Raw genomic sequence first — 127542 nt, forward strand, 5'->3', positions numbered from 1 at the left:
GTTCCGATCCCGCTACCGGATTAATCTCATTAATCAGAAGCGACTTGAAATCATCACAAACCGAAGCGTGCAACGGTTGCGACGTTGGCGGTGACGAATTACTCGAATTCCTCATGCACGGCTATTATTATTATCCGATATGAACATACTGAACATCATCATGATCTTTATGCTGTTGTAATTGCATGTTATGTAGATCAACCTCTTGATTATTATGATTATGATTATGATGATGATTATTATTATCTTCGTATAATTGCGGTTCGTCTGGATTATTAACCAGATGAATATCATAATCAATCTCATCGATCACAATCATATCATTACTAAACTGCTGCTGTTGGTGTTGCTGATGATGTTGTTGATGATTCTGATTATTATTCTGAACTGAAAGCATGCGATACAGCGTGAGCTGCTGCAACACGAATTCGAGCTCAGCACACGAGATCTCAATCTGCCGTTGTAGCTCACGTATAATGCGATAACATCCGCCAACCGGATCGATGGATTGGACGTCGGATTGGTAAATGATCGTGCGCATGGCTTCGTCCTTTAGGTTACGTATAATTTTGGTAATGTTGCTAACGCCGAACAGTTTATGAGCGTTTTGGAACTGGCGTTGGCGGTCGTGAGGGAAATAAGGCGCGAGGACGCAGTCGGGGGGCGCATTTGCGGCGTTGGTAGCGGCACGCGGCGCAGGCTTGGATGGTGGAGTTGGAGGGGCGGGAAGGGGGTGGGAGGAGGTGGTTGGTGGTTTTGTGGTGGTGAATGAGTTTGTTGTGATTGGTCATGGTAGTAATGATAATGGTGGTAATGATAATAATAAGGGTGCAGCTCCGGCGGGAATGGTTTAAGTTTGTGTTGGTTTATTTTTGATGGTGAATAAGAGAAGATGGGGAAGGGTAAAATGGGAAAAGAAAAGAGTGAGGGTGGCGGTTATGGAGAGTGGGAGTGAGGTTAGTTTTTAGTTAGTTTGTTAGTTAGTTAGTTACATGGAGAGGTGGTTAGCCACGTGGAGTGGGGGTCTGTTTTTGGAAATTTACGTGTGTGTGGTGAGAAGAAAGAAAGGTTAATCGAATATAACGTGTGTGGTTAATTGGAGATTAAGTAAAAAGTTATAAAAACTAGTAAATCTAATTGTGTAGTCATGTGCTGAAATAATGAGAGGATAAAAGATGAAGATGTAAATGGTATGTTAGACTATCCACAATGGTGGCAATGCAACGTGTTTTTACACGGTGTTAGCTCTGAGAAGGCATAAAAAGTTTGGGATTGAAGGCGAAAATACTTTGAACCTTAAGTAAAATGAGTATTTTGTTGGGTTTAATAATTTAATTTTTAGATGAGAATAATTGGTTATGATTTAGGTAGTGTAAAAACATATTGTATAAAAATAAGTTTCAACATGTTGCTCGCTTACCCATTATCCAAATGTAACTCGGTTTGTTTTATATATAACGACTTTTATATTTCAAAAAAAAAAAAACATGTCTCAAATGAGACTAGAACTCACACCAACAACCTTTTGGTTGATAGTTACATCTCTTTACCACTAGGCAAAGCTAGTTGTTACGTTATTGAGTTTAAATATTAAAATACATATTGTTTTTCATAAAAAACATATATATACAAAAAAAATTCAGGTCTAGCGCTGGTGTCAGGACGGTGGCCATCGACCACTTACCCCCCCCCCCACATAGGGCCGGCCCTGTCCTTACAATGTGACATTCTCACTTGCCGCATGCCACATTAGCTGCCCCGTCTCAAAAGTCCTCATTTGCAACAGACCATTATCATGTGGGTCTCTCATATTCACTCAGAGCATCACCAATAAGGTGATTTTTGATGATGTTTTTTAGATGCCAAATGTCACACGGCCCACCAAATACACTCTCTCTCTTATGTTCTCTCTCCTGTTTCCTCCACCTCCATCTCACAAACACCCTTGGAGATTCTTGCACAAGAATCTTACACCTCCTTCTCTCCTCCACATCACCATCTCTTTCCTCCAACTAACATTCTCTCTCTTTCAAGAATCTCAAAAAACATCCTATTAGAGATGGTCTCACAAACATTATTTTCTTAAGGCTTTCTTCACTCTCTTTTATTCATGTCATCAATCCACATCATCAAGGACATGTAAGGGCTTCCTTTTCCTTCTTAATTGAAGATACAATTTGATATTATGTAAACATTATGTGTGTAATCATGAAAAAGCTTTAGATAAAAGTAGTACTAAGTAATTACTAATTAGTATATCTCATTGAGACCTAGGCAACAAATTTGATAATGACCAATATCTATTGATCTAGTAGTATGGTGTTCCTTTTGTAAATATGAGGTTATGAGTTAAATACATGCAAGTGCAAGTTAGATGTGAATTTTGTTGTTTTAGAATAAATAAATAAACACAAATTTGATCTTGTCTATATATTTTGATAAATTCAAATAAATGACCTTTTTGGATATTCATTTATAACTTTTGAGTTGAAAAATCTTTAACTAACATGTAACGACATTTGACGAGTCATGTGATTTATTATTCAATGATATATATCCTATCTTTCTTTAGTTATACTAACCACAATCCTGATTACTAAGGCTTAAAGGTTTTATGTGTTTTAGTATATATCATGTGTGAATGATCTAGTCTCATTTAAGTTTATTCATTTGAACTGATTTAAAGTGTACACTTTTGTCATGTTGATATTAACATACTACGTTCAATGATTCAATAATAAACATTCGATTCGCATTTAGTAAAGATTTGCTACGGTCCTCGAGACCTATATCGAATATTTTATAACCCTACGAAAGAATATGATCGATTTGATATCCCTAAAGTTTTGCCGTGGCTCGTTCGAAATTTTGCTACTACGGCCAAAGGGGTATGTTCACCGTCAGCCTGAAAAAACTGAGTATGGGGCTATTCACCGAAAATGAACATATTTTCGGTCCTAGTGACCTACATCGAATATTTTATGACCCTACGAAAGAATCGGATCAATTTGATGTCCCTAAAGCTTTCCCTTGGCCCGTTCGAAATTTTGCTACTACGGCTAAAGGGGTATGTTCAGCATCAGCCTGAAAAAACTATGTATGGAGTTATTCACCGAAAATGACCATATTTTCGGTCCGGGAGATCCGGATCGAATATTTTATGACCCTACGAAAAAATCAGATCAATTTGATATCCCAAAAGCTTTCCTGTGACCCGTTCGAAATTTTGCTACTACGGCGAAAAGGGTATGTTCACTGTCAGCCCGAAAAAACTGAGTATAGGCAATTCACCGAAAATGACCATATTTTGGGTCCTGGAGAACTACATCGAATATTTTATAACCCTACGAAAGAATCGGATCAATTTGATGTCCCTAAAGCTTTCACGTGGCCCGTTCGAAATTTTGCTACTACAGCCAAAGAGGTATGCACACCGTCAGCCCGACAAAACTGAGTACGGGCTATTCACCGAATCTGACCATATTTTCGGTCCTGAAGACCCGCATCGAATATTTTATGACCCTACGAAAGAATCGGATCAATTTGATGTCCCTAAAGCTTTCCCGGGGCACGTTCGAAATTTTGCTAATACGGTCAAAGGGGTATGTTCACCGTCAGCCCGAAAAAACCTAGTATGGGGCTATTCACCGAAAATGACCATATTTTCGGTCCTAGAGACCTGCATCGAATATTTTATGACCCTACGAAAGAATCGGATCAATTTGATGTCCCTAGATCTCTCCCCTGACTCGTTCGAAATTTTGCTACTACGGCCAAAAGGGTATGTTCACCGTCAGCCCGAAAAAACCGAGTATGGGGCTATTAACCGAAAATGACCATATTTTCGGTCCTGGAGACCTGCGTTGAATATTTTATGACCCTACGAAAGAAATCGGATCAATTTGATGTCCCTATATCTCTCCCCTGGCCCGTTCGAAATTTTGCTACTACGGCCAAAAGGGAATGTTCACCGTCAACCCGAAAAAACCGAGTATGGGGCTATTCACCGAAAATGACCATATTTTCGATCCTGGAGACCTGCGTTGAATATTTTATAACCCTAGGAAAGAATCAAATCAATTTGATGTCCCTAAATCTTTCCAGTGGCCCGTTCGAAATTTTGCTACTACGGCCAAATGGGTATGTTCACCGTCAGCTCGGAAAAACTGAGTATGAGGCTATTCACCGAAAATGACCATATTTTTGGTCCTGGAGACCTGCATCGAATATTTTATAACCTACGAAAGAATCGGATCAATTTGATGTCCCTAAAGCTTTCCCGTGGCCCGTTCGAAATTTTGCTACTACGGCCAAAATGGTCTGTTCACCGTCAGCCCGAAAAAACTGAGTATGGGGCTATTCACCGAAAATGACCATATTTTCGGTCCTGGAGACCTTCATTGAATATTTTATGACCCTACGAAAGAATCGGATCAATTTGATGTCCCTAAATCTTTCCCATGGCCCGTTCGAAATTTTTGCTACTATGGCCAAAAGGTATGTTCACCGTCAGCTCGAAAAAACTGAGTATGGGGCTATTCACCGAAAATGACCATATTTTCTATCCTGGAGACCTGCATAGAATATTTTATGATCCTACGAAAGAATCGGATCAATTTGATGTCCCTAAAACTTTCCCGTGACCGGTTCGAAATTTTGCTACTACGGCCAAAAGGGAATGTTCACCCTCAGCTCGAAAAAACTGAGTATGGGGCTATTCACCGAAAATGACCATATTTTCGGTCCTGGAGACCCGCATAGAATATTTTATAACCCTACGAAATAATCGGATCAATTTAATGTCCCTAAAACTTTCCCGTGACCCGTTCGAAATTTTGCTACTACGGCTAAAGGGGTATGTTCACCGTCAGCCCGAAAAAACCGAGTATGGGGCTATTCACCGAAAATGACCATATTTTCGATCCTGGAGACCCGCATAGAATATTTTATGACCCTACGAAAGAATCAGATCAATTTGATGTCCCTAAATCTTTCCCGTGGCCCGTTCGAAATTTTGCTATTACGGCCAAAAGGTATGTTCACCGTCAGCTCGAAAAAACTGAGTATGGGGCTATTCACTGAAAATGACCATATTTTCGATCCTAGAGACCTGCATCGAATATTTTATGTAGAAACCTATAAAATCCTAAACTATTTGGGAACCCCTTATAGTTGGGTGTCGCTAACTTGTTAGCGATAACTATTTATCCAAGTTTAGAGCTGTTATTTATGGTTTTGTATACTAGTTTTGTGGCTTTTCATACTATATATCTATTGTTCAAACTTATGAATTGCTCACCAACCTTTGTGTTGATAAACTTTATTTTATGAAATGTTACAGGTTTGCATCTAAGTTGATTATGGAGTTCGGTGAAGAAAACGTCACAAATACCGTTAAGATATTAGCAAAAATGAACAATATTTGATTTGCTATATTTTGTTGTATTTGAGTTATGAATATTTGGTTATGTGACATTTTCGATGTTGTGAAATGAAATGAGTTTGTTAAATATTGTCGCTTTAAAGAGTGGCATGCGCTTATGAGCAATCGTTGCACCCCGGCATGTTCCGCCGCCTTTGGTCGGGGTGTGACAGATTGGTATCAGAGCCATGACAATTAAGATAGGTGGTTAGACGTAACGACCTAGAATTGTTATGCTTAGGGTCCTATACGTGTGTTCATACGTGTTTACTCTATCTAATTGTTCATATCGCATGTTTATTTATTAACTTGTTTAAAATTCACCAATATCCTAAATGATCACATACACACACTTTCATAGTATTTCCAAGGTATCCTTACCTTAAAACGCAAAATGTAGATTTTCGTTATGTTTTATGGATTACAAGATTAACTTGGATTCCGTTGTTTCAAATCCCTTAAAGGTTGCGTTTATTTCGGGTTTGTAGCCATCATAGGAAACGAGAAATTATAAAATGACCATTTGACAAAAAGATTCCAAGAATCGAAGGTGATTTACTTACCTGGGATGGTTGAGTTATAATGCTCGTTTTCTAGGCCATAAATCGTGTTATAAATGTCAATACTTTAAGTAGTCGAATGCGAGCGTTCCGGTCGCCATCTTAATTTTCGGTGTTAAAAAAATAGAACTACGGTGATTTCGTGGACTAGTGTTTTGACATGACGTTGTATCTCGATTTATTTTGTTATTATCGTTATTTGAGTCGAAAACATGAAAAAGTTTCGGTGGTTCGTACACATGTTTAGACTCAAAGATGTTGTTTTATAAAACTTTTTAGTGTTGCAATATCAAGTCATGGTGGTTCATGCACGATTTTTCCAACTCTATAAATCTCAAAATCTCAAATTTTTAAGCTTTAAATTCTCAAAAAAAAAAACACCATTTACTATTGTTTTCGGTTTTGTTATTTATAAACAAAGTTTTATATTTTATCTAACACTAACATCTTCTCCATACTAAATCTAGGATTCACAAATCAAAAATCGAAATCTTATTTTATTTTATACACCTTTATATTCATTTCCTTTTTACCCAAAAACTTATCCCATTTTCTTTATAATTTTTTAGCATGCCTCGGCTAAGACGCTAACAACGCAAGAACTCCACTCGACGTATGGCCGCCATCATCGCCAAGCAAATGGTCGCTGTGATTCCCGAACTAATAACCCAAATACAAGCAAACCAACCCGCACCCGTTGTTGCACCTATTGAGCCCAAACCCGCATCCTACCTGCTTAAACAATTTACTAGTGCCAACCCGTCCGAATTATATGGAACCAACTGTGCGACTACGTTGTTGCAGTGGTTCAAATCTGTGGAGAATGTGTTTTTACACAGCGAATGCCCCGAAGCGAAAAAGACAAACTTCGCTTCAAGCATGTTTAGGGGAACCGCCCTAACATGGTGGGGTAGTGTCATGCACCTCCAAGGTACGGATGTGGCCATTGCTCTTCCATGGGCCGAGCTCAAGGCGCTGATGAAGAAGAAATTATGTCCTAAACACGAGCTCCAAAAGCTTGAGGTAGAATTTTGGGACCTAAAACAAGAAGGTGGTGATAACGCCGCTTACTCGCTCCGTTTCCACGAGCTAAGCGTTCTTGTACATCACTTGGTCACCCCAACCGAACGTGAAATTGACAAATATATTGGGGGTTTACCGATGAAAATCCGGGACTCAGTCATGAGTAGCAAACCCGCGAACCTTGAGGAAGCCATCACGTTAGCCGGTTGGCTATCGGAAAATCACGTGAAGGAGGGTACCCTAACCCTCAAGAAAACAATAGAGAAAGCCAAAATCGAGCCCGCTCCCCAAGCCAAGATTGAACCCGCACCACAAGCTATAAACTACTCCAACTCCTCCCGACACAACAACAACAACAAGAAGAAGAAACCCAAGACTAATTACCGAAACTTTGCCGTCACCCAACCTCAACCACCACAACAAGCCCAAACTCTTCCCCAAAACCGAAAACCTTATATTGGTAACTCCCCAGTATGTAACACTTGCCAACTTCACCACCCAACGAACTCGCCGTGTCGCCATTGTACAATTTGTAACCAATTTGGTCACTTCCCCAACACATGCCGATCCACCCAACGAAACCAACCCAACCAACCTAACCCACCAACCCAACCGAGAAACTTTCCCCAAAATGCCCAAAACCGCTATGCACCATACCCATCAAACCAACCCCAACAACCCCGAGCTTGCTTTAATTGTGGTGATCCCAACCATTTCCGCCAAAATTGCCCACGTTTAGCTTTTGCCAACCAAGCTCAAACCGTAACCATACCATACTACCAAACACAAGCTTACCAAGTTCAAACTTACCAACCCCAAATTCCCCAACTCAATGCACCACTCATCCAACCCATCCAAACAATCCAAGCACCACCTCCACCTCCACAACAAGCACATCAAGTCAACCATGGTAATCAAGGCGGGCGTTTATGATGAATGCAAATCAAGCTCAAGTGGCAAACGATGTTATGAACGGTATGTTTTTGGTGAACTAACATTTGGCTTCTATTTTATTTGATACCGGTGCCGATAGAAGTTTTATTTCTTTGAAATTTGAGTCGAAACTTGCGATGCCTCAAACTAAACTTTCCCGACCGTTCTCTGTTGAAGTCGCCAATGGCAATTCTATTACCATCAATTACGTCGTCCGTGATTGCTCTCTTATTCTTTCTAAGCATAAATTCTCCATCGATCTCATCCCGATGCAAATGGGTAGCTTCGATGTCATAGTAGGCATGGATTGGTTGTCTTTGCACCATGCCGAAGTCGTTTGTTTTGATAAATTCATTCGCATTCCGCTTGTCAACGGCAAGGTTCTTAAGGTCTTTGGAAACACAACGTCTCGAAGGCTAAATCTCATGTCGTGTGCTCAATCGCAAAAGTACTTACTCCAAAAGTACGTCCTGTTTTTAGCTCTCTCGGTGACAAAAGACAAAAAGGAAAGGAAGATCCAAGATATTCCTATTGTTCGTGATTTCCTTGATGTCTTTCCCGATGATGTTACCGGTCTTCCTCCCGTTCGTCCGATTGAATTCCAAATCGATCTTGTGCCCGGCGTGATGCCCGTGGCCACAGCTCCTTATCGTCTATCCCCGTCGGAAATGCAAGAACTATCAAATCAATTCGAAGAACTTTCCGATAAAGGCTTCATTCGTCCAAGCTCTTCTCCTTGGGGCGCTCCTGCTCTCTTCGTGAAAAAGAAGGATGGTTCGTTTCGTATGTGCATCGATTATCGAGAACTCAACAAACTTACTATTAAAAATCGTTATCCATTGCCACGTATCGACGACTTATTCGACCGACTTCAAGGCGCAACTTGTTTCTCCAAAATTGATCTTCGATCGGGTTATCATCAATTGGGTGTTCGCGAAAAAGACATTCCAAAAACCGCTTTCCGTACTCGATATGGACATTTCGAATTTTTGGTTATGCCCTTCGGGTTAACAAATGCACCCGCTGTGTTTATGGACCTCATGAACCGCGTTTGTAAACCATTCCTTGAAAAATTCGTTATTGTCTTTATTGATGACATCCTTATCTTCTCTAAATCCAAAGCCGAATATGAACATCATTTGCGTTCCATTCTCGAGCTCCTTAGAAACGAACAACTCTATGCCAAATTCTCCAAATGTGAATTTTGGCTCGAGGAAGTTCAATTTTTGGGACATATCGTAAACGACAAAGGTATTCATGTTGATCCCGCTAAAATTGAGGTTGTTAAGGATTGGAAAACTCCAACGACTCCTACGGAAATTCGATCCTTCCTCGGTTTGGCCAGATATTATCGGCGTTTCATTCGGAATTTTTCCAAGATCTCTTTGCCTCTTACCTCTCTCACCCATAAGGGACAACCCTTCGATTGGGGTTCGAAGCAAGAGGAAGCCTTTTGTACTCTCAAGGACATGCTTTGCAATGCTCCTATTCTAACTCTTCCTGATGGAAACGACGATTATGTTGTATTTTGTGATGCATCCCATCAAGGAGTTGGTTGTGTTCTCATGCAACGAGGTCAAGTCATCGCATACGCATCAAGGCAACTTAAGGTCAACGAGAAGAATTATACAACTCACGATCTCGAAATTGGTGCCGTCGTTTTCGCTCTCAAAATATGGAGACATTACCTTTATGGAACAAAATGTATGGTTTTTACCGATCATAAAAGCCTTTAACACATTTTTGACAAAAAAGATCTCAACATGAGACAACAACGATGGGCCGAATTACTTAGTGATTACGACTGCGAGATTCGCTACCACCCCGGTAAAGCGAATGCTGTCGCCGACGCCCTAAGTCGAAAGGTTAATGTTAAATTCGTTCTGCTTCTAAGCGTCATTGTTCAAACCGATCTTCAAATTCGTATCTTTCAAGCTCAACGCATCTCCGTTGAAGAAGGTAACATGTATGACGAAATGTCATGTGGAGCCGAACTTCAACTCGAAACCAAACCCGATGGCCTTTTGTATTTTCTCAATCGTTTGTGGGTTCCCGATCGCGATGACCTTCGTACTTGTATTCTCGACGAAGCTCATAATTCGGACTATTCCGTTCATCCCGGTGCGGATAAGATGTACTTCGATCTTCATGCTACCTTTTGGTGGCCGGGTATGAAAAAGTACGTAGCGTTGTTTGTATCTAAATGTCTTACTTGCTCGAAAGTCAAAGCCGAACATCAAAGACCTTTTGGTCTACTCGAGCAACCACCGATTCCCGTTTGGAAATGGGAAGACATTGCTATGGACTTTATCACCAAATTACCCAAAACCCAAAAAGGCAACGATAGCATTTGGGTGATCATCGATCGATTAACCAAATCCGCTCATTTCATTCCGATCCGCGAGAAGTATCCTGTCAAGCAGCTTGCTCAAATATATGTTCGGGAAATCGTGTGCCGACACGGTTTGCCATTGTCTATCATCTCTGACCGCGATGCCCGTTTTACCTCTCATTTTTGGCGTTCACTTCAAGAAGCTTTGGGAAAACTTCTCGATCTTAGCACCGCTTATCATCCTCAAACGAACGGTCAATCCGAACGTACAATCCAAACACTCGAGGATATGCTACGAGCATGTGTTCTTGATTTCGGTGGGAATTGGGATTCTCATCTTCCGTTCATCGAGTTCTCCTACAACAATAGCTACCACTCTAGCATTGATGTGGCTCCATTTCAAGCTCTTTACGGTCGTAAATGTCGTTCCCCGATTTGTTGGAACGAGTATGGGGCTATTCACCCAAAATGACAATATATTCAGTCCTGGAGACCTGCATCGAATAATTTATGACCCTACGAAAGAATCAGACCGATTTGATGTCCATAGAGCTTTCCCGTGGCCAGTTCGAAATTTTGCTATTACGGCCAAAGGGGTATGTTCACCGTCAGCCTGAAAACACTGAGTACGAGGCCATTCACCGAAAATGACCATATTTTCGGTCCTAGAGACATACGAATATTTTATGACCCTACGAAAGAATCGGATCGATTTGATGTCCCTAGATCTTTCTCGTGGCCCGTTCGAAATTTTGCTACTACGGCCAAAGGGGTATGTTCACTGTCAGCCCGAAAAAACCGAGTATGGGGCTATTCACCGAAAATGACCGTATTTTCGGTCATGGAGACCCGCATAGAATATTTTATAACCATACGAAAGAATCAGATCAATTTGATGTCCCTAGATTTTTCCCGTGGCCCGTTCAAAATTTTGCTACTACGGCCAAAGGGGTAAGTTCACCATCAGCCCGAAAAAACTGAGTATGGAGATATTCACCAAAAATGACCATATTTTCGGTCCTGGAGACCCGCATAGAATATTTTATGACCATACGAAAGAATCGGATCAATTTGATGTCCCTAAAACTTTCTTGTGGCCCGTTCGAAATTTTGCTACTACGGCCAAAGGGGTATGTTCACCGTTAGTCCGAAAAACCGAGTATGGGGCTATTCACCGAAAATGACCATATTTTCGGTCCTAGAGACCCGCATAGAATATTTTATGACCCAACGAAAGAATCGGATCAATTTGATGTACATAGATCTTTCCCGTGGTCCGTTCGAAATTTTGCTACTACGGCCAAAGGGTATGTTCACCGTCAGCTCGAAAAAACCGAGTATTGGGCTATTCACCGAAAATGACCATATTTTCGGTTCTGGAGACCTGCATTGAATATTTTATGACCCTACGATAGAATCGGATAAATTTGATGTCCTTATAGCTTTCCCGTGCCCGTTCGAAATTTTGCTATTAAGGTCAAAGGGGTTTGTTCACCGTCAGTCCGAAAAACCGAGTATGGGGCTATTCACCGAAAATGACCATATTTTCGGTCCTAGAGACCCGCATAGAATATTTTATGAACCTACGAAAGAATCGGATCAATTTGATGTCGCTAGATCTTTCCCATGGCATGTTCGAAATTTTGCTACTACGGCCAAAGGGGTATGTTCACCGTCAGCCCGAAAAAACTGAGTATGGGGCTATTCACCGAAAATGACCATATTTTCGGTCCCGGAGACCTGCATCGAATATTTTATGACCCTACGAAAGAATCGGATCAATTTGATGTCCCTAGATCTTTCCCGTGGCCCGTTCGAAATTTTGCTACTACGGCCAAAAGGTATGTTCACCGTTAGCTCGAAAAAACTGAGTATGGGGCTATTAACCCAAAATGACAATATTTTCGGTCTTGGAGACCTGCATCGAATTTTTTATGACCCTACGAAAGAATCGGATCAATTTGATGTCCCTAAAGTTTTCCCGTGGCCCGTTCGAAATTTTGCTACTACGGCCAAAGGAGTATGTTCACCCGTCAGCCTGAAAAAACTGAGTATGGGGCTATTCACCGAAAATGACCATATTTTCGGTCCTGGAGACCAGCATCGAATATTTTATGACACTAAGAAAGAATCGGATTAACTTGTTGTCCCTAGAGCTTTCCCATGCCCGTTCGAAATTTTGCTACTACGGCCAAAGGAGTATGTTTACCGTTAGCTCGAAAAAACTGAGTATGGAGCTATTCACCGAAAATGACAATATTTTCGGTACCGGAGACCTGCATCGAATATTTTATGACCCTACGAAAGAATCGGATCAATTTGATGTCCCTAGAGTTTTCTCGTGGCCCGTTCGAAATTTTGCTACTACAGGCAAAGGGGTATGTTCACCGTCTGCCCGAAAAAACTGAGTATGGGGCTATTCACCGAATCTGACCATATTTTCGGTCCTGGAGGCATCCATCGAATATTTTATGACCCTACAAAAGAATCGGATCTATTTGATGTCCCTAGAGCTTTCACGTGGCCCGTTCGAAATTTTGCTTCTACGGCTAAAGGGGTATGTTTAACGTTAGCCCGAAAAAACTGAGATTTTAGTGTTATCTGAGATTTTATGAATTTTATCAAGAGTAAATTGTGTAGTTACAAAATATTTTTCGAAGGACATAACTTGTTCGATATAGATTACAATCGGTTAACACAGGTCATGTGTTGAACGCGTAGACAACCCCGGATCTGAGTATTTGACCTTCCCAAGCTGATGAAAAGGGTCCTGTGTTAGGGAAATTTCAATCAAGTCAAATGGGATACTCAAATGTTAGCGCAGGTTTACTTGACTGTTAAGTCACCATAAAAGTGTCATGCTTATGAAATTTAATGAATATCTTCAACCCGACTCGCATCACAAAGAATCGTGCAAAAAGCAACCCGCTTTTCGCTCAACAAGTTCGATTCCTCCCATGGCATTTATAAGGCCCGAGAATTAATAAAAAACAACGCGTGACATGAAGAAGCAATAGTAAAACAATACAAGGATCTTAATATTATTTTATACGAATTTCAAATTAACAACCAAATTCTGCAGCCATAGTTTAACCAACTCAACTAAAGGAAGATGAAGATGTCCTAAGTTTACATTCTTTAGTCAAATCACTTAAAGATCAGACTTTGTAAGTTCTTCAACGGAGTTTCTGTACTTCGCGATCAGTTCCCTATCATTGGAAAAATTAACAATCCGTTAATACAACATAATCTTTAACAGAGTATAGTTAACTGTGTATATTTGTAGACCGAATACCTTCTTTGATTAAGCATTTGTTCAGCTTCTTCAACTTTGTGTTTTTGTCCCTCCACAGTCTATAAACAATCACAAACGATCAAATGATGATCTTTAACACGGAATTTGGGCAACCAAATATAATAACAGAAGACAACAGTGTTATGACGTTATGCAGTTATTAGAGCTGTAAATAGACCGAACCGAACCGGACGAGACGTTGTCCGTGTTCGTCCGTTAAGCTTTTGTCGAACAAACGGACGGTTCACAAACACTCTACCGAACGAAAGAAAATTTGTGTCTGTGTCCGTCCATTAAGGAATTGAGTTTGCCAGTGTCCATTAGTGTCCGTTCGTTAATAATGTAAACGGACCCTAATGGATACTAATGGACAAACAAACACTAACAGACAATAACGAACATTAATGAACAAACATACATAAACAACTCTACTAAACAAACAAACATAAACGATAACATATTAATTTCAAAAAGTCTAATCATTACCAGACGCTACGCTACCGGACGTTCACGAACACTATAGAACTAACGCGGCCTCTGTCCGTGTTCGTCCGTTAAGCTTACCGAACGAAATGTTTTTGTACATGTCCAGTTCGTTTATTAAACGGACGAACATAAACGAACTTCTTGCCGAACGGATGTCCGGTTCATTTACAACCCTAGCAGCTATGCTAAATGCTAATGCACACACTTGTAATCCTTTTGATTAGCAGACAATATTATTAAAGATCTTTTGCCCCATTATGGCACCAAGAAAAGGCGAAAAGTACATCGCTTGGAAGACCATAAAATCAATATCAAAATCAAAACATGGCTTGCTGGGAGAGTAGACTTTATATTAAAATTTTCCTTTTGTGGCATACGCGTTAAACACATCAAAAGACAGAACACATTATCGATCAAACAATGACTACATGATTTCAAGTAGGGGTGGCAATTACTGACACACACGACACGAAAGTAATCAGGTTTTGTATTGTCCTGACTAACCCGTTTGATAGACAGGTCTTGTGCGGCTTGACTGATTTATTCTGCTTAGTTATATGTGTTGTGTGTTCGGGCAGACTTGTTTAATCAGCTTCAATGAAACAAGTTGACCGGTCAACCCGTTTAAAACTATAATAACAAAAAAATATTATATTATAAGGTCAACACGCCAACCCTTTTAACCGATATATAACCTCGCTGGCTAAATGGCTTACATGATCTTAAGTCTGCCTCGATTAGTTTTGATGTTTATGACATGAATAAAATAGCATTACCACCACTAATTACAAGATAAATAATCCAGCTTGGCATACATCGGAAAGATCAAGATATTATGAACAACAAACATACCGCAGCTTTGGTGGCGATAGATCCCGATATAGTGTTCAACAGCTGCTGGCATTTCTCAAAGTGGCTGCTCAATTCAGTAACCTTCAAAACAAATCAAAATTATCAAAATTTCATGTGACTCGGAACATAACAGAACAAAACAAACATAACGAAATCAACTAGATACCCCTAAAAGTTGGCAACTTTTAGGGCTTTAATTGCAACTTGTTTCAGTATCTGATTAATAATAAATTCATGTACGATTAACACCAAAAACTTTGATCGCGCTAATTAGGAAGTGAACATTTAATAATACTCACCAGGGTATCAAAATGTTGATCTCGAGTTCCATTCTCGATCGCATCAGCTAAATTCTCCACCAACTGTGTCGACATAATCAAAGCAAAATGGTAAATAATCAAATGCATATAATTATAACCGGCAATCGGGTCGGGCAGGTACGAGTCAGAACGGGTAAGTCAATGCAAAAAAGGGTCATTTTGGTTCGAGCCGGGATGGGTTCGGTCAAAAAGATTTTCGGGTTAGAATGGGTGGGTTTAAAACATGTTTTTTTTTAAAATAAATAAATAAATAAAAATCAGGTACCCTTTGGCTTTGCTTCTGGTTTTTGGCACTAGTGTGCACGCGTGGCATTGGTTACGCATTTAATGCAAGTTACCCGCATTCAAATACACGTGTCGGTAACGCATGTTTTTATTTCCAGTTGCACGTGTACCGGCTCCGGATTGCACTTGCGCGCCCCCACGTTACCAGTGTTGTAAAAATCCCGATTAATCACCAGTCTCTACCCCACCGACTTGTTGCCGATTAATCCCGATATGTCCAAAATCGGTCAAAATTGAAAATTTTATACATAAAAATTTGGAATATATATGTATATTTGAAAATTTTCATATAAATTCCAATCCAACTAATCCCTATTGATCCGATTAATCACTAGTCCCTACTCCACCGCCCAATTAGCGCCTGGCGATTTCTACAACACTGCATTCTACACACTTACCACGCCAGTTGTGGGTCCCATATCAACCCATCCGTTTGAAAAATAACACCAACCCATTCTAACCCGTTTCATTAGAAAATAATGTTGTGTAAATCAACCCACCCATAGCAACCCAATTTTAAGACTAGGCCTGTAACCAAACGAACAAGGGCATGTTCGTGTTCATTCATTTAACTTTAAACACGAACACTTAATTGATTTTAAAAAATGAACATGCTCGTATTCGGTTATGCTCGTTTGTTTAAGTTCCAAACGAACAGTTCCCAAACATAAACAAACACAAAAAACTTATTCATGTTCGCCGTTAATTAAATAAACGAGCATAAACGAACTTCACGCGGTTCACGAACAGTACACCGAACACGTTCGGTTCATTTACGGCCAATTTAAGACGGTGGGTCAAAATTGGCAGGCCTATATATATAGACACTAACATTAGGGCTTTTAATAATAATAATAATAATTAAAAAACCGTACGTTTTGTAGGTGAAAGTGTGAAGCAAGTGATTGTGAAGGCTGTTGTTGTTGTTGTTGTTGTTGCGAGATCTGGTAACGTTGCTGTTGTTGGTGTTGGAGTTGAAACTGTTGTTGTTGTGGATGATGATTGAATTGGTGAAATTGTTGTTGTGGTTGTTGTTGGAGGTATAAATGGTCTTGACTGGAAGGTGTTGTGGGGTTGCTGTGTGTTGGGATCATGTTCCAGCTTCCTCCACCAAATTGATCCATGGTTTGTGTGAGCTAGGGTTTGTATAATTGTATAGGAATGAGTCCAGACTCCAGACAAACAGAGAGAGATATCAGAAAGAAAATGAAGGAGGTGTTTGTTACTTTGTTTAGGTTGATTTGTAAAGGAATCCCAAACCGTGGTGTACAGATCGGTTTAAAACTTAAAACTGGTTTGGATTGAAATCAATTCGGTTTGATTAGACTTTAGAGGTGGGCAAATAAATTGGTTAACCGAACTGGTTTGAAACCGATTATGTGGAAATTGGTTTGGAACCGATTGAAACCGTCGGTTTAAAACTGGTTTGTAATTTTCTCTATCCAAACCGGTAAAACGAACCGAAACCGATCGTAACATGGTAAGAAACCGGTTTTAACCCGAACCGGAAACCGATCATAAACCGATTTTGAATTTTGTTGACTAGTCCGAACCGGTTTTGAGTTTTGAACTGGTTTGTGTACCTCTAGGTTTGGTTAACAAAAGTCAAAACCAGTTTATGATCGGTTTCGGTTCGGGTTTAGACAGGTTTTTAACCCCGTTTCGGTTCGGTTAACCAATTTTGGTGGAGAAAGTTACAAACTGGTACCGACCCATCGGTTTCTATATAATCGATTTGAAACCGATTCGGTTTTAGTTCGATTTTCGGGTCAGTTCAGTTAACCAGTTTATTTGCCCACCTCTACCCGAAATGGACTTTCATAACATTTTTTTAGAATTTAATACATTAGTTTAAGAAAAAAAATTCTTTTTATTGGTGTTAAAAAGTATTGTTTCATAGGGACATTCTTTTTTCTTTTTTTAATTTGATTACCTAATCGTTTTTGAGACATTTGATTACTTCCAAATTGTATCACTTTGTCTGTGAATAATCATGATATGGTCGTTCTAACCCGGCATGTCGCCAGACCCAACCCGTCCATTTTGCCAGGTCTACTTTATTCCATCTCGAAGGTGTTGCTTTAAATAGCACCGATGGCGATGGCTCACCAAGTTTCATGGGCCCCTATCATGGACTGAGCTCACACAAGCGTTCAAACTTTAGTTTGGCCTGATTATGAGACTCGGCCGAATTCTTGTCATGACTTGAATATAACCGTCGTGGTATGCCAAGAAGCGTTTACACAGTTGTCTTTGTTAGACCGAAGCCTTGTCACGGCTCAGTTCAGCTATTTTTATCCGCTGTTAAAAAGCCAAAAATAAAATAGTAAAGAGTGATGAAACAACTTTAAATAGGTTCATTAAACTGGATCTTTGAATACACTAGTGCAATAATTGGATAGAATCATAGAAACACAAACATGTAGAAGTTGGATGTTATCCCACATCGGGGAGTGTATGAAAGGAAGATAAAACTGTGGTGTATAAAAGAAGGGGTTAGATGATGTTGAAAGTATCTTTGCGTTTGGGGTAATGATACAGCTAATGAGGTAATAACAGAGGCGCGTCAATTGTTGGTTGAAAACTATTTCCAAACCCCCTCCTTGGCTTTCTGGAAGGACTCCCTTGAGAGGGTAAAGTCCTATAATTTTCAGTTTAATACTTTTTTGAAGTTTTTAATACACTAACAGTTTTTAATTTTTGTTGTTGCAAGTTCTGGTCGGGTTATGGGTTGCAGTTGCCTGCACCTGTTCTGACCCACTGCTTTTTGGTCCAATTTCGGTGCCAATGGTTAGTCACTCTTTAACTGTATAAATGTAGCATAATATGTAGTCCTTAAAACAGTTTTCAATATTGAATTAATACGCTTTGGTTTGCATTGCATAATGATTCGTGATATTGTTAGCAACAATCTGTTGCTACTCGCGCTCTTTATCAGATTTGTGTTGAGAATGCGAGTGGTTTATTAAACTTTTTATAGAGTGAAGACACTACTGCAACATCGTAAGCGTATCAAAACTCATTACAATAGTACATCAAACTAAAAAAACAATTGTATAATAACATGATAAAATAAATAGTACGCCAATTGTAAACACATTCGAACCACAGGAATTTAAGACCATCACATATATATTCTATACCTTGAACAAAACTTCAAACATGCAAGGCATTGAACAATTATGAATATGTATATGAATAAATAAAGAATGTAACCTAACAAAAAACTAGACATTTAACAAATAATGAGAAGAATCCAACACTTTCGGACACTCAACCGAAGAATGCAAATACCATTTGCAGCCTCCAAAGCTATTGTTGTCTGCATTCCGAAGGTTTCTCGGCCTGTTCTCCTGCAGCGCCAGTATTTGAGATCCCGCCTTTCTGTTATCACATGTCAACGTTTAATCATTTGAACAATAGTTTAAAAAAAATGAGCGGGTTAGTGGGTCAAACGGCATGGTTTTAATATTTTTTTCGTTGAACTTTATAAACAAGTAATGTGCTAAATATGATTACATAACTATAGTAATACAAATAATCCAATTGTTTTTAATAACGTTTTTACGAGGATTCTACGCATTGGAATAAACTAGGACGTCAATTCCTGACACGGCCCATTTTTTTAAACAAGTCAACCCGAACTCAACATGTTTAAAAAACAGGTCAACCCAAACCTGGCCCGTTAAAGTGGGTTGACCAGTTAACTCAATTACAATTTTAGAGAAGCTAATATTTTTTATTTTATAGATAAGATGGTTTAAAATTTTAAAGTTAAATACTTAGTTTTTAATTTTTTATATATCAATTAACTTTTAAAAGTAAAACTAATTTCTTTTTACACTACTTTTATCTACTTTTTACTTCTAATAATTTCATTTAGTAAATTCTGACTGTATATTCTCTGGTTATTTCATCCGTTTATTCTTATTTTAAGCTAAATATGTGAAGTCAAGTTTGTTAACCGAGAATGGGAAATAAATACACAAAAACAAATATATTTATCACAAATTATTAACAAGTTTTATATGAATAAGGGTAATAAATTGTTTAATTTATTAGTAAATCAAAAGATATTACTCATATTCGTATATGAATGTAAAATGGGTTGACCCGAAACACAACACGAACACGACACGAATTTTAATGGGTCAACACGACCCGACACGAATAAAAATATGGGTTCGGTTAGGGTTGAAGAATCTCAACACGCTAACCCGCCAACCCGTTAACCCACCAACCCGACACGATTGACACCCCTAGAATAAACTATAGATCATTTGCAGCCAGTTTGACCAGTTGAGCGATCTTCTTGTTAAATTCTTTAAACACAACCCAAACCGGCCCATTATTAATAAACAAGTTAAATATAACATGTTCATATTCTATGAAACAAAATAAGAACATGTATAAGAAAGTTTAAAAGTGAAAAGCTCACCTTTGGTTTCCTCTTCATCTTCGTCGTCCTCGTCGTCTTCTTCATCTTCATCACTATTTTCCTCGTCATCATCGTCGCCGTCATCATAATCATCATCTTCTCCCATGCCATCAGAATCATCATCCGATACTGCCTCACCCGTAAACCATGAAACCGCATGGGGGATAATCTTGTCCCGTATGGTTGAACTACATAGATACAAGACATTTAAGTTATGCAAGACGGGCGAGTCAACAGGTCAACACATTTGACTCTTGACCTGTTGACCACATTTATTTATTTGACCGATAAAACTGACCCAAACCAGCCCATTTATAAGAAAATGAAGTAAAAATAATATTGTAACACTTACCCAATGTCATAATCTTGTTCCTTTTGGTTCTGAAGTTCTTCAGCCTGCCAACAATAAGTTGCATAATGTTTTTATTAATAAATTTATGCATAAAAACAAAATGAGTAAACTGCGATTTTCGTCCCTGTGGTTTGTTCAAATATGCGGTTTTAGTCCAATAGTTTCAAATCTGTGATTTTCGTCCATGTGGTTTCATTTCACTTGCAATTAAACCCAAATTCATTAACCTCGTTAAGTCTGGTCGTTAAACCCATCAACGTGTCCCTCACGTGAGGTGTAGTTTTGTTCTTTTTCTCCCCCAAATAAACTCCGGTCCTAATTCGCAAGCCCTCTCATGAGGGCCTGAGGTGTATTTGGGGAAAAAAGGACAAAAATGCCCCTCACATGAAGGGGACGCCGATGGGTTTAACGACTAGACTTAACGGGATTAGTGAATTCGGGTTTAATTGCAAATGAAATGTAACCCAATGGACGAAATTTACAAATTAAAACTATTGAACTAAAACCGCATATTTGGACAAACCACAATGACGAAAACCGCAGTTCACTTAAACAAAATATTACCTCTTCTTCATCAATAACATCCTCATCCTCCGGCATTTGTGGAGGGCTAAAAAAGTTGAAAAAACTTTCACAATCTTCGGTCTTGGTGATACGTCTAGTATTTTTTGATCCCTTCATCGGCTTCTTTTTCAATATCTTCTGTGTCAAGCATTTTCCCGGAAGCCATTCAATATTTGTCCTGCAAATGACCAAAAGCATAGCATGAACTTAAGATTGCACCGAATGTAATGAATCTTCGTTGTGGTTTAAATGTGTTCGTGCATACACAGTTCCTTGTCCAAACCAAAATGACTGAACTACCTTAACTCTTTTATTTTTATTTCTTCATTTTTTTTAACTTTAATGGATTTTATAACTTGACCGATGAGGCGATGAACACAAAACCGTGACTTTGTGGTAAAATGTCCATGACTGATACGTTCCTATTATATTAATAAGTATAATAGTATTATTATTATTATTATTATTATTATTATTATTATTTAAGTCTATCTTAAATTAGTTTCCTTATTGTTTATCTTTTTCTAGTTTTATGTCTTTGTTTTCCTATATAATGTAATCTCGTTTAAGAAAAAGAATAAGAAATAATTATTATTTTTGGGTCTATTTTCTCTTATTCTCTTGTGTTCTTGGGAGATTGAGGGTTGTCTCGAATAAACCGTAACAATGCCACATTTTAATAATAAACTTCAAAACTCGGTGCAAACAAGTTTGCACCGAGTTTTGAAGTTACTTAATAAAAATTGTCGTGGAGAGTTTACCGCAAAATGAAGGATCGAATATAAATTTGACAAAGGAACGACAACGAGGACAAAGATGTATGTTAGTATAAACCTTATGCAATAAAACATGGATATGATATTGATGACTTACCCTATTGCCTTCTCTGAAATAGGCTCAGTATCACCATCATCAATCATATGATATACTTTGGTCAAAACCGAGTTTTTAAAATATGGATTGGTGTCGAAAAAGAACTCGAGCTTAAAACCCTTGGGGTCATCAATCCTGCACCACTTAATGTCCTTCAGATACTTTAGAGCGTCTTCGTCTCGTTCAGAAATAGAAATCTGGTGACAATGCCAAAATTAATATCCTTGAATTCTCGAAACAAAAAAACCGTAAACATAACAAATTTTATAACAAAAATGTCTGGTTATTAACATGAATGTTACCTCCTCTGCTAATATTTCATTGGTCTTCATTGCAGTTAGCCAAAAACCAGGCACACCCTTTTCTGAAAAAATATTTGAAATAATAAAATACATTTTTGCAGGGTCGTCTCTGAGAATTTATATACCTCGGTTGAGCCGAAATAAAAAGGCTCGTAGGAGCTAATGAGTGATGAAATATATAAGCTAATTCTTTTAAACGACATCAACATTATAACAACAAATATAGCAAAAATATAGTAATATATTTCAAATACAGTAATAGTTACCGGCTAACTGATGATTCTTGAAACTCTCCAATCATTCTTTAAAATGGATTTTGGTTTGGGCCCAATAACCTAAACTTTACCAAATGGATTATGAATAAAAAAAATTTTGGGCCTGATAATTTTAAGATGATCGAAATCCAATTATATTATATTATATAATATTTATTTTTAAGACAAAATGGCAAAACAGGTCCTTTATGTTTTCATGGTTTTTCAGTAGTCGTCCTTTTGAAAACTTAATGACTGAAATCATATTCTGTGTTTTCAAAATGTTTCACGTTACGTCCTTTTCTACTAACCCATTAAATTTTTTCGTTAACTCTGATCACATGACCTGCACGTGAGGGTAAATACGTAATTTTATGGTCCAGCTCATAAGGGTAGTTTTGTAAATTAATATGTTTATTTAATAATTAAAAATTAAGAATTAAAACTCTCTCCCCCCTACATCTCTCTCACTCTCCCCCCCCCCCCCCCCCCCCACATCTCTCATCTCTCTTTCCTGTATATATATCCTCCTCGTCTCACGCCACCACCACCTCCCTTGTCTCCGGCCACCACCATCCTCTCTCTCTAAACTTTGGCCACCTCAACTCCGGCCACCACCACCATCATCTCCGTTCACCACCACCAACTCCGGAGTCCGGCCACCACCACCATCATCTCCGTTCACCACCACCAACTCCGGTCACCACTCACCACCAAAGTTTAAAAACATATAAAACTCTCTCTCTCTCTCTCTCTCTCCCTCCTACGATTCTTAATTTACCACACCCTAGATCCCAAATTAGCCATGCCTAATTTTAGATCATTACCTATTTAATTAATCTACAATAACCATTTACATCCAATTCAATTTCTGTGTTGCTTAATTATTTAGACGCGGCGGCGTAATCGGTGTCCTCGGATAAATCGAGAGATTCGGTTTCGTGCATCGTTGCCGGCGGTTTCTACTTTCTAGAGATATGGTGGCCATGACTAATTTGGGATCTAATTTGGCCATGGATAAATATATCCTTCTGCTGCTGCTTCTGAACATCATCATCATCTCGTTCCTTCTTCAGATTCATAACCTCCGGCGCGTACACCTCACGCGCCTCCTCCAGAAACTCATCGTTAAGCAGATTCGAGAAGCAGGAGGTCAGAGTAGACCGGTACCTCAACTACGAGCTCTGGTTCCACCGGAAACTACTACTCTCATCAATTTGGTGATAATCAAAAGTGTGATACGGATCCGATGAGATTAAGTGTTTGTCTGACGGGTGCCTGAAGGTGGATGATGAGTATAGGGCGGAGTTCATGTCTCTGGAGATTGTATCGGAACTGAGATGATGATGATGATGATGATGGTGGTGGTGGTGGTGGTGGCTGGTGTTTGGTTGTGGTGTCGGTGGATTATGATTATTTAGGGAAGAAGATATGGTTAAAAAGAAAAAAAAAACTTTTATTTATCTAAAGCCCAAAATTCTAATTCAATTACACAAATAACCCCTGAGGGGGTAAAAAGACTAAATTGCCCTCACATGAGGTGCACATGACTGGATTTAACGAGAAAAACTAACCCTCGTCAGTGAAAATGATTAACCGTGCAACATGTTTTCATGAAAAACCATGAAAACCAATGTTTTCTGTTATTAAGTTTTCCAAATGACGACTATTGAAAAACCATGAAAACATAAAGGACCTGTTTTGCCATTTTGTCTATTTTTAATATATATATACAGGATCAAGATACTGTAGAATAATATCTTAATGTACGACAGGTATGCGAGACGCTCAAAGGCAATAATGCTAAAACGCTCAGCCAAAAACTAAAACGCTCAAAAACGGTTTCCGTGAATAAAAGTAAAAAAAATGATCGATTAACGATCCAAAACTGTTTATTTCGGTGAACCAATGATTAATTGGATATATATTGACGATTTCGAGATCTTGTGATGTGATTTCATGACATGTAAGTATTATTGTATTCTTGTATGTTAGGCAATTATTGTATTGCATCCTCTCTCTCTCTCTATCTCTATATATATATATATATATGATTAGGATTATGAGAGAATCTTTTTGAAATTGAGAACTATGAGAACCATTTTGGATCACAAAAAATCCAAAAATAAAAAAAGTCATAAAATAAAAAAAACACAAAAATCAGAAAAGTATAAAAACCAAAATTCTTATTTTATCATCTGGTTTCATAAAAAAAACTCGGTTTAGCTAAATTATCTATATTATATATAATATATCATTGATGGGCAAATTAAGACGCCTTATTTAAGTAATTTACAATAAAATATGCATGAGGTAATGTCATTGTCACGTCAAATCTCACGTGTCTTCAAAACAATTACAAGTTTCATCCCTTAAAATTGCATAATTGGTCCTTGGTCTTTTACATATATATTATTTTATTTTCATTTTTAACCCAACTACCTCCACGGTTTTTAAACGGTCATAACGTTTTCCTACGTTAATATTTTTTTAAATAAATGGCATCATAAAAACGAGCATTTGATTATCTTTAATTTTAGTATCATATTGTTATAGTTTTCGAAGTAAAAAAAACTATGCAAAAATGTCTGGTTTGCTTTTGATGGTTTTTTAATTAAACAATGAGTCAACTTTACACGTTTTTTTTGTAGTCAAAAACCAAAACTAAACTGTTTTTAAATAAAACCCAACTAAACCAAACCATTACCAACGATTAGGTTCTGATTTAGTTTGTACTTTGATAAAAAAAATTGAGTTTAAAAAATTAAAACAACAATTATTAATCTGCATATACCTTCACTTCAAACTAATCATCAATTAATACATTATTAAGAGAATTATACTATGAACAAAGATAACTTTGGTCATATAAATAATAAAGCTTATTATAATAAATAAAAGGCGAAATAATAACAAGAACAAAAATTATAAAAAAACCACTGAAAATTGGATAATTTAAAGTTGTAATAAACGAGTTTGCTCGTATTAAATAAAACTATGGTTAACTATAATTTAACTATGTCTAATATATATTGTATCTAATATTAAATAAGTAAATAATTAACATTTCAATATGTACAGTCACCTCTGGTTTCAACCATGAAACCAAACTGGTGAATGATCTCACATTTTTAAACAAAATAATGAACACCCAAACATTTGTTACATGATTATCAAAGTATGTGTTTCCAGTTTCCCGCTGCATCGCTCGGGCACTTTTCTAGTATACACATATGTATAATATATACATATATGTATATTTACATGTTTTTTTGTACACATGTGTATAATTTAAGATAAATGATATTGTACATATATGTATATTACGTAACCAAAGATTATATAAAATTATACATATGTGTATAATACGACGTTTTTTTTATTTTTTTGTATTTTTTTTAATGAAACAGGAATGAAATATAAGAATTTTGGTTTTTTTACTTTTTTAAAATTTTTATTATTTTTTGTTTTATGATTTTTTTAAATATTTTTTTAAAGGTGTTTTTAGTGGTTCAAAATGGTTCTCAAATTTCTCAATTTGCAAAGGGTTCTCTTAGGATCCTTGGGGCATCTCCAATGAATGTATTGAAACCCCACATGGAGTAGGTTTAAATTTCAAAACAGTGATATGCTCCATTGTAGGTATATGTTAGAAAAGAGGTGTACTGAAAACACAAACCATTGATCTCTCTCTTTGAAGGTGAGGCCAACAACCATAACAACCACATTTATTTATTATAATGCATGCCCAGAATTTCCCCTTTTTTTTTATTTAAACTTATTAAACTTTTTAATAGATTAAACCCTATAATATACTATGTGTGTATATGTTCAAGTATGTTTTTAGATTTATTTTTTAAAATGGTGTATGTTTTAAGTGTAATTTTAAAGTGTTGTTTTTTCTAGTAATTATTTTGTTATTATTTAACGTATTTAATATATAGGTAATATAAAATAATTAATGTAAAAGATATAAATTGATTTAGATTAAATAAAGGAAAAAGTATGTGATGAGGTGGTGGTTTAAAACACAAACAGGTATATAACCATTGGAGAAGAAAGAAATATTTTTGTAGATTGGTTTGAAATCTGATGTGGCATGTTGAGTTGGCAGTTTGAAATCAAAACCAATGTTATGCATTGGAGATGCTCTTACCCTATATATATATATATATATATATATATATATATATATAATGTTACCTTCTTTTGATTTGCCATCTGTCTGGTCAGTTGAAGTATCATCCTTCAAACCATCAACTTCAACAACACCATTGACTATATCATATCTCTGCAGTTTCAAACCATAATGATTCAGTAAAATAGTAAACACAATAATTAGTAGCAGTGAAGCTGCCTACATCAGTTAATGTTTAATATGTTTATCTAAGTAGTATACTATTATGTATGAGACAAAAGAAGTTATGTCCATCATATAAACACCAGATACATATTTTGTCCATAAAGTAGCCAAGCATATTATGAGTAAAACAATGAAACAAGAATTTAACTGAGTTCATTATGCCTTTTAGTAGTAGTCGAAATTATCATAATACTGAAAATTCGGACAAATGTCTGCAAACACGTAAACTGGTCTAAAACATGGCGAAGCTTGGACTGAGGCACCGGGGTGACCGAGCTCAAAATGTATACAAAATTTCACAACGAGGGGGGGGCTCAAATTTTCGGCCGAAATAGTCTAAACTTACACTACGTATAAAAATTTTCAGCCGAAAACGGATAAATTTACACTGTTGCGCAAAAAAAGGGGGGCCCGGGGCCACCCCGGGCCTCAATGAAGCTTCGCCAGTGTACGTGGTCCGGTTTTTGGTTAAAACCGAACCGAAAACCAAAACTTCGGTTTTTGTAGTATTTGAAACCGTTCAGTTTCGGTTTTTTCTGTTTCGATTTTTCGGTTTTTGCCATTTGATCTTGAAAAATTTAGGCCGAAAATAAAGTTGGCAACAAAATAATGAATTTATGTATAAATAATTTTGTTTATTGTAAAATAATAGACTATTGTACATTTTACCAAAAATATTTAAGTTGCGTGTATTAAATTCTTATAAATTATTTAATATAAAAAAACAAAAATTTAGGAATTCGGTTTGGTTTTCTCGGTTATTATTACATGCAAACCCACAACCAAACCATTAGTTCGGTTGTTACAAAAACATAAAACCAAACTTTCGCTTTTTATTTCCGTTCGGTTTTTTCTGTTTCGGGTTGGTTTTTTCGGTTTCTTGCACACCCCTAACGGCACAGAATTAACCATCCTTTACTATCCCTAAACACACCTAAAACATGTATAAACCGCGCCTTACTTATTTCAGGCACTTGCTTTTAAAGCGCCTTGCGCCTTTGACAACTATGAAACTAACAAAGCCATACAAGGGAATGCAATTTGTATCTGTTTGTGATTTTAAGAAACTAAAATCCAGTATGCAATGCAAACATAATAATGTGATAATCATATGTTCACACCTTTGAATACAACGGCTCGTACAGTTTCTGGTATTTTAATTCAAGTGCTGCTCTCTCTTCCAAAAACTTTGCCTCTAGCTCATCATGTTCAGTCTGCAAATGATTAAAATTAAATGAGAATTGATATACCTAAAAGCAGATCTTCTTAAGCATTAGTCTTGTAAACGAACCGAACGTTCAGTGAACTGTTGTGAACCGTTTACCAGGAAGTTTGTTTATGTTCATTTAATAAACGAACAAACATGAACACATGTTTTGTCCGTTCATGTTCGTTAACATCTTGATAAAAAATAACTAAACATAATTTGTATTTTACAAATTATATCACCATAGATATGTTTTATTTTTGTTCGTTTGTATTAATTTATGTTCGTTTGTGTTTGTTTAGTTATGTCTGTGAACTGTTCGTTTAAATTTTAAATGAACGAACATGTTCACTCTTTGAACGAACATGAACACAAATATTTGTCCGATTAAGTGCTCGTTTCGTTTAAAATTAATGAACGAACACGAACATGCCCTTGTTCTTGTTCTTGTTCTTGTTCATTCGGTTCGTTTACATGGCTATTAAGCACGATTTGATATAATCACATAATTTAATTGGCCTTAATCAAATAAATAATCATCTGTACAATGATATAAGAACCAATACACCTAAAATCAGATCTAAATAAGCATTATATGATATAATAACAGAATCTAATATTCACAATCAAATTAACGAATAATATGTCTTTTCTTCACCTGAATGTCTCTCAAAACCTCGACTCGCTTTCTAACCGTTGGATTCAAACTCTGAATAACATCAGAGTGTTGTACAGCCAAATTTTGAAGTTTTTTCTGCAAGATCATTCACAAAACAAATATATGATCATGCATTATTATTATTATTAAAATGAAAAATTAAAATTTTATTGATGAAAAATAATGGAAAATAATATTAATATTCAAACCTTGATCAGCTGTTCTTTATTATTGTTGTCCATGGCTGGAGAAAGTGTAACAGAAAACCTAGAGATGATGAGAATGATGTTGCATGCATGTAATTTAACTATTTGTTATGAAAATAAATTAAAATATAAAAATGGTGGAATTTCATATAGTTAAGGGACTTTAGTAAAAATTGTATAAAATATGCGGTTTTAATCCAACAGTTTTAAATTTGCGATTTTCGTCCCTGTGGTTTCATTTCACTTGCAATTAAACCCGAATTAACTAATCCCGTTAAGTCTGGTCGTTAAAACCATCAGCGTGCCCTTCACGTGAGGGACAGTTTTGTCCTTTCCCCCCAAATACACCCTAACGCCTCACGTGAGGGAGCTTGCGAATTAGGAATGGTTTTTATTTGGGGAGAAAAAGGACAAAACCGTACCTCACGTGAGGGGCACGTTGATGGGTTTAACAACCAGACTTAACGGGGTTAATGAATTCGGGTTTAATTGCAAGTGAAATGAAACCAAATTGACGAAAATCGCAGATTTAAAACTATTTGACTAAAACCGCATATTTAAACAAATCAAAAGGACGAAAACCGCAGTTTAGTTTATAATAAAACTCTAAAACCGTAGTAGTTATCATTTCAACCCACAAAAGAAATGAAAGCCATATATATATGGTTTAGTTATCATTAGTAATCACAGAATACACTATAAAAAATATAATGTAAGGTTAATAGATGTTTAAGGAGACATAGATCAATGAGGAAGGCTCAGAGACATACGGGACCGACAAGAACACCGCCCGTCTTCTGAGACGATTAATATAAAAGGTTAAAGACGAAACAAAATAACAGCAAAAAAACCAGTCGTGTTTAAAAAGTGTAAAAAGTCATCAACATGTGCCACGGGTCTTGAGGGGTAAAAATGTAAGGTAAATGCGTAAAAATAAATATGGGCTCGAATGACACATAATCCTAATGCCATACATATTGAAATAGGCACGACATCACGTTGAAATAATTCTGATATCTTGGCATTAATCAAAACTTATTGTTGAAATAATTCTGATTCACTTTTAAAAAATAATGATGTCAATACCATACTTAAATTAATTATAACATTCTCGATTAATAGTATATATATATTTTTAATTATGAATTAAAATAAAGATAGTTGATCAATAATCTTGAATTTTGCATGCACTTTTCACACCCAATAAACTTTTTAGTTTGAAAAGGACGTTGGTTTGATGATATGATACACAACCTAAATGAATTGTTAATTTCCTTTTGACATTTTTGAAGAATATAAAAAGTGTGTTCAATTATTATCAAGTTTTTCCTTTTGAAGCTAAAAAACTAAAATGGTGACATCTAATACTTAGAACATGTCGTTACAATTGTTTTTATTCATGGTACTTGATAGACAACAATATTAAATATTAAATCGTATCATGTTTGGTGTTGAGAAATAATATCAAACTGTTACATAATTCAATGTTGCACATGCCATTGTTCTTGGCATTAAAAAATATAGAAATATTGCTTTTAAATAATAAAAATTATTGATTATTGGCAAATAACAGTCTCAACTAATGAGATGGCTGCTGATGGTCCCATCTTTTAACGTATTTGTTCTCAATGGTCTGCGACTAACAAAATCTTAACGTCGTTACTTGCATGTCGTCGGAAAAATGCTTTTGGCCGGAAAAGTCAATTTTTTTTGTTGTAAAACTCAATCTGAACACCACCACCACTAACTGACTCACCACAACCAACACCACCAATCGATTCCGACGGTGGTTCGAGGGTTCCGGAGACTTCATTAATTAGGTTTTTTACTAGAAAAAAGTTCCTAAAGGTCCGATCTAATGTTACAAAGATGTTTGGGATAACAAGGTTGTGTTTTTCGGAAAAGATGTGAGTTTACTTGAAAAAAAAAACGTTTTTCCAGCGACCTGCAACTAATAGCATTAGAGTTATGTTAGTACCGGACCGTTTGGGAACAATTATATTAAAAGATGGGAGTGTCAACAGCCAACTCGTTAGTAATGACTTATTTTTGCCAATAGTCAAAAGTTAAGATTATTTAAAACCAATATTCTAAAAAAAATATTATCTTACTTTATGCAAGTATAGAAAAAGGAATGGTTGTAGCTCAACTACTATAAGTACTTTGTTGCACAAATCTAGTGTTTGAGTGATTGGTCATGATCTACTGAAGTACCTCTAGTTTGAATGATGAGTGTATCGTACGAGTTAATATTTATGGTTAGACTTATACATCGTCGTTAAACTTAGATCCTTTTAGAGCCATCAAATACGTACGATAATAAAGACTTTCTAAACTTTATTCTGTATAGAGGGGAGACGTTAAACCATTATTTTTACTTTTGCATGTTTATAACAAACTCATGCTCATTGTACATAAATGATGATAACTATAGCTTTCCAAAAGCTAAGACCAAAATGGGAGAGAAGAGGTCTTGCCTTTATTCATTATCAAATCAATCTTCATGTATCCTCAATGATAATGATGTATACATCCATCCTTTTATAGTTTCAATGATTATACTAAAATTACTTTGTTAAGCTTTTAGTAAAATTTATATCAAAATGTTAAAACTATATATGTATGTCTTCATGAAGATTATTAGGTCCCCCGTTGTGAAATTTATTACCGCACTTGGTTTCTTCTTAACGGTGTTCATGGGTAAGTCAAGTGTCAAAACAATTAGGTCCCCCATTGTGGGCTTCATGAAGAGACGATATGGCATGGAGGTGGGACGTAAAGTTTTAGCAGGCGGCGAACATAATAACGTTGACAGATGGCGAGGCCAATCCAAAGAGGTGAGACTTGAAGTCATAACGGGGCTTTAAGGTTAAAGACCCTTTGGGCTATTTAACAGTGGCATGATACTCTAACATAGACTTTATAGCTCCTCCGCAACAAATAACCTTTTGCATAGGGATGAACGTTTTCGGTAGAGGTACCGATTTTGTACATCTGGGTACCAAGTTTTGAGTTTTGGGAATTTTTGAATTTTACATGAAATACTGGTATCGAACTGAATATTTCGGTACCGGTACTAAAATTTTGCAATTTCCGGTACCGGTCGATACCGATCTACTTTTGTTGGTTGTCTTTAAAATACTCACTCAGATATTAGACGTAGTTTCATTCGCCTTTAAAATAATAAAAAAATTGTAGGTATATGTTTTGGCTGTCTTATTACTGTTTTGGTTGTGATATTATAGATAACTTACTTTTGAACCCGTGTATTACACGAGACATGTCAAATGATAAAAATAAATAAGATCCGTTATTTTAGTTGAGATTCTCGAAATACTTATAAATTAATTTAATTTAGATTTAATGGAAAAAACAAAAACGAAAAGTACTAATATTGCATGATCTTAATGGAAATGTCAGTTGTTGATTTGCAAAAAATTAAAAAAAAATATTAAAGTTGCGTAGTTGATCAAACCACAACAGTTATGAAAATGACATTTAATTCAATGACAAAAAAATCCACACTATGTTATAACTCACTTGACAAAATGATTTTGACCAATAATAAGAACTAGGGGAAATGTAGGCTTGACACCTAAACTTCAAAATTTTCTTTTATTAGTACAGTAAGATAAGATAAGATTGTTTGTCGATACTGTATGAACCGATACCAAGTTAATTTAAGATTTAAAAAAAAACAAAGTGATGTCAAAGCGAGTACTATATCCAAAAGTAATAGTACCTGTACATGTTCCCGCACTATAAAATTGGATACGGTTAAGTTACAGTTTCCGATACAAAATTTACTGATTTTAGGTAAACCATGATGATGAAAAGAAATAAATAAAAATAAATGATGAGTCATTGTTGAAGTGTAATTGCTTCTTCGTCCTCCCCAAGTTATTAATAGTAGTAGCACCCCATTAACACCGCATCTCCTCTCCATCGCCATATATATATATATATATTTATATATTTTTATACACACACACACTCACCGTTTTAATCGCTCTATCAATCAATAATAATAATAATATACCTTTCTTCTTCATCTCTTTCTAGGGTTTCATTTCATTTACCAAATCCAATTTTCAAACTCCTCATCAATGACGTCACCTGGTATGAAGTTGCCTGCAGGTTTGGTTTCGAATCTACAAGACGTGTTGAAGAAGAAAGGTGGTGGTAATAATAATAATCCACCTGAAGACGATAATAATAATAAAAAGGAGGATGATGAATCATCTGCTGCTTCTACGGTAGAAGAATATGATCCTTCGAAGCCTTTGATATTTGTTACGAATACTGAAGGCGTTGATTCGCCTGGGCTTACGGCGCTTGTTGAAGCATTGGTTAATGAAGGTCTTTATAATATTAGCGTCTGTGCGCCTCAATTGTAAGTATATATATCCAAATATATATTATGTTATGAAATTAGGGCTTTAAACGAGCCAAACAAGGCCATGTTCGTGTTTGTTTATTTAACTTTAAACGAAAATGAACACGAATCATGTTCGAGTATTTAAAAAATTAAAAAATGAATATGTTTGTGTTTGTTTGTGTTCGTTGGTTTAGTAAATGAATATATAAACATGAAGAAGGAATTTCGTTTGATTAACTAAATGAATGGACATGGGCTGAGGTGAGGCTAGGGGTGAGCTCGAGATCGGCTTGTGAAAAAGCTTGATTGAGCCGAGCTGAATCAGGCACGAGTCTGAGCTCAAGGCTAAAAGTAATCTTGTTTAATAAATGAGCCCGAGCCCGAGCTTCACTTATCGAGAAACGAGCCTGACAATCATATAATTTTTAATTTTTAATATTTATATTTAATAACTATTAATTAATATATATATAATGTTATAAAAAATAACTAAATAACATATATTATTTTATACATAAAATTATAATTGAAAAAATATATATAAAATTTAATTAATAAATAGTAGCTGAGCCCGAGCCGAGCTTTAAAAATAGAGTTCAAAACGAGCTGGCGCAGCTCGTTTGCACCCCTGGCTGAGTCCATGTTTGTTCAATTGTGTTTGTGAATGCTCGATGATGTGTTTGTTTATGTTCGTTAATGTTTGTTTGTTTTGTTTACCTTTGTTTGTTAAAGGTTTTAAATATTTTTTAATGACTTTTCCAAATATTTGAAATTGAATATCGGATAAGTATTTATGTAATCTGGTTTTCTACAATCAAAGTTAGAGGCGTGCACGATTCGGTTCGGTCTGGGTTGGTTTTGGACTAAAACCGAAACTTCGGTTTTTGAATTTTGTTTTTTAAAAGGTTATGTTTTGGTTTTTTGGTTTAGGTTCGGTTTCGGTTAGTTTTGGGCTAAAACCAAACTAAAAACCGAAACTTTGGTTTTTGAATTTTGTTTTTTATAAGGTTATGTTTCGGTTTTTTGGTTTAGGTTCGGTTTCGGATAGTTTTGGGCTAAAACCAAACGAAAAACCGAAACTTTGGTTTATAATTTTTTGTAAACTGTTAGTTTCGGTTTGGGTCGTTTTGGACTAAATTTGAACCAACTTTGCTTCTTGAATTTTTTAAAGCGGTTCGTTTTTTGTCTGGGTTTGTTTTTTTTTGTTTTTCCATTTTAGCTAGAAAATTTTGGGCCGAAAAAAAAATTAGTCTAGAGTAATGAATTTGGGCCTAAATCATATATTTTTTTTAATTAATAACTAATTGATTATTATACACTTGAGCTAGAATATTTGAGTTACATATTTAATAAATTCTTAAAATAAAAAATGAAAATCTATAACTTCATTTTGGTTTTTTCGGTTTTGGATCGGTCTTTTTGGTTTCATAGTGATATATTGAAGATTTGGTGATAATTTGTGTTGGTTTTTCAGGGATAAATCATTTTCTGGCCATTCGTTTACGTACCAAGAATCGATTTCGGTAACCTCTGCTGAAATCAAAGGTGCAACTGCATATGAGGTTACTGGTATGCTAATTTTCTTTGTTATATTTTTTAAATTTGAATGCAACAATTATATGTTTACATAACCAGTTATTTTATTTAGGTACACCTGTGGATTGTGTGTCATTAGCATTATCAGGGGCATTATTTGCATGGTCAAAGCCTCTATTGGTATAATTTCCTTTTAAATTATTTGGTGCCAACAATCGTCATGATTTTGGTTGATTTTGATTCATTTTTAAACAGGTCATTGTTGGAGTAAACAAGGGTCCAAGTTGTGGTAGTGATATGTAAGTGGTTGACTTATTTATCAGTGATCAAACTGTTATTTAAATTATTAATATTCAGTTATTCAATGTTGCATAAATTTACAGGTTTTCGTCGAGTGCTGTAGGTGCTACTATACAAGCCTTAATTAGTGGAATACCATCATTATCAATCTCCCTAAACTGGTAATTAAGGCTCATTTTTTGCTTTATTTTTTTTCATGTACTTCTATATTATATATAACTATTATTACTAGCTTATACAATAACAGGTTGAACCAATGTTTATTATTATTTTCAGGAAAAAGGGTGAAAGTGAAGAAAGTCATTTTAAGGATGCGGTTTCGGTTTGTTTGCCTGTAATAAAAGCCACCATTAGAGATGCTGAAAAAGGAGTTTTCTCTAAAAGTTTTTCATTACATATAACCGTTCCTACATCGCCTACAGAGAACAAGGTTAGTTTCATTTTGAACTAGATGACACATTTTTTCACATAAATTCACAAATGCATACTTTCTGTCACATAAGTTCACAAAGCTACACATGCTTATAATTATAACATAAATTGACAAATATACACATTTTTAAGTATGAATGTGCCCAAAAATATGTAAATTTTATGAATTTGTAGCATTTGTTTGTTTCATGCTTCTCTTTTTGGATTTTTGATAAGCATACCCTGCTTTTTGATTTATTAATGATCGGAAATTTATTAATGTAGTACATACTATGAAAATATATTTGCTATGGTAGTGCAACCATTATTTTTGTAAATGGGTTCTAAATTTCTATTATAATTACACGCGGGCTATTTATTTATAAAAACGTGTACACTCGTTATTTGTGACGTGTCATGTTTGCAGGGATTCAAGTTGACCAAGCAGAGTTTATCGAGGTCCAAACCATTTTGGCAAGCAATTTCAGCCAACAGGAACCCTTCAGCAGCCCGTTATGGAAATCAACCAGGCATGGGTTTGCAATTTGCACAGCTCGGTCGAGATGCATCTGCAGCAGTAAATATTTCTTATAAAACTTTTTACGTATCTTTATACATTAGAAAAATAACTTTGCATATTTTGTTTTGGTGTTTTGTTCTGTTCTATGTATTAGGCTGCACAACGGCGCTTAAACTCACAAAAGAAAAACTTGGAGGTTGTTGAATCGGTTGGGGTATCTGGGAAAGTTGACCCTAACAGGAAAGTCAAATACTTCAGACTCGAGGTAGGTAAACGGACCAGGTTGACCCATCAACACTCTCCTTACAAATTTTAACTATGCTTTACAGTTTACCCTTTTGTGATAAAACGCAACCCTGTTAGTGTTGTAAATATTATGGACATAAAAGTTTGTATAATTGTGATTCAGTTTCAAGACAGTAACCAAGAAGACACGGATGAGAATCTTGGTTTCCGAGCCCTTGAAAACGGATTTGTAAGTATACCAGACTCCTATCCTAGTTCTTACATGCATTAGTTTATGCTTGATACAAATAGAGATCATTTTTAGATATGTTATTCATATTTGTATCTTGAATTCGAAAAAGATATTGAATTTGATTTTTAAAGTCGAAAAGGACCCTTGTCGGATAACTGTATTGGCGGATATTGCATTCGATTTATTATTATCTTCAACATTAATAATGTTTTTATTTTGAAACAGGTATCTGTTACTCCAATATCTGTTTCTCATCTGATTGAACCCGACATCGAACAGGCTGCATCTGATTGGATTTCTGATGCAACTAAAGCCGATGACTGAAATGAAGTAATCGCGCGTGTATATTCAGATATGCAAATTGATATTTCAGCTTTTAGCAATCATTTGAAGGAATTGACCTTATTTCTGATTTAATTAAAATTTATTTAATTTAATATTGTGTGTCAGTTTGTTATTTTCTCCTTCTAAATGTACATACTGCTATATTATAAGGTTAATAGTTATTTATTTATTTATTTATTTTTATTTTGTATGTAAAGAAAATGCATATTATGTGTGTTTGATTGTGACATTGGATAAAGACCTTTAATGGATAAAATTGCCCTTTATGAGAGGGCAAATGTCAAAATCTTGACTTAAAAAATCTGTTAAAAGTTGGTTACTTGGTTGGTGTCATTGATGAGTATCATAAAGATATTGTGGAGACAGAATCCAAAATGATTGCATTATTTAGTGAAGTGGTCAAGGATTGTTGAAAAGGTGGTTTTAACCTTTAAGGGAACTGTTGATAAACTTGCTTCATCAAGTATAACAAGTCTATTTACCCGCGCGTTACGGCGGAGCATGTTAAATGCATTGCATGTCTGAAATCTAATGCGCGTTGCAGCAGGTACATGGTGGGATATCGGTATTGTTTCAACTCGTTATGGTAAGTTCTTGTGACAAAAATTCCATTATCAAAGTTGAGATGAAAAAAGTAAATATGTCAAACTTAAATCTAGGGGCCAAAAAATATATAAACAAAGTTTGTAATGAAAGTTTAGGGACCAAAAGTAATTCGTTGAAAGTCATGTGAAACTTTTAATGAATAGTTAAAAATGTGAGTGAGCCAAATGTTTGTTTTATATATATATATATAATGTATAGACACATAATTTGTTCAAGAATTATTTGAAGACACTCGCAATAGGACAACGATCACATGTTAGTTGATGATGAACGAGAGTCGTAGACGTATTGTGGGAGGGATGGCCGTGGACGGGGAAGGATGGTCGTGTGGACCCGTTTTCATATTTATTGTTTTTTATTATTCTTTTTTTTCCTTTTAGCTTCCCAGTTTTTTATTTTTGTTTTTCCTTGTAATATCATTTAAGCTGTGACCATTTTTTAAGAATTTATAAAAAAAATATAATATGTTTGTAAAATTAGTAAAAGGTATGATTTGAAAAAAACTGTAAGTACAAGTGAAAGAAAATGGAATGTTTACATGGTCAAGTTTTTTTAATTAGATGCTTCTAACTTGCAAACAATCAATTAACTAACAAAAGGTAACGTCTTGCTAGGTTTGTCCATTAATGTAATGAACTTTAGATTTTATTTTCTGTATGTATTTTGAAAATATAATAGCAATCTTTTAGGGTGATTGTATACACTTCGTGGCAGTTTATTGCTCACAACATCCGTTTTTTCTCTAGTTTATTACATTAAACAAAATTATGTTCGTTACACACATTTACTATCGGGTTAGTTATTAATTTGATGTAATTTAACATCAAAATACTAAAATTTAACATTTATCATAAAAGGGCCCAATTTTAGAATTCACTTCAGGCCATAAAAAGGTTTAGCTGTCCATGTCGTGTCAAAAAGTTTAGACACGACATCAAAGAGCAGTTAGAATAAAAGTGTAAAATTAAATTTTGCACTGAATCTAATATTCTTGTATAAATTGTGTCATCCACTTAATGAAAAATTAATGATATGTTTTTCTAAAACTAGTGATATATAATTTTCCATCATAACTAGAAAATTTACATCAATCTTTCCCATTGTCTAGCACTCTAGCCTCATTCTGAATATGTATTATTATAATACGGTTATAAATATGTGCTGGAATAGCCCAGTTGGTTAGAGCGTGTGGCCGTTAACCACAAGGTCGGAGGTTCAAGCCCTCCTTCTATTCTAGCGCTGTATTTTTATACTTTTTGTTGTGTGAATCAAAAGTTATGAGAAATTAACATGCTAAACATATCCTAACCCCAAAATTTATGGTTGATTAAAATCATGAACTTTCGATATTGTTACAATTAAGTCACTCGAGGCATATTTCCTAACCAAAAAAAAACCATTCAAGTTTCAATATTGAATCATTATTTATGAATGTTATTTATAATATAAACATTAAGCGATTTAAATGAAAATATATAAACGAGTGGTTAAGAAATGATCTAAGTACCGACAGCCTCTTAGCCTATCCGCACAAAATGTGTTAGGAACAAAGCGGCGCGCGGAAGCGAAACAACACACACATGCACAACGATAAACACGCATAAACGAAAATATAAACGACACAAGAATTTAACGTGGTTCGGTCCCCGCGAGGGGACCTACGTCCACGGGCTGCAACTAGGTTTTCTTATTAGCTCAGAACCAAAGATTACAATTACATGATGGGATATATATAATAAACAAGATTAGGGTTAAACATAATTAGGAGCCAAAACCGGGCCTCCTAATAAAACCGGCCCAAAGGCCTTCATAACCCAACAATCTCCCACTTGAAGGCCTTGCGATAAATTCCAGCCTGCCATCCAAGTAAATATAACAATCTCATTCATCCAGTAACTCTAGTAATCTTCAGTAATAGAAATCTACCAAGCCTCCAGTTCCAAGAACAAGCTAAAACTTCAACAAAAGAAGTTCTCCAAGCCTCCAGTTCTCTAGGAACAAACTAAGATTTCTACCAATCCACACCCTGGTTGCATCCGCCCTTCTCATCAGTTACCTGAAAGGCCTATTGAAGCTCCCGAGAACTCCAATCCGGTCATCCCAGACCCAGCCATGACAAAACTCGCCAATGACTCATCCTCAATCTTAACCGACCCTCACTTACTCACCAACCGGCTTCAAAGACTTCCAGAGGATAAACACTCTCCAAATCAGCAGACTATACCAGGAGAGATTTTCACATTCGGATTCCTGGTCCTCCGAACCCAACGTCCCTTTGGAAACGAACCTAGAACACACCGCGTGCTCCCACTGTTGCCAAAACCCCGAACATGTTCAGACCTCCGACTACGCTCAAGCTGACATCCTCGTGGCTCTAGGCTTCATGTCTGCAAACTGAAACCCCTTAGCTCTACCCGATTCAGCGAGCCAAGACCTTATAACTCGGAAGTTGGTTCACTTCTTCCGACGATACAAAAAAAAACTCGTATCTTCCAAAAGTCTTTAATTAAAAGATTCAACAATGCTTCATTGAAGTGAGTAACAAATAAAGCATACCATAATCTTGAACCCAAGAGTCGTCACCGCCTTCACTGAGTCCCAATGCATCAACCTCAGATACATTCTCAAAAGCAGAATTCCAAACCTTTCGACATCGACTCTTAAAATGTCTCACCTCTACGCAACCTATCAAGTCGACTATGCCCAGCTCCCACTGTTTCTGTTATCCCAACCCATGCCACACCAACACTCCATGAGATGAACCCCACTCGTACTATCCCGGCAAATAACTTTACCCAACACGAGATCCTGAACCTCTCAAATGGTGTACCACTGATCACCACCAAACAAGATATAACTTTACAATTCCAAACGAACAAGAAGTAATAATCACAGTTTCGAACCAGCTAACAGGCAAACAGCTATAACAACAGTAGAACTTTCATGAAATCAAGCGGTACCAAGGGTTCTATGACCGTACACACGATCAGTTAACTCAAACCCTAACCGAAAGATCATCCAAACGAGCAATAGTTTACATGACTTGCCACTAACCTCATTTTTTTTTCACTTATGCCGTCACCAGCACACCCGCTGGTTCCATTTTCTCCAAGTTTATCCATCACCAGTACTATATCCAAGTTCACATGACAAACCAATCAACCAAAATCCATAACCGTCAACATTCCGATCATAACCACCTCGTCTTCAGTTATAACAATAACAAACGAGAACAAATCGAAAACAGTGAACAGACACAACAAGGGCACGGGCCTAAACTTGACGATTGTTCAACAGAACACTGCCAAATAAACCGATTTGCTCTTGCAATAACCGATAAATCAACTAACTGTAAATAAACTATATAAAGTTACCTCAGACTAATCTCTTGCAAACAAATCTGAACCCGAACCTAAATGGTCTTCACAAAACCCGGTTCCCTAATTTACGGTTGATAATAAATAGTCAAACCCTAACTCAGCCTGACAGCCACCAATCTTGACTGTCGATCACTGATGAACACGAACCAGAAATTAACCCTGCGATCTCCAAGAGTTATTCACGGTGACGGACCTACCCAACCCTAATCACCAAAAAACAGATTCGAACCAAAACCTTCTGCGAAATCGTTACCAGTGCAACGAACCGTGTGTCCAACAAGCCAAAGCTCTGATGCCACTTGTTAGGAACAAAGCTGCGCGCGGAAGCGAAACAACACACACATGCACAACGATAAACACGCATAAACGAAAATATAAACGACACAAGAATTTAACGTGGTTCGGTCCCCGCGAGGGGACCTACGTCCACGGGCTGCAACTAGGTTTTCTTATTAGCTCAGAACCAAAGATTACAATTACATGATGGGATATATATAATAAACAAGATTAGGGTTAAACATAATTAGGAGCCAAAACCGGGCCTCCTAATAAAACCGGCCCAAAGGCCTTCATAACCCAACAAAATGGGTATATGATCTAAGTTTTGTTTTGGTTGCAAAGATGAATATAAAGATTGACTGGCTGCACACGCCAAGAGATCTATCCGACTATCCCAAAAGTAGAAACCGAAGATGCAGTTTACAAATAGTTAATAAAATAGATATTCCAGTTTTCTATTGATTGAAAAAAAAAAGTCCAGGTTGTTTGATAAACAAAATTGAATTAATATAGATATAGTGGATTTAGGCTCCACTCTGCATAGCGAATCGTCCCAGTGGAAGTATCAAATCTTTCAACACCTCGTATTCCTCTCTACTTATTTGCCCGTCTTCAAGCACCTGCTTTAACCATTTACTCATTTGTAGTAAGAAGTTTTTTTAAAAAAATAATTTTTTTTAATATATCTTACGTGTTACTAATCTTTACGGAAATTTAAAAGAAATAAAAACATTTATGTTGAAAAAATTACACATATGTAACATATATGACGTAATGTATTATTTCGTATATGTTACATGGATTACCTTATATATGTTGCATATATGTCATTTCTACTGCATTAATTTTTTTATATTTCCGTAAAGATTAGTAACATATAAAGCATATTAGAAAATAAAAATTATTTTTTTTGGGTTTATAGTTTTCTTAAGTCAAATGGCTTTTTATTATATACCTCCCCTACATACATAAATGTGTGTGTATGTGTATATATATGCATAAAGAGAGAATTAACCTTGTGGAAGAAGTTAGCAGTCAAGTGTGGGGCGAGGGCAGGGATCCGAGACACAGAAAGAGCCTCGAGAAACAAGAGAAGAAAGACATGCCATTGTTTGATTCTGAGAGCAGGAAGTGGGTCAACGAACGACATGGTCTCCAACAAGCATGCCTGTTTGAATACGTTATAATATATTAAAAAACCGAAAAATTTTAAAAAGTAAGGATTGAGAAACCAACCATTCCAGATTCAATAGTTGAAAGTGGAGTTGCAAGTCTAAGATGGAGAACGAGTCCTGGCAAAGCACGAGCAAGACAAGCGGCCAGAGTTTGCTTGATTTCAGAAGACCGACCATCACTCAATACAATCTTCTGTGGATACTCCCTTCCGTTAATTGATGCATAATCATCACTATCTTCACCTCCGTATACAAATGCCAATGTAGATGAAGAAACCCATGCAAACAATGACATGAACATTGTTGCAAATGTTGAAAGCTGAAAACAAAAAACAAATTAATCTCTCTCTCTCTCTCTCTCTATATATATATATATATATATATATATATCAAGCAAGCACTTCTTTTATATATCGAGTTACTATTTCTTTACGATCTTTTAAATTCGTGTACATCGAAATAGAAGGCATACGGGCAACAAGCTGTTGCACTAGTCCTTTCGGATAGCAAAACTCAAGTCTTTTAAAAACTACATTCATAGATCTTGTGGTCATAACATTACTATGCATAACCCGTTGGACTTGACAAAGTAACTCCATAACAAACCGAGCTACTCGAGCTCGGATCGATTAAAAGCTTGAAACAAGCCAAGCCCGAGCCTCAAATAAAGCACGTATAGTTATCTAGCCTGAGCCTCGTATGGGAAGCCTGTTTAGGCTCTTCGAGCCTTGTGTATTTTCAAATTTCACCTTTTACTTGTATGTATTAATTTCACACTGCATAGCCGAGCTTCAGCTCGTTTAAGGTACTACACAAGCTCGAAGCCGTGCTTAAGCTCGTTTAAGGTTTTTCTCAAAATATATAAAAATTAATTAAAAATGTATAATTAATTATTAGATAAAAAACGAGCTGAAGCTCAAGCTCTCGTAAGTGAAAACAAGCCGAGCTCGAGCCTAGCAGAGCTCGGGCTCGTTTACACCCTTGACCACAGCATCAGGTGCAAGGAAACCAAAAGTATCAAAGGCAAGCACTGGCGAAGCTTAATGGAGACCCGGGGGTCCCCAGCCTCCCCTTTTTTTTTGCTTAATTGTGTAAGCTTACCCACAAGAAAAAAAAAGTGTTTTCGTCCAAGCTTCGCTACTATGCAAGTGGTATAAACGTGTGTAACTAAAGATGATGGCTTACTTACATTCACAACAAACTCCTCTGGTGTAGTATCAAACCAAGAATCCTCATAATTAAAAAAATCAGGCTCTACAATGCCAGTTACCTTCGGCCCTTTCAACTGAGCTGGCTCTGCACCAGCTTCTAAAACTGGATTTCAAAAATCAACTCAATTAATAACGATAGTTACAAAAAAAGTGAGCAACCTTCTCTAAAAAGCACGCTCGCTAATCTAATCTAGAATCAATCTAATAAACAGGTAACTCACCCTTGGAAGCAGCAACATTTTGTGGTTCGCCTTTAGCACGGACCTCAGCTACTGCAAGTTGTTCCTCCACTTTGTCTATTTCCTTGTCATTTTTGGACACTTGTGTTTGATTATTATTATTATCATCATCAGCCCAGGTGACATTTCTCCTAGCTGCACTAGGTTCTGATTTCATGCAAGATTTCAACCCAACTTTACTCTCTTCTTCAACCTTCAACTTTGTATGTCTTTTGTTCTCTTTTGTTTGGCCACGCGGCTTGCTATACCCATCCTCTTGTGTAATTATGCAACTCGTGAAATTCAACAAGCTTTCTTTTTCATTTCCATCCCTTTTTAATTTTCCATCTTTTGCGTTGTTCTCTTTTGTTTGACCACACGGCTTGCTATACTTGTCCTCTTGTGTAATTATGCAACTCGTGAAATTCAACAAGCCTTCTTCTTCATTTCCGCCCCATTTCAACTTCCCATCTTTCACTTAAATACACACCCACAAAATCAACATCAATAGGTTTGTAAAATACACCTTTTGTTATTTATGAATGTAAAGGTAGATAAAAATCGATACTGATTTGGAATGTAGAAAGGTGCAGAGTACAGCTTTACAAGGGTCGGTTGTGTTCAACTTTTACCCCCACAAAAATGCAATCTTACACCAATTTTAATACTTTTACATTTGCTACACCGACACGCCATTTCAATAAGTGTGTTTTAACAACTTTAAGACATCAGAGTAATGATTCCTCCATATTGTAAAGGTGATTACGGTATTGATTAAATTACTTTCATTTTGATTCGTTTCTTTTCCTAGTTTATTTTTAATAGATCATGTGAATAGAGAGAACCAAAGATTATATTTGAGAGACAACTCTAGAAAAACGATTAATTTCAAGAGGTAAACCTAGGGGTGTAAACGAGCTGAGCCGACTAGTCGGCTCATTTTGACTTACGAGAGCTCAACTCGGCTTGTGAATCGTTCTTTCAAGCTCAGGCTAGGGCTCAGCTCGTATATTATTTAGTAATTAAGTTATATACATTTTAGTTATTTTTTATATATTTTAAGAAAAACCTTAAACGAGCCTAAGCTTGGCTAGAGCTCGTGTGCAGTACCTAAAACAAGCCAAATCTCGGCTATGCAGTGAGAAAGTAATACAAAGAAGTCTAAAAGAGTTAGTACTTAAAAGTACACTAGGAGTACTTAAAAGTACACTAGGCTCGTTAAGACTCGACAAACCTAAACAATTTTCCCATACAAGGCTCAAGCTTGGGCTCGATAACTAAACGAGCTTTATTAGAGCGAGCGGCTCAGCTTGTTTACTAAACCAACTCTCCCCATTGAAAACAAATCAACAATTCAAGTGGAATTAAACTGCCAAAACTCTAGTTATACATTTTGTATCCATTACTAATTTCACAAATTCTTAATATTTATCTCATAGATACACATCAAAACTCTAGTTTTACACTTTGTATTATTTTCTCCTAGTTTCTCAAATACTTGATCTTTATCGTATAAATACACATCTTATAAATAACCAAAAAAATCCAGATCGATTTGCAGTTGATAGTGTTGGGTTATGAAGGCCTTTGGGCCGGTTTTATTAGAAGGCCCGGTTTTGGCTCCTAATTATGTTTAACCCTAATCTTGTTTATTATATATATCCCATCATGTAATTGTAATCTTGGTTCTGAGCTAATAAGAAAACCTAGTTGCAGCCCGTGGACGTAGGTCCCCTCGCGGGGACCGAACCACGTTAAATTCTTGTGTCGTTTATATTTTCGTTTATGTGTGTTTATCGTTGTGCATGTGTGTGCTGTTTCGCTTCCGCGCGCCGCTTTGTTCCTAACAAGTGGTATCAGAGCTTTGGCTCGTTGTTTACACACGGTTTTGCACGGGTATCGATCGAAAAAAAAAAAAGGTAGAAGAGGCTGGTTTGAGAAGGGCTGCTACAGTGCCGCCGCTACAGTGCCGCGGTGAACAGTATCCGGCATGAACAGTGTTTCCGACCGTGAACAGTGATTCCGGCGGTGAACAGTATTGTCAGAGATCTTCGTTTTTCTGGTTAACAGGGCTGTTCGGGGCTGTTTTTCAGGGCTGTTTGGGACGGTTTTCCGGGTGATTTTGCAATTAGAATTCCTGTTTTGGACTTCTTGGAGTTGCAGGTTTCACTCGGGCGTTGCAGGTGAAGCACCGGGTCGGGTGTTTCGGGTTTTAGGGTTTTTCTTTGGAGGTTGCTCGGCTTCAGGGAACCGGGTTTTGTGAAGACCATTCAGGTTCGGGTTCAGATTTGTTTGCAAGAGATTAGTCTGAGGTAACTTTATATAGTTTATTTACAGTTAGTTGATTTATCGGTTATTGCAAGAGCAAATCGGTTTATTTGGCAGTGTTCTGTTGAACAATCGTCAAGTTTAGGCCCGTGCCCTTGTTGTGTCTGTTCACTGTTTTCGATTTGTTCTCGTTTGTTATTGTTATAACTGAAGACGAGGTGGTTATGATCGGAATGTTTGACGGTTTGGATTTTGGTTGATTGGTTTGTCATGTGAACTTGGATATAGTACTGGTGATGGATAAACTTGGAGAAAATGGAACCAGCGGGTGTGCTGGTGACGGCATAAGTGAAAAAAAAAAAAAATGAGGTTAGTGGCAAGTCATGTAAACTATTGCTCGTTTGGATGATCTTTCGGTTAGGGTTTGAGTTAACTGATCGTGTGTACGGTCATAGAACCCTTGGTACCGCTTGATTTCATGAAAGTTCTACTGTTGTTATAGCTGTTTGCCTGTTAGCTGGTTCGAAACTGTGATTATTACTTCTTGTTCGTTTGGAATTGTGAAGTTATATCTTGTTTGGTGGTGATCAGTGGTACACCATTTGAGAGGTTCATAATCTCGTGTTGGGTAAAGTTATTTGCCGGGATAGTACGAGTGGGGTTCATCTCATGGAGTGTTGGTGTGGCATGGGTTGGGATAACAGGAACAGTGGGAGCTGGGCATAGTCGACTTGGTAGGTTGCGTAGAGGTGAGACATTTTAAGAGTCGATGTCGAAAGGTTTGGAATTCTGCTTTTGAGAATGTATCTGGGGTTGATGCATTGAGACTCAGTGAAGGCGGTGAAGACTCTTGGGTTCAAGATTCTAGTTTGCTTTATTTCTTGTTACTCACTTCAATGAAGCATTTGTTGAATCTTTTAGTTAAAGACTTTTGGAAGATACGGTCTCTGTATCGTCGGAAGAAGTGAACCAACTTCCGAGTTATAAGGTCTTGGCTCGCTGAATCGGGTAGAGCTAAGGGGTTTCAGTTTGCAGACATGAAGCCTGGAGCCACAGTGATGTTAGCTTGAGCGTATTCGGAGGTCTGAACATGTTCGGGGTTTTGGTAACAGTGGGAGCACGCGGTGTGTTCTAGGTTTGTTTCCAAAGGGACGTTGAGTTCGGAAGACTGGGAAATCCGAATGTGAAAATCTCTCCTGGTATAGTCTGCTGATTTTTGGAGAGTGATTATCCTCTGGAAGTCTTTGGAGCCGGTAGTGTGAGTAAGTGAGGGCCGGTTAAGATTGAGGATGAGCCATTGGCGGGTTTTGTCATGGCTGGGTCTGTGATGACCGGATTGGAGCTCTCGGGAGCTTCAATGGGCCTTTCAGGTAACTGATGGGAAGGGGCGCTGCAACTGGTGTGGATTGGTAGAAATTTTAGCTTGTTCTTGGAACTGGAGGCTTGGTTGATTTCTATTACTGAAGATTACTAGAGTTACTGGATGAATGAGATTGTTATATTTACTTGGATGGCAGGCTGGAATTTATCGCAAGGCCTTCAAGTGGGAGATTGTTGGGTTATGAAGGCCTTTGGGCCGGTTTTATTAGAAGGCCCGGTTTTGGCTCCTAATTATGTTTAACCCTAATCTTGTTTATTATATATATCCCATCATGTAATTGTAATCTTGGTTCTGAGCTAATAAGAAAACCTAGTTGCAGCCCGTGGACGTAGGTCCCCTCGCGGGGACCGAACCACGTTAAATTCTTGTGTCGTTTATATTTTCGTTTATGTGTGTTTATCGTTGTGCATGTGTGTGCTGTTTCGCTTCCGCGCGCCGCTTTGTTCCTAACAGATAGAAGATTATGCGGTTAAAAAATATATGTTTTGGATGAAGTTTTGCAAAGATAAAGGAAGTTTCGCAAGAAGCTTCTGCGAAACTTCCAACATGATAAAATGCGAAAGTCAGATTGAAAAGCCCGCGAAACTTCACATAATACTACGAATATTCACAAGCCTATATGCAAAAGTGTGATTAAGAATTAGTTTTCCTTCGCGAAACTAACTTGTGCTCTGCGAAAGTTATAGGTTCTTCATCAAGTGGTGGCTTGCTTGGAGAAAAAAAAACTCAAGGGGCAATAAATAGGAAACTTTGTCGGTTAATATGTGTGAGCCACCACACCCTAAACATATGTAATCATTCTATTCTAATACAAGTTGTTATCGGAATCATAGCTTTCTATCTACTTTCTATTATATCTGCAATTCTAACTCACCGGATCATTTTTTTGTGAAACTAGCATGTGTTTTGTAAAAGTTACGGGTTCTTCATCAAGTGGTGGCTTGCTTGGAGGAAAAAGGCTCAAGGGGCAATAAATACGAAACTTTCTCGGTCAATATGTATGAGCCACCACCCCGGTAGAGCTCAGTCGCTCACCCAACTTATGTAATCATTCTATTTTAATACAAGTCGCTATCAGAATCATAGCTATCTTTCTCCTATCTCCTATCTGTTATATCCGAAATCATAACTTACGGGATCAATTTTTGGCGAAACTAGCATGTGCTCATCAAAAGCTACGGGTTCTTCATCAAGTGGCGGTGTGGCTTGCTTGGAAAAAAAACTATGTAATCATTCTATTCTAATACAATTCGTTATCGGAATCATAGCTTTCTATCTACTTTCTATTACATTTTTGTTGTTCAATAGTTTGTTTGGCTCATGACTTACGGGATATATCATCTATCAATATATAAATTCAATGTCTATCAAATGTACCTGATTTATTATTCTTCAAAGACGCCCGCGGGACATACCCCTCAACCGCATCCGACGGCCCAACCCACTCCTCCACCGCCACCACACTCCGGTCACCGTTCTCCTTAATCGACAACTTCCCGAACCCAAACTCACTAACCCCACCAACCCCACTAATCCCACTCTCATCAAACACCTTCATAACCTTCTCAACCTTCCCCCCATCAAACTGCATAACTCTTTCATCGACCAAACTCGCCGCGAACGCCCGGCTTTCACTCAGGCATTTCGTCGAACAGTACATGTGCGTCTCCAACATATCGTAAACCTTATGCTCCTTTAACGATATTCTGTACCGGCCTTTGGTTTTAGGCTCGGGTGAAGGTAACGGGTTGGTGCAAAGTGGGTACCCACAGGTTTTAGCGATTGATCGTTCGGTGATGACGTCATGGTAGTCGGGTTTGGATAGTAATGAACCGGCTGCGGTTAATTGGGTTTTGGAGGTTATGCCGTCTAGTAGATGCAGTTGAAGCTTGTATATAGCGTCCTTTAATGGTGTTGTTGATGGTGATGATGATGATGGGTTTGACATGATTAATGGTTTGTTGGTTGAATTGATTTGTTGAATTTGTTAACAGCAGTTGCAGTTTTAGGGCTTTTATTATAGTCGAAAACATGTTGCACATATCACCGACTGAATTAGAGGTGAAAACAAACCCGAACCCGAGAAAATAACCCGGAGGTTTTACGATCCAAACATGTAAGGTACGGTACGGATATAGTATGCGTTTTAGTTAGGGGTTCAAACGAGCCGAGTTGCTCACGAGCTACTTGAGATTAGTTTGTTAAAGTGCCTGATCGAGTCGAGCTTAATCGGGCCCGAGCTCGAGCCTAAAAGTGAGCTCCTTTAATAAACGAGCCCGAGCTTCACTTATCGAGCTCAAGCCGGCTCACGAGTCTAAACGAGCATGTCATTTATATAATTGTTTTAATATATATATATTTAATAATTATTAATTAATATATATAATGTTATGAAAAAATAAATAAAAATAACTAAATAATATATATTATTTTACACATAAAATTATAATAGAAATAAATAAAAATTAATTATATAAAAAATAATTTATATATAGTAACGAGCCAAGCAGCACAAGCTTGAAAATTTGTTTATGAGCTGAGCTCGAGCCATGAAAATAGAGCTCGAAACGAGCCGAGCTCGAGCCTAGTCGAGCTCGGGCTCGACTCATTTGCACCCCTAGTTTTAGTACCAAAACTCTTATTTGAAACCTGGCTGGGTTTGTACTTGGTAATATCCGAAGACCAGAAATGTATTTTTCCAAATGCCTTGTCTATATGCAAAAGTACCGTAAAAATACCTTAAACATTTACAACCACATAAAAAACCAATATATACAAAGGAAATAGGGCATTCAAATACTCGTTTTAGAATATTCGATTTTTTACCATACTCGAACCCCGATACATAGGATATGGTTATTAAAGATAATAGTCGGATTCGAACTCAATTCCACACCTTAGCAAAACCCGATTTGTGCACCTTTAGACTAGGTTATTTTTGTTTTTTTTTTAATTTTGTACTCCAATAATGAGCTGGCATTTGAGAATATATGTCACTTCAAACACATACATTAGAAATTTCACACCAGTCACTTACAAATTGTCGTATTACCGAAGCAATATAGCGAGGTAATAAAATATGTTCAGTTGATTCCCTTTGGTTTTCATGTAATGGACACCATTTGATTTCATCGATCACCTTCCTTTTTTAAAGAACCTCCATGTATGTTGCAATTCTACCCATTTCCGTCTTTCCACCAAATAGATTAGCCTTTTACTTGACTCACCTACTCCAAAGACTTCGGTTTAGTTTTAAACCACCACCACCATATTACTAGTAGGCATAGATTAATATCACTCAACAAGTTAAGACCGAGACCTCCTTTCTTTTTATCGATCGTCACTCAATCCCAATAAACCTAATGGACTTTTCTTTTCTCCATTGTACTTCCCAAAAGAAAAATCCCATCTAATTCCTTTCAACCATTCTCATTTACCAAACAAAACGTATATTTAGGCTCGAACTCAAACTCAACCTTAGAGGTGCACAAACCGTCTTAAAACTCAAAACCGATTTGGGTTGAAACCGGTTCCGTTTGGTCAACAAAAGTCAAAACCGATTTATGATCGCTTTTGGTTCGGGTTGAAAACCAGTTTCTTGACTAGGTTACGATCGGTTTTGGTTCGGGTTCTGATCGTTTATGGTTTTGACCAGTTTTTGCCCGATTTCGGTTAACCGGTTTGAAACCGGATTTGTGAGAGAAAATTACAAACGGGTTCCAAACCGGTTAACTCCTTAAGCAAAATAATTACCCATGCCGTAACTCCATAAAGCCCACATCATAAAAACCTAAAACTTCTCTCCTTCACAAATCAATCCGCCGGTGTTTCATTCTCAACCGTACGAACCACCGCCGTCCACCGTTGCTCAGCCGCTCAAACTGCTAATTAATCAAGGTTTGTTATTTACTTTTATTCAATTAATTAATTAATTACTCTATCTACTTTATTCTGTTTAATATTTTGCTCACTTTCAACTTGCTTTCTTGTTAATTGTTATGTTAGAATTAGAATTTGTTAAATCTTTTAGTTTGTTAGAAACCTAGAATTACATTAATTTTTGTTAACAGGTGAACTTGATTATTATTATTATTATTATTAATATTATTACTGTTAGCAAAATTAGAATGTTAGTACTTGAATTTGTTAGAAAACCCTAATAGCCATCGGCTGCCTATCGCCCTTCTGATCCGTCCTCGTTTCGATTAGGGCTAGTCTATGCAGTCGTTATCGGTGCTACAGTGGTTATCGGACCTCTAGCAGAACATCAATCAAAATATCAGTACCAATAATATCTCCTATCGACGATATTGACTGATATATCACCGATTTTCACATTATTAGTTCTTTAAGTCTTAATTGTCAACTTTTAGGTTGATTTTCTAGGTTCGTTCGTTGTACTTTAGGCTTCTTGCTACTTGCATGAGGTCCTATTTGATTTTTTTTAAACAAAATTTGGCCTTTAAAAAAAATAAATAAATAGATTGTCAACTTTTAGAGTTTAATGTTAGTGTTTTAAGTCTTAATCAGTTCCTACTTGCTACAATTGTTAGTGTTCTGTAAGTTGCAAAAGGTTAATTTGTTAATGGTAGGAGAGTATACTGAATTATTATTATTATTAGTGTTAATTGCTATATACATATAAATTCTGCATGATATTCGATATTTATATACATCAAATATCGGTTCTTGACTGATATCCGATATTTTTCTGCATTAAGTTAGGGCTAAACCACTGTTGCTTACCACACACAGTAATACCTGATTTTTATTTATTTATTTATTTTTTTTTTGCTTTTGTTAAACCTGTTGTTTGTATTCACTAGCTGTGTACTTGTATAATGATGATGGCTATGTTGGAAATGTTGTATACATGTAGATTTGTTATCAATTTATACTTGCTGTATATTTGATGAATGAGACTGTTAGTAATAAATTCTATGCTGGGTGATTCATGTACTTTTAAACATATTTTTGGATGAATCATTAATAATGTTTTATATTTGTTCGTTTGTGTTAATTTAAGTGTGTTCGTTTATGTTCGTTTTTGTTCATTTACGTTTGTTCATTTATGGCTGTTTAATTATGTCTGTTTACGTGTGTGAATCGTTCGTTTAGAACCTAAATGAATGAACACGAACACGCCTGTTTTTTTTACAAACGACATGAGCACAAATATTTGTTCGATTAACTGTCCGTGCTCATGTTCGTGTTTGGTTAAAGCTAAATGAACGAACATGAACATGTCTCTGTTTGTGTTCGTTCGGTTCGTTTACAGACCTAGCCAGAATGTTTGTTTGGTTTGAATTTTAATTTTTCAATTTTAGGGATCATGAAAGAATAAATATTTAGAAGAAAATTATCAAACCATTTTTGATGTCCATAAGGACCATAACACGAAAATTCAAGTTTTTGATTAAAGATAACAAACACTAATGTTTTAGCTTTTTTTTCCGCAGATTTGACCGGTCAATTCTAGTTCTTTAAACATCCAATGAAGGAAGAAGAAGTAAACACATGTCAAATTCAAGAATGGTACCCAAAGTTCAAATCCACAACCATTAAAACCGTGATCCATGAGCTTCCGGAACCCTTCATCAACTACCTTCTAGACGATTCCGGCCCGTTCGTACTTCCACTTTCCATATCCGACACCGATGCGTTACCCAACCGAATTCACCGACCCAAAGAAGAAGAAGACTACACAATACTATCATCCGATGACGAATCCGAACAACAACCCCCACCCCCACCACCGTCTTTCCCAGACCTTGAGTCAAAAGTCAACGAGTCAATCCAAACCCTAGGCGGGGCGGTTTTCCCCAAACTCAACTGGAGCTCACCTAAAGACTCCGCGTGGATCAGCCCGAACGCGAGCCTTAAATGCACCTCGTTTAGTGAACTCACACTTTTGCTTAAATCATCCGACTCTTTGGTTCACGACCTCTGTCACGCTTATGATTCGTGTACCGATTGTAATACCCGCCGGCCCTCTCGTTTCTTCCTAGCTCTTCGAAAATGGTACCCGACCCTACACCCGGAAATGGAGTTTCGTGTCTTTATACGTAACCGTGTTTTAGTCGGAATCTCTCAACGAGAAGTCACCGGGTTTTACCCGGTATTGATGGAGAAAAAGCCCGTTCTTGAGTTGTTAATCAAAGATTTTTATACTAAAAAGGTGAGTGATGTATTTGAGTCGGAGAGCTATACGTTTGATGTCTATGTGAGGACGGACGATGAAGTGAAGCTTATTGACTTTAATCCGTGGTGTGAGGTTACATTACCGTTGTTGTTTACATGGGCGGAATTGGAATCCGAGGGGTTGGGTGAACCGGAGTTGAGGATTGTGGAGAGTCAATGTGGGGTTAGACCGGGTTTGAAGACCGCGGTTCCTTATGATTATTTGGATACGAGTGAAGGAAGCGGGTGGGATCAGTTTTTGAGAAATGCTGATGAGGAGTTGAGGCGGCAGACACGCTCAGCCGGTGCTTGACCACTTGACCGTCGTGTTTCCTTTCACCAAACTAAGGTATGTTTTGATTTGTTGTTTTCGTGCTTGTAATGGTTATGTTGGGAGCGGTTGTTAGTTACTTGAACATTTGTTTCGGTTGAATTGTTAAAAATAATGAGATTATTGTAATACATGATTTAAGTGTTAAGCGCATTGAATACATAACTTGTTTAAAATTGTTAGGTTCAGCTTAAAGTTTTTTGTGGTTTTCCATCTGTTAAAACGGACCGGTTTATTTGTGAGCTGTAGCTCATAAACGAATCGATTTCGATTCTCGATTTAATTGAACATTGTGTTATTATTTATCCTGATTGAACACCTTACTAGTAAGTAGTATTTAAGGATGTTTTTATCTGCATAATTCTTGTTTTGAGTATTTCACTATTGACAACAGCAGCAAACTGAAAGTATTAAACTTTTAATTAGGGGTGCAAACGAGCCTAGCCGCTTTCGAGCTACTAGAGTTTGGATCGATAAAATGCTCGAAACGAGCCGAGTTTAGTCTCAAATAAAGCTCATTTAGTTATCGAGCTCGAACTTTGTATGGGAAGCTCGTTTAGACCCGTCGAGTCTAAAAAGTCTTGTGTATTTTTAACCTTTACCTCTTTTGGACTTAATGTATTAATTTCACATTGCACAACCGAACTTGAGCAAAGCTTTGGCTCATTTAAGGTACTACACGAACTTGAGTCAAAATAAACATGTATAGAAATTAGAAATAAATGAGTTGAGCTCGAGCTTGGAAAAACTACGAGCCCTTGTAAGTCAAAACGAGCTGAGCTCCATGTAATTGTCACAAAAAGAAGTTAAATGATAACAAGGTGTCTTTAAGTGATGGTATTATGACTACTTAGAAATCTATGTTGTTTTTGAAGCTTCAAATAATATGAAAATGAAAATGTTTTAGTTTTTTTTATTTTATTGTAAAGTTGGATTGGATTTATCGTTGGTTTTATTTTTTAGTTTTTTCTTGTAGAAGTTTGATTGCAGTATAATAATTTACAAGATATAATATTGATATTGGTTGGAGAGGATTACACACTATGGAGACCCCTTATCTAACTCGAAAGGTTAACGGTTAACCACTAGAATAAAACCATTTTTTTTTTCTTTAGGACGTGTTCGATATTCAACTACTTTAAATTATAACATTATAGTGAGCAATTGTGCGTTGTGCATGAAAGATAATCACTTATAGTTGTTGAGAGAAAAAACGGTAAAAAAAAGCCTTTTAAAGATTTCATTTAAAACAATAGGTATATGAATATACGGTTTGGGGTATGTACTTAAAATTGATTGGAAGATCGTGATCTATTTTCGATCAGTGTATGTTGACTAACTAACTATTGTGTTCTTGAAAATGTTGATGGTCAAGATGATAACGGTAATTGTAGCGATTCAGTTATCGATGGCGGTGAAAGTGACCATGATATTAACGGTGAAGTTGATAGGATTGATGAACAATTATGTTAATTTGAAACCATTTCTTTTTTGTGATTTGTCATCTATCTTTGATAGTAGTATAGAGTGAGAGAATCACACACATAAACCAATATTGAATGGACTTTCATAGCTCTAATAAACAATGAGTAATGATGTAACAGACAAAATATCCATTCACTTGACGTACACCATCTAGCAAACAACTCTATAACATTGAATAAATATGCATTCACTACCAAAATAATCACGTCCCAAAATGTTGAAACTTATCACCCAATATTAACAATGGTATAATTACGCGGTGACGAACATTTGATAACTATCACCTACGAGTAAAAACTCTTTAATATATAAAATATAAACTGTTAACCTGAGTAATTATAAACTACCCGTCCACTGCGTTCACCCCATTTTGAAAAGAGAAAACATGTCGTTACATCACTGTGCCTTAATCCCGCACATTTTTACAATTCTATTTGATTCATCCATAATACTCATAATATGATATGATGTAATCTAATACAGTATAATATAATTTTCAGCTCTGTACACGACCTATACAATCGCTTTACAAGTTGATCATAATCCACTTACAACTCCCAACTCATATTTATTAACCTTTGTACCTTAGATTTATTAGTTATATAACTTTAACGGTGTTATACATTTTGACTTTGATTCAACCCTGACTATATACCTCGAGATGGTAACTCCATGTCGGTGCTCAAAATAGGCAGATAGCAAAAAGAGTATTGACAAATTGATAAGTTTCAAAAGTAGTCCTTCAACCATTTATGAACATGTAATATTAGTCAAATTTTTTAAATCTCCATAACCATCAGTTTTCCTAGATTGTTTTCGTCTTATCTCGTCCTTATTTATTTTTATATATAAAAACTGAAACAAAAAAATCAACTTCTAAGCATTTTAGGATGCTGAAAATGACGCATTCGAAAAATATGATTTATATTCATATGCATATACGACAATATTATCGGTCAAAGATAGTATTTTAGTGAAGGTGAACTGATAACGATGTTGAATGATGTGGTTTTAGGGGGTGTTTGGGATTCCTTATTTTGCCTTCTTATAACTTTTTATTAAGTTAATAAGTTATAAAAGTGTAACTTATGTAACTTTTCCTCTCACAATATAAACAATCCCAAACACCTTATTAGTTTTCAATAAGTTTATAAGTTATAAGTTGTTGAAAATAAGCAATCCCAAACACTCCCTTAAAAGACATGATACCAAATACATTAAATCAAGTCTAGCCCATGGTATCTGTCCATATGGTGCATGATTGTGTCAGGTTTATCCCATGTTTTTTCACCTATGTGGGACCATTTATTACTTCTCTAACAGTTACCATAATCATGATGACTTGACGATTATACCTGTAATCATGAACCACATAATATTCCATTGCTCTATGACAAAAAAAAAATATTGCAACGTCCGGTATAAAAACTGGACAACGATTGAATTATAAAGTTACATTCTCTTATAATTTCAATTCTCTCAAACATATACTTATCTTGTGGTCACATAAAGAAATCCCTTCTCACTAACGAATGATGATGCTATAAGTGGTTTGTAATCTGTATGCAGTGATTCGGCTTGTTAACTGTGCCCATAGTCAATACTTGTGAAATATCTACCATGATTTGACTCGTGACGGAAACTTCAATAACTCACCAACCCGATTAATACATATACAACTTTATTACCACCCCCGTCAATCCAACAATCCACTTGACATGTTTAGACAACCAAGTTAAACAATCATATCTGTGCTACACGCCTTTAAGTTTGTACAAACAGGTTAGGGTTGATATTATATATATATATATATATATATATATATATATATATATATATATAAAAGAAAAGTTTGGCGCCGCTAACCAAGTGGCAGCACCAAAGTTGTCCATACCATTTTGATTTTCTTTTTTAGTATTGGTAGAACGTAACGAGAACCGACCTAACGTCAGTTTTTTGTTTACGTAACAGAAACAGATTGAATTCGTGTAAACTCACTGATCAACGTCTGGGACTGACAATGCTAGGGTTTTGATGCCATTTGGTCATTTTGATTTAATTCCAGTACCATAACGAACGTAACGAAAACCGACCAAATGCCAATTTTTATTTTTTATTTTTTTTAGTTCCGGTACTGTAACGAACGAGAAAGAAACCGACCAAATTCGCGTAAAGTCACTGCCTTTGTTTTAGTTCCAGTATCACCGTAACAAAAACCGACCAACTGCCATTTTTGTTTTTAGTTCCGGTATCCTAAGAAGCCGACTGAATTTACGTCGACTTATCATCTCAACGCTTGAGACCGACAACGCTTGAGTTTTACCGACCACTCAGATTTTACCGACCTATCCGGCGTAATGCACCGGGTAAATTCCTAGTTTTTACATAAATAAAAATACGAGTCATTTCGTGTAAAATAAATCAACCCGCAAACCCAAAACCTGTCAACCGACACGAAAACGCAATAAAACAAACTATTAAACCAAAACCGCCAATTATAAATATTTCAAGAGCCAACTGTCACAACATACTAAAACTGGCCATAGCAAAAAGAGGAGTGAACTTCGAATAATAATCACCTCTATAATAATATTATTATTATTATTATTATTATTATTAATAACTTCTTCACAACACACGAAACACGAACTCGTTCTGCCTCTCATCACTCGATCCATCGAGATCTCAAAAATGGAACAACGGAGGTCCAATCGGTTACTGACGGTTATCGCAATCGTCTTCTTCATCGCATCAGCTGAATCATTCTATCTTCCCGGTGTTGCTCCGCGTGATTTTTCACGAGTACGTACATTACTGTTTAGATCTAGCAGTTAGCGTTTGGTTTTTGAATTAGTATGGATTATGTAGCTCAAATCGGTGGTTATATGTGTGTTTAGTGTGTAGGATTTGTTGATTTAAGTTTAGTGTTTGATTAGTATACATTGAGCTTGAATCTAGGGTTTTAGGTTTAAATTGAAGTGCATATGTAGTTTCGAAGTTGTTTAGATTGTGGATCTGTAGTGTACGATGAGTTTGTGCCTGTAGATCTAATTAGTTGACTTTAGTTTGTGTAATGTTGAAGAATGATTAGATTTATGTTATTGATAGATGAGTTAAAAGACTTGGAGATGTTTATTATGTAGCAGTAGCGTTTTTTTTCTGATTTAGTATGGATTATGTAGCTTCAATCGGCGGTTATATGTGTGTTTAGTGTGTAGGAATCGTTAATTTTAGTTTAGTGTCTGATTTGTACAAATTGAGCTTGAATCTAGGGTTTTAGGTTTAAACTGAAGTTTATGTGCGGTTTGTGAATTGTTTACATTTCGCATCTGTAACGTACGGTGAGTCTGTGTTGGTAGATCTGATTTGTTGACTCTAGTTTGTGTAAAATGTGAGAATGTGCTAGTCTCTTGCATGATGCCAGATTTATGTTATTGACAGAAGAATTAAGAACTAATAGATGTTTATTATATAATTTGTAACATGTTGATTATATAGCAGTGGCGTTTGTTCCTGATGTAGTATGGTTTATGTATGCGTTTAACCCCCTATGGTTCGATGATTTTACTTCAGAATCTCATTTTACATATGATTTGTTCAAATCGAGCTTAAATATAGGTTTGAGGTTTAAATTGAAGTTCAGAATCAGTTGTAAATTGTTTACTTTGTGGATCTGTATAGTACGGTGGGTTTCTACCTGTAGATCTAATTAGCTGACTCTAGTTTGCGTAATGTTGAAGAATGTTTTTGTTAATGTGCTAGTTGCATGCCTGATGCCATATTCATGTTATTGATGGAAGAATTAATAACTTGTAGATGTTCATTATATAGTTTGTAGCATGCCTGAATTGATACTTTTGTTTTTTTTAGGATTCTAGGGTCGTTGCATCTGTACTGTGGCATGTGTTAGTCACTTATTGTGAAGCACAGATCAGTTAACTCGTAATTGATGGTTAAAAACAGTTTAGTGAGTCCTGGTTAGTCAACACAGATTTTTAATTCACCATCTCATTTCCAGATTTGATTGACCTGATGGCGTTAGGGATTACAAATAGGGGTAAATATATTAGGTTGTTAACAATCTAGCATGTTTTTTGTTTGCATCGTATAAACGATCATAACTTGTGATTCTAAGCTCCAGTTATCTTGGTCACCCATTGGAACTTTTGTGATCTGGCGTTTAACCAGCTAGGTGCTTGAATTATATGTATTTTAGTATTTCTAAACTTGTTTTCTATTATCTTAACTGTCAATTGTCTTGTGGTATTTTTTTCTCCAGTAAGATTGATAATCTGTGGTTACTTATTAAACAAAATTGCTAATCTTTTGACTAGGGTGATCCTCTTCAAGTCAAAGTCAACAAGCTCTCTTCCACAAAAACACAACTTCCTTATGAGTTCTATTACTTGAACTATTGTAAGCCTAAGCAGATTCAAAACAGTGCTGAAAATTTGGGGGAGGTGCTAAGAGGTGACCGCATTGAGAATTCAGTCTACACGGTGAGATCAAAGTGACCACTGTTATATTATCCAACATTACTCTTACTCGTGTATGTTATAATTATAAGTTTCTGGCATATGTTTTAGTTCTCTATGGGAGAGGAACAACCATGCAAAGCCAGTTGTCGGGTAAAACTTGATGCTGGATCTGCAAAAAAGTTTAAAGAAAGCATTGATGATGAGTATCGAATTAACATGTATATAACTCTATTATCCCCTGTAAACCTTTTCATCACACAAAAACTTCAATGTTTTTCTCTTTGGAGACCCGGTTAACATTGTTTGATTTGTACTTGGTGCAGGATTTTGGATAATCTCCCAGTTGCGGTTCGCAGACAAAGACGAGATGGTGTTCAGTCAACCACTTACGAGCACGGTTTTCGTGTCGGTTTTAAAGGAAATTATGCCGGGGTAAGTTTAATAAAAAAAAATATATAATTGTTTTTTTGTTTGTTCAGGAGTACCATGAATTAATTTCTCATTAACTTCTTTAGAGCAAAGAGGAAAAATACTTCATCAACAATCATCTCAGCTTTAGAGTCATGTATCATAGGGATCCTGAGACCGATGCTGCTCGAATTGTTGGGTTTGAAGTTACTCCGAACAGGTAATTTTGTAAATTTCTTTTCATTTCTGGTTTTCCTATCTTAAAATGTTAATATTATTTTAACTGTCTTTATAAACAGTATCAATCACGAGTATAAAGACTGGGATGAAAAGAACCCACAACTCACGACTTGCAACCAAAATACCAAAAACATAGTTCAAGGAAGCTCTGTACCTCAAGAAGTTGATACAGATAAAGAGGTGGTTTTCTCATATGATGTTACTTTCAAGGTAAATTTCAATAAAATCTCGCCACTTGTTCTCACATAGGCCCGTAAACGAACCAAACAAACATGAACAGAGCATGTTCGTGTTCGTTCATTTTTCGTTTAATGTCAACTGAACGAACGATTGAACATGATTACATGAACAATTTAACGAACGTGGTTTTCTCGTATGAGTTTGTTCTTGAGAATTTGAATGTGTCCGTATTTGTTTATGTTCGTTCCTCTACAGTATAAACAAACAGTCCATGAGCGTAAACGAACGAACGTATCTACACATAGATGAATGAATATAACTGAGCTAAAACATTTAAAAAGGAATTGTTAACAAGGTGTTGGGTCTAAAAAGTTCGTAACATACGTAAACTATGAACATATATGGACGTAAACGAACGAACGTAAGCGAATGTTCACAAACATAAATGAATGTACGAGATGTGTGTTCATGTTCGTTCGTTTAACTAAATGAACAAAAAAATTGTTCAGCTTGCTTATTAAATAAATGAGAACATTAACGAACTTCCCGTTGAAAGGTTCATGAACAATATACTAGACGATTGGTTCATTTACAGGCCTATTCTTAGCTATACAATTATAACTACAATTTACAAATGCCCGTAACCATATTTCACATCTTTTCAAACTTTTACAGGAGAGTGAAATCAAATGGGCATCACGCTGGGACACGTATCTTCTCATGAACGATGATCAAATCCATTGGTTTTCAATTATAAACTCGTTAATGATAGTCCTATTTCTGTCAGGAATGGTAGCTATGATCATGATGAGAACACTTTACAGAGATATTGCAAACTATAATCAGTTAGACACACAAGATGAAGCTCAAGAAGAAACAGGTTGGAAACTTGTTCATGGAGACATCTTCCGAGCTCCAGAATATTTTGGATTACTCTCGGTTTATGTCGGGACAGGTGTACAGCTTTTCGGAATGACACTTGTGACCATGATATTTGCATCTCTAGGGTTCTTATCACCATCCAACCGTGGAGGCCTTATGACCGCCATGGTTCTTTTATGGGTGTTCATGGGACTATTTGGCGGTTATGCTTCTGCACGAATATACAAAATGTTCAAAGGAACCGAGTGGAAAAAGAACACGTTGAAAACATCATTTATGTTTCCCGGTATTTTATTTGCAATTTTCTTCGTTTTGAATGCACTAATTTGGGGAGAGAAATCGTCCGGAGCCGTACCGTTTGGAACCATGATTGCTCTCGTTTGTTTATGGTTCGGGATATCCGTCCCGTTAGTCTTCGTGGGCAGTTACTTGGGTTTCAAGAAACCCGCAATCGAAGATCCCGTGAAAACCAACAAAATCCCGAGACAAGTACCCGAGCAAGCTTGGTACATGAAACCCGTGTTCTCGATTCTGATCGGTGGAATTCTTCCTTTTGGGGCGGTGTTCATTGAGTTGTTCTTCATCTTAACCTCCATATGGCTGAACCAGTTTTATTACATCTTCGGGTTTCTTTTCATCATGTTTGTGATACTGATCATCACGTGCGCAGAGATAACGGTTGTGCTCTGTTACTTCCAGTTATGTAGTGAAGACTACCATTGGTGGTGGCGGGCTTATTTGACAGCTGGCTCATCCGCGCTGTATCTTTTCCTCTACTCGATTTTCTACTATTTCACCAAATTGGAAATCACTAAGTTTGTTTCGGGTGTTCTGTACTTTGGGTACATGTTGATTGCTTCTTATGCTTTCTTTGTGTTGACGGGTACCATCGGGTTCTATGCGTGCTTGTGGTTTGTCCGCAAAATATATTCATCTGTGAAGATAGACTGATAAAGAAAGATAGAAGGAAACAGTGTAGAGGTGAGTTCAGTCAAGTTCATCGCGTATCTGTCGTAACGAGAATATGAAGAAGACGGTAAAACGACTTTGTATGATTGGCTAGTTTTTTAGAATATGTTTCTTTTAACTAATATTGAATTTTTGTATGTTATATGAACTGCATTTATATCTCATACCATTATAGTTGTGTTGTTGGTTAATCAAATTTCATTCCTGTTCAGAATTAGATGTCTTGATTTGTCTTCTGTTATAAGTCTTGTATATTATTCATATACATATGATATACTAATTATACATATATACAATTAACAACTTTGTTGCCGCTAAGCCTTTATTGGGCTAAGTGGCGGCACCAAAGTGGTCCACATAGTTTTGGTTTCTTTTTTTTTTTTTTTTCAAATTTGATAATTAAACGGTTATTCGCTTCAACTCACCGATGAAATGCCCAGGATGGACAACCTTAGGTTTTTACTGACGTTCGGGTTTTACCAACCTTTTTTACTTCCAGTATCGTAACAAACGTAGCCGAAACCGACCGAATTTGTGTCGACTCACAGTCACAACGTTTGGGAACACTTAGGTTTTACCAACGCCCGAGTTTTACCGACTCATTGTTGCAGCACCCGATACCGACAACGCTCAGGTTTTACCAACCGGACAACGGTCGTTTTTTATATTTTAATGTTTTATATGTTAATCAACCAAACTCACAATAATGCACAAATGCACGCAACATGACATAAACATATTTGACCTATCTGGCGCGTTACTAGTTATATAGTGAAGATAAAAGGTTATGTTTTTAAGATAGTTTGATTGATTATTTATTTATTTATTTATTTATTTATTTATACAAGTTATGTTTTAAGATAGTTTAGTTTGTTTATTTGTACACAACAAAAGCAGTTGTTTTTATATGTGCATTTTGGTTAGGTTAGGATTTAATTTTTTTATTTAGTTGGTTCGTTTATCGTTCTAGTTCGTTTTTCTGTACAATGCTCACTTAATGATAAGTTTTATTGGCTTGTGATGATCTTAAATCAGATTTGATAAACAAGATCAAATATGAATCATAAACAAGATGAAATGTTACAATCTGTCAAGTGTTTTTACAATGACAACAAAAGTAGCAAATTGTCTCTATAGAAAAAACACAGATACAAAAGCCAGAAACTGAAATAAATCATACAAGGCCCTTCGGCCGACTAAATTTTCTATTAACGAATATATCCAACGCCGTCATTTTCTTAAAGCTTGACCCTTAAATCTTTGTTCGTGAAGCGGATTTTAAAATAATAATACATTCGCACGTGTGCGAGCTTTATGTACACCAATCTTCAAATTCTGTATGTATGATGATACTTTTGAACCAAATGAATATGTTGCTTATCTGTAGTTCTGTACAACTTCACCTTTGGCAAAAGCCCTTCGTATCGCTGTCGTACCGGTACCAAAACATTTATAATTTTTACTATAATTATAAAAAAATGAAATTAAATCAGACCATATTACTTGAAGCTTTCCTTTTTTTATTTTGCTTATAAATAATTATCAGCTGCAAATGGCTTCAACCGAAAGTTTCTTCATTACTTTCGGGCAAGGATCACCACCAAAAATCTCGGGTGTTACAGGTACGGTACATGCTAAAAGCAATAGAATTCTCTCTTCCTCTATTGATAAAACAATGTCCCTATATATAGGGAAGAATACAATCTAAAAATAAGGAAAAGATATCTACAAGAAAATACAATGATTATCTCTAAATAAGTAATTATAATCTATTCCTAAATTAATGCATAATCGGCTTGGCTAAGACACCCCCTCAGTTTGAGCAGGAGGAGGACAGACGCTCAAGCTGGACCGAAATGATTGGAATAGTTCACGAGATAATCCCTTAGTAAAAATATCCGCATACTGCATAGACGATGGGACATGTAGAACTTTAATGTGTCCAAGACGAACCTTTTCTCGTACGAAGTGTATATCAATCTCTATGTGTTTAGTCCGTTGGTGTTGAACCGGATTATTGGACAAATAAACTGCGGAAATATTGTCACAAAACACTACCGATGCTCGCGTTAAAGGTCTGTGCAGTTCGAACAACAGATTTCGAATCCAAGTCGTTTCTGCAACTGCATTAGCAACACCTTTGTACTCGGCCTCTGCACTGGATCGCGAGACAGTCGGCTGGCGTTTAGCAGACCATGAGATAAGATTGTCACCGAGGAAAACACAATAACCCGACGTGGAGCGTCGTGAATCTGGGCAACCGCCCCAATCAACATCCGAATAAGCAACCAATTCATGAGAGGCCGAACGTAGGATCCGTATACCGTAGTTAGTCGTACCTTGCAAGTAACGGATGATCCGTTTCAGGAAGGCAAAATGAGGATCTCGAGGCTCATGCATGAAGAGACACACCTGCTGAACTGCATAAGACAAATCTGGACGAGTAAAAGTTAAATATTGCAAAGCACCCGCCAGACTTCGATATAATGTTGGATCCGAGAAGAGGGCCCCATGAGTAGCACTCAATTTGGCAGAAAGATCAACCGGTGTAGAGCAAGGTTTACACGAGGTCATAGAAGCTCGGGCTATGATGTCCTTAGCATATTGATCCTGTGACAAGAAAAGACCGTTCTTCTGCTGAGTAACCTTTATCCCCAAAAAATGATGCAACCGACCCAAATCAGTCATGGCAAACTCCCGGGAGAGCGTGCTAATAATGTTGTGTAAGAGACGATCATTAGATGCCGTGAGAACAATATCATCAACATATAACAATAAATATGCAATATTGGATGGGTCATGTTGATAAACAAATAAGGACTGATCACTTGTGCTGCTACTAAACCCCTTGGAGGTGATAAAATTAGCAAAACGAGTGTACCATGCCCTGGGTGCCTGTTTAAGACCATAGAGTGACTTCTTCAAACGACAAACATGGTTAGGAAAGCGTTGATCATAAAAACCTGGTGGTTGATGCATAAATACCGTCTCATGTAGTTCCCCGTGTAAAAAGGCATTCTTAACATCAAGTTGATGAATAGACCAAGCCCGTGATACAGCAAGAGACAAAACCGTGCGAATGGTGGCCGGTTTGACCACAGGACTAAATGTCTCGTCACAATCGATACCAACTGTTTGTGAATTTCCATTAACCACCAACCTAGCCTTATAACGTTCCAATGAACCGTCTGATTTAAATTTATGCCTAAATAACCACATGCAACGGATAACGGGATGGTCACGCGGGCGGGGAACAAGCTCCCATGTTTCATTATCCTGTAATGCTGTATATTCGGTTTGCATAGCATGCAACCAATTAGGATCTGTTAGAGCTTTGGCATATGAGGTAGGAATTGGTGAAAGGTTGAGGGTGTTGTGTATGGCGGAAGGAGTGGACCGGGATTTGGAACGAGTTGTCATGGGGTGTTGGTTTGTAATCGGACAAGTGGGCTGGACAGGCTGGGTCTGGGCTTGGGCTGGTGCAGGTGTAGGGGCGGAAACAGGGGCAGAAGAGTATGGTGGGCTGGACTGTTGAGTGGTCGAAGGAGGGGCAGGACGAGGACGACGAGAATATGTAAACCGGTATGGGGCAGTGACCGGGTTTGAGGCGGGCTGGGTAACAGGCCGATGAAATGTGAAGCCTAGTGGGATAGCGTCGTCCAAAAAATTGCAGGAGGTGGGATGATGAGGGAGTGTAAAAGGGAAGACGTGCTCATCAAAAGTCACATGTCGGGAGATGTGCACCTTGCCTGTGGTAGGATCCAAGCAACGGTATCCACGAAAGTCAAGTGGATACCCAAGAAAGATACATCGGATGGACCGATGGTGAAGTTTATGAGGCTGGGTAGCAGATGTGTTAGGGTAACACGCACATCCGAATACTCGTAAGTGTTCGTAATCTGGATGAAGAAGGTAAAGGGCAAAGGTTGGTGTGTAAAAATTTAGGCGTTTTGTGGGTAAGATATTGTGAAGGTAAGTGGCAGTGTGAAGGGCTTCAACCCAAAAGGAAGGAGGTAGATTCGCATGATTTAAGAGAGGTCGAATAATGTCATTGAGACGGCGAATCATACGTTCGGCCCTTCCATTCTGAGAGGAGGTTTGGGGGCAAGAAAAACGAAATAGCAAACCGTTTTGTTGGGCGAAGGTTTTAAATGCTAAATTGTCAAATTCACCCCCTAAGTCGCATTGAAAAGTTTTTATTTTGCGGTGAAATTGGGTAAGGATTAATTGATGGAATTTTGCGAAAGTCGGAAAGGTTTCGGATTTATATTTTAGGGGGTAAACCCACACAAAATGTGAGAAATTGTCAATGAGCACCATGTAATATTTATATCGTGTTTTACTCGTGATTGGCGAAGTCCATAAATCGCAGTGAATGATATCAAATGGAGCAAAAGTAAATGTATTAGACGAATAAAAAGGCAATCTTTTACTATTCGAAATTTGACAAGAATGGCAAAGATTATGACTTTTGTCCTTATTACATTGAAAATTAAAATTGCGATTTAAAATATCGAGAACTTGCGCCCCAGGATGTCCCAAACGATCATGCCAAGGTAGGTGGTGGGAAGTAATGAAGGTGGCTTGAGGCGGCAGTTGTGGTGGCGTGAACGTATAAAGAGTCCCGGTGCTATTGTGGCGAGATAGTGTCTTCTTAGTTTTGAGGTCCTTCAAAGAAAAACCAAACGGGTCAAATTCGACAGACACTTGATTATCACGAGTAAAACGTCTAACGGAAATAAGATTTTTAATTATTTGAGGGCTATAAAGGATTTGTGGGAGGATATAAGTTCGGTTTGGTAAAGGGTGAAAGCCCGTACCAGATCCTTTAATTGGTAAAAACATGCCATTACCTACCAAAATATTACGACACAAAGGATAAGAGTCAGGGATAACAATTTTACCTGGGTCCCTAGTGACGTGGGACTCAGCACCAGTATCCATAACATCCGAGTTCCAAGCCATAGTGGGACTGTTGACCTGCATATTAGCCATGGCAGCACTCAAGTCGGTTGGGCAGAGGGGGTTGTAAGCTGGCTGGTTGAAACCAGGCGGTGCAAAGTTAGCCGGGGAGTAACCGGCATACTGAACCTGTGGAGCGGAGGTCGGGTCAGACTGTTTATTGCCTGACCACTGCTGCTGGGTCGGGTAGGGACATGGTGGAGGTGTCCACCAAGCCCATGGGGGATAAGATGTCGGCTGCTGATAACCGGTCCATGGGAACTGTTGCTGTGGGCGTCCCCTGCCCCTGCCCCGGCGGTTTGAAGCTCCACCCCGTCCTCTGCTGCCTCGCCGATTGGTGGAAGGATAGGATGGTTCGGGTGGCTGATTATTGTTGGAAGAACCGCCCGAAGCCGGTACTGTGGTGGCAGCCAAAACAGTGTTCTGCGAGCCCTTCTGTGCCTCGATCCGGATGACTTCATCGTTAAGCATGGCAATGGCCTGGTCCCAATCAACACCCTGCTGATTAATGAGAGATGCAGTGGTGTTAAATTCGACCGGGAGGCCGCGAACAAGCTGAAGAACAAGGCGGGAGTCAGACACAGGCTGATCAACATCTGCCAATTGGTTTGCTAAATCTGACAGCTGTTGACAGTAGTCGTCAACCGATGAACAAGCAGTCAGATTGAGATTACAAAATCTTGTCTCAAGCGCCGCAGCGCGAGCCTTTTTGTTGCTCAAGAAAATCTTCTCGAGCTTCGTCCAAGCCGCTCTAGCAACCGTCGTATCCATAAGACGTTTCAGAAGATCATCTGAAACGGTGCTGTAGATCCACTGAAGGACCAAGGCATCGAGTTCTTTCCATTGGTCGTAATCGGGTGATGTAGCGGGTGGAGGAGCTGAGTCATCGATGTGGTTGGATACCTTATAAGCAACAGCTTGAAGGCGGAAAAGTTTTACCCATGCCGAATAAGTAACCTTCGTTCCGTCCAAAGTCCGGATCTTGGATTGAATATTCGACACAGAGTAGGCAGGATGAAAGGAGGTGAGTTTGGTCGATGATTCAGCGATGTCTTCTTTCGTCATGGTGACGAGGCCGGACGTATCCGGCGGGTAGGAGGTCGGGATCGGAAAAAAAAAAAAAAAAAAAGAAAGGCAAAGATATCAAGAGCCGATTATGGCTCTGACACCATAAAAGCAATAGAATTCTCTCTTCCTCTATTGATAAAACAATGTCCCTATATATAGGGAAGAATACAATCTAAAAATAAGGAAAAGATATCTACAAGAAAATACAATGATTATCTCTAAATAAGTAATTATAATCTATTCCTAAATTAATGCATAATCGGCTTGGCTAAGACATGCTTGTTGTCCGATGCAGTACTGCAAAAATATTCCAATATCAAGATATTAACATTTTTATTTTTCGTTCCTATTTGTCGGTCACATTAGGATAAATAAAAAACAATACCTTGTTAAATGCATCATATGAGTTATGAGCATGACAGTTACCCTCACGATAACTACCACAGCCGCCTAATGGGGTGCCAAAGCTAGAAAATTTTATCGAAGATATTTTCTGACCCGGGCTGCATGAAAGGTGTGCTTTGGGCCTCAATGGTTTACTCGCTTTACCGGAAGCTTGCATTTGATAATTCATTAATGTAGGCTGCCACTCGTATATGTCAGCGCATACACTGTATATGGATCTTTTCACCATTGATATTCCGTATGGGATTCCTCCTAGCTCTTCAAACACAACCAACAAGTTGCCTCTCGGTTTTAGCCATGACCGAGGCACGTGGTACCTTAAACAAATCAAACCAAACTCGGTTACTGTCTGTTTACGGTTTAAATGTTTAAACTATCTAATAATTTGATATTTAAAGAATGAGTAAACTGCGGTTTTCGTCCTTGTGGTTTGTTCAAATCTGCGGTTTTAGTCCAATAATATCAAATTGGCGATTTTCGTCCCTGTGTTTTCATTTCACTTGCAATTAAACCCGAATTCATTAACTCCGTTAAGTCTGGTTGTTAAAACCATCAGCGTGCCCTCACGTGAGGTGCAGTTTTGTCCTTTTTCCCCAAATAAACCCCGGTTCTAATTCGCAAGCCCCTCACGTGAGGGGCTAGGGTGTATTTGGGGGAAAAAAGGACAAAACCGCCCCTCACGTGAAGGGCACGCTGATGAGTTTAACGACCAGACTTAACGGGATTAGTGAATTCGGGTTTAATTGAAAGTGAAATGAAACCACAGGGACGAAAATCACAAATTTAAAACTGTTGGACTAAAACCGCAAATTTGGACAAACCACAAGGACGAAACCGCAGTTTACTCTTAAAGAATTGTTGGAAAAACTTGCTAAAAAGGATATTATTGTGAAACAATGTGATGTTATTTAAAATGTGAATATAAGTCTTTCAAATTAGATTCGAAGAAAGGGTAAAAAGGTAATTTTGACCCTTGAAGAATCCGGTTTTCAGACGCTTACAAGTTGTGATAGTCAGATAATCAGTTTAAAAACATATATCAAATAAAAAAAAATGTGATTGTCTAAGAAACCTTCAAGATTTTTTACAAAAAAGATAGAATCTTTATTACCATTTTTGGGAAGATTCACCACAATTACTTAAGCATTTTTTCTCATCAAAATAGCCAGCATAACTGCAACTGCTACAAGATCCACGCGCCTTGTATGCAGGCCAATAACGTCCGATGCTTTGACCGTTTATCCATATTTGACCTTTTCCCACACTGCTCATGTCTAAAGCCAAAGGTTCATTCCCACCCGGAGCATTGAAAATAGTCTTCAAAAGTAAAAAAATAAAAATAAAAAAATAAATTCAATTTAATTATTTAATTTCACTCTAATCATGCAAAAACCTTACAACTTTCTTTTATGGGAAAAATGTCCTATTTGCAGGGTATTATGCTAACTTATCAAAAAGTCAAACATTGACTATTTCAAGAAACTATATAACATAATACATGAATTTCCTATTTAGTCATTATACCTTGTACCATGTTAATGGTTGTCTTTGAGCTACAAGTGAGCCTTGAATCCACTCAACAGACGAACTACCCGTGACTGAATGAAGGCTTAGCATTTCGCCTCTAAGACCGACCTGGTCAAAAAGTCAAAGTTAAGTAATAACTCAAGTAAAAAACATCTGGTCTATTCATCTTTGCCAATTTGGCATTCAACATCATTATGTTGTTTTATAATGTTTAAACGAAGATGTGAATGTGGGTCCCGGTTTATATGATTCGACAACTAGGATGACTGGATGAGACCCGATGAATAGAAAGTTTGTAAAGTCAAACCTTGTAAGACCACTTTTTCCAAGTCAAATCTCTTTTTCCTTCATTAAGACCGTAGAGTATGACCGGACCAAGAACACCTGCATTCCATGTCTCGAAATGTGGACCGATATTCTACAAAATCAAATAAGAAAGAATCATAAGATTCATACACACACACACACACACATATACATGGTGATTGGTGAGATTACATAAGACTAGATTATTGTGAGAACAAAAAGAACAAACCTAAATCATGAATGTTTTTATTTTTTATCAGTGATTCATATTTCTTAAAATTTTACTTATTATACACAAATGCATATTTGATGTACAAATAAACAAAAAAAAATCATATAAATTTTTTTTTTGAATTTCAGGAAAGTTGAATATACATTGCATTTTGAAAAGTTTTAAGATTGAATAAATGAATTACTACTGATTTTGTTTTTCCTGTTCTCGCAAAAAACTGTATGTTGTCTAGAAGCATATATAGGGGAAAGTTAACGTACACATTAAATTAACATGCTAACCGTGATCAAGTAATGTAATTATATTTACAAGTAGTGTAATTATGTAATTACATCGTAGTGTAACTACACTATGCTGTAATTACACTACACTGTATTACACTATGTTGATTCTCACAGTTATCACGTTAATTTAATTTGTATTTGATCCAACCCCTGCATATATATATATATATATATATATATTATGAGAGAGAGAGAGAGCATACCGGGAGACCAACAGCAATGCTAAGTAGAGAAATCTTGTTCACACCAGGTCTTAGATTTACTGGTTTATTAAAAGTCAACTTATGATTATCTTTACTTCCATAGACAGTTCCTGTAATAAACAAAGTGTGTCATAAGATGAACCATGCATATTTTCATATATATGTATATCATGTTGTACAACAATTGTTAGCATTAATAACTAAACTCATAATACCAATATGAAACTAATGACCAAAATGAATAAATAAAACATCTTGCTACTTGTTTTAAACTCGTTACCTGATAACTGACCGTTGATGAAAACATGCAAAGCATGACCCGCAGACGAGACTACAAGCGTGGGCCACTTTCCACTTCTCAAGAACCCCTCATTGGAGCCAACCCTGACACTGAGTATGAAGCATTGTCATTTTTTAGTATGGGTCGGGTCAGGTTGTTTAACGGGTTAAAATGAACTCATGTTGAAACGGGCCATTTTTTAATACGCCCGAGTCAGTTGGGTTGACCCACAAGAATTTTTTTTGTTCATTTACATGTAGGGGTGGCAGATGTGACCCATTGGGTTGAACAATGTATATAATGGGTCGGAATGGGTCAAACTAAAAAAGAAAATGATTTAAACAGGTCAAAACGGGTTGACATTTCATGAAAGTTTTTTTTTATGGAACGAGAAAATGGAGGAAACTTTTTAGTACTTTTATTTTTTAGTTTTTGATTTATATGTCGAGTTATGATTTTTTTATTATTTTTTCAAAATTTTTTAATGAGGGGTTTTTGAAATGGGTCAAAATGGGTTGAGATTAAAAAAACCCCTCATTAAAAAATTCAAAAAAAAAATAATTAAAAAATTATAACTTGAAATATAAATCAGAAACTAAAAAAATACTAAAAAGTTTTCTCCGTTTTTCTGGTTCCATAAAAAAAATCGAGAAATGTCAACCTATTTGACCCGTTTCAATCATTTTCTTTTTTTAGTTTGACCCATTATATACATTTTAATACAACCCATTCAACCCATGGGTCACATGTGCCACCCCTAACAAAAACAATATTATTATAATTTACAGTCCAAATTTTTAACGGTTTTATAAGAAAACGCCGCATTTTAGTATTTAATGCGAAATGATACATAAAAAAAAGTTGCACTTACTCTGTCATATACCACAAATAATCCGAAGAATCTTTAGTGACATTAAGTTGCTCTAACAACCCAATGTTTGTAAACGAGTTGTCATTATACGATTCGGTTACATCATTGTATGACTGCCAAGTAAACCCTCCAACCGCAGTAGTCATCTTCATCAATGCGGTTTGCGCACCTACCTATTAATCACATTTACACTTTCAGCCATAAATTTTTTTTTACTAAAATAAAAAATAATGAAAATTTATAAAATTTATAAACTCTCACCCTTGCTGTATTATAAACAGTGTTCTTGCAGTCCGGTAAGATACTTATAGACCAAGGCGGGATATTATAACGCTGGTTTCTAAAGTTCATGGTTGCATACGCGTTTCTGTCGTTATTTGAAAGGAAAGCAGCACATCCTCCAGTCTTGTAGTTGTAAACATATGCCTGCAGTTATAAAGACTAACCGAATGTAAGAGGCGGGGTCCACTGCTGATGTGGATATTAATATATTTATGATGATTATGAATAAAAAGAACATAAAAATGCAACCTTTTGATTGTTTCCAAGACTGATAATAGAAGGATCACCATTTACTAAAGCGGGCTCGCATAGTTTTATGGCTCTGTGAAGATCTTTCAGATGTCCCCACTTAGCTTCGCGTTTTAGTCCTATAATTTTAGTAACAAAAATTCAAATAGTTTTTTTAGAAGCATAAGTTTCTGCTTAGAAGCATAAGTTTTTTAAATAAGTGATCCCAAGCACCCCTTAATTTTATTATTATTTTTAATTTTTTTGTAAGTTTTGATAAGGTTGATGGTATTATTATTTGTGAAATGTCCAAAATACCCTTTTTTATCAAGAGTAACAGAAAGAATCTTAGCCCATAACATACCATATTCATCAAGGGGGGCATCATAATCATAGCTTGTAGCAATAAACGGGCCACCCGCAGTCCGCCCAAAATTAGTTCCTCCATGATACTGTCAAAATACAAAACAAGATTAACTTTCATGCAACATTATCATAAAAACATATAAACATAAAATGTTTAACTTACCATATAGTAGTTGACAAAAGATCCACCACTCTGAATAAACTTAGCTATTGAATATGCTAAGTCTTCAGCCAGTCTATATGGAACCGCGCCTCCAAACTCAGTGAACCTAATTCGTTAATGTTTTTAACATAAATCTACCAAATAAAAATAATAAAAAAAGCGTGCGTTCACGTTCATGAATTAAATAAAATTACCATCCTGTCCATGCTTCGGTCTACATCTTCGGTTTGTAATTTTTATTGGGAGAGAAATAGTCACAGTAAAAACCATTGCAAGTGTTAATCTGTCAATAAAAAAACCAACATTTAATTATTATTAATTTATTACAATTATAAGTTATCAAGATTTGATCTTTTTAATAGTATGCATTATATATTATGTAATATTATTTTTATTAATCATTTCATGTATGCATAATGAAAAACTGCCCATGTGCACTTCATAAAGGATCCCACTTGAAACATACAACATGCAAAACAGCCATGTGGGAAATTGATTGACAAGAAAAAAGTCAACATATTCATAAAACTTGCATAACTTACAACAGGATCAGGGGCATCATCTTGTTTGCACATGACCCACGGTACACCGGTTCCTAGACCGACAGCCATTTTAGCTGCCCAGTTTGTATAAGCCCGGCCCTGCGCTCCAAGTAAATACTCCATCGGGCCATATTCGTTTTCAATCTGTCACATTAAATTTTATCAAAATCCAGTTATGCAAAATTTGGTAATTTTTTTAAAAATGATTAACTTAAGAGTCTTTGACTACCTGAGATAATATAATCGGACCGCCTTTACTTTCATATAATCCTTCTGCTTTCATCATATTAACAATGTGCCTTGTGAATTTTTCCATTGCAGCCTATACATATATAATCATCAAAACATGCTAAATTTAACATACCCAAAAAAATAATTTTTTTTGAATTATTATTTTTTTTAAATTAATTTTTTTATAAGTTTTAAAAGAAAGTGAGGCAGACCTTGAAAGGACCATTATCTGTTCTGAAACTAATTTCTGGAACATATTTCAACCAAACAGGAAACCCCCTGAAAGTGAAACAAGTATAATTTATTTATAATATTTATAAACTTGTCAAATTACATGAATATTAATATATTAATATATTATTACTATTTATGGAATTTAAAAAATAATTACCCAAAGTTCCATTCAGCACAAGCATAAGGTCCAACTCTGAGATGAACATAGAGTCCAGCTTGCTTAATTAGCTTAATGAACTTCACCAAATCATACCTGTCTTGAAAATAATACTGAAAGAAAAGAAAAAGAAAATCATCAATATATTTTGCACAACCGGTTCGACCGGATTTATAAAAAAACAAATATTTTCTTTCCAAAATCTCACATTTTGATTCTTCAGACTTCACATTTTGTTAACATTATATGAACACGACTCGTTTATTATTTTTATAACATTAGATAATTCATAAATAGTTTTTATTTTTTTTTACTTCTCAAACAAGGTAACATGCAAAAGGTGCAACTATTTTAAAACCCGGGCCCACCAATAAGATGATCGATTCGATAAAAACACTGCACTTACTTGACCAGGTTGCGGTTCATGCCCATTCCAAAAAACATAAGTCTGAATCACATCCAACCCTCCTTCTTTCGCCTTCTGAATAAGATCCGGCCACATCTAAAACATCAAAATAAATTCCCAGAAATTAATTTCTTTAATACCAAAAAAAAAAACTTAAATTTAGAAAATTTAAATAAGTGACAAGTTTACCTCAGGAGTGCTTCTTGGGTAATGAATGGATCCAGAAATAAGAATCTTTCTTTGACCAGTAATGGATATTGCCTTATGATCATATGAAACAGAAGCAGCACACAAAGAAACACATGAACATAACAAAACCAGTAATATTAATATTATATCAAGTTTCTGCATTTTGATAAGCCCATGTTTCTTGATCACAAAATCCATCACCAACAGAGCAAAAATCTTTATTATTCTTTGATCTTTCTCATTTTTTGTAACTTAAGTTAAAGAAAGATATAAATTTGGTAACTTTTGGTTTTATATTATCAATATGAGAATGTTTTGAGTGTTACGAAGCTGCATTTAAGCAAGGAAGATTGGGTTTGTATGTAGTAGTGAGGGTCCTACATATATAAATACCATTCAGCTGCTTTACATTTTACATTTAAGTATAAATATATGTATAAATATTATTAAATAAGAATTAATAATTAGAGTGAACTGCGGCTTTCTGTTTTCGTCCCAGTGGTTTATTCAAATATGCGATTTTAGTCCAATAGTTTTATTTGCGATTTTCGTTCATGTGGTTTCATTTCATTTGCAATTAAACCCGACCCCGCTAACTCCGTTAAGCCTGGTCGTTAAACCTGTCGTCGTGCCACTCACGTGAGGAGCAGCTTTGTCCTTTTTTCAAATACACCCCAACCGTAGGGTTGGGGTTTATATGGGGGAGAAAAAAAATAAAAGTGCTCCTCACGTGAGAGGTACGCTGATGGGTTTAACGACCAGACTTAACGGGGTTAGTGGGGTCAAGTTTAGTTGCAAGTGAAATGAAAACACAAAGACGAAAATCACAAATTCAAAATTATTGAAATAAATTACAGATTTAAACAAATAACTGAGACACAAACGGTAATTAATAATATGTAAGAAACTAAGAATGTAGAATATATACATGGGCACATGCATAAGTTTCCAATATTAAATTACAAATACTCATTTTTTTGTAATATATTAACTACATTAAATTTATTGTTTTTATAAAAATACAAGTGTGATATGGAACTATTTTGTATAGACAACGATGTGTCACGTCGACACGTCCTATATATATTACCTACTAGACGGGTGTCCGCGCGATACGGTGGGGAACAAAAATCATAGTAATAGTGTAACAATTGTGGATGTTTAAGGTTTGTTTAAAACCTTGAAAACGTTTGAACCAATCATCACTTTTGGTCAGCTGGTTTCCAAATGTACAAACCATAGAAAACGGTTTGGTTTATGGTTTATATAGAAAATTGGTCATATAAAACCAGACCATATGATAAACTTATTATTGAAGCTCATTGCTAAATTTTTCAAATAAAAAAATTAACATATTAAGTATGGGTGTTCATAATTCGGTTTTAACGGTATAACTTAGAAACCGTTAAAACCGAATTATGAACACCCATATGTAATATGTTAATTTTTTTATTTGAAAAGTTTAGCAATACCATACCCAAATTAAAGACAATAAAATGCTCATTTTATGGTGCAATTTTTTATAAAAAAATATTAACGTATGAAAAAGTTATGGCTGTCGGAAAATTGTTGGTGGGAAGTTATTTATAATTAAAATTAAAATGAGTATTTAGGTAAAGATAAAGGTCCAAAGTAATAACTATTTGATTCAATTTACAAAAAGTTAAGTAAAGTTAAAGGGGCAATGTTGTAACTATTACAAAACATATTTTCAAATGGACAAGTTTGTCCCTCTCTTACATGCTATATAAGATGTACTTTAGACATTAAAAATTGTAATTTACTTAAAAAAAGATGTCTTAATTTACTCTTGTTTGGTGTATTATATATAGTATAGATTATTATAATGAATAAAGAATTAAAAAATATGATTTATATAATAAGGATCCAATACATCATCCTACTTATCACATTAGTAAATGTATATGTTATATAAGCGTATCAGTTTAAAATACAGTTTAAAATACATGATATAAAGTTGATGCTATTATGCATACAGGGTGACACATATCATACAGGTCGTATAACTTTTGTAAACAAGCTTCTTTCACATCTATTATTTAAGTAATATCGTATGAGGCGTAAAACATTTCTATATATATATATCATGGATGCCTACATAACATTTTTCCAATATCATACACGTCGTATAGAGTTATACAGGTCGTATGATACGTAAAAATTGTTATACAGGTCGTGCATTGGTAGCTAGTGTGAATGTCTTGCTAGTTTATTAGAGCTATGTGTGATCACATCCTATTTTAGTTATAGAGAATTCAATATTATGGGTTATATATTTTTTTACGGTAACTTTTACATTTAAGCTATTTCACTGAGCAAACACGTCGCGACCCGTCATCCCACTCAGGCCAACTATGTTGACATGATCGGGATCCACGTTGGCATCCGAGTTTGGCTTGGCGTTCCCGGTACAACCCAGTTGGCTCACCCCGCCCGAAGGCACGACAAGTTTTAATGCTCTGGTAAAATCAGGTCGGAATCAGGATTCGAACCCGGGACATCTGGGTCATCCATCATGTTCCTGGCCATTGGGGCAAGCCCTGCTGGTTTATTATGGGTTATATAATGTTTTAAAAATATTTTTTAGAGGCAATGACAAAAGGAAGTGATGACGGGGGTAGCCCAAGGAAATAATAAAATGGCTGGAACACATTAACGCAAAAAAGGTTAAAAGGTTAAAGGCTTCATTTCCCGCCCAAACTTATGTAAACAAGTACCCACGTGCTACAGTACGATGTCAACTCAAGACTCACATCACTGTTCCCTTTGAGCAAGGGACATGCTCAGATAAAGTATTATTATTTTAATCACGGACCAACGGTCCAAAGCTTCCCGCCCATAACGGTCAACCCTCTAAGCGAACTGGAGGTCAATTAGTTTGTACACTGGATAAAGGGCTTGGTCTCTCCTTCTATAAAAGGAGGACTTAAGCCATAAACATGGGATCATCAGATCTGGAGATAACACCTTCTCCCTGATATTCTCTTATTCCTTGAGAAATATGCTCTTAGCTTATTTCTTTCTTACTTCAATAGCTTCATAGCTTCACTAAGAACATCATTCAAGAACCGATCCCAAACATCACGGTTCTTTATCTTCGGTGAACTATAACAACTAACAACAAACTAGTGAACCTCCTTCTACGTTTTGCAAACGTAGAGGGACACCACGACCTTCGTTAGGTTAACTTGAACCCTTGAAGCTTGTTAGCCTAACCAGTCCATTCACTATCATTGGTCTTATCTTTGTTGTAGCAACAAGTTGGCGCCCACCGTGGGGCTAGCCGCTTACTTTATCATAAAGACCAGTAATGTAGCTCCATTCTCATCAGAATCTTCATGACAGAAGGTGAATCTCCCGATGAAGTCGACCAGGTGTCAAGAACACCGACGCCAAGTGCCGGCCAAGAAACTCCGGCAACAACCTCTATTTTTTCCACCCCGGGAGGTACTTCGACGGAACCTTTGTTCCACGTGCTACTGATGGCCGGTTAATTTGTATATGTTTTAGTTCGTTTATTGTTTAGTTTTAACTGTTTATTCTAGAACTTTCGATACTTCATACGTGTATTACTGGATTTCAGGTCACAGATGTTAAAGTGCTCAATATGGACCTGCTGTAGCATGGAATGAAGACCCGGGATGTGCAGCACGCGAAACGAGAAGTTTAATGATAATTGCTGGTGAGGAGACCCATCGCGATACGCGATGGGCTCCCTTGAAGACCCATAGCGTATCGCTATGGGGGTTAAAAATAACTTTGACTTTCTGGTCCATTGCGATACGCGATGGACCATTGAAGACCCCATCGCGTATCGCGATGGGTGGTGCAGACGGGTTTTTTGTTTATAACTTCTTTTTCATCAACAAGAAACCCTAACTCCGTTTTTACAACCAAGAGGCGATTTCCAGCAGTCCTATAGGTGATTTCTACCATCCTAGCTCGTGTGAAGATCCTACATTTGATTTCTATCATCCATATCGAAGATTCAATGATGTCTAGGCTCGGCTAATCTCCTAGAATCGCACCCGGGATGTATAGTTTGTAACTCTTTACAGTTTTTCTCTTGTGATTAAGAATACTTATGTTTTGATTATTGATGATTGATATATGATTATTGATGTTTAGTATTTCTGTGTGTTCGGTCGGTTTAGGTTTACGTTGGTCTGAACGATCTGTTACCAGTTGCTAGATAATTAGTCATATAACTGTTTGGTTAGATTGAATACGATAAAACATACAATTACCCTTAACTGAGTCACACTGGCAAGGACTGTTTGATAACCAGTGCCGTGTGTAAAGTAATTGTTGACGTCTAAGGTTTTGTCTGGTTGACCAGTTTTTAGTTAATCGTTAATAATAAATATGTTAGGTTGCATGAGATACTGTTTGGTTGCTTACTTGAATTCCCGAGTGTGATTTGCTTTGTTAACTATTTACAACTCGCTTGTTCGTTTGTTGCTTAGTTCTCTTAATTTAAACTATTGCTTGTGTGATCAGCACTAAAACCATTTACTTCATAACATTAAACCTGTTACACGAATTGCAATGACCACATACTCCTTGTGATACGATACCCTACTTGCTCTATCTATTTAGAATAATTAGGTTTTTGATTGACTCAATCGACGATCATCAAAATGGCGCCGTTGCCGGGGAGTTAGTGCGCTTAGTGTTTTTCGTGTTATTTGATTTTTGTGTTTAATTTTAATTTTAATTTTAATTTTGTTTTCAATTTGTAGTTTAAATTTTATTTGTCTGTATTTTATGCGGGTTGTGTTAGTTGTGCAGATTACAGGTTTATGCACACCCGTCATTCGGGCCGACAGTCTCCGTTAATTTACAAGCCCGAAATCGAGAGGTTAGCTCGGCAGAACCGAGTACAAAACAGAAATTCTGAGATGGAAGACCAAAACCAGAACCAGAACCAAAACGAAAACCAGAACCAGAACAACAACCAAAACCAAGATCCACTCCCACAGAATAACCAGTTTCACCCAGATAACATACCTCCACCAATCAATTTCAACAACCAAAACGAGCAAAATAACTAAAACGCCCAAAATAACTCAGCTCGTGCATCCAAAACCCGAAATCAAACCCGAAACCGAAACCTTAACCGAAACTTAAACCTCAACTTTGACCAAGCGAGACCATCAGTTCCGAACAATAACCCCAACCGCAGAGTTCGGATAAATATTGACGATGTTCGATCGAGTGTTCCGACTGAAGATGAGGATGAGGGGGAAGATAATAATAGAAACGAAGGTTTTCGGGCAGCTGATGATGAGGTAGATCGATGGGTTAGAAGGAATCGGGCGGCTGAGCCCGAGAACGAGGTTGGTGAACCATATATTGAGGGTGATAATAATTATCAAGGTGAGGTAGAGGAGCCTGTTAATCGAAGACGGGCTGAAGTAGACAACAGAAACGGGAGAGGTCGAGAAAGGGTAAATCGGGCAGAACGGCCCGAAAGAGTTCGTGGTATTCCAGTTAACCGGGCGGTATGGGAAACCCCGGGGGGGGGGGGGGGGCAGAGGAGAAATTACATAGCCCCGGCTCATGGTGTTAACAGTCGGTTCAGACCGGCTATCTCAGATGGAGCATCTCCGTTGGTTCCACAGGAACGAGTGTAGGGACAACCAACTTTCAAGTCCCGGCCATCTTACATGAACATCGTTCCTCACTTCAACGGGATGGCTTCGGAAGACCCGTATTCACACTTAACTGATTTTTGGGCTATCTGCGGGTGTATCGGTGACGGTATGTTTGATCAAGATGAAGTCCGGTTGCGGTTATTCCAATTTTCCCTAAAAGACAAAGCGAAACTTTGGTTTAACTCGCTACCGATGCATAATATCAGAAACTGGGCCGAGATGCAACAAGTTTTTCTAAACGAATTTTATTCACAATCGAAGACTACCGAGGCCCGTTCCAACATTCGAACTCTTCACAGTTACCTGGTGAGTTATTTCACGAAGCCTTTACCCGGTATAAAGACATGATCAGGAAATGCCCACATCACCAGATCGAACTGTGTGAACTGGTTAAGTGCTTTGTTGATGGTTTGACATACGAGGACCGAAAGCATCTTAAGGCCTCGTGTAATGGTTTTGTTGCTGAATCAGCCGGAGGAAGATGATTGGGATTTTTTGGAATTTATGTGTGAATATTCCAAGGCAGAAGCAGCAGCTGAAAGACGAAGACGTGGTAATTCCTCCAGGTCAGTTAAGTCAGTTACGAGTGAATCTGAAAGAATTGCTGAGTTAGAACGTGAACTGGCTGGGTATAGAAAGGGTAAGAAGAAAGAAGTCGGGAAAGTTGGTGTTAAATTCCCTGTTTGTGAAGATTGTGGTGAACTCGGGCATAAGGCAGAAAATTGCCCCGAGTATTATGATGAAGAGGAAGAAGACACCGAGGAAGTTAATTATGCTTATGGGGATTCCACTGGTCAAGGGTTGAATTCAAACACCTATCACCCGGGCCTGAGGAATCACCCGAACTTTCGTTACGGGAACGCGTCTACACAGTTGAACCCGAACTTTCAGGGATCGAGCCAGAACAGGTCGCAGGGTAATTACCGCCAGGGCGGTTATCAGCAACAACAAGGTTCGTATGATCAGAATCGGGGGTATAACAGAGACGGTAACCGGGGTGGAAATTCATCAGGTAATCAGGAGCAGCAGAGGGCGTCCTCGGGAAATGCGGATGAGTTAGTGCACTCAAAGTTGGATGCATTGATGAAGTTTATGACAGATCATAAGGCTGAGACAAAGAAACAGTTTGAGTTACATGATAAGTCAGCAGAGGCAATGTCAAAGCAGATTGGTCAGCTCGCAGCAGATATGGCAAAGTTGCAAAAGAGCGCAGGTCAACTCCCGAGCGATACTACAGTCAACCCGAACCATTACTGCTCAAGCTCCAAGAAGGGAAACAATGTGAACATCAATGCGGTAAGTCTTTTACCTAATTTTGAAATTTCTAGTGTTGAAGTTAATTCACCACCACAGTTTGTTGAAGGGGTGGTGGAAGATGTTAGTGATGAGAGTGATTGTGTTGGTCAAAATGAAACGATTTTCCAAAATAGCTCAAAATTAAAAGCAAATGAAAACATCTTTTTGTGAAAATTGTTCTTGTGATAAATGTTTTAATGAAAAGTTGACCAACATGAGAGATGAGGAGGTGGAGAATAATACCACCTCAAGTAAACTCCAAGACCCGGGAGTGCCACTTTTATCAATTCAAATCGGGAAATTTAAAACTGATCAGGCACTTCTAGATCTTGGAGCATGTGTTAGTATCATGCCCGGTAGTTTATATGATCAGTATGAATTTGGCCTGTTAGAAAGGGTAAACACCACTGTGGTGTTGGCGGATCAAACTCATACACTTCCTCGGGGCATGGTGACTAATGTTATGGTTCAGGTGGAGGAATTTTTCTACCCTGTTGACTTTCTTGTACTTGACTATGCTAAACGTGTGAACAATACACAACCACAAGTCATATTGGGTAGGCCATTCCTTGCCACAGCACATGCAGTGATTGATTGTGCTAAGGGGGTTTTGGGAATCAAGTGTGGAGACCGTGATAAACGGTTATTATTGTTTGAAAATTCTACTAACCCACTTGTTGATAAGTGTGTATCCTTGGACAAGGATCGCAGAAAAGATGAATGTTTTGTGATTGACAGGATAGATAAGAAGGGATTTGAGAAACTACAGAGTGAGAAGGTGGAAGAGAAAGGTAACCGACCAAGGAAGAAGAAAGTGAGACAACCATTCAAACAAAATGATCGAGAATGGAGATTGAGGATGTTCGGGACAGATTCTGGCCTCTCGGAAGACTGGCAACAAATGATTGAAGAAAAGCGTGCTTATAATGAGAAGGTTGCACGGGAGCGGGCCAGACGCCCACCTTGAATGGCATACAAGTTTCAAAAGGGTGGTAATTGTACATTTTGTATATTTTTAGTTTCCATTTTGTTTTAGTTTTTATATTACTAATTGTATTTCAAGCGTACCATCATAGCAAAAGCTAAGTGTGGGGATACCGCACCATCAGAAAACGAGGTTACAGTTAAACTACCCAGAGTGCTTTCATGTTCATTTTGTTGTGGTTAATCCAGGTGCATGTATATTTTGTTGTATTTGGAACTTTGTGGGTGTTGTTCACTATAAACCCTCACAAGACCTCACTCGTCCTCCCGGGCTACCGGGGGGTTTACAGGGCTTGTTGCATACGCTAAATGCAATCGTGATTCCTACGAAAGTGAGTTAGGTCTTTTAATTTTTTTTTAATTAACTTAACAGAATTTCTTATGAAACGACTTAATTTGGCTTGGTAATTGTTTTAATAAAATTAATCAATATTCATCTTCATAACTCTTAAAGGACCTATGTCTTACACTCGTGAGAAGCTTGCTTCTACACGTCTCGAGATTTTACAGGTTTGATTGTCAGTTTGGTAATTAGATGATACGAGAGTATACAAGTGTTATGAGAGTTCACGAGCCGACCAGTCCTTCTCCAGTCACGTTGATATCAGGTGATTTCAGTTTCATAATTTATTTTGTTTTTATTACTCTAAAATGTTAAAGGTGTAATTGTATAATTGTTAGTAAAACCGCCACACATGAGCCCTGAAATTTTAAAATTGCTTAATAATCTAAAAGTCAATTTCAACCCCGTCCCTCAAATGTTCATTAATCGTTTTATCATTTTTGTTAACATTGAGGACAATGTAAACCTCAAGTGTGGGGATGGAGGAAAATTTGAAAAATTCTAGCCTGATAGTACCTCGAAGAGTGTTCAGAAACAAAAGTTGTTAACTGTTAATTATTGCCATTAATGCCAAGTCATAGGTTTCTGGTCATGGTTGGTTTTTCAGCGTCTCATTAGTCTTGCTCACAAATGTTTTTATTACGAGAAGTTGAAAATGGGGTCGTTTAGGCGGGGATAACGAGTCATGGGGACAGGTACACATGTTTATGTCGTCAACCATTTTCCTCCGATACGTGTTTGAGTTTACCCAAATATATATAATACACATATAATATATAGTACACACACGTCATTTGAGTGCTTTCACTGATGTTCATGGATTACGGGATCGTAGTTGGCAAAATGCAAAAGTGATAAGAGGCAATTAGGTTAAGCCTCGTCTGGATGAGCGAGAGTGTGGGTACTGGGGGGTTGGGCCTCATACATTATACATATGAGCGTGGGTAATGTGAGGGGAGGGGGGTTGGGTCCCTTAGAAAACATTTCTTGGACTTATTTTTCGTTTGTTTAACCCCGACATTATGTTACGAGACGATCCGGCTTACTAGGTTTATTTGTAACTGTAATTGTTCTTGTTTTTGTTATTGTATTTGTATTTGTTCCATTGTTAAGCATCACGTTATTATGTTTTAAAAAATGAGAAAAAAACAAAAAGATGTCTGTTTATATTCAGTTATGTATTTTGTAATTCGTTGAAGTTCGTTTATGTAAAAAAAATTGTGAAGTAAGTATGTTGATAGTTTGTTTATTTAGATGTATATAATCAGTCAGTTAGTTGTACTTTAGTTTCGTTTATTTAGATGTTTTGTAATAAGCCGGGTCGGATCGTTTGAGCTACTTAAATATTTCTCTTCCATACCCTTACACCTGGCCCCGTTACAACCCTTTTAATGATCTCTTGATTTGCATTTGTGCCAAAGCAGCTTGGTGGATTAATATGTACTTATGAGTGATATTGAGAGCTGAGTGATACTGACACATCTTTTGCTAGTCCATATATTAAACCGATAGGAGAGATGTTATTACGAGTGGTATGAGCATGTGTGCTTTAACCGGAAACAAAGTACACCTGTCTGGGCGGCTCTATTGTTTTTATTATAGCATTTAACCGTATTTGTGAAATGTCAATCTAAAAACAGTGTCAGTCTGGAAAACTGGGTATGACCTTAAACCTTACTAGTATTAATATCGATAATCTACATACTTATGATGGAGGTCGATGTTTGCTTTAGAGTTTTGCTTGAGGGCAAACAAAAGATAAGTGTGGGGATGTGATGGCCGGTTAATTTGTATATGTTTTAGTTCGTTTATTGTTTAGTTTTAACTATTTATTCTAGAACTTTCGATACTTCATACGTGTATTACTGGATTTCAGGTCACAGATGTTAAAGTGCTCAATATGGACCTGCTATAGCATGGAATGAAGACCCGGGATGTGCAGCACGCGAAACGAAAAGTTTAATGATAATTGCTGGTGAGGAGACCCATCGCGATACGCGATGGGCTCCCTTGAAGACCCATAGCGTATCGCTATGGGGGTTAAAAATAACTTTGACTTTCTGGTCCATTGCGATACGCGATGGACCATTGAAGACCCCATCGCGTATCGCGATGGGTGGTGCAGACGGGTTTTTTGTTTATAACTTCTTTTTCATCAACAAGAAACCCTAACTCCGTTTTTACAACCAAGAGGCGATTTCCAGCAGTCCTATAGGTGATTTCTACCATCCTAGCTCGTGTGAAGATCCTACATTTGATTTCTATCATCCATATCGAAGATTCAATGATGTCTAGGCTCGGCTAATCTCCTAGAATCGCACCCGGGATGTATAGTTTGTAACTCTTTACAGTTTTTCTCTTGTGATTAAGAATACTTATGTTTTGATTATTGATGATTGATATATGATTATTGATGTTTAGTATTTCTGTGTGTTCGGTCGGTTTAGGTTTACGTTGGTCTGAACGATCTGTTACCAGTTGCTAGATAATTAGTCATATAACTGTTTGGTTAGATTGAATACGATAAAACGTACAATTACCCTTAACTGAGTCACACTGGCAAGGACTGTTTGATAACCAGTGCCGTGTGTAAAGTAATTGTTGACGTCTAAGGTTTTGTCTGGTTGACCAGTTTTTAGTTAATCGTTAATAATAAATATGTTAGGTTGCATGAGATACTGTTTGGTTGCTTACTTGAATTCCCGAGTGTGATTTGCTTTGTTAACTATTTACAACTCGCTTGTTCGTTTGTTGCTTAGTTCTCTTAATTTAAACTATTGCTTGTGTGATCAGCACTAAAACCATTTACTTCATAACATTAAACCTGTTACACGAATTGCAATGACCACATACTCCTTGTGATACGATACCCTACTTGCTCTATCTATTTAGAATAATTAGGTTTTTGATTGACTCAATCGACGATCATCAAAATGGCGCCGTTGCCGGGGAGTTAGTGCGCTTAGTGTTTTTCGTGTTATTTGATTTTTGTGTTTAATTTTAATTTTAATTTTAATTTTGTTTTCAATTTGTAGTTTAAATTTTATTTGTCTGTATTTTATGCGGGTTGTGTTAGTTGTGCAGATTACAGGTTTATGCACACCCGTCATTCGGGCCGACAGTCTCCGTTAATTTACAAGCCCGAAATCGAGAGGTTAGCTCGGCAGAACCGAGTACAAAACAGAAATTCTGAGATGGAAGACCAAAACCAGAACCAGAACCAAAACGAAAACCTGAACCAGAACAACAACCAAAACCAAGATCCACTCCCACAGAATAACCAGTTTCACCCAGATAACATACCTCCACCAATCAATTTCAACAACCAAAACGAGCAAAATAACTAAAACGCCCAAAATAACTCAGCTCGTGCATCCAGAACCCGAAATCAAACCCGAAACCGAAACCTTAACCGAAACTTAAACCTCAACTTTGACCAAGCGAGACCATCAGTTCCGAACAATAACCCCAACCGCAGAGTTCGGATAAATATTGATGTAAGGCTCCGAACCCGGTAGCCCTACTTTAACGTCGGATTTACTCATAAACACAGTCCTTCAAATCAGAATTTATTAAAACTTTTCGTGGAATATAAAACATTAATCATTTGTTACAAAACATTAAATCTTTTCTTTGTTACCATAACACAAAACTTTATATTCAAAACATTTTTACTTCTTTCTTCAGATGCCAGCCGTTCAATCCATGCCGTGTGTCATCCTTATGCTAACTCTATAATCAGCTCACCTGCGTGCATACTAAAAGTCAGCTACGCTGAGTGAGTTCTAGTTAATCGAACGCCATACAATACATGCACATACATACATATCTGTAGATACATATCCATACTTCACTAGTTACCCTTCTGTTCTACATACATACTTGCTACCATACATACATTCATATCTACAATCACTAACCTCAGTCTACCGAGAGTACGTTCATAGTTCACCGTCTATACATGTACTCAAGGTCGTGAACACGTACAAGGTTCGCAGTCCTTACCTATGTTCACCATTTATGGTACGTACAAGGTTCGCAGTCCTTCCCTATACCATAATACATCCACAACACGTACAAGGTTCGCAGTCCTTCCCTATGTTGCAACCTAACTCATAGCACGTACGAGGTTCGTAGTCCTCCCCTATGCTACAAACCCAGCACGTATAAGGTTCACAGCCCTTTCCTATGCTGACATACATCCACAACACGTACAAGGTTCGCAGTCCTTCCCTATGTTGCAACCTAACTCATAGCACATACGAGGTTCGCAGTCCTCCCCTATGCTACAAAACCAGCACGTATAAGGTTCACAGCCCTTTCCTATGATGACATACATCCACAACACGTACAAGGTTCGCAGTCCTTCCCTATGTTGCAACCTAACTCATAGCACGTACGAGGTTCGCAGTCCTCCCCTATGCTACAAAACCAGCACGTATAAGGTTCACAGCCCTTTCCTATGCTGACATACATCCACAACACGTACAAGGTTCGCAGTCCTTCCCTATGTTGCAACCTAACTCATAGCACGTACGAGGTTCGCAGTCCTCCCCTATGCTACAAAACCAGCACGTATAAGGTTCACAGCCCTTTCCTATGCTGACACCTATCTACATTTACATCTATCATCTACATCACGTATAAGGCTCGCAGTCCTTAACTACGCCATCACCTGCCGAGTCTATGTCCGACAGAAGCTAGAGGGATTTGCCATCCTAACTTACCATGTCGAACATAGAACTCACATGCCATTCGTGTACCTATATACACATACTTCACATATACGATAATTACATTAGAACATAAGAACACTCCAGGCGTTTTTTACATCATTCATTTAACCATACCCCTTGTCGATACGTGCAATATCCGAAGATCGTTCACGCCCCGACAAGTGTTCATTTGAAATATTCATACATCTTCGATATATAATGTTCGTACCTTTATTTTTTTAACCTGACAGTACGCGCAATATCCGAAGATCGTTCGCGTACCGACAAGCAATCATTCATATCTATCACACATATCACATATGACATACACTTATCACTTAGGATAAATGTATTAACAACACATCGAGTATGCACACAGCCCCGAAAACATAACAAGGAATGGGGCTAGAAACTCACCTGAACTCTGTTTCTTTCTTCTGATAGCTGTAAATCCCTTCTTTAACTGAGCTCGGCTGACTGTACAAGTTACACGTATCAATACTCGCCTGATCTAATCTGGTGGTCTAGTATTAGCTTACTTTAACTTATCGCTTGATAATTTATTTTCTAATCAAACTTGGCTTTAGGCGAAGTTAACCCTCGGGCGAACTTGGCTTCAGGCGAAGTTAAACCTCAGGCGAACTTAGCTTTAGGCGAAGTTAAACCTCAGGCGAACTTAGCTTTAGGCGAAGTTAAACCTCAGGCGAACTTATCACCAGGCGAACTTAAATCTCAGGCGAACTTGTCACCAGGCGAACTTAAACCTCAGGCGAACTTGTCATCAGGCGAACTTAAACCTCAGGCGAACTTGTCATCAGGCGAACTTAGCTTGCAGGCGAAGTTCATCGCTTGAAGGCGAAGTTGCCCAGATGAAGGCGAAGTTGCACAGATGAAGGCGAAGTTGCCCAGATGAAGGCGAAGTTGCCCAGATGTCCGCTGTTTCGGTTTCTGATCAACATTTCGGGCGATTTTAACACCCTTGTTAAGGTTCAATACCACCCACTACACTTCCCGACCATTTTTGGTCGTTTATACACTAAAAGCTCGGATCTTTAAACTTCCAAGATCAAGAATCATACCTTTTGAGCTTGTTTGGATCTCGTTTATCTTGGTATCACCACTAATCTTTCTCTCTTACCCGGACCTCGCTCGATCCTTCCTTCTTTCTCGGCCCGGCCGGCGGCGGTTTGGGTGCTTGGTGTGTGTGTATGTGTGTGTGGAGTGTGCTTGGATAAAGATAGAGTGAAGATATTTTAGGGTGTTAGGGTATTTATATCCCTGAGATCCCATGGACCTAAGGCCCATTCTCATTTAACCCATCCTAATTAATCCAAGTCCCCAACCCACATCCATTACCCAACACTAGCCCGACCCATACCAACTCCTATTCTATTATTTATTTCCTGATAACCCGGGTAAACTTTCTCTCTATAATTAGGTAACATAATTAATATTACTTGGAAATTTCGGGATGTTACAAGTCTTCCGTCCTTAAAGAGGTTTCGTCCCCGAAACCTAACTTATTCCCTATAAAAGGAAAACTTCTTATATTTACACGCTTTATTGAATCGCCTTCGCTTTCTGAGTTATCCTTCTTACTTCCGACTTTGCAGTTATCGAATGGTGGTCACGTGTATTAGCTATTTAAGGTAGCTTGTCCATGAGGCCCTCAATGTACCAAGTCTCGTTTCGATCTTTAAGAGGCTTTGTCCTAAATCATATTAATGCTAAAGCCTAAGTCGACACTCTATCACAACACGTCAATTTATCATGACTAACATGCATTCAGACAATTTGTACCATAATTAATAAACACCAGTCTAAATTTCAACATAAAACAACACGCATCGAGTCATCAATAAGTTACACATAGATTTAATACTTATGGCTAGCATCTAGCCTTCTTGAATGGCTTCTCTAAGCATACGGAGGAATCTGTTAAACCTCAAGCACTCTTCTCTCCTTCATGTCCTCCCTTTGGCTTCTTACAATCCCTTGCTAGGTGCCCACGTCCTCCACAGTTGTGACACCTATGGAAATTATTACATTCCCAAGAGGAATGTCCTGCTCTTCCACACCTGTAGCAAACACCTAATCCCTTTCTGCACTCTCCGGGGTGTCTCTTCCCACATTTTTCACAAGCAGTGAACCCCTCTTGCCTTGCCTTCTTTTTGCGTGGATCCACTTCATTGGCTTCCTCTGGTTCTGGGGTTGGGTTACCACCTGCCCCTTCAACGGTTCGTTCACGGCTTCCAGCAGATCCTTCGGGATTCAGGTTCTTCACAGCAGCAACTACAGCTTGAACAATGGCTGCCTGAACTGCAGGGCTAAGTTGAACTTCTTCGTTGTTGTTCTGGTCTCCTCCAGCGGCGCTTCCTTCATCTTCGGTGTGGGAAGCTTCTTCTACCGAGGGTTGCCGGACAAGACGAGGCCTGCCACGACGTCCAGTGCGACCCCCAGTTCCCACAACTTCTCCAGCTCCAGCCATCAGTATTCTTAAAGGGACAACACAAACATAATCACTCAAGGAACTATTTAGTAAAAGGATAGCAAGGCTAACAGGTAATAACAGTGGCCAGCTGTGACTAGCTGATCACATTGCTTTCCATGTCCTATACACTTCCCTTTATGAGTCTCTTTATGCTGGTTCTACTTAAGCAGTTAGTCACATCAAACAATCAATTACTTCTATCCTTATCGTTCGCATATCTTTCCTTTCTCATTAACATATATCAATTAATCATACACTTTACCTTTACTGATCTTGCTTGAGCGACACATGGCATTCTTGAACTGGCATCTTCTTTCCTTTCTTACTTAAATCACATTCTCTGTTCGAGTCTAAGCATGTAGGATGCTTAAATCTCTCGAACTTATGCTCTGATACCAACTTGTAAGGCCCCGAACCCGGTAGCCCTACTTTAACGTCGGATTTACTCATAAACACAGTCCTTCAAATCAGAGTTTATTAAAACTTTTCGCGGAATATAAAACATTAATCATTTGTTACAAAACATTAAATCTTTTCTTTGTTACCATAACACAAAACTTTATATTCAAAACATTTTTACTTCTTTCTTCAGATGCCAGCCGTTCAATCCATGCCGTGTGTCATCCTCATGCTAACTCTATAATCAGCTCACCTGCGTGCATACTAAAAGTCAGCTACGCTGAGTGAGTTCTAGTTAATCGAACGCCATACAATACATGCACATACATACATATCTGTAGATACATATCCATACTTCACTAGTTACCCTTCTGTTCTACATACATACTTGCTACCATACATACATACATATCTACAATCACTAACCTCAGTCTACCGAGAGTACGTTCATAGTTCACCGTCTATACCTGTACTCAAGGTCGTGAACACGTACAAGGTTCGCAGTCCTTACCTATGTTCACCATTTATGGTACGTACAAGGTTCGCAGTCCTTCCCTATACCATAATACATCCACAACACGTACAAGGTTCGCAGTCCTTCCCTATGTTGCAACCTAACTCATAGCACGTACGAGGTTCGCAGTCCTCCCCTATGCTACAAAACCAGCACGTATAAGGTTCACAGCCCTTTCCTATGCTGACATACATCCACAATACATACAAGGTTCGTACTCATTCCCTATGTTGCAACCTAACTCATAGCACGTACGAGGTTCGCAGTCCTCCCCTATGCTACAAACCCAGCACGTATAAGGTTCACAGCCATTTCCTATGCTGACATACATCCACAACACGTACAAGGTTCGCAGTCCTTCCCTATGTTGCAACCTAACTCATAGCACGTACGAGGTTCGCAGTCCTCCCCTATGCTACAAAACCAGCACGTATAAGGTTCACAGCCCTTTCCTATGCTGACATACATCCACAACACGTACAAGGTTCGCAGTCCTTCCCTATGTTGCAACCTAACTCATAGCACGTACGAGGTTCGCAGTCCTCCCCTATGCTACAAAACCAGCACGTATAAGGTTCACAGCCCTTTCCTATGCTGACACCTATCTACATTTACATCTATCATCTACATCACGTATAAGGCTCGCAGTCCTTAACTACGCCATCACCTGCCGAGTCTATGTCCGACAGAAGCTAGAGGGATTTGCCATCCTAACTTACCATGTCGAACATAGAACTCACATGCCATTCGTGTACCTATATACACATACTTCACATATACGATAATTACATTAGAACATAAGAACACTCCAGGCGTTCTTTACATCATTCATTTAACCATACCCCTTGTCGATACGTGCAATATCCGAAGATCGTTCACGCCCCGACAAGTGTTCATTTGAAATATTCATACATCTTCGATATATAATGTTCGTACCTTTATTTTTTTAACCTGACAGTACGCGCAATATCCGAAGATCGTTCGCGTACCGACAAGCAATCATTCATATCTATCACACATATCACATATGACATACACTTATCACTTAGGATAAATGTATTAACAACACATCGAGTATGCACACAGCCCCGAAAACATAACAAGGAATGGGGCTAGAAACTCACCTGAACTCTGCTTCTTTCTTCTGATAGCTGTAAATCCCTTCTTTAACTGAGCTCGGCTGACTGTACAAGTTACACGTATCAATACTCGCCTGATCTAATCTGGTGTTCTAGTATTAGCTTACTTTAACTTATCGCTTGATAATTTATTTTCTAATCAAACTTGGCTTTAGGCGAAGTTAACCCTCGGGCGAACTTGGCTTTAGGCGAAGTTAAACCTCAGGCGAACTTAGCTTTAGGCGAAGTTAAACCTCAGGCGAACTTAGCTTTAGGCGAAGTTAAACATCAGGCGAACTTAGCTTTAGGCGAAGTTAAACCTCAGGCGAACTTATCACCAGGCGAACTTAAACCTCAGGCGAACTTGTCATCAGGCGAACTTAAACCTCAGGCGAACTTGTCATCAGGCGAACTTAGCTTGCAGGCGAAGTTCATCGCTTGAAGGCGAAGTTGCCCAGATGAAGGCGAAGTTGCACAGATGAAGGCGAAGTTGCCCAGATGAAGGCGAAGTTGCCCAGATGTCCGCTGTTTCGGTTTCTGATCAACATTTCGGGCGATTTTAACACCCTTGTTAAGGTTCAATACCACCCACTACACTTCCCGACCATTTTTGGTCGTTTATACACTAAAAGCTCGGATCTTTAAACTTCCAAGATCAAGAATCATACCTTTTGAGCTTGTTTGGATCTCGTTTATCTTGGTATCACCACTAATCTTTCTCTCTTACCCGGACCTCGCTCGATCCTTCCTTCTTTCTTGGCCGAGGCCGGCGGCGGTTTGGGTGCTTGGTGTGTGTGTATGTGTGTGTGGAGTGTGCTTGGATAAAGATAGAGTGAAGATATTTTGGGGTGTTAGGGTATTTATATCCCTGAGATCCCATGGACCTAAGGTCCATTCTCATTTAACCCATCCTAATTAATCCAAGTCCACAACCCACATCCATTACCCAACACTAGCCCGTCCCATACCAACTCCTATTCTATTATTTATTTCCTGATAACCCGGGTAAACTTTCTCTCTATAATTAAGTAACATAATTAATATTACTTGGAAATTTCGGGATGTTACAATTGACGATGTTCGATCGAGTGTTCCGACTGAAGATGAGGATGAGGGGGAAGATAATAATAGAAACGAAGGTTTTCGGGCAGCTGATGATGAGGTAGATCGATGGGTTAGAAGGAATCGGGCGGCTGAGCCCGAGAACGAGGTTGGTGAACCATATATTGAGGGTGATAATAATTATCAAGGTGAGGTGGAGGAGCCTGTTAATCGAAGACGGGCTGAAGTAGACAACAGAAACGGGAGAGGTCGAGAAAGGGTAAATCGGGCAGAACGGCCCGAAAGAGTTCGTGGTATTCCAGTTAACCGGGCGGTATGGGAAACCCCGGGGGGGGGGGGGGGCAGAGGAGAAATTACATAGCCCCGGCTCATGGGGTTAACAGTCGGTTCAGACCGGCTATCTCAGATGGAGCATCTCCGTTGGTTCCACAGGAACGAGTGTAGGGACAACCAACTTTCAAGTCCCGGCCATCTTACATGAACATCGTTCCTCACTTCAACGGGATGGCTTCGGAAGACCCGTATTCACACTTAACTGATTTTTCGGCTATCTGCGGGTGTATCGGTGACGGTATGTTTGATCAAGATGAAGTCCGGTTGCGGTTATTCCAATTTTCCCTAAAAGACAAAGCGAAACTTTGGTTTAACTCGCTACCGATGAATAATATCAGAAACTGGGCCGAGATGCAACAAGTTTTTCTAAACGAGTTTTATTCACAATCGAAGACTACCGAGGCCCGTTCCGACATTCGAACACTTCACAGTTACCTGGTGAGTTATTTCACGAAGCCTTTACCCGGTATAAACACATGATCAGGAAATGCCCACATCACCAGATCGAACTGTGTGAACTGGTTAAGTGCTTTGTTGATGGCTTGACATACGAGGACCGAAAGCATCTTAAGGCCTCGTGTAATGGTTTTGTTGCTGAATCAGCCGGAGGAAGATGATTGGGATTTTTTGGAACTTATGTGTGAAGATTCCAAGGCAGAAGCAGCAGATGAAAGACGAAGACGTGGTAATTCCTCCAGGTCAGTTAAGTCAGTTACGAGTGAATCTGAAAGAATTGCTGAGTTAGAACGTGAACTGGCTGGGTATAGAAAGGGTAAGAAGAAAGAAGTCGGGAAAGTTGGTGTTAAATTCCCTGTTTGTGAAGATTGTGGTGAACTCGGGCATAAGGCAGAAAATTGCCCCGAGTATTATGATGAAGAGGAAGATGACACCGAGGAAGTTAATTATGCTTATGGGGATTCCACTGGTCAAGGGTTGAATTCAAACACCTATCACCCGGGCCTGAGGAATCACCCGAACTTTCGTTACGGGAACGCGTCTACACAGTTGAACCCGAACTTTCAGGGATCGAGCCAGAACAGGTCGCAGGGTAATTACCGCCAGGGCGGTTATCAGCAGCAACAAGGTTCGTATGATCAGAATCGGGGGTATAACAGAGACGGTAACCGGGGTGGAAATTCATCAGGTAATCAGGAGCAGCAGAGGGCGTCCTCGGGAAATGCGGATGAGTTAGTGCACTCAAAGTTGGATGCATTGATGAAGTTTATGACAGATCATAAGGCTGAGACAAAGAAACAGTTTGAGTTACATGATAAGTCAGCAGAGGCAATGTCAAAGCAGATTGGTCAGCTCGCAGCAGATATGGCAAAGTTGCAAAAGAGCGCAGGTCAACTCACGAGCGATACTACAGTCAACCCGAACCATTACTGCTCAAGCTCCAAGAAGGGAAACAATGTGAACATCAATGCGGTAAGTCTTTTACCTAATTTTGAAATTTCTAGTGTTGAAGTTAATTCACCATCACAGTTTGTTGAAGGGGTGGTGGAAGATGTTAGTGATGAGAGTGATTGTGTTGGTCAAAATGAAACGATTTTCCAAAATAGCTCAAAATTAAAAGCAAATGAAAACATCTTTTTGTGAAAATTGTTCTTGTGATAAATGTTTTAATGAAAAGTTGACCAACATGAGAGATGAGGAGGTGGAGAATAATACCACCTCAAGTAAACTCCAAGACCCGGGAGTGCCACTTTTATCAATTCAAATCGGGAAATTTAAAACTGATCAGGCACTTCTAGATCTTGGAGCATGTGTTAGTATCATGCCCGGTAGTTTATATGATCAGTATGAATTTGGCCTGTTAGAAAGGGTAAACACCACTGTGGTGTTGGCGGATCAAACTCATACACTTCCTCGGGGCATGGTGACTAATGTTATGGTTCAGGTGGAGGAATTTTTCTACCCTGTTGACTTTCTTGTACTTGACTATGCTAAACGTGTGAACAATACACAACCACAAGTCATATTGGGTAGGCCATTCCTTGCCACAGCACATGCAGTGATTGATTGTGCTAAGGGGGTTTTGGGAATCAAGTGTGGAGACCGTGATAAACGGTTATTATTGTTTGAAAATTCTACTAACCCACTTGTTGATAAGTGTGTATCCTTGGACAAGGATCGCAGAAAAGATGAATGTTTTGTGATTGACAGGATAGATAAGAAGGGATTTGAGAAACTACAGAGTGAGAAGGTGGAAGAGAAAGGTAACCGACCAAGGAAGAAGAAAGTGAGACAACCATCCAAACAAAATGATCGAGAATGGAGATTGAGGATGTTCGGGACAGATTCTGGCCTCTCGGAAGACTGGCAACAAATGATTGAAGAAAAGCGTGCTTATAATGAGAAGGTTGCACGGGAGCGGGCCAGACGCCCACCTTGAATGGCATACAAGTTTCAAAAGGGTGGTAATTGTACATTTTGTATATTTTTAGTTTCCATTTTGTTTTAGTTTTTATATTACTAATTGTATTTCAAGCGTACCATCATAGCAAAAGCTAAGTGTGGGGATACCGCACCATCAGAAAACGAGGTTACAGTTAAACTACCCAGAGTGCTTTCATGTTCACTTTGTTGTGGTTAATCCAGGTACATGTATATTTTGTTGTATTTGGAACTTTGTGGGTGTTGTTCACTATAAACCCTCACAAGACCTCACTCGTCCTCCCGGGCTACCGGGGGGTTTACAGGGCTTGTTGCATACGCTAAATGCAATCGTGATTCCTACGAAAGTGAGTTAGGTCTTTTAATTTTTTTTTAATTAACTTAACAGAATTTCTTATGAAACGACTTAATTTGGCTTGGTAATTGTTTTAATAAAATTAATCAATATTCATCTTCATAACTCTTAAAGGACCTATGTCTTACACTCGTGAGAAGCTTGCTTCTACACGTCTCGAGATTTTACAGGTTTGATTGTCAGTTTGGTAATTAGATGATACGAGAGTATACAAGTGTTATGAGAGTTCACGAGCCGACCAGTCCTTCTCCAGTCACGTTGATATCAGGTGATTTCAGTTTCATAATTTATTTTGTTTTTATTACTCTAAAATGTTAAAGGTGTAATTGTATAATTGTTAGTAAAACCGCCACACATGAGCCCTGAAATTTTAAAATTGCTTAATAATCTAAAAGTCAATTTCAACCCCGTCCCTCAAATGTTCATTAATCGTTTTATCATTTTTGTTAACATTGAGGACAATGTAAACCTCAAGTGTGGGGATGGAGGAAAATTTGAAAAATTCTAGCCTGATAGTACCTCGAAGAGTGTTCAGAAACAAAAGTTGTTAACTGTTAATTATTGCCATTAATGCCAAGTCATAGGTTTCTGGTCATGGTTGGTTTTTCAGCGTCTCATTAGTCTTGCTCACAAATGTTTTTATTACGAGAAGTTGAAAATGGGGTCGTTTAGGCGGGGATAACGAGTCATGGGGACAGGTACACATGTTTATGTCGTCAACCATTTTCCTCCGATACGTGTTTGAGTTTACCCAAATATATATAATACACATATAATATATAGTACACACACGTCATTTGAGTGCTTTCACTGATGTTCATGGATTACGGGATCGTAGTTGGCAAAATGCAAAAGTGATAAGAGGCAATTAGGTTAAGCCTCGTCTGGATGAGCGAGAGTGTGGGTACTGGGGGGTTGGGCCTCATACATTATACATATGAGCGTGGGTAATGTGAGGGGAGGGGGGTTGGGTCCCTTAGAAAACATTTCTTGGACTTATTTTTCGTTTGTTTAACCCCGACATTATGTTACGAGACGATCCGGCTTACTAGGTTTATTTGTAACTGTAATTGTTCTTGTTTTTGTTATTGTATTTGTATTTGTTCCATTGTTAAGCATCACGTTATTATGTTTTAAAAAATGAGAAAAAAACAAAAAGATGTCTGTTTATATTCAGTTATGTATTTTGTAATTCGTTGAAGTTCGTTTATGTAAAAAAAAAATTGTGAAGTAAGTATGTTGATAGTTTGTTTATTTAGATGTATATAATCAGTCAGTTAGTTGTACTTTAGTTTCGTTTATTTAGATGTTTTGTAATAAGCCGGGTCGGATCGTTTGAGCTACTTAAATATTTCTCTTCCATACCCTTACACCTGGCCCCGTTACAACCCTTTTAATGATCTCTTGATTTGCATTTGTGCCAAAGCAGCTTGGTGGATTAATATGTACTTATGAGTGATATTGAGAGCTGAGTGATACTGACACATCTTTTGCTAGTCCATATATTAAACCGATAGGAGAGATGTTATTACGAGTGGTATGAGCATGTGTGCTTTAACCGGAAACAAAGTACACCTGTCTGGGCGGCTCTATTGTTTTTATTATAGCATTTAACCGTATTTGTGAAATGTCAATCTAAAAACAGTGTCAGTCTGGAAAACTGGGTATGACCTTAAACCTTACTAGTATTAATATCGATAATCTACATACCTATGATGGAGGTCGATGTTTGCTTTAGAGTTTTGCTTGAGGGCAAACAAAAGATAAGTGTGGGGATGTGATGGCCGGTTAATTTGTATATGTTTTAGTTCGTTTATTGTTTAGATTTAACTGTTTATTCTAGAACTTTCGATACTTCATACGTGTATTACTGGATTTCAGGTCACAGATGTTAAAGTGCTCAATATGGACTTGCTATAGCATGGAATGAAGACCCGGGATGTGCAGCACGCGAAACGAAAAGTTTAATGATAATTGCTGGTGAGGAGACCCATCGCGATACGCGATGGGCTCCCTTGAAGACCCATAGCGTATCGCTATGGGGGTTAAAAATAACTTTGACTTTCTGGTCCATTGCGATACGCGATGGACCATTGAAGACCCCATCGCATATCGCGATGGGTGGTGCAGACGGGTTTTTTGTTTATAACTTCTTTTTCATCAACAAGAAACCCTAACTCCGTTTTTACAACCAAGAGGCGATTTCCAGCAGTCCTATAGGCGATTTCTACCATCCTAGCTCGTGTGAAGATCCTACATATGATTTCTATCATCCATATCGAAGATTCAATGATGTCTAGGCTCGGCTAATCTCCTAGAATCGCACCCGGGATGTATAGTTTGTAACTCTTTACAGTTTTTCTCTTGTGATTAAGAATATTTATGTTTTGATTATTGATGATTGATATATGATTATTGATGTTTAGTATTTCTGTGTGTTCGGTCGGTTTAGGTTTACGTTGGTCTGAACGATCTGTTACCAGTTGCTAGATAATTAGTAATATAACTGTTTGGTTAGATTGAATACGATAAAACGTACAATTACCCTTAACTGAGTCACACTGGCAAGGACTGTTTGATAACCAGTGCTGTGTGTAAAGTAATTGTTGACGTCTAAGGTTTTGTCTGGTTGACCAGTTTTTAGTTAATCGTTAATAATAAATATGTTAGGTTGCATGAGATACTGTTTGGTTGCTTACTTGAATTCCCGGGTGTGATTTGCTTTGTTAACTGTATACAACTCGCTTGTTCGTTTGTTGCTTAGTTCTCTTAATTTAAACTATTGCTTGTGTGATCAGCACTAAAACCATTTACTTCATAATATTAAACCTGTTACACGAATTGCAATGACCACATACTCCTTGTGATACGATACCCTACTTGCTCTATCTATTTAGAATAATTAGGTTTTTGATTGACTCAAACGACGGTCATCAGCTACAGTACGATGTCAACTCAAGACTCACATCACTGTTCCCTCTGAGCAAGGGACATGCTTAGATAAAGTATTATTGTTTTAATCACGGACCAACGGTCCAAAGCTTCCCGCCCACAACGGTCAACCCTCTAAGCGAACTGGAGGTCAATTAGTTTGTACACTGGATAAAGGGCTTGGTCTCTCCTTCTATAAAAGGAGGACTTAAGCCATAAACATGGGATCATCAGATCTGGAGATAACACCTTCTCCCTGATATTTTCTTATTCCTTGAGAAATATGCTCTTAGCTTATTTCTTTCTTACTTCAATAGCTTCATAGCTTCACCAAGAACATCATTCAAGAACCGATCCCAAACATCACGGTTCTTGATCTTCGGTGAACTATAACAACTAACAACAAACTAGTGAACCTCCTTCTACGTTTTGCAAACGTAGAGGGACACCACGACCTGCGTTAGGTTAACTTAAACCCTTGAAGCTTGTTAGCCTAACCAATCCATTCACTATCATTAGTCTTATCTTTGTTGTAGCAACAGGAAGAAATTATAAAAATCTACTAATCAAAATTAATGAAATTAATAATTGTTGATTTTGTTGTTTATTGATCTCATAAATCATAATAAGTTTGAATCAATATCTTTGATTCTTTTCAAAATATAAATCATTGAATATGTCTAAGTTAATTATGTGAACTATTTCAAACATTGAGTAGATCCAAAATAATTTCGAATTTTTAATATTTTGATATAATCAACAATGTAATTAAAGTATAATTTAAAATAATAATAGTTTTATTTTGTCATGCTTGACGTACCTTATTTTTAAATGCCCATTACTTGAATTTTAAATTGTGTTTATTACCCTTATTAAATATATCAATAAAATAATCACGAGAACCACGAGAACTAAAACCCATCAATATCGATCTGTGTTTTACAAATATTTCGTATAATGTTTCCTTACATATAAATTACGAACCTTAATTTATTTTACCCTACTGAATATATTTGTGTTGTGCCTTCGGACGACTGTTACGAACGTTGGTCTTAGGTGAGGATTTTCTCCGGATCGGAAGACGAGTGTATCTCGATGTAGTGAATTTAGCCAATAGCTTATTTGAAAGATTTGTTAGTCGTTCAAAAAAAAAGGATATTTGTTGTGGGGCTTCAACAAGGGTGGCTAAATCTGGCGTGGTAATGGGACCTAAACACTGTGCCCGAGCGTTAATGCCCATGACGTAAACAAGGAAATAGTTATGTGATAACTGGGATTTAACAAGAAAATGGTTGGGCTCAGATGCTTTAACAAGGAAGTAGTGTTAGTTAAAACTTTAAACTATAACGCGGTGTTAAAGAGATGTGTTAGTTAAAGCTCCACTGCCTACGTGTAAATAACATAACACTTTAACTTACGTTTAAAGCCCACCGCAACAAGTGCCTTAAAAATTAGTTGAACTTTCTGTATGTTAGAACGTACATCGGTAAACTAATAACAACAGAAAATTATGTGTCTAAATGATAGTAACCAATTAGCGTTCAGGGTTTGATTGTAAATAAAAGGGTAAGCTCATTGGTCCCTTTAATATTATAACTATAAAAAAATAATTTATAACTTTAAACCATATATATTGCCATTTAAACGGATAACATTGGCACGTGTTCATGTTACAATATCTTAAACCAGCGTTCTTTCGATCCAGTGTGTTGTGTCGAACGAGTCGGTAAAATCTAGACGTTAATAAAACTCATACGTTAATGTGGTAAGTCGAAGCAATACAGCCGGTTTCAGTTACATGTGTTATTGTATCACAACTAAGACAAAAAATAAAACAAGAAAAGTATACAACTGGGGTGAAGCAATGGGGACGCCGGTCAGTAAAAACTAGATCATTAGTAAACCACACCGTGATCGACCGGAAATTGAGGCGGTGAATCTATGCAATTTCGGTTGGTTTTCATCATGTTTTTACGGTACCGGAACTAAAAAAACAAAATCAGCATTCAGTCGGTTTTCGTTACGGTACTGGAAGTAAAACAAAATACAGTGAGTCTACGCGAATTCGGTTGGTTTCCATCACGTTCGTCATGCTACCGTAACTAAAAAAATAATAAAGGAGATAAAAAAATAAAATTGATATTCTATAAGTTTTCATTATGTTCATTACAGGTCGAAACTAGAAAAAAAAATCTAAAGAAAACCAAAATAGAAATCATTGGTTAACACGGTGCCGCCAAGTGGCCCAATTGACACTTAGTGGCACCAAGCTTTTAAAACTTTAGATATATAATAATAATGTGTTTAGGTTAGGATTGAATTTTTGACAGAAAAAGTCATAAGTGTTGCATTTGATAATTATCAATTTCGACGTAAATGTACACAAAATATACGTATATTTAAGTAAACAAGACTTTCAATATTGTTATATTGAAGTCATCGGACACAAAAAGTAAACTACTTGTCAAGCACGATAACCATGTTTTGGATTCCAAAATGGATATTTTTACAAGTTTTTATTTTCTTTTATAAAAGCGTAATCAAATAACTAATTTTATCGATAATGTTATAAATATAATTAAAATATTGATTACATATATGAAAAGTAAAGAGCCAAGCCTTTAACATTTAAAGACAAGAGTAAACCGTTAAAATTGTATCGGATGTTTGGTCATTAATCATTATTGTCACTTTCATTAATAAAAAAGATTTTTTTTTTCGTCAACTGGATCTTTTAGATTTTACAAGTCTTAACCAATTTCATTCAAATTGTTAACCCCGTATAATTTTAGCGTTAATTATCCTATCCATTTTCCATTACGACTCTTTGTATTTTTTATAAATAATATTAAAACCAAAAAGACCGACAAAATGAATAATTTGTTCGTTGAAAAATATACATAGGAAGATATGGTTTTTATTGGTAAAATATTTACCGATGGTGTAATATAAACATATAGGATATCTTTAAAATCAAGAGATTGTTCGTTGTTTGTGTAACATTTCCAACTTAATTATCAAAAGATCAGAGCATGACTAGTACCATGTAACATTCAAGCTATGACGACATGTCGTGCAATTTCTTTTGGTTAAAACCGGTCACTAAATTAACGAGGTCAAACAACTTTTAGACATTATAAACTTGACATAAAACGATTATGGCTGGTTGTTGACAACATCACAACATGTTCTATGTATATCTTTACTAGAGTTTGCTTAGAACTGTATACATAGTTAAACCTAATTAAGTGTGTAATTGTAACAAAAGGTAAATTTCGATAGATATGATATTATGTTTTTCATCAACACCGAAACTTTCTATCACTTGACATTTAATTTTCGTATGATACACAAAACGTATATAACATAAATACTAATGAGAAAAGATTATTTTACATGAAACAAAGTATATATGAACAAAGATACACGTTTCTTATACATAAATGTTAACGTGCATGAGTGTAACACATTAACACATCAATTAAAGGTAATATTGATTTTCGGCTAGGTTGATAAAGAACAATAATTTACTTTAATTGGAATTAAATAATTACAAAATAATTGTTTTTTATTTAAAAATAATTTTTTTACAGCCGCCTTTCACACTCCTGTCTTTGTCCACCTTTATAAGCAAAAATGTCATTATAATATTATATAATAATTTAATAAACTCACATGTTATGTTAATTAACTAGGTTAGACACAAAAACATTGGAATATCTTTGGTTAAAAGAAAAAGAAACGGTCTCACGATTAGTTGGCATAACTTGTGTAACTTTTATTTTCCCCTAGTTTCTTTATAATGTTGTAAGTTGTTTTTGAGTTTCGGTTATTGGTTTTGCTCTTTGTTCATATATATAAAAGCCGCCATTCAAAAGAAAGAAAGAAACCCATGTAAATAGTTGACAGGTTGAACAAATCCAACATGTTGTCAACCAGTCGTATACTATAATTTGTATATTGAATGTCATCAGTCGAAAATGTGAAACAAGAAATAACGAAAATACAAAAATTATAAAGAAAACAAATAATCCAATTTTAAAAATAATATTTCTAAGATGAGATATAATTGAGTTTTCTTATAACTTATGATTCAATAAGTTTTAAGTAAAGTATTGGAATAAATTTTAGTTATTATTATTATTATTTAATAAACAGGATCAGAATTCATCCTTTACATTTGTCATTACTTTCAGGTTACAACCTTTAACATTTTAAAATCACACTAACATCCTTGATCCTTTACGTAATTACGTTTCTTTTTTGTTTCAGTTTTCATCCTTTATTTCCAATTTTGTTAGTTTGGTAGGTTAACTCATAATACCATTTAGAGATGCACAAATCGGGTATTTTCAGGGAATTGAAACTGGGTATGAACTGGTTCCGGGTAAGGTCAACAAAAGTCAAGAACCAGTTCGGGTAGGAACCAGTTCCGGGTGTGATTGGATATTTGACCAGGTTTGCTGGGTTTTTTTTCGGATTTGGTCGGGGCTGGGTTTTTTTCGGATTTGGTCGGGTCGGGTCTGAGTTTTAACTGGGTAATTGTGGAACCAGTTCCAGGGGGTCTGGTTTGGGTACGATTTTTCAGATGAACCGATACCAAGTTTGTACCTGTGGGTCTGGTAGGACCGGTTATCAAAATTTACGCGTTAAACACGATATAATAGATGTACTTAAGTTTTGTACATTGCCAAATATTCTCCTCGTGCATGCCACGGCTTGTGTGTCTATAAAGTATCTTGTTACTTCTTAGAACAAGCCATCCACTTGAATGTTTATTTATTTTTATTTGATCTCCCACATATAACGGGTCAAATGTTTTAGAAAAAAACATGTTATAAAGATTTGCTTAATTTGAAATAGTCAACTTGTTCAATAGGTTAAGTGTAAAGAAACTTATAAAAATGAAATGGTAAATAAAACGTACCAATTGGGTCAACAAGTTAGACAATTAAATGCCGCATTTCAATTAGGCTCGACTATTGCTCGCCGCTCGTTTGAAAAATGATGAGAAATGCTCGTTCGATTTTGGCTCGGTTTGGTTTGTAAAAATGTTTGGTACATTTAGAACTTGTATCTTGTGGTAACAGTTTGGACTTTGGACGACGCTAATGCAATCGAGCATCGAGTGAGTATACAAGCATTACTTATCTCTTTTTTCATTTTAAAATATCGTATAAGAAACAAGTTTGAAGTTAGATATATATTTCGTCTCAACCACATCATCACGAAACCTTATGGCATATAGAGATGAACTGGGCTTGCGAGCCCAATGCTAATAAACCCGAAATACTATAATACTATATTATCCAATAAGATATTGAAACTTGTTTCTTATAGAAAATTTTATAGTGCAAAAAGAAATAAGTAATGTTCGGGTACTCGCTCGATGCTCGATTAAATATGCTAGGAAAATCCTCGTTTGATTTTGACTCTTTTTGTAAACGAGCAGAGCAATGTTCGTTTGTTTTTGGCTCGGTTAGTAAATGAGTCGATTGGCTCGGTCGGTTTGTAAACGAGCCAAGAACGGGCATGCCCTCGCTCAGTTCGATTCGGCTCACGAACAACCTTAATTTTCGTTGTTCGAATGTGTTAAGAAAACAATATAAAAAAAATATCAAAGGAATGTTATTTTCTCATCTTTAATAACGTCAACAATACCATCACTTTATATATTATTAAAAAATAAAAATAAAAAATAAAAAACAAAAAACTCCATTTTATTTGATACAATTATTGTTTCATTAATCAATTATTGTTAATGGTTGGCGAAAGAGATGGGGTTCATTTGTCTAGTAATATAATATCAATCTCATGCATGAAATAGATGGTTCACTTGTTTAGGAACAATATGATTATTAACATGACATGTTAACTAATTTATTTAAATTTGATAATTAGGATATGGACATATTATTAATATAAGAGGTCATATAAATTAGGTTTTCAACAATAAATTGAACATGTAAAATTGTTAGGAATCAAATTTATTTGTGTGGGGTTTGTTGATTATGGAACCATGAGTTGAATTATGACTTATTTTTGACATAACACCGGAAATTACATGGGTTTGTTCCATATATGTTAATGCCTTCAAGGTTTCTACCTGTATTTTATTTTATATTAATTTTAGCATAAGTAATTTGTTATCAGAAAAACTCACAATCAACCATCAATATTGTATTAACCAATAACATGAAATACAATGCAACTTTTACTCATGATGCGACTTTAAAATAGGTAAAAAAAAATCAGGACCGGACCCTTTCGATGTTGAAATCTAGAGTAACAGTTATGTTATCGTATGAGCAAACTGTGTTTTATATGATCTCATTGATTAACACGAAATTGGTAGGGTCTCGTAAGTGCAATGGTGATGAATGAGTAAATATATACATATATAGGGAAATATAATGGGAAAAATACTAAAATACACATCTTTAATCACATTTTTACAAAAATAAACATGTTTATTTAGCCTACAAGCTCTTAATTGTTACTTTTTAATCCAATAAGAATTAGCCCATCAGAGATGCGGCTAAGGTGGCTAAGACTTAGCAGACTCTTTTTAAGCACTTAAATTCATAAAAAGTAAACGGGGCCACTTTCAACCAATTGGAAAATGACATTTGTCGGTAGCTGGTTAAACTTAGTCGGCTTGTCAGTTTCTTAGCCGCTTGTCTGAATTTTAGCCGGTTTCAAGATCCGTTTTTATTCTCTAAGCCAACTTTATTAGCTTTCCTCTTAGCCGGCTCCAAATTAGCTTACAGGCTATAATTCATACAAATATTAATAATAGAGTAAGAATTAATAATAAGGCCCAATAAGCAAAAGAGGAAAAGCAACTTGATTATATAACAGATGGCCCACAAAAGTACAAAACTGTAGAAGGCACCATTGCATTGGGTCATAAGAAGCCAATCATAAAAGACACTGACACACCGTCCCAATCAAATAGAGCTGTAACCAACCGCATTTCAACTTCTTTTATCCATGTTAGATATGTAAAACCACTAAGGTGGTGTCAATTATATACTAAATAGAATGGATTATGTGAAATATGAGGGCCGGTCCAGACCCCATCCTAACTCGACGATTATTTAGGGCACGGTTTTGGTGAAGGGCACAGAATTTTTAAAATTATATACAAGTATATTAGTTTTTTTGTTCATACATTAACAAGTACAATTGGGCCTATGAAATAATGAGAATAAGAGAAGGAAAAAGAAATATTGTAAAAAACTATTTCGACGAAAATAGAGTTGCACTTGCAGCGGGATGGACCTTTTGGTTTGGATGAGATGATATTATACGTACCTTTTGTTTTATTTTGTCCACTTTTTCTCCTATGTTTTTCAAAATGATTTTTCATTTTTTTTCTTTTATAAATAATACAAACAAGCTTCTATAAATATGAAGTCACGAACCGTTCTATTATTTGTTATCGTTAATTTGTTACTTTAAAAAAATCAATATATCATTTTTAGTTTTACTTGTGTTATTGTGTACGTTATTAATTACTTTATTTTGTTTATTATTATTATAATTACTATCGACCTTTTAAAAAAAGTATATAAGGTTTATTTTTTGTACTCGTCTAGGGCACTCGAAATCTCGAAGACGGCCCTGTGAATTATTGAAAAATATGATGTTTGATTGATTAAATGAAATAGAATTAACTATCATGCACAAAAAATCTCATTCTCTCTAAGCAATCCAAAATAATTCATCCCCCCAACCCCACCGGCCATCGTCACCACTGCCACGGACACATCCACCTTTGTCGCAACTACAACCACTGCCGACAACACCACCGCCACCAACAACAATCGCCACTACTGGCCACCAACACAACCACATGTGTATTCCATTATTTATTCTTTTCTCGGCTATCAAATAAAACAAAATAATGATTCATTTCATTTCCACGAGATTACCAAAGTAAGCAATGGAATGATCTTGATCCATTTCATTCTTTATGCATTCTATTCCGTAGTCTATTTCATTAATCTTGTCAGTTCCATGACTCCATACCAAACTGATACTAAGAAATCATTAAAAGTGATAAGAGAGTGGAGTTTCTAGACCAACCTCCAACACATTATATTGGGATTGCTATGAATATGTTATCTTATGCTTTCATGTATAAAAGAATTAATAAGTTTTGTGTGTGTTACGGAAGAACAGTTTCTTTTACCAAAAAGGCTAACCTAGAGATGTACAAAATCGGTTTTAAACTCAAACCGAACAGTGTTATAGACTGAACCATTTGGTTCGGTCCGGTTTAGAACCGGTTAACCCGTTTTTCTCAAACCGGTTAGGTTTTAAAACCAGTTTGGTAGAGCTTAAGAGGAACCGGTTCTGGAACTGACGGTTTGAGAACCGGTTTTTTTTTACACCTCTAGATTAACCATATAGCATGTGTTAGGCCCAAAGCCGTTGGGTTGAGCCCACTTTAAAGGTATACTACAATATTCAGTATCGTTTTTTTTTTAAATATAACTAGATTTTTTCCCGCGCGCGTTGCGCAGTGAATTCTGTTTTGTGTTGCATGTTAAGCGATATCGGTTTAGCTTGCAACAATACTGTTATGAAACCAACACATCGTATAGCAACCAAACATACATTTGAATTGGAAATATAAAAACGAATGTTGTTATTGATTAAAATAACACCTATACTAAGGGTAAAGTTAAAATACAAATGACAACAAAAATGAGAAGGGTGAGAAGGAATCCAGTCCATTGATCTTAGATTTGAATGGCTGAGATTAATTCAATAAATAAATATTGATGAAAAGGGCATTAAGGTAATAACCCACATTTGTTGACTTTCTTACTCCACATGCAAGGCACATGTCAATTCCCCCATCATTTTAAAATGTTCATAACCTTTTCATACGACATTATTTTTTTTAAAAAAATCACCATAATAATAAACGTTTTTTTATCTTTAATATGAGTATCATATTGTTATATAATAATAAAAAAAATTAATGAGTTTTTTAATTGTGTTTTTTTGTTGTTCATTGAGTCATTGTGTAATATGTTGCTTTCATTGTGTTTTACATTTCAAGTCATTGTGTTATATATATTCACCATTGTGTGTTACGTTTTAGGCCATTGTGTTATACGTATTCGCCATAGTGTCTTACGTTTTAGGTCATTGTTTTATACGTATTCACCATTGTGTTTTACGTTTCAAGTTATTGTGTAACATGTGTTAATGGCGAAAAAAGACACAATGGTGTGCGAAACGACACAATGGCGAAAAAAGACACAATGGTGTGCGAAAAGACACAATGACGAAAAAAGACACAATGATAAGCGAAAATACACAATGGTGTGCGAAAAGACACAATGACGAAAAAAGACACAATGATAAATGAAAAGACACAATGGTGTGCGAAAAGACACAGTGAAGAAAAAAGACACAATGATGTGCGAAAAGACACAATTGTGTGTGAAAATACACAATGACGAAAAAAGACACAATTATAAGCAAAAAGACACCATGGTGTGCGAAATGACACAGTGACGAAAAAAGACACAATGATAAGCGAAAATACACAATGGTGTGCGAAATAACACAATGACGAAAAAAGACACAATAATAGGCGAAAAAAACAATGGTGTGCGAAAAGACACAATATTGTGCGAAAAAAGACACAATTATAAGCGAAAAGACACAATGGTGTGCGAAAAGACATAATGACGAAAAAAGACACAATGATAAGCGAAAAGACACAATGGTGTGTGAAAAGACACAATGACGAAAAAAGACACAATGATAAGCGAAAAGACACAATGGTGTGCGAAAAGAAACAATGACGAAAAAAGATACAATTATAAGCGAAAAGACACAATGGTGTGCAAAAAGACACAATGATAAGCGAAAAAGACACAATGGTGTGCGAAAAGACACAATGACGTGATTTTTGTTTTAAATTTAATATAACAAAAATCATACTCATATTAAAGATAAAAAAACGCTTGTTATTATGATGATTTTTTTTTAAAAAAATATCATACGAAAAAGTTATAGACGTTCTAAAATGATGGGGCTATTAACATGTGCCTTGCATGTGGGGAGAGGAAATATATACAATTACCATTATACCCTTTTTTCTTTGGTCCTCACTTGACACATGTCAATTATTTATGGATTCTCACACTTCTCATTTTTATTACATTTTGTAGAATAACTTGACCCCCTATACTAATGCCAGTTTTTTTTAACGGTGTTTTCCATGCATTAATTTATGAAGGATGTAACTAAATTATCACGAATCTGCAAAATAACCTAAGTTGTAAAAAACCTTAAATAATAAAATCCGAAGTTTCGAACAAAACTAAGCCAAGCATGTGTGGTTTCTAATTTAATCAACCCTCGTCAAGCCATTTAACCGATTCACTTCATTGGTTTAACTAATAATCTTTTAGAATATATATATATACCAAAAATAAAACTTAAAACATTGCAATAAGTACCTCCAGCACCACATCAAAAATTCAAAAACATTGAGGAGTCTCGAACTTGAGTCCAACCCAGTAGCACAAACTTTAACCATCTTTACCCTGCCACTCAACCAATCAATCAAGTTGCATCTATTTATTCACTTCCTTTGAAAATATAGACAGACATGATAGTTATAATATTCCAAAAAATTAGCTGTGGCGCCAACAGTGAAATTTACTCTATATAGATAATTTGACCTTTAAAATTGTCATCTATCAAAAAGTGTCAGTGTAGAAAAAAAGGACTTGGCTTCTGGTTAAAAAGATATACTTCGACTTATTATTTCAATTTAAAATATAAAAAGTGGTGTTTCTTTATTTGTGTATATTTTCTAGCAAATTATGATTTTGTATAAACAAAATCTATAGGGGGGCTTATATAAAAATGAATTTAAAACTTAATACCATCAGCCTAGCAGGTGTAACATCCTACCTTCGGTTATATTAATAAAATAAAGTTCGTTTATTTTATAGCGGCTCGTTATCGGTTTAGTTGAAAAGAATACGAGATGGACTTGTGTTAGGTAAATTGATATGGGTTATGGACTTGGGTTATGGAGGAATGAAGGAAAGACCATGGGCTTAAGCCCATGATAAAAAATATATATACCCTTAATCCTCCATTTAATTCATTTACACATATCCCTTATACCATCCAAAACACACACTTAAGATTCTCTCTCTAGTTCTCTCTCTCTCTAAACCGATATCAAGAAGGAAACCGAGAACCGACCCGAGGTATGATAGTATTTTGTTATATGAGCTTAAATCCGTTAGTTATGGTCACTAAACGACGAGCCGACACCGTTAAACCGTTTAAGTCACGAGATCCGGGTGGAATCGGGTATAAACCGAACCTATGATGAGCTTAGGGGTCAACCTAGCTCAGATCTGGATCGAACGGGACGAAAAACGGTGAAAAACGAGTTAAAACTCGTTTTTCCGACGTGTTCGCGGTTTTCCGGCGGCTTTCCGGCAAAGGCGGCGCCGGAATAATGGTACGAGGATAAGGAATGTCAGGGAATGTTCTGACATTCCCTGACCTAACCCTAGTTCGCTATGGGGGCTTAACGAATTGAAGGTGATTCGTTAGTTGATTCGCTTAAGAGAACACAGCGAACTAGCTCTAGTTCGTCTATGATTCGTCTCCGATTCGTTAAGGGAAAAGGGTAACGAATTACCCTTGATTCGTTATGATTGGTTCGTTAAAAGAAATAACGAATTAGAAGGTCCAATTCGCTATATGGACTGATTCGTTAAGAAGTCCAGTTCGTTAAGGGTTCAATTCGTTATAAGAACCAGTTCGCTAGGATAATCCAATTCGCTATGAACCAATAACGAATTAGAAGTTTAACTGAATGACAATAACAGTCCCTGGACTTAGAAAATAATGATTTAATTACAAATAAACCCTTGAACTTTTAAGTAGCATATTATTCAATGATTCAAAATGCTAATGGAAAATGTGATAAGACAGTTAATGAAAATAAAATTTTTCCAAGCTTAACCCCAGCCAGGGGCTCTGCCCCTTGGACCCCGCTAGGGGCTGCCGCCCCTAGAACCCCGCTTCCAGGGGCGCTGCCCCCGGACCCCCGTTCGTTGTGGGTAATAATTAAACTAGAAAGACGATATGTGTAGTGATAGTTATTGATACGTATAATTATTATACAGTTAGTTGCGCAGCTAAAGATGGGGATAACCGTAAACGGTGAACGCAACCGCCTTGAGGTGAGTTTCTAGCCCCACTTCCTTGTTATGTTTTCGGGGCTGTGTGCATACTCGATGTGATAGTTAATACACTTATCTTAAGTGGTAAGTGTATGCCTTGTATGATTTATGTATGATGATTGCTTGACGGTGCGTGAACGATCTTCGGATATTGCATGAACCGTCAGGTGATGGTTAAGATATGATTGATAAGTATGATGAGAGATATGATGTATGTATGAATATATGATGTATGCATAATGTATGTATGCTATGATGATGGTATGTGAACGCTCTTCGGAGATTGCACGTATTATCAATGAAAGTATGTATGAACAGGTATGGTACAGTTACACGAAACAAAGGGATCAGACCCAAATAATATCTGTGATGTTAGGGACCAGACCCTAATAATATCTGTGATGTTAGGGACCAGACCCTAATAATATATGTGATGTTAGGGACCAGACCCAAATAATATCTGTGATGTTAGGGACCAGACCCTTATAATATCTGTGATGTTAGGACCAGACCCTTATAATATATGTGAGGTTATAGGGCGAAAGGCTCTTTAAAACGTATGATTATGTATGTAAAGAAAGTATGAAGGTAAGAATGAAAGTATATACACTTATGTATGTATGAAAGAAAGTTAAGAGGTTAAGTATGAAATGTAAGAAGGTATTGTATGATTATGTGATTAACTAGAACTCACTCAGCGTAGCTGACTTTTAGTATGCACGCAGGTGAGTAGAATGAGGCAGGTAGCTTGAGGAGGACACATGACAGAGTTGGACGAAGCTGGCATCTGAAGATTTTGCTATGATGTTTTATTTTAAAAGACTATGTTTTGTTTTTTAAATGACTATGAAAGCTCGATAAGACAAAAATTATGGTTATGGAATGTAATGACTTGAATGTTTTTAATGTTCCGCGAAGGTTTTAATTAACTCTGATATTTAGAACTGCGTTTATGAGTAAATCCAACACGAAAGTAGGGCTACCGGTAACGGGGCCTTACAGCAGGCCTAGCCCAGTCAGCATAAATGGATACCCAATTTCACGTCATTCGGTCCAGCTTCACCTAGACCTAGTACTCTAGACGAGTAGTAACCAATTTTGAGAATATTGGTTAGTAACTGTAACTGATTATTGGTCAAACTGGCAGTTTTTGCCAATAATCGGTTACAGTTTCTAACTAGTTTTTGAGTGGAAAAAACTAATCTATGTAAACATACTGGTTAATAACCAAACCGGTAACCTGGTAATTGGTTAAAATAATCGTTTTTTAATTAATTATAAAAATACAAGATAAACCCACTTTGTTAAAATAAAAAAGAAAATAAACGACAATGCATAACATTGTTAAAATGAAAAGGGAAACAAAATGAAGGGTAAATAATCATCATCGTCCTCGTTTAGTTTTTAATTACGGTCTTTATAATTTCTGATTTCACCAATGGTTGATGATGTGCATCATGAAAAAATCTGATTACAAGCTAGTGGTTAATAACATATTTGATACATATGTTTCTAACCTAGTTATGTATATATAAATAAATGTATATAAAATATAGATATAATCTAATTAGCAGATAATTAATTCTTATTAATCATTTTCCTTTTTTCTTTCTAAATTTTAATTTTCAAGATTATATATTGTATATCTATTTCATATAAATTTTTAATACAAGTCAGACGATCTCGCAAATAGCTAGGACAATTTCCGTAATTTATGTAATCTAAGGACGAAATTTGTAATTTGTGCCAACCACATGGGATTGAGGTGAAATTTTGTTTCAAAAGTTGATATCGCTATATTGGCATTCCAGTCCATGTATGCAGGTGATGGTTAAGACTTATATTTTTGAAGTCTCAGGTTTAAAACCTGACTCGATGGGGTTTTGAGGTTTTCTCACAGTAATAAGTTTCTTTATTGATGACGTTCCTTAATGAGTTGTGCATAGAGCTCCAAAATCAGTATAGATGGTTGGCATCTCGTCTCAAAAAAACTTACTCGGGTATTGAGGACAGTTTCAAACGTTATTAAAGTAGGCTGCATTTAATCCGGAAGAAAGGAGATAGAGAAGGGACTGCCGAATCCATTAAAAATGTGTTGGATGATAGAATGATTAGTCTTCGTGTGTGATGATGAATACATTGTGTTGCCAACTTATATTTGTTTTTCTTTTTTATTACATTTTTTTGAGATTTTTTTGTGATTCTAAGAAAATAAGAATTATGATGTAATGGTCACAAAAAAGCACAATATCAAACCCCACCACCATCATGCCAAAATATGTCTTTTTGAAATATTTAAACAAAATACCTTTCACTATTTCCAAACCTACATTTTTTACCCTTTTACTTTTACACTTTATCTAAGTATTCCTTTTAATCAAAACAACATATCGAACCGTCTAAATCGAAGCAAGTGGGTCGGTTTGAGATCGAAAAGCTTTGTTTATGGTTTGGCTTTTGTGGTCTGTGGTTTTACCAGCATAAAAGTTTAGTTAGACCGTCCGTAGCGGCATGTTGTGCCTCACGTTTTAGGGTATAACGCCGGGGGTACACCGCCCCCCGGCGTTTTGTTTTTTTTTAACGTTTTGATGATAATGCATAAATTGACACAAAAATCAAAAAAATTAGCTGTTGCACCATGTCGTTGGGATTAAAAAAAAATTATATTAATTAAATTTATACTATAAAAACAAACCAAACTTATATTTTTAGCACATTCCTCTATTCCTTTCACTTCTATATATTTTTTACTCAAATATTTCTACCAAAATGTTTCCGAACAACAACCAAAATATTCTCGGTTTCGGTCAATATGCCCGTCAAGGTAACCAAAATCCACACCCGAACCAATCTACCGCCCCGACACCAACCGTACCCGTCCCGCATATGATTGACCCGCAAATGGCCGGGGGGTAGAATAACCAAGGGCAAGGGAAAGGGGAAAGGGGTCACTTCGTCGTCGAATCCCGAAATGGATAGTCAATTCAAAGTTTTGAACTCTCGACTCCGAGATTTACACGAACTTGGAATCGAACGACTTAAAGTAAATTTGGACGTCGTCGAACTTCTTAGAAGAAATCAAATGGACAAAGACATCGAGATTTTATCAAGTGAGCTAACCGAAGCTGACCCGAGAGTCCAATCTCTAAAAGCCGCTCGACAAACGAAAATTTTAGAAAAATATAACATGTAGTTTTATTAGTATTTTTTTGTATTTTTTTTAATTTGATGTATTTTTTTATTTTATTTTAGTTTTTATTTGGAAGTTTAATGTAATTTTTAATTTTAAGTTTATTTATTTAAATGATTTATTATTTAAATGACTGGTCGCCACATGGCGCATAACGCCTGGGGGCGGAGAGTTATGACCACACCCTGTTTTGGTAAAAAACCATAACTCTGACTGGGCGCCACGTGGCGCATAACGCATGGAGGTGGAGAGTTATGACTACTCATGGTCTTATGTCTCAAACTTGAATTCGACTATTTTAACTTTATTATTTGCATATTGAACCATCTTTATCATTTTTAATACAAACTAATGATTTAAAAGATCATTTTAAACCACCCAATCGTCTAACCGACAAAATTGACCTACTAGTTTGGTTTGTTGTTCACCAATAGTTAGCGGTAACTCTTTATTTATGCCAAAACTAGACATAGAAGTATAGAACACCTTTGGTCTCTTTAGACGTTGATGGATGCTCATATCTTTGTGTGCATGTAATTTTATTGTAGTATAAAAGTATATCATAATTGTTTAAGTTCAATAAGAAAAGACACATACCATCTTTCATTCGATTGGATCAAAAAGAAGATTAGGTAAAAGAAATCATTGTCTTATGTCTTGTGAACTTGTCCCTTTTATGCTTTGATGATTAAGTTGTTGTTTGACTTGGAATGCCGTCTATGTTACGTTATATAGGTTGGGTCTATTTAGACTAGTCTTAAAGTAGATGTGTCCTTTTTGGAAAGTTTAATATAATGCAACTTGATGATGGACCATCCAAAACCCTAGTTAAACCTTTGGAACATTATTTTTCATATCTATACACTTTGCTATGAATGATGAATCTTCACAAAAATATTCAAATTATGGTTCACTAAGAAATATTATTGTGAAATCTCATCTTGGATATTCAAAATTATAGGTTCTTTGTGAGACGTTAGCTTTAATTAACTTAATCGTCTTTTATAATATGGTAGTAGACGAAATGCAAAGATCGGATAAAGTCTATTATCGAGAAAACGATAAGAGAAGCATCAGCGGAAACAATGATGGTAAGGGTTCAAGCAAAGATAGAGGAGTGTAAATAAACTTTACTATTTAGTTAGTCACTTAGTTGGATTGGTTAAAACATTAGGATTAAAATAATTGAATAGTTCCCACTAAAATAAAAGGCAAACTTTTTTTCCTTCGAACGACGATGGCAGTTCGGGCTCAGTGACATGCCTCTTCATTGCCCAATTGTGTCCATACCAGTGGCGGAGCCAGGAATTTTATTCTATGGGTTCGGGATTTTTCGATGCTCGATTTTTTTTAGACGTCAAAGTTTTTGGACCCAGATGTATCGGGTCGGGTCAAGTCGATTGTTCGGTAAGATAAATAAATGCAATATTATTAATATAACAAAAGTTAATCGACAACATTTAATAAAATACAAAGTCATATTATATAAAAAAGATATAACATATTATAATTGTTCCATACGCGTTTTCATGTTTTGAAAACGATTCATAACATATTCAATTGTGACTTCAAAAAAGAACTTATTTTCAATATAACAAAATGCAAGCATCATATAATCGTCACCCATCCGATTACTTAAATCACCACCCATCCGATTATGTTTAAAAATGTTAATTGATTTGGCTTACTGACTGATTCTATGAATAACATTGAGCATCTTTTTAGAATCTATATACGAGTAATTATGTGTCCATTTAGGATGTTTGTTAGTAATTTTTATAGTTTTTTAAAGCTTTTTATATTTTATAAAGAAGGTATTCATTTCCAAAAAAAAAATAACTAAATTTTTTATAATCCATGGGTTCGAACCTTTTATTTTGAAATGAAACCGGGTTCGCTCGCTGAAATATAATGGGTTCGCTCGTTAATTCGATACTATAGGTTACATGTAAAACCGAAAATGACCGGGTTCGGTCGAACCCGGTGGTCAACATGTGGCTCCGCCACTGGTCCATACCTCAGGCGAGATTTCAGTCGTTCGTTAGTTTGACGTTCGACGATGGCGCCAACCTGTTCCAGAAAGAAACCAACAACTTGTAAAACCCCTTGACTGTCTATACCTGAAGCCCAATGACATCTATGTTAATGACAACAAGATTTTTTGTAGTGAAAGTGAGATTCGAACTCGTGACCACAAGGGTCATAGAGTCTTATCCACTAGTTTCTTATCCACCAGTGGACCAAATGGACGCCGACTTGAAATTAAAGTCGAACACCAAATAAGCCCTTGAGAATAAAATAAGGTTTAAAAAAATTAACAAAAGCCATAACTTATTGAAACTAATTATAGATGTAATATAAAGTAAACCTGGAAACTTAAAATAAGACCCATACAAAAAATAAGAACATCATAAAGTCAGAAAACTACTCTAACTAGGAAAAGACGATAAATAATATAAACCCATAATCATGGATTCATGGCCATGCGGCGTTCTTCATCCTCTTCAACTCAAATTTAAAGTACTTTTAATTAGTATTCAAAGATTAGCAACTTTATTTAATATAAACGAAATAAAATAACTAGAATGCAAATCATTGACGTGACCGAAGAGTTTTTTATTTATTCGTTTGTGTGATAACATTGAATCTTGACACAGATAGATTCTTGGCATTTATTTTATGTCTATTGGAAAAAGATATTCAAATTGCTTGCTTTAAAAATAAAAATACATTTAGTAATTTAAGGTCTATCTATGTTTGTCACAAATGCGTAACAAACAACAATTTACTACGCATATGTGACAAAACAGTGTGTCGCAAACTGCATAGCTTATTAGTAAGATTAAGTTATCGAGAAACTTATGTAGAGCTTATTAATATTCTATTAATAAATAAATCAAGTAAAATCATTTTTATTTTAAAGACTTTTTTCTGTTAATCGTAAGAATTAGTTATCGAGAAACTTATGTAGAGCTTATTAGCTAGTATTATAAGTAAATAAATAAATAACTCTTCTAAGTGAATCTAATTTTTCCTTTCTTTGTAAATAAAACTTTTATAAAGTATTTTGGTCGTTATAGAGCTTTATTTTTTTTAACAAATCTTTAATTCTACCAGAAAACTGATGAAATTGCTAGGAAATTTTTTTACACACTTAGGGCTGTCATAACATGTCGGACACAATACGATAAGATACAATGATATGTTGTAATAAACATGAACATGGCACAATAACTAATCGTGCCATTTTTTTGAAACCCGAACTTGTTTAGTAACAGGTTAACCTGTTAAGGGACCTCCTTAAACATACAATGAATAATACATGTGTAATGAAACAAAATTTTTAATAACATAAAAGTCTTAATTAATACATAATTCAAAACATTTTTGAAACAAAAACCATAAATACATAACATACTTGAAACAAAAAACCATAGAAGCAAATCGTAACATCCATTAAAAATATAATAGTGGGTTTTAACGGACATGAGTGAAATGTCGTATATAAATATGTCTTTAGGTTTAGGACTTTAAAAATGTATATATGTTTATTTTTTAAATTAAAAATCTACATTGGTTACTAACAGGTTAACAAGTCTTTAACTTGTTAGGACACAAAGGTGGACCTGTTTAAAACACGAAACATGTTAAGCCCAATCCAAACCTGTTAAAACATGTGTCGTGTTAATAGGTCTGTGTCATAAATTGACAGCCCTAGACACACTAGTATGTGTCATAACACATTTGCAACGCATTTGTCACGAAAAAGGGACCTAAATGTGGAACAAATTTGCTACAAATTAGCAACGATTGTAATTAAGAAAATGACATGGGAAAGTGTAGAAATTTCCGACGTAGTAAATGATTTTTGATAAAGTGAGAATATGAGGTATTTCTATGTTTGTCACAAATGCGTAGCAAACAAAAGGTTACTAAGCATTTTCTTTCTATATACATTCTTCTTATGTTTTGCTCTTAAGCTAGCTTGTTTCACATAATGAAACTTTTAATAATTTGTTGATTAATTAGTTAACCATATTAAAAATCCTCCCCAAAACTAATATCGAGTATAAACAATTCCTCCACTAAACAAAAACCAATATGGCAATTTCTAGCAAACATCTATATTATCATTTTATCAATATATATCATACATCATACAATAAAAAATAAGCAAAAACTTAGATGTTACTTTTGCTTTTGTTCAACAAGACTTTATCAAGGTATTATGTGATGACTCGTAACTAAAGCACGCGTGTACCCACGTACGTCCACATTTTCATTTCACCACCACCACCAATAATATTATTACTAACACTCACAACTACAAGTGTATCACTCACATGCCACCCTAAACCACCATTCATGGACTCCATATTCACCTCGTTCCTCCTCTCAACCACCACCACCACCATCTTCTATGCGGTCGTGGCCGCTCTCGTCTCATTTGTCTTCATAAACAAACGCCGTCGTCGTCCATGCAAATTATCATCACCAAGTAAGAGAATTCTCTTGGGAACCATGGGTTGGCCTTTCATCGGCGAAACCCTAGATTTCATCGCGTGTGGTTACACTGATCGTCCTCAATCGTTCATGGATAAACGCCGTCTCTTGTTAGTATTTGAATATTTTTCTCTAACAGAATTACATTTAAACAAGTAGTGTTTACTATATTTACGTCTGAAGGAAAACAGACAGCAAGCTACGCTGCTACTTCTGCTAGCCCTTTTTGAATAGCGGCTTAAATTTGAAAACTTGGTTTATTATTAATATTATTATTAATATTATTTTTGTTTTTGGATAGGTATGGGAAGGTGTTCAAGTCACATTTATTTGGTAGTTCAACGATCATATCAACTGATGCAAAAGTAAGTAAAATAATATTACAAAGCGATGCCAACGCTTTCGTGCCGTCGTATCCAAAATCGTTGACAGAGTTGATGGGGGAGTCGTCGATATTGCGAATAAACGGAAGTTTACACCGGAGAATTCATGGACTTATTGGTTCTTTCTTCAAGTCTCCATATCTTAAAGCTCAAGTTACTTTTAGTATGAGAAAACTACTTTTGCAATCTATGGATAATTGGAAAGAAGGTCGTGTTATTTACATTCAAGATGAAACTAAACATGTATGCTCTCTTTCTCTCTAATAATATTATTATACATTAAGATAGTTAATTATCTTCACAACAATATCTATTCTATCCAACAAACATATTTGTTTTTCTCTTTTATTTCTTCTTATTATGTTTTGATTGTATTATTTTTAACTAACATTATAAGTGTATCATACATTTCTGTAAACATCTTTTTATTTTGAAACAAAGGTGTGTGTATAAATTGTTTTTGGCTAATTTAATTTTTTTATTTCAACAAATATGATTTTAATTAGTATGTGTAAGTGTGTATCATGATGTTCTTTTATTATATTTTCTAGTTGAAAATTAAGAAATTGTTTATAAATTGTTTTTGGCAAATTTATTTGGTTTTTCTTGCATCAAATTAATATGATGATTTAAATCAATGATTACTTCACTAGTTCTTAAGAAACATCACATTAAATACTTGATTTTAACAATTATTACTAATATTATGATCACCCCGCAATTTAAGTCTTTATGCCTATATATAATATACATAACCTAATTATAAAAGCTTGCCGAACTCCTTACAGGTTTTTCTTATTATGCATAATATAACTTTTGTATATAATAAACCTAAAGCAAGTTGCTTCATTTGACCATGCTTAATTATTATGATCTTTTGCTTTGAAAAAAGAATATTATATTTCATTCCATTCCATTGATGATCATACTTATTTAAATTTTCATTTTCTTTGGATTTTGTAAAATCCGTTAGTAATCCTTTGTTTTTTTAACGACAAATTGTTTTTTAGTTTTTGTTGTCCGTGAGACTTGAACCCAGATAATAATAGTGATTTTTAGTTGGTTTGGTTGATTAGATATAGAACTAGAACTTAAATTAATTCTTTATATTTCCCAATGAAATTTCAAATTTAAGTTCTCTTCATTTACAATGTAAACGAAAGGTGTTGATTTTTAACTATTTTGGCCATTTGTAAGAAGAAGAAAACAAAATCACAAAACCAAAAAGTAGTTTGTTTGGGTGTCTTAAGTGTGGGGAAAAGGAGTTAAGCAAATAGCAAGTTACAAAAGTAAATGTAACTTTTGATTTTTCTCCACTTTTATGGTATAAAGCAATTACAACCCTAGTAATTGGCTACATAATCATTAAAATTTAATTATTTTGTCTACAAATATCACCAACATATGGTCCATGTTATTAATCATATGTTCCCTACCTCTTTTACATGTCGCTATTAGAATTTTCGAGTTTCTACTGTTGTTATATTCATAATATGCATGCACTAAAGTGTAAATGTTTGTACTATTAAAAGTTCACGTATATCGGCTTATTCGTGTGATTCTCTTGATCATTCTTAGATTGCATTTCAAGTACTGGCCAAAGCTTTGATCGGTTTAGATCCCGGTGAAGAGATGGAGTTTTTAAAGATTCAATTTCAAAAATTCATTGCGGGACTCATGTCATTACCCATAAAATTACCTGGAACACAACTTTATCGCTCGTTAGAAGCTAAGAAAAAGATGGTGAAATTAGTCATTCAAATTATTCGGGAGAACAGAATAAATAATGGTTCTATTTCACAAGATTCAAAAGATGTGGCCGATGTGTTACTCAACGATAAGAGCGAAAAGCTAACGGATGAATTAATATCTGATAATATGATTGATTTGATGATTCCTGGAGAGGACTCTGTCCCGTTACTTATAACTTTAGCCATCAAATATTTATCGGATTGTCCAAAAGCTCTCCATCAACTTAAGGTACTTAATTGCATATATGTTATACTATGTCATTTCAAATACATCTATACACTTAAAACTGTTTAAAATTATGAAATAGAGACAGATATATATATGTGGGCAAGTTACCAAGATAAACAAGTTATATTTGTGAAGAAATTAGCTAGAAGTCAAACTTTGTAATATAACTATATAAGCACTTGGCACTTTTAAGTGTGAAACTTTTTACAATCTTTATTGGCACATAATTTATGCAAACTTTTATGTTTTCAAACACTTAAGTACGGATATGTCTTATTATTTTCATAGAACTATAAAGTTAAGCTACTTTAACACACTTATAAGTGTGATACATATTTAGTATAAGTGTTTATATAAATCATAATTTATTACAAATAGCAAAAGAGATCACATATACTTTGTTATTAAGTAATCGAAATTCATTAGTTTGGTTCATGCACAATTAACAGTTGCGCGCATAGTATTTTATCCACCTTTAATACCTGTAATGATTCACTCTTATAATCATTTTTCCCACTATAATTCACTATTTGATGATGATCATTAGGAGGAAAATTTGGAGTTGAAAAGACGTAAAAAAGGCCTCGAAGATCCGTTGTCTTGGGATGATTACCTATAGTTACCGTTCACACAAAATGTACGTTAAACTTGACTCGCTCCATGTCCACAATTTACCTAAATCGACAATGTACGCTAATTACTTATAATATTAATAACACTAAACAGGTGATCACAGAAACTCTAAGACTAGGAAATTTAATAATGGGAGTGATTAGAAAGGCTATGAAGGATGTGGAGATCAAAGGATACCTTATACCAAAAGGATGGTGTGTGTTGACTCATTTTAGATCAGTCCATCTTGATGATAATCACCATGAGTCACCTTTGCAGTTTAACCCTTGGAGGTGGCAGGTAACTAGCTAATTATTAATATTATAAACATGCATTTGGTGTAATAATACAATATTGTGTTGTTTAAGTTGTACTATATTAGTACATTAACCTTATGAAAATTTGAATATTTTGTGATGAACAGGATAGAGATATGAGTAGTGGTAGCAACACTTGCTTCACTCCATTTGGAGGAGGACTAAGGCTATGTCCTGGCCATGATTTGGCTAGACTTGAAGCTTCCATATTCCTTCACCATTTTGTTACCGAGTTCAGGTAATTATGAACACATGTATAGGGTAAAATGGTAATTTCACCACTAAATACAAACTATGATAAAAGAATGTACTAAGAACACGTTTAGCTAAACGGACCGTGTTAGTGTCAACCAACGTGTTCGCAAGTTGACATGTTTAACCCATTTATAACTTTCGTATTTTTCTAATTGTGTTTTATTTACTAATGTAAACTATTTGGGTACTTTTATACCAACGTTTAAAAATAAATTATTAGTTTATATATAATTGCTTCAAAAAAATAATATGTAAATCTAGAATTCTAAAGCATTAACAATTTTTTTTTGGTTTAAACGTGTCATGTGGGTTCATGTGCAGTCCACATGATTTTCAGATTCGTATCGTGTTTAGGCTGGTATAAAATTTTTGGGTATTTTTTATGGCAAACTAAATAAGTTATTATAGTTTAAATATAATTGCTTTCGAAAATAACAAATAATATGTAAATTTAGAATTCTAAAGCATTAACATTATATTTGGGTTAAACGTGTCATGTGAGTTCATATGTACCACACGATTTTCAGGTTCACATCTTGTTTATGTTCATGTAAAATTTTCGTGTTTACATCGGGTTCAAATGCAGGTGGGTAGCTGAGGATGACACTATTATCAACTTTCCAACAGTAAGAATGAAGAACAGAATGCCAATTTGGGTCAAAAGAGAGAATTAAAGAGGAGTAATTATGATTTTATGGGCCTTCTATATATCTGTAAAAAGGAAAAGACAAGCTGGATGAAGAACAAGAACCACACGTGTGTGGGGGACAATGGAATATTTGTCTTGTTGATTCTTTGAACTTACACACGTGCATGCTAAAAAGGACATAATTAAGTGGAGAAAATAGGAATTGAACCTTTTTATGTGAACTTGATTAGGGTTGAATAATTTTGCATAGTTTGGTTTTAAGTTTGAAAGTAAAATAGGGATTAAATATGATAAGTAGTAATGTATACATTATTAATCATGTTATACCTAAGTGTATAAAAGTGTAGGAATTTTATTTGTTATAAAGATGATTATTTTGTATTAGTATTTTAGAAAGGCTTTGTGTTGCGTGCTAATTAGAGACCTCAAGTTAAAGCGCTACGGGACTAGAATCCATTAACCGATCAACCCTTTAACAATGTGTTGTGAGCTAACTAGAGGTTAAAAAAGGTTTTATTGGTACATTGGGGTGGACCCCACCTAATTTAGTTGTCTTGGGTGTTAACACACTAACGAATTCGGGGAGAAGGATGACCCCCCCTTCCTTTGCCGCTGTTAGAGCATCACAACAACAAACCTTTACAAACCGACACATCATATTTCAAACTTTTCTTAGACAATCTAATTTTTTTTCACAACAACGAACATTCACAAACCTTATTAAAATTATATATGTATATATAATATGTATATGAGTGCGTGAGAGGGAATGACTTTGGGACCAACCCTTAAGGTTTGAATTAAGTTTGCAAAAAGCAAACTTCGCTCCACAATGTTGCGTGGAGTCCATAGTGTTGGTCCAGACGAATCAAACAATCAAATCAACGAACTTATCAAACAAACTAACACGATATATTGGGGGAAACAACCCGCAACTCAAACGAACTTCACGAACTTCTCAAACGTACATGGAGATGAGACTCATTGACTCTCTCTTAACTCTCTCTCAACTCTCACAAAAACAGCTAATAATCTAGACCTTATTTATAGACTTATTAAGCTTGCTCTCAAAGACATACCTTTCCTAAACCTAATACAATTCAAATAACTAAATTATAACTTAACAAAATAAACCTTTAACTTTACTAATAATTCAGGATTAATCCTTCATTCACCCCCTTAATCTTGAATTTGTACCACCAAGGTCTTGAATTCCTCGTATCAGTCTCAGCTCTTCAATTTTAATCATTAGTTCATCTTTACTCTTTCTTTTCAGTTGTTTGTAACAAACTTGTTTAACAAGTTCTTTATAGTCATCATTCATACCATCCACATTGATCTCACATACCACTTCATTCTCTACGTTCTTCTTTCTCACTTTTCTTTTCTTTATTTGCTCATCAAAACTTGCAGATGGGCTATTCATTCCTTCTTTAGCAGACCCTACTAGGCCTTTCATTCTGACAATTCTTCTCAACCTTTCATTCGGTTCTGACATTTCATCAACAAATGCTCGATTGTTGACTTTCACACACACTTCTAAAACTGCAGACCAGTTAGTTACATCATTCCTTTCATTCAATTCCATAACCTTTCTCTCATCATCATCACTAGCAGATTTCTTGTTTTCTTTCTGCTCACTTATCTTATCAATTTTCTCATCTTTAAGGTTGTTTGAGTCATGAAAACATATCTTAAGATTTTCCATCTTCTCTTTTTCTTAAGAAATTCTTTCTTTTTCTTCACTCAACCTTTCTTTACCTTCACTTCTCAAAACAGCTTGCAAAGCTTCTTTTATCTCTGTAGCTTCCAGAGCATCTTTCTTACATGCTTGTTCTTCTTGAACAATAGCATCCAATCTTTCCTTCTCAACGATCTTATTCAATCTTTCTTTCTCAGCGGCTTCTTTAGCTACCTTTACCTCTTCTTCCTTTCGTACATAATCAATTCCTAGAAATCGAATCTTCAAAGCACACCATACTTCCTCAGCATTCATGAGTATGCCAACTTGTACCAAGATGTCTTCTGGTAGGGTTTGACATATGAACCCTAACGCTGTATACATCTTCCTTTCATCTACAGTCACGCCGCCTGTAGGTTCAATAACGTCCCAAAAACCATACTCTTTCAGAAATTCCTCCATCTTGGTCGACCATACTTCGTAGTTCGATTTCGTCAATATTGGAAGTCCTCCAATCATCATCTTGTCTTTCCTATATTTACTTTCTTTCTATTTTGCTTTTCAATTGGAATTGATTCCTGATCTCGAAACCAATTTCCAATAAATAAAAAACACCACAAACTTTTTTTCTTAATACTCAAAACCACACATATAATTACCCCTTGCTTCTTTACAAATCCAAACTCAATCACGGCTTTCACAGCCCTCTTTTTCACCAACAAAAGCTATTGCACTTGAACTCAAAAAATAAAATTACTATTTTATTTTTTCCTATACCAATCAAGAAACTGATTACCTTTTATATTTGTTTTCTAACCTCAATTATGTGCTCACAAAGCCACAAATTAAATCCACTCAACCAAACAATTTGGTTAATGCTAAAACCGATGCAACATACATATATGGTGCTCCACACAGGGGCGGATCTATAGCAGAAGTGGGTGGTTCCGCGGAACCACTCGAGTTTCGAAATAATAGTCTAATTATATATAGAAAATATAAAAGGAACCACCTTATAAATAGGAAAGGAACCACTACATAAAAGTTCGAAGTGCTGGTTCAGCCGGTATGGTGTTTGTTTGGTTACCTTAAGGTTGCAGGTTCCATTCTTGTTGGAGGATAGATTTGTTCTTATTTTTTTTTACCAACTTACCTTATGGGTTTTATTAAAACACTAAGACCACAACAAAAAATTTGGCGCCTCTTCAGTCTTCCCTGGCCTCTCTTCAAACACAGACAGCCTATTTCCCCTGACCCCTCATCCCCGTTCAGCCGTTCTCTTCTTCCCATTTTGAAGGTATGTTCGATCTTCCATGTTCTTTCCCAATTCCCATCGATATGTTGAAATAATTTTTGGGATTTTTGCTTTCTTCTATTGTCTTATATGGTCTAGGTTGTGTTAATAAGTGGTTTGGTTGTTTAACTCTCACATTTAGCTCTCAAATCTTTCTAATTAGGTGGTAGAATGAGATGAATAAATGTTTTTTTATTGTAACAATTATGCTTACAAGGTGTTCGATGAAATGCTTCTTAGAAAGTTTTCTATAAAATGATCATCCATTTGTTAAATTGTTGCGTTAGTTTTAATTGTTCTTGACTTCTTGTTAATTGTTTTTGATTGTTACTTTTGTTTTAATTAGTTAGATTGTTGGTTTTAATTTCTTAGTTTGTTAGAATTTGTTAGTTTCTTACAGTTTTTAATTTGTTACTTTGTAATTGTTGATTTGTAGGTATTTTCAATATTAAGAGATATTTCCAAAGTGAACCATCGAACCTTGGATCATCAATTTCAAGTAGTAAACCGTCAAAAA

The 127542-nt window shown here is 36.4% G+C and overlaps 6 protein-coding genes and 4 pseudogenes across 8 annotated transcripts; 5 read left to right on the top strand and 5 right to left on the bottom strand.

The window, feature by feature from the left end:
- Nucleotides 1-130: 130 nt before the first annotated feature.
- On the bottom strand, nucleotides 131-791 carry LOC143610464 (LOB domain-containing protein 7-like; annotated as a pseudogene).
- Nucleotides 792-13206: 12415 nt separating this feature from the next.
- On the bottom strand, nucleotides 13207-16675 carry LOC143610470 (mediator of RNA polymerase II transcription subunit 9-like). Its single transcript, XM_077084945.1, has 5 exons — nucleotides 16384-16675; nucleotides 15203-15265; nucleotides 14904-14984; nucleotides 13566-13624; nucleotides 13207-13479 (listed from the first exon to the last, which is right to left on the bottom strand). Exons 1-5 carry the CDS (start codon nucleotides 16630-16632, stop codon nucleotides 13422-13424), a joined length of 510 nt encoding a protein of 169 aa, XP_076941060.1. The 5' UTR covers nucleotides 16633-16675; the 3' UTR covers nucleotides 13207-13421.
- Nucleotides 16676-18022: 1347 nt separating this feature from the next.
- Nucleotides 18023-18142, top strand: LOC143610484 (U4 spliceosomal RNA; annotated as a pseudogene).
- A 1635-nt stretch (nucleotides 18143-19777) lies between these two features.
- LOC143610473 (nucleosome assembly protein 1;3-like) lies at nucleotides 19778-28627 on the bottom strand. Its single transcript, XM_077084946.1, has 9 exons — nucleotides 28520-28627; nucleotides 27776-27868; nucleotides 26495-26582; nucleotides 22038-22099; nucleotides 21736-21932; nucleotides 20863-21040; nucleotides 20299-20342; nucleotides 19947-20134; nucleotides 19778-19893 (listed from the first exon to the last, which is right to left on the bottom strand). Exons 1-9 carry the CDS (start codon nucleotides 28625-28627, stop codon nucleotides 19778-19780), a joined length of 1074 nt encoding a protein of 357 aa, XP_076941061.1.
- A 4078-nt stretch (nucleotides 28628-32705) lies between these two features.
- On the top strand, nucleotides 32706-36832 carry LOC143610463 (uncharacterized). Its single transcript, XM_077084940.1, has 10 exons — nucleotides 32706-33118; nucleotides 34578-34672; nucleotides 34752-34819; nucleotides 34895-34938; nucleotides 35023-35100; nucleotides 35216-35369; nucleotides 35778-35927; nucleotides 36025-36135; nucleotides 36280-36345; nucleotides 36574-36832. Exons 1-10 carry the CDS (start codon nucleotides 32832-32834, stop codon nucleotides 36670-36672), a joined length of 1152 nt encoding a protein of 383 aa, XP_076941055.1. The 5' UTR covers nucleotides 32706-32831; the 3' UTR covers nucleotides 36673-36832.
- Nucleotides 36833-41299: 4467 nt separating this feature from the next.
- Nucleotides 41300-49178, bottom strand: LOC143610469 (putative RNA polymerase II subunit B1 CTD phosphatase RPAP2 homolog). Its single transcript, XM_077084944.1, has 6 exons — nucleotides 48589-49178; nucleotides 43566-44039; nucleotides 43323-43447; nucleotides 42195-42452; nucleotides 41974-42126; nucleotides 41300-41578 (listed from the first exon to the last, which is right to left on the bottom strand). The coding sequence occupies exons 1-6, from the start codon at nucleotides 49157-49159 to the stop codon at nucleotides 41483-41485; spliced, it is 1677 nt and encodes a 558-aa protein (XP_076941059.1). The 5' UTR covers nucleotides 49160-49178; the 3' UTR covers nucleotides 41300-41482.
- A 3496-nt stretch (nucleotides 49179-52674) lies between these two features.
- On the top strand, nucleotides 52675-54069 carry LOC143610467 (uncharacterized). Its single transcript, XM_077084943.1, has one exon. It carries the CDS (start codon nucleotides 52706-52708, stop codon nucleotides 53702-53704), a length of 999 nt encoding a protein of 332 aa, XP_076941058.1. The 5' UTR covers nucleotides 52675-52705; the 3' UTR covers nucleotides 53705-54069.
- A 3749-nt stretch (nucleotides 54070-57818) lies between these two features.
- Nucleotides 57819-62560, top strand: LOC143610466 (transmembrane 9 superfamily member 7-like). Its single transcript, XM_077084942.1, has 7 exons — nucleotides 57819-58009; nucleotides 59542-59706; nucleotides 59794-59903; nucleotides 60009-60117; nucleotides 60201-60313; nucleotides 60393-60543; nucleotides 61189-62560. The coding sequence occupies exons 1-7, from the start codon at nucleotides 57899-57901 to the stop codon at nucleotides 62344-62346; spliced, it is 1917 nt and encodes a 638-aa protein (XP_076941057.1). The 5' UTR covers nucleotides 57819-57898; the 3' UTR covers nucleotides 62347-62560.
- A 1057-nt stretch (nucleotides 62561-63617) lies between these two features.
- LOC143610468 (beta-galactosidase-like) lies at nucleotides 63618-75598 on the bottom strand (annotated as a pseudogene). Its single transcript, XR_013149592.1, has 20 exons — nucleotides 75301-75598; nucleotides 75112-75207; nucleotides 74706-74818; nucleotides 74527-74593; nucleotides 74313-74405; nucleotides 74084-74227; nucleotides 73736-73824; nucleotides 73542-73647; nucleotides 73377-73464; nucleotides 73034-73152; nucleotides 72764-72928; nucleotides 72503-72675; nucleotides 71632-71741; nucleotides 71352-71461; nucleotides 70634-70744; nucleotides 70324-70434; nucleotides 69911-70116; nucleotides 68780-69116; nucleotides 68670-68691; nucleotides 63618-63998 (listed from the first exon to the last, which is right to left on the bottom strand). The product of XR_013149592.1 is annotated as a beta-galactosidase-like (transcript).
- A 44102-nt stretch (nucleotides 75599-119700) lies between these two features.
- LOC143610480 (cytochrome P450 90D2-like) lies at nucleotides 119701-123455 on the top strand (annotated as a pseudogene). Its single transcript, XR_013149596.1, has 6 exons — nucleotides 119701-119964; nucleotides 120156-120480; nucleotides 121816-122217; nucleotides 122765-122854; nucleotides 122944-123129; nucleotides 123254-123455. The product of XR_013149596.1 is annotated as a cytochrome P450 90D2-like (transcript).
- The last annotated feature ends 4087 nt before the right edge of the window (nucleotides 123456-127542 follow it).

This window comes from Bidens hawaiensis, unplaced genomic scaffold, assembly GCF_021521415.1.
Source record: "Bidens hawaiensis isolate Kalapana, Puna unplaced genomic scaffold, B.hawaiensis_p1.1 tig00026422_1, whole genome shotgun sequence".
Taxonomy (NCBI): Eukaryota; Viridiplantae; Streptophyta; class Magnoliopsida; order Asterales; family Asteraceae; genus Bidens; species Bidens hawaiensis.

Excerpts from the sequence above, each read along its gene's own strand:
- LOC143610467 (XM_077084943.1), top strand. The coding sequence starts at position 52,706 with ATGAAGGAAGAAGAAGTAAACACATGTCAAATTCAAGAATGGTACCCA.
- LOC143610469 (XM_077084944.1), bottom strand. The coding sequence starts at position 49,159 with ATGTCAAACCCATCATCATCATCACCATCAACAACACCATTAAAGGAC. Across the intron at positions 42,453-43,322 it reads CAGAGGAGTTTGTTGTGAAT|CTTTCAACATTTGCAACAAT; the intron begins GTAAGTAAGCCA and ends TTTTGTTTTCAG. Across the intron at positions 42,127-42,194 it reads CAACTATTGAATCTGGAATG|GCATGCTTGTTGGAGACCAT; the intron begins GTTGGTTTCTCA and ends GTATTCAAACAG.
- LOC143610473 (XM_077084946.1), bottom strand. The coding sequence starts at position 28,627 with ATGATCTTGCAGAAAAAACTTCAAAATTTGGCTGTACAACACTCTGAT. Across the intron at positions 27,869-28,519 it reads AGGTTTTGAGAGACATTCAG|ACTGAACATGATGAGCTAGA; the intron begins GTGAAGAAAAGA and ends AATCATTTGCAG. Across the intron at positions 26,583-27,775 it reads ACGAGCCGTTGTATTCAAAG|AGATATGATATAGTCAATGG; the intron begins GTGTGAACATAT and ends TTGAAACTGCAG.
- LOC143610470 (XM_077084945.1), bottom strand. The coding sequence starts at position 16,632 with ATGGATCAATTTGGTGGAGGAAGCTGGAACATGATCCCAACACACAGC. Across the intron at positions 15,266-16,383 it reads CACACTTTCACCTACAAAAC|TTGGTGGAGAATTTAGCTGA; the intron begins GTACGGTTTTTT and ends ATGTCGACACAG. Across the intron at positions 13,480-13,565 it reads CAAATGCTTAATCAAAGAAG|GGAACTGATCGCGAAGTACA; the intron begins GTATTCGGTCTA and ends TTCCAATGATAG.
- LOC143610466 (XM_077084942.1), top strand. The coding sequence starts at position 57,899 with ATGGAACAACGGAGGTCCAATCGGTTACTGACGGTTATCGCAATCGTC. Across the intron at positions 60,314-60,392 it reads TTTGAAGTTACTCCGAACAG|TATCAATCACGAGTATAAAG; the intron begins GTAATTTTGTAA and ends CTTTATAAACAG. Across the intron at positions 60,544-61,188 it reads CATATGATGTTACTTTCAAG|GAGAGTGAAATCAAATGGGC; the intron begins GTAAATTTCAAT and ends AAACTTTTACAG.
- LOC143610463 (XM_077084940.1), top strand. The coding sequence starts at position 32,832 with ATGACGTCACCTGGTATGAAGTTGCCTGCAGGTTTGGTTTCGAATCTA. Across the intron at positions 34,939-35,022 it reads CCAAGTTGTGGTAGTGATAT|GTTTTCGTCGAGTGCTGTAG; the intron begins GTAAGTGGTTGA and ends ATAAATTTACAG. Across the intron at positions 35,101-35,215 it reads TTATCAATCTCCCTAAACTG|GAAAAAGGGTGAAAGTGAAG; the intron begins GTAATTAAGGCT and ends TATTATTTTCAG.